We start from the raw sequence: 141,148 nt of genomic DNA, 5'->3' as shown, positions 1-141,148 counted from the left end.
TGGGGGGTGGACTAGGCCCAGGGAGGGGTTATGGGTCTGGAGCCGGGGAGAGGAGGGTACTGGCACATGACCCTGAGAGGTCTGGAGAGGGAGTTGGGTGGGGCTGGAGGCTCCCTGCATCCTTGGGGACTCATGGGCCCTGGCGTCTGGGGCTTTGACCTGGTCTTGGTCTGGGTGGGCTGCAGGGACATCCTGGTTCTGCGGTGGATGAGCACCTTCTGGGATGCCTGCAGGAGCCAGGGCATCTCTGTCCTTTGGCACTGCTGTCCCTATCTCAGGTAGCTGCCCCAGGGCTTCACCTACTGAGCGACCCAGACCTGGACTCCTTGGCACAACAGCCATGGGCCTAGGAAGCTGGCCGGTAGGTGGGCTACGCTCAGCAGGCACCAGGCTACTTAGCAGCTCCAGGGCCTGACTGCGGCTGGGTGAGCCCTCAGCCTGGGGCCTCACCACCACTGCCCGGACTGTGCGGGCAGCGTTTCGCCCCCTTGGCAGGGCCTCACCTGAGAGCGTTGGCCCCACGGTCACAGAGCTGTTCACCCGTCGGTCCACGTGCCCTCCCATCACCATGGTGGTCCGCACAGTGCGTGTCACCCGCCGTTCCTCAAGGCTCCGAGGGCTCCCACTGATGTGACTCACACCTGGGTGGGGGCTTGGTTCACGGGGCCCAGGCAGAGGCACCGAGTACTCAGTCCTAGCCATGGCTCCTGGGCTTGGTGGCTCAGTCCTGGGGTCTTGGGAGCTGCCATCCACCTGGTCCACAGCCTCCTTCAGCCTCCCTACTGGCCTTTTCTCCTTGGGGGGTGGTGTGTACTTCCTGGAAAAGATGGGCCCGTGGCTCTGGAAGCTCTTGGAGCCACCCCCATCCTGGGGGCCCTGGTAATTCACAGTCTCTTCTTCCCGTGTAGCAAAGCCATTGACTTCCTCTCGATGGTGGCTGTCCTCAAACATCTCCTCTTGAGGGGCTTCCACCTGGGCCCCTGACACCAGAGACACCTTGCGAAAACGGTGTCTAATCTCTTCCTGGGCAGGGGGCCGCTGCCGCCATGTCAGCGTGGCACTCACCACTCGGGCCTCAGTCCGAGCCGGGGGCCCACCTGCCTCCTCCATGTTGGGCCCCGACAACCTGTCTTGAGGTGTCCTTGGCACACTGTGGTCCAGCTCCCTGCAGATGGTGCCAGGAAGAAGAGGGACAGGGTCACGGGTGGTGAGGGTGGCTCTCGGCATTGCAGACTAACTACCCCTGCCGAGGTCAGGCTGGGGAACCTCAGGCAAGCCATTTGACCTTTTGGGCCTTTGTTTCTTCATCTATAAAATGGGCATGGTTCTCTCAGCTCTCCCACCCGTGTCCCCACTTTCAGGTGATTCCCTATGCCAGGGTCCTTTAAGAGGTGCAGCTGAGGCCTGAGCCTGGAAGAGAGAGAAGGGAGAGCAAAAGCATATGGGTCTGACGCACTGGTGTGTGGATGGGGCTGTGACTCTGCCCAAGGAGCCGAGTCTAGTCCTCCAGGACCTGCAGATGAGAAAACCAGAAAGCTGAAAACTAGGCAACTGTTCGGACTCCATTCCCGATCATTGGAAGGGAAGGGAAGGGAAGACCGACTTCGGCCTCAGGCAAAGCTGGGCCCCCTGGCCCTGTCACTCACTAGCTGGATGACCTTGGGCAGGCCAGTTCTCCCGAAAAAGCTTCAAGGCCCCCAGCCACAAAACTGGAATACTAAGAGTATGTGCTTCATAACGTTACTGTCAGGATTCAGCAGGAGAGAAGGAAGGAAAACTCGCTCTATAAACTAAAACACTGGCTCACAAATTTCCCACGGTCACCTTGGAGAATTGTGACCAAAGGTTAGCAGGTGTGCACACGTGTGAACTGGCATGAGCACCTGGGGAGAACTGTCTGAGCGTGCGTGCACGTATGTGTGCATCTGCGGGGCTGAAGGAAGCCCCTCAGGACCCGGCACTTTGGACTTGAATGCACTTTCCCTCAACTCCCTCCTCTGTGATTATTTCCCCCATTGTACAGAGGAAGAAACTGAGGGTCAGAGAAGAGGCGTGACAGCCCCGGGTTATGTGGCTGCTAAGTTGCCAAGCTGGAGTTTGAATTCACATCTGAATCCATGTCCAGGCACCTTTTCTCCTGCTCCCTCAGCCAAGGTTCTCAGCACATCCAGCTATTCCTGTGATCCCCTGGGCAGAGCACACCTCACCTTCACTCCTTGAGGGTGGGGCCTGGGTCTTACTTCTTTTCTGACCCGCCCTTGATCTCTCTGGGGCTCCATTATCTCCTTTACTAAACAGGGGGTTAATAATAACAGCTGCCTGAGAAGACCTCTAAGCTCCCTAGAAACTCTCTAGTGAGTCTGTTTTAATAGTAATAACAACAAGAGCCATCTGTTGAGGGTTTCCTCTGTGCCAAACATCTTGCTAATGGCTTTATGTGATTGTCCTATTGAATTCTCAAAAGCATCCCATGCATTTGATACCTCATAAACAATAAATTATTAATAAATTATAAACAAACATTCCATTTTTGCAGATGAGGCAAAAAAGGCTCAGAGAGGTTAAGAAACGTGCTCAGAGTCACACAGTAGCAGAGGCCAGACTTGAACCCCAACACTAAGTGCTTCACCACCATACCAAACTTCCTAATGGATTTATCTGGTAAACAGACTCTATGGTTTGGAGGTTTACTTTTAAAAGGGGTCATGGTAGTCCTGGAAGGACCACTCAGCTCCAACTCTTACTTCTAGGCTGCACTGACCAGGGCAATCCTATTCTTAGACTGCAAGGACCAGAGAGGTCAGGCTGTTCACGCCCAGCCTCAGGGCCAGCCTGTCTTCCGGTCTGCTCCTCCTCTCCATAAGGCAGCCCCTAGACCTTATATTATAAGGGAAGTTAGGGCCAGAGATGTGCCCATGCCCCCAACTCCCCTCCTCCATCTCTTCTTTCCTCCTGAGAAGCTGGTGGAACCCAGAACTTTGACCCTGCCCTTGGCCCTAGCCGTGACTCAGGTTTTATGAGGGGCAGAGATGAAAGGGGCTGAGGCCCAGGGAAGCCTGACTTGACTCTGGGACCACTGGTAGCTATGACAGCATGTGGCCTGGCCCAGGACAGGGTCTGAGTGGCCCTGGAAAAGCCTTGTGTACAGGGAAGGTGGGGGCGGGGGGTGAGAAAGATCCCCAATCCTTCCCCCCAGGCCAGAGATCTTGAGAGCTGGGCACAGTCAGACATCTGCGGCCCTGGACTGTGGCACATCACTGAGCCCCCCTCCCCCATCCCCTGTCCTCACTAAGGAGCCCCCTTTCTTCCAGCAGAACCGCAGTCCTCCTTGCTGGGACCCTCCCAGTGTGGAGCTTCACCCCCTCCCTGAGCCCCCACTGAGTGTCCTCTCCTTTTCTGAATAACAGTGAGAACAACACCTACTCGCTGGGATTCCTTGTCCCTGGTGGCATTGAGAGTAGGTGGTAGAGCCTGGCTCTAAGTCACTGATTGATTCACTCATTCATTCATTCAGTGCTAATTGTGTTAGGTAATGTGCTGGGCCCTGGTTAGGTTCATCCAAAGCCAACTTTCCCATGCAGGTGGTATCCTAGGGTCCAGGGGTCAAAGAATTAGATATAAGAAAAGGAAGCACATTTGGAAGTCCCCATAGGCTTTGGCAAAGCAGCAGAACAGCTTCAAAGAAAGCTGCTGTAGTGGGATCAGATATTGTCAGTGATTTCCCGACAATCAGACTTCAGTGCCTTTCTCAACCCAACCAAGCCCTGACAACACCCCTGCTAGTCACTCATTCCACAGGCATGTGATCATTCACTTCTGCGTGCATACTTCAAGGGACAGAGAGGTCACCATTTCACAGTTGACCTGTCCCATCCCCAGGTAGTCATGACTGCTAGAACGTTCTTCAAACTATGCTGGAATCTGCCTGCCTATAGCTCTCCCGTTTTGTCCTTACTCTGAAGACACACCCCAATGACCCAGGATGCCTCTCCTGGGCCAAGAGAAGTGCCCATTCCCAGAGCCCTCTCTTCTCCAGGGCCCTAGGCCAGAAGTGGATTTGTTGGGATGGTGACCTGTGACTTCCAAACAAGGTGTGTGGGGCTGGGAAGGGAGAGGCTGAGGAGGGGGCGGGGAGAGTGTGGGAAAGAGCCTGATCTAACCCAACAAGTCCTGGATTCTCCCCCCTTACCTGTGAGTCACCCCCAAACTAGGCCAAACCAGTCAACAGGCCCACATGCCTACAAATACATGCTGAGTCACACAGGCACACACTGACACACAGACAGACATGGCACAGAACCACACAGGCACAAAACACACACAGACACTTACATAGACTTACACAGTCAAACACACACAGAGTCATAGACACTCAGAGACACAGCAGACACACAAGTCACACACTCACAGAAACACACCAACACAATGACATACACATGTGCACATGCACAATACACACACAGTCAATGCATAGCCCCAAGCCCTCCTCCTCTTGAAATGTGCCTGCACTTGAACACACACACATGGATGCATACCTATCTTACACATTCCCACTTGCAGCCCCAATCATGTCCTGCCTCCTCACCCCCCCCATATTTGCCCATCCTAGCCCAGAGAACCCGCCCCTAGAAGGGGGACATAGAAGGATGCTGGCCCTGGAGGCCCCCTTCCTCCCTAAGTCTGCCCTCGCCTCCCGTCCGAGTCTATCATTATCCACCTGGGCCCAAAATAGCCAGGGAGTGGCAGGCAGAGTCCTCGTCCCCCCAGCTCCTTCCTTCTCCGTCTCCAAGGCCTGCCTCCTCCGCCCACTTTTCCTCTCTTTGCAGCCCTTCTCCCCAAGGAGGGGCACCCAAGCAGGTCCCTGAGCCAGCCTGGGTCCCACATCTCTCTTTTCCTCGGCACAGGACCGGGTACCCTGACTCCTGCCCAGAGGCCTGGGCACCCCTGATGCTGCCTCTGCTAGCACGGTGCTGCCAGATCCACCTCCACGAGGTCACAGAACGCTCTGGGGCCCGCACAGCAACCACACTCAATCCTCCACTGTCTGCACAGGGCCCATGAGGCCCCTGAGAGGCAGGATAGAGAAGTGCTTACAGCACAGGCACCAGGGTCCAATTCTGGCCCCTTCACTTTCTTGTTGACTTGGGCAAGTGACGTAACCCCTCGGAGCCTTAGTTTCCCTATTGTAATCAGGGTGTGGGAGCAGGATTAGTCTACTTCATGGGGCTGTTGTGAGGATTAAATAGAATTATGCTTAGAAAACAACCATGAGTGACGGCCACCGCCGTCATCATCAGGGACTTCCCCAGCGCCCCTTCCTGGTGGTACTAGACAAGTTCCACATTCACTCCCCGGCAGTGAGTTTTACAGAACCCATCCAGCCCCCTCTCAGCCCACCAGGCAGACTTGGGAGAGTCATTTCAACACAAATAAAAACCGCGGCTTGGGAATCTCGGCGCCTGTTCCTGTGGCCGCCAACTCAGAGCCAGGTGGGATAATTATTGCCGTGACTGAGGCATTATTAATAAGCATCCCCTGCTATTTCGGCAACCCAACTCTCCGGAGTTCAAAGCATGTTCCTGTAACCACCTCCTCTTTCCTCATCTCCAGCTACCAAATCTACCTGACAACTCAAGGCCCAGAGAAGTTAAGCAACTTGCCCCAGGACACCCAGCACTTTGGCTGGGTGCCTATTCCCAGGCTGAGTCTGTGGTCTCCTGAACAGAACTGGGGAGTGGTGGGTGTTGCTGAGGAGGAGGAGACCCCTGCTCCATCCTTGCCATGACGTGATCTCCCCCTCCTTGAGTGGGCAGGAGAAGAGAGCAGCAGTGAGTTCCAAGAGGGAGTCTGTGGGTGAGGAGAAGGAGAGGAGGGCAGAGTTGGGGCGAGGAGGGGATGGCAGAGTCAGCTCATGCTCAGGTTGCTGAATGAATGGGCCTTGAGTTGGAGAAGCCAGGAGATAAGGCAGAGACCCAAGAAGAGGCAGCCAGGCCAGTCTCCCCTCCCACTGTTGCCCCACGTGGGGACCCACCTCTACTCACCGTCTGTGTGGGGACCCAGGCGTCTGGCTGGCCTGGAGCTCCTGCCGCTGGTCCGTGCTCCCCTGATGCCGTGGGGCTCTCAGCTGGGGCTCCTGGGGCTGGTCGGTCAGCCACCCCGTGATGGGGCGGGGCCCCTGGAGAGGCTCCTGCCAGCCTCTGGATTCCTCAGGGCCGCAGGGGTGGGGAGCTGGTTGGGCCGGTTTCGGCTCCTCACACTCCTCCCCAGGTGCCTGCCCACGCCCCTGCAGGGTGACAGTGATGTGGTAGCGGGTCCTCCTGGTAGAGGGACGCTGGTGTTGGGCCTGGGCTGGCTCTGGCAGGGCTGGCCCTGGGGTGGCAGACTCGCCCTTTGCCCCTTCTGCCATGGGGAAGGATACTGGGCGGGGCAGCAGGACTTCCAGGTTGCCGGGTGGCTCAGGCCTCAGAGGAACCTCTGGGGCTGTGTATGAGGGTGACAGGCAAGTACAGCCTGGGGTTCCCTGTTCCAGATGTCCAGGAGCTGGCACGGGGCTTGAGGGACACCTGGCATCAGCAGGCTCTGCTGAGGCCACTGCCAGTGTCAAGCTCTCTGGCCGCACAGAGGCATAGTTGGCTAGGTCGGAGGCGCTGCCCACAGCTGGCCTCTGTAGGCGCCCCAGGGGCTGAGCAGGCCCCCCTGAGCTGTGTCGTCGCTTCCAAAGCCAGGAATCATGGCTCCCTGCCCGAAGGTCCCATTCTGAGTGTCTCTGGGCTTGGGCCTGAGGGAAATCAGAGACAGGGTTCTGGTGACAGCATCTCCTCCCTGTCCTCCAGGGACCCCCTAAACACTTCTGGCTGCCCTCCTTGGCACAGGAGAAGCTGAGCAGAGCTATGACGCCAAGCAGACACCCTAAGAAGAGGCTGCCGGGGCCACGAGAACTGGAGAAAGGAGCAGAGCTTTAAGAAACCCTTCAGCATTTAACTCACCGCCCCCCCCCCCCCCCCCGATTCTACAGATGAGGAAAGTGAGGCCCAGAGAGGACATGAAGGACTCAAGTCACAGAGTGAGGGCCCAACTCTCAGGCCAGTTGCTGCTTGCCCAGGCGTCCACAGGCCTCTGGCCCTTTGGCACCAGCTGCCCAGGGGATTAGGGGCTGTGTGGGCATGCCTGCCACAAGTGCCCATGGGCTCTGCCTGCTCCAGGCTTCCAGAGAGCCTCAGCCACCTCCCCAGCACCCTCCTAGCCCGAGATTCCCAAGCACACCTGGGAGGAAGTACCTGGGCATAGAGATGTACCTGGGACATGAAGGAGCCAGGGAAGAGGGTTCCCCTAAAAGTGGGACAAACCTGACCTCTGTCTCCTGTCTTTCTCTGGGGCCAAGCCTGGCTGTGGGGGTGAGGGGAGATCCCAAACCCACATGGACACTGTCCCCCAAACCACCAGTTTTCAGGGAGGGACTTGTGTCCTTGGCAACAGAGGAGCCAAGTCGGGGTCAAAATTCCAAATCAAGCAGGGGCCCTTGATTCCAAATGCCTCAATTTACTCACCTATGAAATAGATGCAACCTCTCATTCCCCATGTGGGGGCCTGGAACGAGCCAACCAGGCTTAAATCCCAGCTCTGCTGTTCCCTAGCTGCACCACCTCTTGCATCTCAGTTTCCCCATGTGTAAAATGGGTGTGATAACAACAGTATGTGCTCCCTGGGAGCACTGTGAAGATCATATGAGATAATCCATGCAGAGTACCCAGCACATAACAAGTACTCAATTAAACACTAGTCGTAATTGGGGCCGGCCCAGTGGCTCAGCGGGTTAAGTTCACAAGTTCTGCTTCGGCAGCCTGGGGTTCGCCAGTTCGGATCCCAAGTGCGGACATGGCACCACTAATCAAGCCATGCTGTGGTAGGCATCCCACATATAAAGCAGAGGAAGATGGGCACGGATGTTAGCTCAGGGCCAGTCTTCCTCAGCAAAAAGAGGAGGATTGGCAGCCGATGTTAGCCCAGGGCTAATCTTCCTCAAAAAAAAAAAAAAAAAAAAGAAACAAACAAACAAAAAAACCCCACTAGTTATTATTAATGGTATTCAGGACCACAGAGACACACCGCTGCTTGAGCCACTTCCAGGGGAGGCCCTCTGCTCCTCCAAGGGGAGGGCCCCCTGTCACTGTCCAATACATGGCTCAGGTCCCCACTGCAAATGGGGAAACTGTGGCCAGAAGGTTAAGCCACTGGCCCAGCGTCACCCCTGGGGAACCATGGCAGGAAATGGGGAAAAAGGGCCCAAGATGGGAGGAGGTCAAGTTAAAGGATGGAGTGTGGAAAAGGGGGCCCTGGGAAGGCACTGCCCCCATATGCCTCCCCCGGGGGCCCCTGAGCATCTAGGCCCCTGCTGGATGCTCCACATCCATTACCTTATTTCTCACAGCAGTCCTGAGAGGCATTATCGTCCCCATTTTGCAGAGGGGAAACTGAGGCCCAGAGGTAAGGAGTGATCTGCCCAGGGTCACACAGTGAATCAGTGGCAGAGGGAGGACTAGAGAACTCCAGGTGCCTGACGCGTAGGTCAGGGTTCTCAGGGCCTGCCCAGCCCCTCCCAGAGCTTCAGCTCCCTCCCTTCCTCCCCTTTGGATTCCTTCCTACCTTGAGGCTGACATTGCTGGTGCTGCCCTGGCCCTGGGCCAGGTCAGGGCAGCTCTGGCCACCCCAGGGCCTGGGAAGGAAGCACAGGGAAGAAAGTGAAGTAGCTTCCTCCTCTCCCATCCCCAAGACTGGACCCACTTCTCTGAGGGTCCACAGGCAGGATGAGCTCCTGAAACCTGGTCGCGGGAGGTCTGTGCTGCAGCCTCCTCTCCGCTCCCTCCCTCGGCATCCACTCCACCCCAGACAGAGAAAGAGACAGGGATGGGCTTAGGGCAAAAATTGGGACTAGGCCTATATTAGGGTCAGGATAAAGAAAAAAGACAGTGCCCCGATCATTTAAAAGCTCGCCATCTGCTGAGGCCCTCCCTGGGCCAGGCTTAGCACTAGGCATTGTGCCTACATGATCACCTTTAAGCCACACAATAATCCTAAAAGGTGGGTATTAGTGCCCCCATTGTTCAGATGAGGAAACTGAGGCCCAGAGAGGTGAAGTGACTTGCCTGGAGTCACACAGCTAGTGAGCCTTGGAGTTAAGACACTGGGACCAAGTGAAGTTAAGACATTGGGGCATAAGGCTGGTTGGACATCACTGTACTAATGGGGCAAAGATGAAGAAGCGCCTTGGCTGCCTCCTCCGGGCACTCTGCCCCGCCCCCCCCACCCCAGGCAATTAGCAGGGATCGGAGGCCTGGGCCTCAGTGCTGGAGTCCCATTGCCACAGCTGGTGAGAACAGAGTCCAAGTACACACAAGGGGATGTGTCATCCTGCTGGCCCAGGAGCCTGCGCAGTCACCCCCCCCCACCCCCCCACCCAGCCTTCCACATGCCTGACTCACCTGCACCCCAACCCCACCTCCTCTCAAGTGGGGAAAGGGAGGGGCAGTGCCACCTGGGCCTATAGGATAGTTTCCTGCCAGACAGGGTAAAGGAGGAGGGCGTGTCCTCCAGGTGGGGGTGGGCAGGACACTGGCAGGGTGTGGGCACCCCTGGGCACCCAGGCTTCAGGCATAGTCCCCTCCCCTCTCTTTGGGGTGAGAGAGCAGTACAAACCCCTCCCCTCGCTTTGCTCTCACCACGCCCCCACCCCTCCCAGGGCAGGCTGAAGACAGCTGTCATGATAAGATCAGAACAAATTGCTGGGTAACTGCACAGACACACAAACACACATACCTGACAGCACACCCCAAGCTCTTTTTGGATATGGGGTTCAAGAGCTACTGGGGTCCTCTTGACGCTCCCCTCCCAGCTGTTCTACTCAACCATCCACACAGCCTTTTTCCCTCCACTCAGATATCAGCTAACAGTAAATGGGCCCAGAGAGATGAAGTCATTTGTTCAAGGTCTCATGGCCAGTGACACCTGGGGTTAGGACAGAGCCCTGGCCCCCTGGCTCAGTCTCTCAAGGCAACAGAGCAGCCCAGAGTGTCAGGATGCGAGCTCTGGAGTCAGACTGCTCACGCTTGTCTCCTGGCTCCACTACCTCCCAGCTGTGTGACTTTGGCCAGGTGATGTCACCCCTCTGAACCTCCATTTCTGCATCTGAGTCACACGGAATATCTGCCTCATCAGAGCTGCTGTGAGGATTAAATGAGATTATCCAGGTAAAGCACGAAGCAAGTGGCAAATAAAGGGTTATTGTTCTTACAATCTGGGACGAGAGGGGACAACCTCTCTGTGGCATGTAAGGGCAAATGCAGTGCAGTCTAAGACAGCTCAGGAACCTGTCATACTCAGGACCAGGGGACGCGGAGACCAGAGGTAAACTGGTCTGTGATGTGAGATTCAAAGTCCACAGGGGCGGAAGGAACTATTGCATTTCGCTTAAACTGTCTCCTCTGGTGAGGAAATCCTAGTCTGCCGGCCACCAAATTGCAAAAGTGGTTTTTCACGTTGTAAAAGAGCAGAGTGACTTGATAAAGATCGTTTCACATTCACGTATCCAACATCATGGTACACCCACAGGTGTATTTTCATGCCCTGAGAGAGACACTCGTACACACTTATTTGAACATCGACTACTCTCTGGCCCCACTCATCCCAGGCCCCTCTTTCAGGCCCATCTCGTGCAGGCCCAGCTTGGGGGTACATACACACACACACACTCACACACCATAGGACGCATGGGCGCCCCCCACAACACACGCACACCATAGGACCCAGGGGCGCCCCGCGTGGCCGTCCCCTATCCCCCTCACCTATCCGGGGCTCTGGCCTCCTTCGGGGTCCGCTTCTCCCTGCTTTCCCTGCGGACCCCTAGCCCGGCCAGGCGCCGGGCCAGGCGAGCCCCCAGGCCCCCGCGCCGCTCTGCCATGGCGAGGGCAAGGCCCCGGGCTTGGGGTTGCCGGGGCACCTGACCGCTCCGGGCAGCAGGGGCCACCCGGATCCGCTCATTTGCGGAGAAACGCCTCCTCCGGCCCGCCCCCCTGAGCAAACAGCCGCCCCGCCCGCAGTCTGTGCGGGCGGGGGACCTACCCAGAGGTGCCCATGTCCCAGGGGCTGTCCCCACCCGGGCCGCAGTCCCCGGGCTGCTACGCCGAGCCCCCTCTCGGAGGCCCTGTTCTCGGCCCTGTCCGCGCTACTTCTTTAGGCCTTCTAGAGGTGCCTGGGGCCCACCTGGTGCAAGTATCCCCCAGCCCCACCTCCTGACCCAAGCTGGGCCTGTACTATGTGGGCGGGGAGCGAGGGACCTGGGGCGAGCGGGGGCCAGGAGGCGGGGCTGAGTGGAAGGTCTTCCCCACCAGAAGAAGGGGGCGCTAGAACACAAGGGCGGGGCAATGGGAATGGGCGTGGTCTTGCCGACTGGGTGGGGCCTGACCCAAGTGGTTGGCATTGGCCCGGGGCCAAAAGGGTGACTGGGTGGTCTTGGCAGCTGGACTTTGATTATCTGTGGGGGCCGCAGCCGACCCTGCCATTGCTCTGCCGTGGTGGGCTCCCTCGGAATTCTCTCTCGGTCCTGGAGAGCTTACGACAGAGCGGGAATCCCGCCCAGTAGCGGGTAGGGAAGTCGCTCGGAAATCCACACGGGTGGGAACTGCGCCCCTGCTGCCAGTTAGCCGGCTATTATTCAAAAACAGCTGTTGTGATTTTAACCCTGGCCTCTTGCCTCCCAAGCAGAGTCCTTTCCCACCTGATGCTGCCTCTCTAACTCTCGGGTGGGGGTGGGGAACACTTGCACACTTGAGGGGATCCTCTGGGACAGCAAGGAGAAAGGTCATCAGGAGGGTCCCAGGTCCCCAGGCCCTCTCTGCCAGTTCTTCGCTGCCCTTGTAGTAGTCCTTGTAGGGCCTCTACCCCTTCCCTGAGCTCGGCACCCCTTTCCCTTAGCCTTTTGCCCTCTCTGGTGACTGGTCCTGGAACACAGGGGATATCATGCTTCTGGGTCTTGAGTGGACACTGACATCCTGCATTCCTGCCCCTCCACCCTGACAGGGGGCTCAGATCCTGGCATGTACAGAAGAATAAGCACAAACACCCCACCACCACCATGGCAGAGAATACCAGCTGAGGGGCCTCCTAGGAACTGAGAGACAAGCAGGTGGTGAGAAGCAGCAGACAGACATCTGGACAGGGGCTGGAAAATCTGTCCAGAAAAGAGGGCATTGTGCCCTGTGCTTGGCAACACAGTCTGCACCTTGCAGAGTCCTGGAGGGCTGGACTGTCCATCGGTGAGCTGAGATGGAGGGCCTGGTCCCCAACAGGCCCCAGACAGGAAGTGGAACCCCAACGCCCTCAGAGGTGGATGGCTGCAGGCACCCACCCTTGCACAGGCAGCACAGGCTCTTCTTGGCTGTCTCCTGACCTGCTCCCAGGTGGGGTGTGTGGTCCGGCAGATACATGGTGGCTTCCCCCTCCACTGTTGAAGCTCAGGAGGCCTCGACACATCAGAGAAAATCCTTTAATTGCTCTGCCCCTCCCCCCTCCCCAGGGAAGTCCTGGCACCGTTGGTCAGGCTGGTTGCCCTTGCTTTCTCTTCGATACCAAGGTCATCTTGACCTTGTCCACATCCCAGCCCATCTGCCTCTCTGATGGAGCTGCCACAAGATCTCGTTCCCCCTGGTGCCATCGGGCAAGGCAGGCAAGAGACTCCAGGGACAGGTGGGTGTGAGCTAGGCCACAAGGCTGTGGGGCATGCAGCCGATGGTGCAGCTTCAGGTGAGCTAGCTGGGTGAAGCGACTCAGGCAGACACTGCACTGGAAGGGCCGGGCCCCTGAGTGCAGGCGCAGGTGGGTCTTGAGGTTGCTGGAGCTGCTGAACCGCTTGTGGCACATCTGATGAGAATGGGCACTGGTGTCAGCTCTGCTCAGGATCTCTGCTCCTCCCCCCCATCTTGGAAACATCCTATCGCCACCTCCCTGTAATGCAGGCCTGGAAGCTTTCCCCTGATGATTTCTCCCTGGGACCCACAGAGTCTGGCATGTTGGAGCCAGGCAGACCTGCGTTAGTACCCTGGTTCTTTTACTTCCTGTGTGACCTTCTATAGGTGACTTCCCCTCTCTGAGCCTTGCTCTCCTTATTGGCAATGTGCGACTATTAATACCTAACCTCATAAGTATGGTGGACTGAATAAGATAATAGCAGACAACCCTTGTGCGTGGCGCTGCAGCTTCAGCGGGCGTAATTAACATTTACTAGAGCTGCCACATGCCAGGAATTGATCTCACATAGATTTCCCAAGTACTAGTAACTCCTATATTACAGTGGGAAAGCAGAGGCTCAGAGGAGTGAAGCTACTACCCAAAGGTCACACAGCAAGTTAGAGGCAGAGCTAGGATTTGAACCCAGGTAGCCAGACTCATAACCACTACGTTGCTTTCCTTTCTGCCTCCGAAAACAGGGAGAGTCCCTACCTGTCTGACCTTCTAAGGGACGTGGTGAGGCTCAAAGGGGCAGGGTGCTAACACTGAGCTCTTGTTATACATAGTGCTTGTATATTTTGCACACACTATGGCATTAACTCCTCCGGCAATGCTGGGAAGTAGGTAATGGGTATCCACTCCCCAGGACCCCCCAACTTCATTATTCTCCCCTCAGAGATGTACATCTCTATTCCCCCCTCCAGGCCCAGGGAGTGACTCCAATATCACATCCTGGCCCTTCCAGGCTGAGGGGGGTCATTTTCAACCCCCTCCACCTACCTCCCCACCCCACTGTCACTTCCTGTCCTGTCTCCACTTTTTCAGGAGGATTGGGGAATGGAGGCTACAGGTGCCATTCCCCCAGGGCCTGGAGTTCCTCACCAGCCTGCACGAGCACAGGGGAGAGGAGTAGGGTCTCACCGGGCACTTGTGGGGCCGCTCCCCAGTATGTACCAGGTGGTGCTTCTGCAGGTGGGCGAGCTGGGTGAAACTCTTCTGGCACAGGGCACACTGGAACGGGCGCTCCCCACTGTGCACACGCAGATGGACCTGAGCCAGGTGTGGGAGAAAAGCTGCCAACTGCCCAGAGGCCCCCAGCAGGGCCAGGGATCCTCTCCGAATCTCTACCCACAGCCCCACAGGATCCCTTTTTGACATCAAAGACTCTCAATCCCCTTTCCTCCCTATCACCCACCTCAGGGCCTCTCTACCACTCCCCAGGATCCCCCTTCTCTTTCTGCAGCCCTGTAGGAGGGGAGAAGGCCAGGTAAGGGGTACCCCATGTATATATATCCTGAGCAGTGCTTCTCAAAGGGTGGTCCACAGACCAGCAACATCAGCATCACCTGGGAGCATGTTATAAAAGCAGATTCTCAAGCCCCACCCCAGACCAGCTGCATTAAAATCTCTGGGGCTGGGCCCTAGGAATCTGCATGTTCACTAGCTCTCCAGGTAGTTTAAGGCTCATTAAAGTTTAAGAGCTCCTGCCCTAGAGGATCCAGAAGGGCCCTTCCCTGATAACCACAACTTTTCCTTAACTTCAGCGGTTGCCAACTTGCGCATAGCTTTCAGTCTTTGCTCACACACAGAGATGCGCCCGTGGTCGCCCCCTGCTGGGCACTGCCGATGGTGACACCAACAGCACTGGGGCTGGTTTGTGGGATCCCACTTGAAAAACGCTGGTTGTCGGGTCTGTGGTCTAGACTCAGTGAGTCTCAGTGAAATCTGCCTGTTTGTTCCCCCACCTGACTTTCCAAGAAATAAACAAGAGGAGGCTTAAACTGGGAATCCAAAAAGCATGGTTGTTCAGGAAAGGGCTTTGCACTAGATGCTGAAAGACTGAGATCAAGGCCTACCTCCACTATTAAATCAAATTGATCCTGGGCAAACCCTTCGCATTAGGGGCCTCAGTTTCTCTATTTTTAACTTAAATGAAATGGTCTCATGGACAGTCTTTTAGGGTGGAGCGGACTTGGGTGGCCATTTTATCCTGTATCTCCTCTCTACAGTCGTGAAACTGAGGGACCATCAAATGGACCATCCTAGAGGCTGCTCAGGAGTTCCTTCTGGCTTTAAGGTTCTTGATCAGGAAGCAGAAGCAGGATGGGAAGGGGGTCATTGAAGAATGCCGAGAGGGACAGCAGAGTCCAGGAGGCAGATACCTTGAGGTTGGAGAGCTGACCGAAGCTCTTGCCGCACACATTGCAATCGTACAAGATTTTGCCATTCTCTTTCTTCAGCGGGTAAGGCAGGGCTGTGGTGCCCGCCCGGAAGCCCGGTGGGGCCCGCTTTGCTGGAGCTGCCTTGCCAGCACGCTCTGGCCCTGGGGAGTAGGGCCTGGCAGCTCCAGGGCCTGGATTCCTGGTCTGGGAGGGTTGAGTTTGGCCAGGGTCTTGGGAGGTCCCTGGGTAGGGATGCAGGGTCTCCCCAGGGGCACTGTGGGGCCCAGGGTCATTGACAGTCATCAGCAAGCTGGGCATAGCCATGGTGGGATAGGAGGTGTCTTGGGGCAGCATGAAGAAGGGAGGAAATGGGAGAGAAGGTAGGGTCCCATAGGTGAACAGGTAAGGTGGAGGCAGGAGAAGTGGGTATGCAGGATAGAAAGGGTGGAGATGGAATGGGAGTTCTTTGGAGCTGGGAGCAAGCAGGCGGCAGGAGCAGAAAGCCAAGGGGCTGGGGCTCCCTCCATTCTTCCAGGGAGTTGGGGAAGAGCTGTTGTGAAGAGGGAAGGATGGGCAGGAGGCCCCTTTGCCATCTCTTTCTGGTCGGCTTCCCATCTTGTCTCTGCTCTGAGGGTACTTAGCTGTGAGTTTCTGGTCATCGGTAGAGTCAGCATGTGGCCCTGGTGACTGGTGCTCTGAGCAGGAAAGGGAAGACGGTCAGTGCCCCCCAGCATGGGGTAAAGTTCTGCTCCCCATCTACCCTGCCCAGCCCAGGGTTGGGAGAGGACTCTAGCCTGCAAGCCTGCTGGGTGACTTGGGCAAGGCGTTTTCTCTCTCAGGGCTTTCCTGGTCTGCAATTGCACTTGCCAATAAAAGTGGCTAGTATTCGTGCCATGCTTAACAATTCTAGGGCGAGAAAATGGCTCAAGAAGCCTATTAGACAATGAGGTGGAACAGTCAAGTGGTCAGTTGGATAAAGTGCTGTGGAGTTTAATGGAGAGGTCTGAGCCAGAGACAAATTTGGGTGCCATGGGCCCAAATGAGATCACATAAGGGTGACACCAGATCTACTGTGTCCAAAATGGTAGCTGCTAGATGCATATGACTACATTTAAATTAATTAAAGTAAGTACAATAAAAAGTTCAGTTTCTCTGTTGCACTAGCCACATTTAAAATGCTCAATAGGTATGATATTAGACAGCACAATATAGAACATTTCTATTATTCCAGGAAGTTCCATCAAACAGTGCTACGCTAGATAAAGAGAACAAGAGAGGAGAGAAGGAAAGAAGAGGGAAGGGGGAGGAGAAAAGAGGAGGAGAAAGGGGAGAGGAGGGAAGGGAAGACGGCTCTGGACTGAGTTCTGGAGCATGGGAGTATTTAGGAGGTACATAGAGAAGAGCTAGCAAGGGAGACAGATGCCACGCCACAGCCAGTGAGGTAGGAGTTAGGCTAGGAGAGATATGGAGTAAAATATCAAAAAGAAAATAATTTTGAAAAGTAGATTGCTTGGATCCTCATTTATTCACTCAATCAACTCTACTGAGCTGTGTCACTCTGTGCTCTGTGCTGGGGAAATAAAGGACACGGCAGCATAGTGCCTGCCCTACAGGAGGTCACAGTCATGTATGGAAATGGTGGATTACAACGCGACAAACCTAGAATGCAGGTATAGTGAGAGCCTGTTTTTATAGAAGAAGAAACTGGCCTCAGTGATGTGCCCGAGGTCATAGAGCTAGAAAGGCAGAACCAGGGCTCCCTCGCCAGCCCCCTGACTCCCAGTCAGTGCTCCTGTCTTATAATAAAGACCCCTCCGGCTCAAATGTTCCAGGCCATCCTGTATCCCCAGGACTTTGGCTACGCCTACACCAGATCCCACACCCATGTCTGAGAAAGCCACTGCCCAACTTTTCATCGCCACCTTGCAAGACCCCTGCGTCACCAGGCCAGAACTCTAGGCTAAAATGTGGAAGTAAAGGGTGCCTGAGGCTCTGTCCTCACCAGTGACACTGGGTCCCCTCCTACTCCGGTCAGGAAACCTAACAGTTCCCCCCACCTCCAGCCTCCACCAAGGTGCAAACCCATGCCCTGGGCTTACTCGTGCTCAAGGCGTTCTCTTTGAGACCTTGTGGGGCTGTGCCCAGGGGTGCTGGCTGCAGGGCACACAGGTATAGGTCCAGGCCCTGGGGACAGGCCAGCAGGGCAGACCTGGCCGATGCCCATGGCAAGGGGCACAGCCAGCTGGCACAGGACAGGCCATGGGCATCTACTGTATCTGGAAGTGACCTGCGGGCTGGGAAAACCTGGAGGGCAGGGGGCAAGGGGCTTGGGGGCTGGGGGCTGGGACTCCTGAGTCCCTAGGATGTTCCCACCCCTAGTTTGGTTTCCAAAGTGGGAGGAGAAGCTAAGACCCACCACCACCATATCCGTCGCTCAAATGGATTCCCCTTCCCTTATCCAAAGATTTCTTTCCCCAGGGACTTTGGCGCCCACCCTAAGATTGCCCTCCTGCTGCCCCCTAGAACACCATGCCTGGTCCTGTTCTCCCTTCCACCCTCCTTTCCCAACCACCCTCGTCCCATCATGTCTCAAACCATCCACTGTGTTTTGAATGGAGCCAAGGTAAACTTGGAGAAAATCTTCATCAAAGACTGTAAACCTCAGAAGATGGCCCTGAGCCTCACTCCCCCTAAGGCCCAGGCCATGGTCATACAGCCAAGCCTCCTTCATGGCCCAGTCCCTTCTCATGTCCCACAGGAGAATCTGACCCCTGGCACATGGGAGAGGGTCTCTGGCACCTCAGGGGCACGTCCCCATGACGTGCCAGGGCAGGAGTGCTCAGGAGCAGGGGATGATGGGAATCTAGGTCCCTTCAGATTTCCCCCAGTTCCTCCTAAGGTCCCCTCCCTCCTTAAGCAGGCTGGTCTCAAAGATGGGGCTGGGACCCCACCTTACCTGGTTGCCTTGGCAGAGCTGGAAGTCCAGGCTGGGGGACAGGGAGCCCCTTGTGCTCCCCAGGGTCTTGGTCTTATGGCAACAACCCAATTCTGGAGCGGGTTCCCTTTTTATGCCCCCATTACCTGCTGGGAAGACAGGTCAGTCACAGATTGCCAGTGAAGCTCCTCCAGATAGGACCCTGGATTCTAGGGCTGGCTCTTCCACTAAACCATCATGTGATCTTGAACCAGTCACCACCCCTCCTGGCCTCAGTTTCCCTATCTGCAAAATGGGAAGGTTGGACTGGCTGATGTGTCAGGACTTTCTCAGTGCTGATATTTGGAAGCCAACAACGCTTTCCTAGTAGGTGCAGGAAGAGGATTGAATGGAGACTAGCCAATCAGAGACGAGGAGAAAAGCTAGCCTGATCCCCATCCCTGGGGAAGAGAGGAGAGAAGGTCCTCATGGAGGTTACTTCCAAGTGAGCTCAGAAATCTCGGGGAGCATTCTAGACTTCCTCAGGGCCACAGGGAATTGAGAAGCCACTCCCTTCTACACTGGGCAGGACTCATGACTCTCCCAACCACAGACTCCCCACCGAGGGGTGCCCCTGCATCCCGGCTTCTCCACACAACTTTTCTGGGCAGCTGAGGGAGCCCCTGTGTCCTGCCACTCAGACTACCCAGGCTGAGATCCCTCGCCAGGGACAGTCTGAGAGAGCGGGCCAAGAGTCCCCAGGTCCCCTGACTGGCCTGGCAGGAAGACGCCCTGAGTGCTCAGCTGGCTGTCTGCTTAGTTAGTACCAGCTTCTTGGCCATCTTTCATTGGAGGCCACACAGCACAAGGATCACCTCAGCTCGGCAAATGCCCCAGGGTCCCCCAGCCCCCCAGGAACTACCCTTCTCTCTCTAACACCAGGTGCCCCTCGAACCCTCGCACCCTCCCTCAGCACAGCACCCTCGCTCCGGAGTCTCAGCCCTCCAAAACCCAGGATCCTACCCTCCTTCCCGACTCCTCCTAACCCTGCCCCAGTCTCAAGACAAATACCCCGAAAGGAGGGGCTGCCTGCGTGTGGCTATTCACCTGGCTCTGCAGAAGTCCCCTCTGGCTGGGGAAGGAAGAGGTGGGCAGGCGGGCAGCTGCTGCCTGGGGCTGAGGCCTCAGTGGGTGTGAGAGATGACAGGAAGATGCTACATTTGAAGTTGCCACAAATAGGAAGAGGGGGGCAGGCAGGCAGGCTGGGGCCTTGCGAGACCTGACAAGGGGGAGCCTCCCACCAGCCTTTACCTACCTGTGGCAACTCTCCAGGCCAATGTGATTTCTGGACCGCCATGAACTGGGGCTTCTGGAATTTCAGTATGTGGGAGCAGGGTGGGATGAGGGTTGCTATCTCTGGTTCTCGGGGAACCTAGATGGCTGAACAGTAGATGGACAGAGGGCTCAAAGGCTGGAGCTGGAGTCCTTCTGGGGACAGGGGCCCAGCTGAGACAGAGATGGGCAGTGATGATGACAAGGAAGACAGTGGTGGTGATGGTAGGGACAGGAACAGGCAGAGACAAGAGCAGGCAGCATAGGATACAGGGTGAGACAGAGAAGAGAGCAGGAACCTGATCTCACAGAGCAGAGGCCCAGGAGGCAGCAAACACATCTTCCTCCTCATTGTCCCATCTTTGCTCTCCCTATCCTGGGATATCCTTTCTCTAATCCAGAGAGAGCACTGAGGACCCAACAGGACAAGAGATAATCCAAGGACACAGTAAAATGCTTGTAAGGCATGACTAGGTATCAAAAGGGAGGTCTCTTAGGCCAGGAAGCTGCTTTTTAGAGGGAGAAATTGCATTATTCCTGTGAGCAGGAGAAGATGCAACACCCCTGGGGCCTCACAGAAATTCTGCCCAGTTGATGTGTCCACATTGCACAGTGTCTGGCCCAGTGTGACACAGCCCCAACCCGTCATCAAACTCCACCCCAGCCATGCCACCCATGTGGCCTGGGACACACAGGGACATCTCAGACTTTTCACCATGGGCCAGGGGCATATTATTGAAGTTTCTCTACCAGCTCAGCCTCTGGCTAGTACTCACCTCTGCTGTGGCCTCCATCTCCTCCTGTCATAATTATTTGCCCACGTAACTGACCCCTATGTGACTGTGAGTGTCTCAAGGACAGGGACTACTGTCTATTCATTTTTGTTTCTCATGTAGACATTTATTAGGGTTTTTGGGTGCCCAGCATCTGGAAGCTTTTTCCCCACAGGAGTCTGGAGGGAGGTAGAAAGCAGCTCCCACTATAAATGCTAAAATGGCCACATGTTTGATTCCAATCTGCCTGCCCCAGGACATGATATGGACACATGAAAAGGACCAGGTCAATTGGATGCCCTCATCCAGACTGTGACTCAGAAGCCAGCCCAGAGGTGGCGGGTCAGTGGAGACTCCATATTGCAAATGGTGCCACATCAGCTTCCAGGGTGGCAGAAGAGAGAAGTGTTCAGAGGGGGTTGCAGAGCCCTCTCTGTGTTGGTCCTGGGCCTCCAAGCCCCTGTTGACCCAGCTTGTTCTCCAAGCCTGGCTCTGCAGCTCTCACAGACCTTCTGTGTGCTTCCCCAACATCTTTTAAGTGAATTCCTTTTCTCCTTAAATCCTCCTGAAATGGTTTCTGTAGCTTACAACCAAGAATCCTGCATTATGCATGCCCCGAATAGAAGATGAAACAACAGGGCTCAGGCTGGAATATTCCAAGAATCAGGGTAGATAGCTACCTTTACAAAGAGCTTACTATGTGCCTGGCCCTGTGCTAGGGGCTGCATAAGCTTTATCTCATTTAATCTTCACAATAAGCCTGTGTGGTTGGTTTTATCATCTGCATGATGAAGGAACAGAAGCTAAGAGAGAGTAAGCAATTCACCCAGGCATACAGCAAGTAGCCAAGAACTCTCTAGTGCTAATCGTCAGATTCCACTGTCTCTTGGCCATGTCAGCCCACCTGCTCTGCTTCATTTCTGCCCCTCATGCTCCCTACCGACGTGTGTTCACAGTGCCCAGATGGCCCTCCCCAGCCTTGCTGCCCTTTCCCAGCTGCCCTCTTAGTATCCTTAAGATTAGTGGAGGAGCTCCTCCTATGGCACCCCTTGCTCTCTTGGTCCACAAAACTCCACTCCCCAAAAGCTAGAGCCCTGTCTGACTCTCAGGCCACTAGCCCGCCTCTCCTACTGTCTTGCTGGAATCACAAGGGAGCAAGAGTCTCGCTGGGCACCCACAGAATAACCCGCTCACATCTCTGATGAGGATTCACACACACCTTTGGCTTCCATCTGCCAACTCCATCCCCTCCTGGCATCACACTCTGCTCCCAACTCTCAGAAAAGTCTGTACAACCTCTTGGTTAAACAAAAAAGGAAATGACCTTGGAGATGTCCAGGTCTTCAATCTCTGAAAGGCCTGGCTAGGAATGTCCTGGGTGGTGTGCCGAGAACACAGTCACTCAAGTTCCTACCCAAAACAGCCTCTACCTGCCAACCCCTTCTCCCATCTCCTAGGCCCTGCCAGGTCCTCTGTCCTGTCAGCCCCCAAGTCCATTGTGATGTCACCAGCCTAACTCTGACGTCACTATGTCCCACGTCTCCTGGAGAGTAGTACAGGGGTAGGACCGTGGCCTCCTAACCCAGGATGCAGATGAGAGACCCAAGCCAAGGCAAGTCCTCGGTGACCAGAGGGGTCTTGGGAAGTGCTCGTGGAGGGGAAGTAGGGTTGAGGGGCCTTCAGGGATGTGTGGGAGACACTAGGGAGACCTCTGAAAATACGCAGCATCTGGAGCAAGGAGAAAGAGCTGGAGAGATGGACAGGGGTCCTCAGGCTCCTGGCTCACTGCACACTTACTTTCTTCTTCTTTCTGTTAATTACAAAATAATACGTCCTAGTGGTAAACATTTCAAACAACAGAGAATATAAAGATAAAAAATGGAAGTTTGCCTCCTTCATAATTTCCCAGTGGTTTTTTTATCCATCCAGACATTTATCTATGAAACTACAAACAGGTAAATGGGCTTTTTGATTTTGTTTTTATACAAAAATGGATTATACAATGCATGCTATTCTGCAGCTTTTTCTATCCAACAATCTACTGTGGCCATCATTTCATTCCAGAACATACACATCTGCCTCCTGCTTTTTCCTAACTATATAGTATTCCACTGTGGGGATGGACATAATATGTAGCATCCTTCTATTGGTGGACTCCAATTTTTCCCTGTCCCACACAAGACTGGAAAGGGCCTCCACACAGAGGCAATATGCAGAGAGGTTAAAAATATTAGCTCTCCTGGATTTAATCCCAGCTCTGTGACCTTATGGCAAGTTGCTTAACTTCCCTGTGCCTCTTTCCTCATCTGTCAAATGGGGATAATAACAGTACTTGCCTCACAGGGATCTTTTGGGGATTCCTCAAGATAGTTCATATAAAGCCCTTAGAATGGTTCCTGGCCCAAAGCGAGCACTTGACAAACGTGAGTTTCTGCTACTTTTGTACATCAATCTTTCCCTGGTTAGGCAAGTATCTGCAAGCCAGCTTGCTAAAAGTGTTAAAATGGTGATGGATGTTCCTGGCTCACTTTGGAGGACCAGAAGTTGGGCAGCACGCTTGAAGAGATTAGCTCCATTCAGTTTTATTGCTTTATTCATTAACCCCTGGTTGGAGACCACTGCTCTCATCCAACGCGGTCTTGCCCCCACACCAGTCTACACACTGTTATAGTACTAGCCGTTGGCACCTGAGTGCTCACCACGTGCCGGGGACCCTGCGAAGCACTTTGATGTGCTTTTAACTCAGTCAACACAATGACCCTGCAAGATGGATGCTTTTATTCCTGTTTTACAGGTAAGAGATGCAGAAGAAAGGTGACTGGCTCAAGATCACATGACCCAAGTTGAGGCTGCGACCTCCCAGAGGGGAAGGAGAGCTCAGGGAAGAATCGCGGGAGGGAAAGCTGGGAAGAGGTAAAAAAGGCCGCAGAGGTGGAGCGGCAGAGTCTGGATTCCCTTCAGGCACTGAAGAAGCCCCAGAAAAATCAGGATTGTCAGAGGCCCAAGTTAAGGACTGGGAAAATAAACTGTGGAATTAGCATCCGGCACCCTGGAAGAACCCCAAGGACCTGTTGTTCATTCCTTCAATCACTCATTCATTCACATATTTATTGATTGCCAGCTATGTAGCAGGCATTGGACTAGTAGCTGGGAATATAGCCCACACGAATATGACTTAGACCTTGGAATTTACAGTCCAGTTATCAGAAGGCTTGGTGGATGTTGCTGAAATAGAAAGTGGTGTGCAACTATCAGGGTTTATTATTATTAGGGTAGGGGTTTGGGAAGAAAAGTAGAGCCAGGGGTGTCAGGTTGGCTGGTGCAATATGAAAGAGAAACAGTGGAACCACAGGCAGAAACCCTATTTCCTCTTTGAAACCTTCAAAAATTTCTCCAATCCATAAGCAACCTTGAGGCCAGCCAGCTGAGTTCCTGGCAAGCTCAGTGCATGGGGTAGCTCTGTTGCACAGATACTTTTGAAGGGCACCAGGTAAGGAGTCCAGGCTGGGAGGGAGTCTGGGAGCATCACTGGTTTAGAGAGTTAAGCAGCTTTATGGGATGTGACTTGGAGCACAGGGTTGAGGGTGGGGAGCTCAGCCCAGTCCACAGTGCTCTCACCTCGCCCCTCTCTGTGGTTGACACCTCCCGCCCTCTGCCTGACACCCACTTATCTTATTTCATCAGACAGCCTGGCTGTCAGTCTATCAGATGTAATGAGTTTGCCTTTGGCTTCACACCCTAGGGTGGGGAGATCCTGAGATAGGGTGCGCCAGCTCTCACATTTGCAGAAGGGGCCTCAAGACTCTTGCATCTTCCTTGCACTCACCTGTGACCGTCCAGTCCTTCTGTGCAAAAAATTGCAAATATGTCTTCAAATGACATCTGAGGTCATCCCACCTTTTCCCTCATCTCAACCAGTCCAAGAGGATAGGAGATAAAAAGAGGTATGCAGCTGGAATTAAAATCCAGTCAAGCTAATATACTCCCACCATGCAAAACTGCCTACCATGTACATGGATGGTTCTTTCCAGCCTTGTGTGAAACAGGTGGAAAAAGTTGGAATCCACCTATGTGTCTGCCATTAGAGGAATGCTACATATTATTTACATCTGTGCAACAGAATACTATGCAGCCAGGAAAAAGCAAGGGGTAAATTTATTGAGCACCTCCTATATGCCAGATCCCTTTACAATCATCTCATTTAGTCTTCCTCAAAATCTTCCAGGGTAGGAATTTGATGTCCCCATTTTACAGATGAACAAAGAAAGACTCAGCAAGGGTAAACTAGGCAGCATCAACTCAAATGTCTACAGCGGCCACATAGTTAATGTAAAGAGGTCCAGAAATAAGTATGGTACAAATGGTACCTGAAACTCAGCCTTGGTGTCAGGATTAACAGGGAGAAGTGGGGACTGAGGCAAACCAGCAAGTGTGGGCCGTTCACCACGTCTCAGCATAAATAGAGACCAGTGTTGCCAGAGGTTCTGACTTTTCTAGAGAATCTGAAAATCAGGATTTTTATGTGAAATCTCTAGATTTTTTTCTTAAAGTGGTTCAAATGTTTTTAAATAATGTGCATGCCAGTCAGATCTGCATGCCAAATTCAGCTGTCTCTGTCCAAGGTCCCAGAGCCCCAGCCCTTTCCATGTTTACAGCTGTCCCGAAAAGATATGACCCAGATGGCTTCCACCAAACGTTCAAAGAATTAGTGCCAATTCTTTACAACCTCTTCCCAAAAAAGGAGGGAACACTTCCTGATTCATTCTTTGAGGCCAGTATTACCCTGATACATAACAAGAAAATGGCAGACAAGGATCTCCTATGAATATAGATGCCAAAATCCACAAGAAAATATGAGCAAACAAGCCAGATAGAGAGAAAGACAAATACCATATGGTTTCACTCATATGTGGAAGATAAACAAACACATGGACAAAGAGCACAGATTAGTGGTTACCAGAGGGGAAGGGGTGGGGGAGTGGGTGAAAGCGGTAAAAGGGCACACGTGTGGTGACAGATAAAAACTACTAGAGTATTGGTGGTGAGCATGATGCAGTCTATACAGAAACTGGTATGAAATAATGTACACCTGAAATTACACAATGTTATAAACCAATATGACCTCAATAAAATAATTAAAAGAGATATATATATGAGCAAACAGAATCCAGCCCCACAAAAGAAGGATTATATACCATGACCAAGTGGGATTTATACCAGAAATGGTTTAACATCCAAAAGTCAGTTAACATAATACACTACATCAATAGAATAAAGGAGAAAAGTCACAAGATCATCTCACGCAGAAAATGCGCTTGACAAAATCCAACACCCTTTCAGGATAAAAACACTCACCCAACTGGGAACAGGGAACTTCCTCATCCTAACAAAAGGCATCTACGAAAAGCACATGGCCGATGTCTTAATGGTGAAAGTCTTGTTGCTTTCCCTCTCGGATCAGGAGCAGGACAAGGATATCCACTCTCACCACTTCTATTCAACATTGTCCTGGAGGTTTTAGCCAGGGCAATTTGGCAAGAAAAAGAAGTGAAACGCATCCAGGGGCCGGCCCGGTGGTGCAGCGGTTAAGTTCGCACGTTCTGCTTCTCGGCGGCCCGGGGTTCGCTGGTTCGGATTCCGGGTGCGGACAGGGCACCACTTGGCACGCCATGCTGTGGTAGGCATCCCACATATAAAGTAGAGGAAGATGGGCACGGATGTTAGCTCAGGGCCAGTCTTCCTCAGCAAAAAGAGGAGGACTGGCAGTAGATAGCTGAGAGCTAATCTTCCTCAAAAAAAAAAAAAAAAAAGAAAGGCATCCAGATTGAAAAAGAAGAAGTAGACCCAGCCCTGATGGCCTAGAGGTTAAAGTTGAGTGTGCTCCACTTCGGCAGCCCAGGTTTGGTTCCTGGGCATGGAACCACACCACTCGTCTGTCAGTAACCATGCTGTGGCGGTGGCTTGCATAGAAGAACCAGAAGAACTTACAACTATACAGAACTATGTACTGGGGCTTTGAGGGGGGAAAAAAGAAAGAAAAAAGGGGAAAGATTGGTAACAGATGTTAGCTTGGGGCAAATCTTCCCCTGCAAAAATAAATAAAAATTAAAAGGGGCCAGCCCAGTGGCGTAGTGGTTAAGTTTGCGCACTCTGCTTTGGTGGCCCAGGGTTTGCAGGTTCAGATTCCAGGAACGGACCTAGCACTGCTCATCAAGCCATGCTGTGCTGGCATCCCATATAAAATAGAGGAAGATTGGCAAGAGAAGTTAGCTCAGGGCCAATCTTCCTCACAAAAAATAGGGAGGCTGGCCCAGTGGCATAGTGATTGGGTTCGTGCTCTGCTTTGGTGTCCCATGGTTCACCAGTTCAGATCCTAGGCACGGACCTGCACACTGGTCATCAGGCCGTGCTGGGGTGGCATTTCACATAGAATAATGAAGAGAACTACAACTAGGATATACAACTATGTGCTGGGGCTTCAAGGAGATAAAAAAAAAAAGAGAGAAAGATTGGCAATAGATGTTAGCTCAGGGCCAATCTTCCTCATCAAAAAAAAATTTCACTAAAAAAATACACAAAAGAAGTAAAACCATTTCTCTACACAGATGACATGGTCTTATATGTAGAAAATCCTAAGGAATCGACAAAAACCTACTGGAACTAATAAATATGTTCAGCAAGTTTGCAGGATATAAGATCAACAAACATCACTGAGAAAACTGGATACCTATATGCGAAGTTCTCACACCATGTACAAAACTAACTCAAAATGGATCATTGACTTAAGTGTAAGAGCTAAAACAATGAAACTCTTAGAAGAGGGGCCGGCCCTGTGGCCGAGTGGTTAAGTTCGTGCACTCCACTTTGGTGGCCCAGGGTTTGGATCTTGGGCGAGGTCATGGCACCACTCATTAGGCCATGTTGAGGCGGCATCCCACATGCCACAACTGGAAGGACCCCCAACTATAATATACAACTATGTACTTGGGGGATTTAGGGAGGAAAAAGCAAGAAAAAAAAAAAAGGAAGATTGGCAACAGTTGTTAGCTCAGGTGCCAATCTTTAAAACAAAAAAGGAAACTCTTAGAAGAAAATATAGGAACAAATTTTTGTGAACTTGGGTTTGTCAAAACCTTCTTGGATGCAAAGCCAAAAGCATAGGCAACAAAAGAAAAAATTAGGTAAATTAGACTTTATAAAATTAAAAACTTTTGTGCTTCAAAGGATTCCATCAAGAAAGGAAAAGATTAGGATGGCTATAATTTTTTTTAAAAAAAGGAAAATAATAAGTGTTAGCAAGGATGTAAAGACATCGGGACACTCATCCATTATTGGTGGGCGTGCAAAATGGCTCAGCTGCTGTGGAAAACAGTTTGGTGGTACCTCAAAGAATTGCCATATAACCCAGAGTTCCACTCCTAGGCATAGACCCAAAAAAATTGAACACATGTATGCAAACAAGTACATGTACATGCACACTGCTATGAGTACAGCAACACTATTCCTGACAGCCAAAAGGCAGAAATAGTCCAAATGCCCATTAACAAACTAATGGACAAATAAATTGTAGTATATATATGCAATGGAATATTATTCATGCATTAAAAAGGAATGAGGTACGGATACATATTACAGCATGAACGAACCTCCAAAACACTATGCTGAGTGAAAGAAATCAGACACCAAAAGGTCACATATTATATGAGTCCATTTTTTCCGCTTTTTTTTTGTTAAGATTATGATAGTTTACAACCTTGTGAGATTTCAGTTGTACATTATTGTTAGTCATGTTGTGGGTACACCACTTCACCCTTTGTGCCCTCCCCCACCCCCCCATTCCCCTGGTAACCACTGACCAGTTCTCCTTGTCCATATGTTAACTTCCACCTATGAGTGGAGTCACATAGAGTTCGTCTTTCTATATGAGTCCATTTTTATGAGCATGTAGAATAGATAAATCCATTGAGATGGCAGATTGCTCATCGCCAGGGGCTGAGGGGAAGAGGGAATGGAGAGGAACTGCTTAATGGGTAAAAGGTTTTACTTTGGAGTTTTAGAAATGTTCTGGACTGGTGGTGTTTGCACAAATTATGTATGTACTGAAGGCTAGTGAATTATTCACTTTATTTTTTTATTTTTTATTTTTTTAAAGATTTTGTTTTTCCTTTTTCTCCCAAAGCCCCCTGGTACATAGTTGTGTATTTTTAGTTGTGGGTCCTTCTAGTTGTGGCATGTGGGATGCCGCCTCAACATGGCCTGATGAGCGATGCGATGTCCGTGCCCAGGATCCAAACCGGCAAAACCCTGGGCCGCCGAAGCAGAGCATGTGAACTTAACCACTCGGCCATGGGGCCAGCCCCTGAATTGTTCACTTTAAAATGGCTAATGTTGAGGGCCAGTCTGGTGGCGTAGTGGTTAAGTTCATGCACTCTGCTTCGACAGCTCAGGGTTCACAGGCTCAGATCCTGGATGCAGACCTACACACTGCTTATCAAGCCATACTGTGGCAGATGTGCCACATAGAACATAGAGGAAGATGGGCACAGATGTTAGCTCGGAGCTAATCTTCCTCAGCAAAAAAAAAAAAAAAAAAAAGGTGAATTTTATGTTATGTGAATTTTACATCAATGAATTTTTTTAAAAGAAAGTGAAGAGACAACCCACAGAATGGGAGAAAATATTTTCAAATTATATATCTGATAAGGAACTTGTATCCAGAATATATAAACAACTCTTAAAACTCAATAATAAATGACAAATAACCCAATTACAAAATGGGCAAAAGATATGAATGAACATTTCTCCAGAGAAGATACACAGATGGCCAATAAACACACACACAAAAAGCTCAACATAATGAGTCATTAGGGAAACGCAAATCACAACCACAATGAATTACCATTTCACACCCACTAGGATGGTTACAATCTTTTAAAAAAAATATGGTGAGAAGACAAGTATCGGTGACAATGTGAGAAATTGGAACCTTTATACGTTGCTGGTGGGAATGCAAAATGGTGTAGCCACTGTGGAAAACAGTTTAGTGGCTCCTCAAAAAGTTAAACAGAGAGTTACCATATGACCCAGCAATTCTACTCTTAGATATATCTACCCAAGAGGACTGGAAACATATGTTCATGAGAAAACTTGTACATGAAAGTTCATAGCAGCATTAGTTATAATAGCTAAAAAGCGAAAACAACTCAAATGTTCATCAACTGATGATGGATAGACAAAATGTGGTATATGTGCACAATGAGACATTCTTCATCCATTAGAAGGAATGAAGTACTGATGCGTGCTACCATACGAACACTGCAAACGTTGTGTTAGATGGAAGGAGCTAGTCGCAAAGGTGAAGTATTGTATGATTCCATTTATATGAAATGTCCAGAATAGATAAATCTATGAAGACAGAAAGTAGATTAGTGCTTACCTAGGGCTGAGGGTTCTGGGGGGGAGAGGGAAGTGCCTGCTTTTGGTGTGATGAAGATGTTCTGAAATAGATCATGGTGGTTGCACAACTCCGAATATACAGTCATACATCACTTGATGCGGATACATTCTGAGAAATGCATCATTAGGCAATTTCGTCGTCGTGCAAACATCACAGAGTATACTTACACAGACACAGATGGCATAGCCTAGTACATCCCTGGGCTATATAGTACCAATCTTATGGGACCACTGTGGTATGTGCAGCCCGTCCTTGAATGAAACATCGTTATGCGGTGTATGACTCTACTAAAACCCACTGAACTGCACACTTCAAAGGGCTGTCTTAAAGCTGGGAAAAAAGAGACGAGGATGCTCTTGCTTTCCTACTGCTGGAGTACCTTCCTGGAGTTTCCCATAAATGCCTCCTGCTGGACTGGGAGCTCCAAGAAAGGAGTGCTCAAGTGAAGTTTCCATTAAAACCTAAATGCCGGCATCCCACACCATCAACCTAAGGAGATGTGAGCAAGAATAGGCCGTGAGCACAATTCAACGCACAGGCTCGCATTGGCCGAAATGGCGGCTCGGCACTCGACATCCTTTGTTCCCTTCCTGTACTGCACAGGTGGAAAGTGAAAAAAACCTTGTTCCCTGGACTTCCTTGCAGCTAGGACTCTGGGGTGTGAATGTGGATACATTTGGGTGAGATTTGGGAGGTGAAAGTGAAGTGGTCAAAGGTTCTAGGTCAGCTATTTTTGCAACAGTGTCAGCAGAGGGCCTAAGGTCAAGGTTTGGGCTTTTTTTTTTTTTCTGGTGTGGCTCTAGCATAGGTCTGGAGCCAACAGTTACAGATTCTCCACCTTTCTGAGTGTAGCAAAGAGAGCAGCTCCCTTGGCTGGTCAGTTTTGTGGAGTTGTTCTGGAGTTATGTCCGGAGGCCTCATCCAGAACCAGCTCCCTGTCCCTTCCAGGTATTTTGGAAGCACTTAATGCCCTGTGTTACATCCCTTCCCACTTGGCAATAGCAGTTTATCTTATCTGCAGCTGAGTCCTGACGAATATGCCCGCTTTGCCCAAGTGGTCTTGCATGAAATTTAACAGCTCTGAGCCTCCATTTCCTCGTCTTTAGAATGGAAGTAAGAATTCCTCACTGAGGATTAAATCTGAAATATTTTAAGTACCTAGTGCACTACAGTAGTCCTCCCTTAGCCACAGTTTTGCTTTCTGTAGTTTCAGTTACCCACTGAAAATACTAAATGGAAAATTCCAGAAATAAACAATTTATAAGTGTTAAATACTTATATTTAAATATATTTATTTATTTTATTTATTTATATTTATTTATTAAATACCTATATTTTAAATACTTATATTTACTTAGCATGCCATACTGAGTAGCATGATTAAATCTCGTGCCATCCAGTTCCATCCAGTTCCATCCAGCCCAGACGTGGATCATCCGTTTGCCCAGTGTATCCACGCTGTAGAAGCTACCTGCCATTAGTCACTTAGTAGCTGGCTTGGTTATCAGGTTGACTGTTGCAGTATCACAGCGCTTGTATTTGACTAACCCTAATTTTACTTAATAATGGCCCCAAAGCACAAGAGTAGTGATGCTGGCAATTCGGACATGCCAAAGAGAACTTATAAAGTGCTTCCTTTAAGTGAAAAGGTGGAATTTCTCAACTTGATAAAGATAGAAAAAAAAATTGTATGCTGGGTTGCTAAGATCTACAGTAACTTTTATTACAGTATATTGTTATTATTTTATTTTATTGTGTTATTGTGGTTAATTTCTTATTGTGCCTAATTTATAAATTAAACTTTATCATAGGTACCTATGTATAGGAGAAAACACATTGTATATAGGGTTCAGGACTATCTATGGCTTCAGGCATCCACTGGGGGTCCTGGAACACATTTCCCTGGGATAAGGGGGGACTACTACACTTGACCATAGTTTCATGAACTGAGCTATTTTTGGTTATTTTATCAGGAGTCCTCACAGTTTGTACCCCTGTGAGACACGAGACAGACCCAGTCTTCATCATCCTTCCTCCCAGAAGTCTGCCCTGATCTTTCCTAACTCTGAATCCTTAAAACTCAGAGCCAAGCAGTGTAGGTCTAATTGTGTCAGCTCTGAGAGACTGGGGCAGGGGAAAGGCCACCAGGTTTGGACTTGGACCATGTAGGTACCAGTAGCCCTCCTGTACAGATGAGAAGACTGTGACTTATCGAAGATAAAGGACTTGCTTAAGATCAGGGAGCCACCAAGGCAGAGGATGCGTCTGAAGGAAGCCACTTTTGTCTGACTCCAGAGTGTGAGCCCTTTCATCGGGGCACTGTACACAGACCTGTTACTTTTAGCATACGATCTGTTTCCCATTCAGCTTGGGGAAAGGAGTTGGCATCTTCATTTCAGTGAGACAGCACCTCAACAAGCAGCCTCCTGGAGCGCTCAGTGGGCAGGGACGCTACCCCAGAAAACTGGGGCGATTTGAGTTCCACAACAAGGAGGCGGCGGGTTCTTTGCTTGGATCTGGCTGAGATGACAACCCTGATTGCTCACCCAAGGAGTCGGACAGAAAGATCGATTCGTTCAGCTGACATAGACCAGAACCACACGGTGCTCGGTGCCATGGGAGCTGCAGCGGGGAGGTGGGCCCAGAGCCTCTTGAAAGAGCACGTGCTCTAGCAGGGAGCCCAGCGGGGACCATTACTCCACCCTCACCTGCCCATCAGCCAGCCTCACAGCTTTCCAAGGACACCCTCCCCAGGGCCCCAGGGCCCCAGGGCTTTCACACCCTCAGAGAGGTCCCCCCAATCCCCATCCTAACAACCACCCCAGCTTTAAGGTCAGAGGGCAATTTCTTCCTCCTAAAAACCTCTAAGAGCAGACCTCAGTTCAGCAACCTCTCCCACATCTCAGGGTCTGCAGCCCTCAGTTCAGACAGTTCCTTAGGTGCACAGCATATCCTGCCTTGTGTCATGACCACAGCGGGAAGAGCAGAGGTTCTGGACTGACCTCACAGCTACATCAGCCACAGCCTACCTGTGTGGCTTTGGCATGTTACTGAGCCTCTATGAACCTCTTTCCTCACTTGTAAAACAGAGTTCCTAATGCCTGCCTTGCTGGAGAAGTAAAGAGAAGTAACGGATTTACGCAGGGCCTGACTCCTGTTCGATGGATGGTCATTCCCTCTCCTTGGTCCTTCTCTTGCCATTTCCTTGCAGATTATACCATCCTTCAGGACAAAGACAGAACCTTATTGTTTGTTTATCCACATCCACACCCCCACACAGTCTCATGCACATAGATGCTGCCTGACAAAAGCTGCTGAATGAACGAGTCAACAACTGGAAGCCCATGGTCTAAATCACTCAGGCCATTCCTTTCATTCATCCATTTGTGGAACAAATGTGTCTTGAGTCCCAGCCAAGTGCCAGGCCAAGGATATAAAGGAGAAGTTGACAAGGTCCCTGCCCCGAAGGGCCCACAGGCTGTGATGAAACAGACAAGTGGGGCATTAAAGTCCAGCGTGATCACTGAGCTACAGGAGCCCAGAGGGGGCATCTGACTTGAGGAGGGTGGGAGCGAAGGCGTCAGGCAGTTTCCTGGGAGAGGTGGTGCCTGGGCCGACTCATGGACGTGAACTTCTGTTCATGTCTGTGCCTCTCCCTCCATTAGAATGGAAGTGCCATGAGGGCAGAGATTTTTGTTTTGTTCACTGCCGTACCCCAGCACCTAAAAGACCACCTGGTCCCTCGTAGGGCTCAGTCAGTATGTGTTGAATGAATGACTGAAGCAGGCGAAGCAGAGGGAGAGTGGTAGTCAGAGCCTTGGCGGCAGGAGACAGCGTGGCTCCTCTGAGTTCTTGCATCCCTTGCTCTTCTTTCAAGGGACACAATTACTCCTTACAGGGCTTGACCCTGTGAATCTCACAACAGCTCAGTGAGGTGAGCAAGGCAGATACAACCGTCTCTGCTCACCCATGGGGAAACTGATCTTTCGAGAGGGAAAGTGATTTACCCTTGGTCTCCTAGCAAATTGGTGGCCTTGCTGTGAGGAGAACTCAGGTGTCCCAGCTCTGAGGCCCAGCTCTAACCTGCCTCCCAGCTGCAGGACCAGAAGGCGGCTCTGCCCTCCAGGGACAGGCAGTGCAAACTGTGGGCACCCAGCTGAGTGGAGGGCCTCGATCTTCAAATCCAGAGAGGAGACCCCCTTCCTCAGCAGGCTGTGGCAGCCATAAGACTGGGAAGGCATACAAAATAATAGTGATTGTAATAAAGAGGAGGAGGGGAAGAATTGGAACTTTTCTATCATTATGAGAGATTTCTTTTAGTGTAACTGCTGGACATCATGTATTCCTCACCACAATCCCATGAAATGGATTTTCTTCCTTCACTTTTACAGATAAGAAACAGTTCAGAAAGGCTAATTAACTTGTCTGAGGCCACACAGCCAGTAAGTGGCAGACATGAATCATAAGCCATGTCTGTTGAGATTTTTACCATCTTTGCTCATCTACAAAAAGTAAGAGGTGTAGGATCACAGGTGTGATGCTGTGATGCTAAGATGCTATGTTCATGTGAGGGCCAGGAGGACCTCAGAGCCCTGGCCAAGAGGCACTGCCAAGGCCAGTTTCCTCCTGTCACCAGATTCAAGGGGCTTAGGTGCCTGGAAGGCCCATGGTTCTGGCTCAGAGCTTCTCCTGCTGCTATAGCTTGTCACACAACAGACATTCACAGATGTCAGGTCGGTGGCTAACACAGCTGGGACGCAAATGTAACCCAAACACCTAGGCTCCACCAGGCCTTGGAATAACCCAGAGCAGGTTAATGAAATGACTTGAATTTCACTCCAACTCAACCTCGAAACCTCCTTCAGTTATTTCTCCTGTGGTGGTTGAGTATTTTGGTTAATAGCCCAAGGTCCCAAAGTCAACTGGACTGAGATCAAACCCCATCTCTGCCACACTAGGTCATACCTTGAGCAAGTTCCGTAACATTCCTTAGTGTCAATTTCTTTATCTGCAAGATAGGAGTAGTAACGGATCCAGGTCTTGGGGTTGTTAGGAAGGTTGTAGCAGGCTGTGCATAGAAAGTATTCAATCCAGCACCTCACCTGGAGTAAAGGTTGAATGAATGGGAGTCGTTAGGAGGATTATTTCTGAGAACTTCTGGGGATGGCCTTGTGGGCTCCCAAATATGCTACCTGAGGGATGCCACCAGTGACCTCCATGGGAAGCCAAGGATCTGCCTCCTGAGGCTGTTCAAGCACTGAGGCAGCAAGTCATGCCTACTACACCAAAGCCACTTTCTGCTCTCAGTGATGGGAAGAATGTCCCACTTTGTCAGCAGAGGGTGGGGGAGCTGAAATGGTACTTCTTGCTCTCTCTCCCGTATGTCAGAGCCCCTCATGGTAGCAGCTCCTTCAACTCTAAGAAGTGGGCCTGCTGACCGACCGGACCCGTGGCTCTCACTCAGCATCATGACCATTTCATATTCCCGGGGCTCCTCAGTCCTCACACACATGGTCTTCCAGGATCCACGCCAGCCCATAACGTCTGAACCTCAGTGGATGCCACACTGTTTCTGGCTGCCCAGAATCTCCCAGTCTGAGTGGAAAAGACCCTAATAAGGGATTATTATGAAAAGCTTTAAGGGACAAACAGAGAAAGTATTGGGGGAGCACAGAGCGGGGAGATTTTCTTCTGCCTGGCCCATGTCAGGGAAGGTGATCTCACCATGTCACTAATGCCTCACAATGCTCCCAGACCCCCAGGTTAGCCCATGAGGGCTTGCATGATGCAGCCCCTAACCACCCCACCTCTAAAATGCACATGACCGCACTTCATCCTGCTGGAGAAGCTAGCATCTCTATTTCACAGCAAAGAAAATAAGGCTCAGAGATTTTAAATGATTTCCCTGCCCAAGGTCACATACAAGCTAGAATTTCAGCCTAAGCCTAACTCCAGAGTATGTGCTCTACGAATCACAAAGTCATTTTAAGAACTAAATGAAGGGAGCCGGCCCCGTGGCCGAGTGGTTAAGATCCAGCACTCCACCTCCGGGGTCCACAGTTCAGCCAGTTCGAATCCTGGGTGCGGACATGGCAGCGCTCATTAAGTTATGCTGAGGTGGCATCCCCACATGCCACAACTAGAAGGGCCCACAACTAAAAATACACAGCTATGTGCTGGGGGGGGCTTTGGGAGAAAAAGGAAAAATAAAATCTTTGGGAAAAAAAAAAGAACTAAATGAGGGGCCGGCCCGGTGGCGCAGCAGTTAAGTGCGCATGTTCCGCTTCGGCGGCCCAGGGTTCACTGGTTTGGATCCTGGGTGTGGACGTGGCACCACTTGGCAGGCCATGCTGTGGTAGGTGTCCCACATATAAACAAGAGGAAGATGGGCACGGATGTTAGCTCAGGGCCAGTCTTCCTCAGCAAATAGAGGAGGATTGACAGATGTTAGCTCAGGGCTGATCTTCCTCAAAAAAAAAAAACGAACGAAATGAGCAACTTTTGAAAACATGTTGGAAAGCATATGAGAGAAATTTAAGACACCATTCATAGTAAAAATCTTTTGAGTTAACTTGGAAATATTCTCTTCATCTTGTTCAAAATCCCCACGACATCCAACAATATTATCACCTCTAGATTTAGTCACTCTTAACACATCAAAGGAGACCAAAAGGATCAACATGAAGTGGCTTACAAAATCTCCTCTCTGGACGGGTGGGCAGGCACGGATTCTGGCAGACTTCTTCCCTGTGGATTATGGCAATACGGGACTCTACTCTGCCCTCAGCCGGAAGGAGCTGTCTGAAGCTCCTTGCTCTGAGCAGCATCAGGAGCAGAGAAGGTATGTACATCTGAGATGGGTTTGGGCCAGCTCCTCCCAAACTCATTTCCCATGGAGCACTGCTAAAGTAAGAATGTATTATCAGAACACTACCAAGAGGTCAGGACTTCCAGATTAAAGGAGACAGCCCAGCCTCTCACAAAACAATAGAGGTGTCACAAATTAACTACTACAAAGTTGATTCCTATTTCAAATAGACAATAACCACTGAGTATCACGGTCACATGCTGAAATTATATGACAAGTTGCAATTCATAGTAAAATTATCAACTATCTGAAATGCAACTCAATATGTGGTTGGTCAATGCATTAATATGAGAGCAAAGAAATATTTGTTGAAACAATGCATTTATGCATTGGAGAACAGTTCATGAACCTTGTAGGAATTCTTGATGTCTTGGTTCAGGTCCTCTGAGAAGCAAATATCAAGAGGGGATTAGATGTGGGAGAGATTTCTTGGAGAAAACACCTAAGATGGAAAATGGGCAAGGAGCCAGAGGAAACTGGGAGAGCTGGAAGACCATGGGGCAGGTAAGACCCCCATGGAGGACAGAGGAAGAAATTAAGATTGAGCAGGAAAAGTCTTCGACTGTGGTGCAATTCTAAGAAAGTTGTGGCAGGGCCACTGGAAAGTGCTCAATCCAAAATTGCCTATCAGAAGACTCTCTTGTCTCCCAGAATGGCCCTGCTTTCCTGTACTTGTCTGCTTGGTCACTGCCTGGGAGCAACCCACGGTAAGTATGGCCTCAGAGAGAATGTGATGTTGGATTTTAGCCATTACAGTTGGAGCACACACAACAGTTGGGTATGGCATACTATTTATTAAAGGCAATAATTATGTCACAGCTAGACCAGTCATAGAAATGTGTTTAGCTTTTATTATAAATATATTCTTCCAATAAGTTTTAAAACACACAAAAAAATCACTAGCTTTGATTGTGTTTTCAGAATATTTCATGAAGTTTCAGGAAACATTTTGGAAAATTCTAGATTCCATGGATTCCTGGCCAAGGGATCATTGGGATTGTAGAAAGAGATCACAAGACAGAGCTGGGAGATCTGAGTTCTTGACTGACTCTGTCACTAACTTGCTCTGGGAGCTTCTTCAAGTCACTTCTTTAGTGTCCACACCTTAAAATGGGTGCAGGGAAGAGAGGCTCCCACCTGTCTCTGGGAAGCTGCCATTCGGTGCCCCTTACAGACAGAGGGGCAGGCTCCTGGCCAGAGGGTTCTATGGCAATGTGGCCGCTTTTGTGCATCCAAGCCTGCTGGTACTGCACGGCTGACCTTGTGCCCACTTGGGTGTGCCAAGCAGGGACTTTGTTCCCCCACTCCCACCCCCGGCTTCTCCTGAGCAGACTGGCTCAACTTCTGGTCTGTGGTTTCTCTCTGTCAGCTGTCATAGCAGCTGCGGGTGCTGGGAGGAGAGAGGTTTGGGGAGGAGGCTGTGGTAGGCAGGAGGAAGGTGTCACCTTCCAAAGTAACCCCTGAGGAGAGACTGGTGGCCACTTTGAAGCAGACTCACCACCACCCTGTTTCCAGGAAAACCCCCAGAGGTTGTGTGAAGGAGGGGGCTTTTAAGAAATGTAGCCTGGTGCAAGGTCATAAGGCCTCCTTGACAGATGGGGGGACAAGCCAAGGGTCTGAAGGTCCAACCAGATTTGGAGGGGCATCAGGGAGCAGAACAAGGAGGAGGGCTCAAGGTTAGTGGTGAGGTCAGGGTATCAGATCCCCAAGAGCAGGGTCTGTGTCGCCCCCATCTGACTTCCCTGATGGTTGTGTCTGGTCTCCCATGAGATGAGAGGGTCCCACAGGGTGGTCTCTGTGTCTTGCATTAGATGGAGAGTTTCAGTGCAGCCTCATCCACTTGTCTCCTCAAGTCTAGCACAAAGAGTTTTTCTATCTCCCAGAAGTCTGTCTCCATCAGTGTCCGCTGCTTCTTATCTCCTCCACCCTGTCCTCCACCCCGAGGTCCAGCACTGCCACGCTCCTTCCAGAGCCGCTGGTTGATTTCTAGCTGCAGCTTTCTCTGGACTTTACTGCTTGTCTTTGGCCTCCTTCTCAGCACACGCAGGTTGGTTTTTTATCTGTTTGTTCTATCAGAACCCTTCCTTCCTCTCAAAGGGGCAGAGGCCTCCAGCTAACCCATCACCAGTGCACTCCAGACAATTAGCTCTAGCTCTGAGCACAGACAAACGGTCCACAAAATGGACCACGTCCAGTAAATAACAATAGCAGCCACCCCTGACTGCAGGCTGGCTGTGCACCGGGCACAATGTTCACTCCTTACACTGTCATCTCAGGTCATTACTTCCTTCAAGACTGTTATGGTGCTCCTACTGTGGACCAGCCCATCCTGGGTGCTGGAGATACCGCAGTCGAAAGCAGACTATGGTCCTTGCCCTCCTGGAGTTTCCATCCTCACAACAGCTCGGCAGGTAGGCATTATTGCTCTCATTTCATGTTACTTAAGATCACAAAGCCAGTAAGCAGACTCGATGTTCAAGCTCAGCTCTTTTTAAGGTCGAAGGCTTTTCAAGAAACATGAGATGTTGGACTCTACAAACTTAAACACTAGACTAATAGGAACACAGCTCCTGCATATCACTTTCAGTTTTAAAACACTTGGCTCCTTAAAGAGATGGCTGGTCTCGGTGCTGGGCTGGGAAAGTATGGGTGAGCCTGGAACAGTCTGAAATACCAGAAAGCAAGGACATGCTCAAAGAAAGATCAGGACACGTGGGTATCCTTCATCAGTTTGAAACGGTTCCCGCTCTCCACACTGGGGACAATTTAAGCATCAAAACAACTCATAGTAATGGATTATAGCCCATTCAAAACTGAGGAATCCATGAGTCCATTCTGATATGAACAAATGAATAAACAAATGGAGAAGGGAAAGCTCTTAATAAATGTAGAGAGAGAATGTAATTAGAAAATCACCAGGGGGCCGGCTCCGTGGCCGAGTGGTTAAGTTCGCGCACTCTGCTGCGGCGGCCCAGGGTTCGGATCCTGGTGCGGACATGGCACCGCTCGCTCCTCAGGCCACGTTGAAGTGGCGTCCCACATCCCACAGCTAGAAGGACTTGCAACTAGGATATACAACTATGTACAGGGGGGTTCGGGGAGATAAAGCAGAAAAAAAAAAAAGGAAGATTGGCAACAGTTGTTAGCTCAGGTGCCAATCTTAAAAATAAATAAATAAATAAATAAAATAAAATGAGAAAAGAAATCATGATAAATCACAAATTTTGAAAGCTGAAAAATACCACAATCACAAAACATATTTGTATTAATTAATTGCCTGGCGCACCTCTATACTACTTTTTAACAGACTAGCGGCTGGTATTTCATATTTCAAATTTCCAACTGTGATTCAAATATGTCATTTGCCCAAATTTTATAAAAATATGTGAGCACGTGACTTGGCTCCCCCCTCCCCTCCCCCAGCCTTGGGAGAGGCCCAGAAGCTTCAGTTAAATCTACTTCTGCTCCACTCCTTCTAGATAAAACGTTTTGAGCTCAGGAAGAGGATGAACAGGAATTCTCCTTCTCAAGCTTGGTTACTCTAGAAAGGCCCCAGAGACCTGCTGGCTCTCTCTCATCCCCTTCTCAAAAAAAAAAAAAAAAAAAAAATCAATTATCAAGAAAATTGAGTGGTGGGCCAAGTGGTTAAGTTCGGGCTCCACTTCAGTGGCGCAGGGTTTCTCCGGTTCGGATCCTGGGCGTGGACATGGCACTGCTCATCAAGTCATGCTGAGGCGGCATCCCACATGCCACAACTAGAAGGACCCACAACTAAAAATATACAACTATATACCGGGGTCTTTGGGGAGAAAATGGAAAAATAAAATCTTTTTAAAAAAAAAGAAAAGAAAATTGAGCCTTGGAAAATTGAGGGCTCCAGCTGTGTGCATCCTGCAATGGAAAGGGTTAAACCTCTGACCAAAGCTGAATGCAGCCACACACAGGCTTCTTCCCTCTCCTCTGAAGGGGCCCAGATCTTTCCTGCCTCAGGGTCTTTGCACGTTGTTCCCACTGTCTGAAACACAATCCCACCTTCACCTCTTTACCACATTGTCACTTAGTGAAGATTTAGGCATCTGTTATGTCTCAGTTTAAAAGTCAGTTCCTCAGGAGGGCTTTGCCTGATTGGTTTTCCCTTAAACTAAATCACTATAACTATTTATTCACTCTAATCCTACCCAGCTAGTGCCATGAAGTCTGGGACCCTGTTTGTCTCCTTCCTGCCCACATTTGTGCAGTCTGTGGCACAGTGTCTGAGGCACAGTGCGGCGCACAGTGGCGCTCAAATAGTTTTTTCTAAGGAATGAATGAACAAAGGAACTTGGTTCTCGTGGGTGAGGAAAGGGGAAATGTGGGGACAGAGTGCCCCCTGCTGGACACAGGGAGTACCGGGGGCCCAGGACGTCTCTGAGCTGGGAGAATAACGGAGTGGTAAATTTCTTACCTGTGGAATAGTCTAGGGGACCCCCAACCTCATGCCAAGAATCCTACCAATTTATGCCTTCTTACTTCTATCAGCTCCACCACAACTCTCCTCCCATCCTTCAGAGCGTAGTCTGACGCCTGCACTCATCCTGTCCCCCACTGCAGACCACCTCACCCCAAAGCTCCATAGCGACCATCACCTGGTCCTCCCCACAATTAATATCCTTCCCTCCTGGACCTTTAGCTTTGAATAAGAATGGGCCCAGATTCTTCCATCGATCCTCTTTCCTCCTCTTCCCTAATCAATCAATCAGAGTGATTGGCTGGGGCATTGGGGTGGATGTGGAGAGGGAATGGTGGGCAGGGAGCATGGAAAGTTGGTGGGATGGGGGTGGGCGAGTGAGGGGGTTTCTGAAACAGAGTCCTGCTAACATTACGACCAGAAGAGTGGATTTATTCTTGGGGGGATGGGGGGGTTGAGAAGATTTCTTGGATGAGATATTTAGAAAATGGTGAATGAGAAATTCCTGCCTATTGCCTTGACTGAAAAAGAGTAAAACATCTCCAAATTATACAGCACAATGTTGGGGGGGTGGTCACAGAAGGAGATTGGGCGAAGAGAAATATAGAGGTTCAGTGAGGGAGGAATGAGCTCAGTAGACAGGATGGAGGCTTCCAGAGGAGCTTGGGGGTTCAGTGAGGGGAGTGGGGGCCCAGTGCTAAGGATGTGTGAGGGGCCAGAGGGCAGGAGGAAATCTTGGGCCCAGGTAAGAAGGAGAAGAGGATGAGGGTGGGGGTCAAGGAGAGAGAGAGGTCGCTCCTCCTCTGGTGGGAGGGGAGAACAGCTATACCTGTGTCTCCCCAGAACAGTTCCCATCCCTGGCCCCTCCCCTAGCAGTGCCCCAAGTGGGGCTGTAGAAGAGTGACAGTTACTTAATGACCCTTAGTCCTCCTAGCTCTTCTGAGCAGCCTGTGGTCACTGGAGGGCTAAAGGGGGCTGACACCAAAGTCCAGGTTATTGATCTCTGGCCCCAAAGGTCAGCTTCAGGGGCAGAGGGAGTGGTGTTGCCACAGTGGGAGCCTCGAGGGACCCCACAACAGTGAGGCTGTGCTGCACAGCCTGGTTTTCATGTCTGCATCCTCGGCTTCCCATGATCCTCCCCTCCCACACACATATGCACATACCCCACTCCATCCTTTCCTGCCTGAAACTTCTGCCTGTGAGATGTCTGGGAATAGACTCTTGGTGTCTGGCCTTTTGAGTAGTCAGGCGGAGCATAAAAGTAGGGACCTTGATGGAATTATTAGCTACTACTCCCACCCCCAAGACAAGGCCTTGGGAGTCCATGAACTCAGTTGAACTCAGTGGGATAGTACCAGTCTAGTAGTCAGGAAGGACGGTCTCAGTTTGCTGTATGGCCTTGGGCAAACCACTTAACCTCTATGGATCTTAGTTTTCTTATCTAGAAAATGAAGGGGTTGAATCAGATGAACTCTAATGTCCCTTCCAGATAAACAATTTAAGATTCTAAGGAATTAAGTGGGGATAGAGGCTGACAGTAGGCGTTGGGGTAGGAATCAGGTTAGGTTCAGGAGATGGTAAAAAGTATTCTTGGACTTAGAAATAAAACCTGGATTCTAATTTTGGTCATTATTAACCATAGAATCCTGGGCAAGTCATGCATTTATTCATTCAACAAACATTTAGTAAGCAATTACTCTACTCCAAGCGTTGTACTGTGTGCTGGGTACACAATGAACAAGGCAGACACAGTCCTTGGCCTCGTGGAGTTTACATTCTAGTAGTCAGTGGGAGAGAAAGACAAATAGGCAATTATAACAAAGTGGGGCAAATACTCTGTTGCAGAAGTGTAGGTACTGTAAGAACATATAAGGGCGGTGTTGGGTCAGGGAGGAGGCAGAGGCAAAGAGATCCTTGGGTGAAGTGACACTTACGTTGAAGCCTAAAGAATGAATAGTGATCAGCAAAGTGAAGTAAGAGAAATGGGTGTTTTGGGCAGAGGGGTAAGCATGGGGAAATACCAGGAAGAAAGAGAGCAAGGCCTATGGAGGCCCTGGAAGGCTAATTGTGACAGGAGTGAGGAGAGTAAGTTTGGAGGTAAGTCTGGTATTGGGGACAGGGACCTGCCTCACCTGCAAAACTGAGATAAGCACCCGCCAATCTTGCCTCTCTCATTTTTCCAGCAGTTTTCCTGGGTCTGGTGAGACAACTCATGGGAAAACACTTTGTGTTGGAAAAGCATTGTACAGAGTAATGCACAGACAATGTAAAGAGGCTGCGGATCACTGAAGATCCAGCTGCGTAAACCTGGCTTTTGACTAACTTCCACAGGAACAGTGGGAAATTAACCAAAATTGAGGCATTGAGCCTCTAACAAATTTATCCAAGGTCACACAACTAGGGAAGGGTGGGATGGGAGTTTGAACAGACAGCTCGGCCCTAGAATCTTTGCAAAAGAGGGAATGGACTGGTTCTAAAGACCCCAGTGGGTAAAGGCTATAGAGATCAGTTTCAATTCAATGAAAGAAAGAACTTTCTAAAAATCCCAAATATCCAGGGATGGGCAAGGCTTCCAGAAGCAGTAAGCTCCCTGTTGCTGGAGGTTTGCTAGCTGAGTCTAGAAAATGGTTGATAGCAAGCTTGAGGTCTGGGAGGGAATCAGCTGATCTGCAAGATCACTTTTGGCTCTGAGAGTCTTAGAATCAAGGATCCTGGGTCTCCTTTCTCTTTGCTCCACACCCACTCCTTTAATAGAATAGCAGTGGAGGCATCTCTTCTCGGAAACTCAGAGTGCTGCTTGTATTCAGAAGAGTCTGGAGGGGAGAACGGACAGCTCCCACGCATCTGTCCTTCTGTCGTCCTTCCTCCACCATAGCCAAACCACAGGCGCCCAGTGGTGAAGAAAGGGAAGGGACAGTTCCCTGTCATCTGGAGGCCTTGACTCTGAAGTGACTTATATGGAGTTTGGTGAGGTCTCAGAAGTCATCACTGAGATTCAGTGTAGCCTAGTAATTCAGAGCACAGGCTACGGCATCAGACACTTCCTGTTTCCTCATCTTGAAAGTGGAGACAATAAGTCCCACATCCTGAGGTTACTGGGAGATTACATGAGCTAATGTAGGGTCTTGACACGTGGCACCTCGTATACTCTCACACATATTAACTTATTTTGTTGTTGTTACTTGCTGGGAGAATTTGAGGAAGCTGTTCAAATAGTCAGAGCTTTAGTTTTCTCTTCTGTTAAATGGAGAGAACACTTCCCTCATAGGGTGGTTGGAGGGGGCTATGTCCACACACAGCAGAAAGTAACAGATGCTATTTCTCTCCTTACTCTAAAGGAGGGGTGTCAGGGATACTTCAGCACTTTTTGTCCTATTCTTGACATGTAATTATCACAAATACAGCGAGCAGGAAGAGGCCTTAGAGATCATAAATCTACTCTCCTATTTGATAGATGGGGAAGCATCAAGGTCACACAGTGAGTTAGGGACAGAGCTAGGACTAGAACCCAGAACTTTCTTGCCATACCATTCTATCTCTATTATTGACAAAATGTTGAATGAATGCATGATTGAAGATTGAATGAAAAATACGGTATTCTCCATATGTCCTCACAGGAACATGGAGGACTTGCTGACACGGGAACAAAACATCGCTGCTGTTCCTCAAATAAGCTGTTCACTTTCAAGCTTCCTTGTTTTCATTTCTGCCATTGCTTTCTTCTGGAATGCCCCACCGTCCCTGGCTTTCACAATTCTTACAAGTTCCAATGCAATGCCACTCCCCCAGGAGGGTTTCCATAGCATATAATACATGTTAGCTTCCGTTCTTCCCACAGAACGTTATACATGCCTCTATTGTACATCCCAGCCAGTCTGATACATTTGTCTAGTTATGTATCTGTCCTCTCTACTAGTTTTCTCCCCACTAAACAGATATGGAAACCAAAGTTCAGAAGCCAATACTGAATTCGAATCCCCATTCCCTGGTTGAAAAGGAGTACTAGGAAACCTGAGTTTCTAGTTCTTGTTATTAACTAGTTACAAGGCTTTGAACAAGTCACTTGGACTTTAGGTCGTTTCCACATTTACAAAGTGGAGCGAGAGGAAAACAAAGTCTAAAGATACTATAGAATTTCTAAGCCTCTTTGAGTGGAAGAATTGTAGATTATGGAACCTGAATGCTGATTCCAGAGTCAGCCTACCAGGGTTTGAACTCTGACTCTAATCACTTACTCCATGACCCTCACCATGTTGCTTAACCCTCTGTGCTCAGCTTTTTCTGTAAGACAGGAGCAATAACCATGCCTGTCTCATGAGTTTGATGTGAGGATTAAATGCAATAACTTACGTAAAGCACTCAGCACTGTACCTGGCACATGGCAAACCTTCAAAAAGCGTTAACTATCATAATTTTTGTTTTTAAGATTGGCACCTAAGCTAACATCTGTTGCCAATCTTTTTTTTTCTTTCTTCTTCTTCTCCCCAAAGCTCCCCAGTATGTAGTTGTATATTCTAGTTGCAGGTCCTTCTGGTTGTGCTGTGTGGGATGCCACCTCAGCATGGCTTGATGAGCAGCGCTAGGTCCATGCCCAGGATCCGAACCGATGAAACCCTGGGCCGCCGTGAAGCAGAGCACACGAACTTAACCACTCGGCCATGGGGCCGGCCCCATTACTTATCATACTTTTTATTCCACTGATAATTCTTGGTTCACAACCTTAGAATCTAGAAAAGACATCTCCAACTTCAGTGTCCTCCAAGCAAGCCCAGTGCCTTTATTCATTTTCTAGCCATGAGCACTGCAGAGTGGTAAAGAGTGTGGCTTTGAAACCATCAAAAAAGTAAGGATAAACACAACACATTTAGGCTTGTAAGGTCCAGAAAATTTCCCTCCCATGCACCCTTTCTCGGGTGGTTGCTTGAGGATGTGCTTCTCAAGAGTGAACCAAGAAGGAGTTGGATACGAGGTCCAGGAAACAGTAGCTCTAAACATGTAGTGAGAGGTTGTGAGGGTGACAAGGTGACAGCTGTGAAGCAAACCTGGAGAGCAACCAGAAGGGAAGGCCTCAGGAAAGAGACTCTTGGAAAAATGAGGATTTTGTGGAAAAAATATGACGGGGCTCTTAAAACATAATTGAGGATATTTCAATGACAAATACTGCGGGAAAGAGAGATAGGCAGTTAGAGAGTCCAGGGAAAATAAAACACAGTACAAGAAAAGGAATTTCATCCTAGTATAGGATTTGGCAATGCAGGGAACATTTCCATAATCATGACAATGTAAACATTGGTTACCAAGTTAGTTGAAAATGGTAATTTAACTGTACTGGGAGAAAGGGGAAAGGGGAGGTGTGTCCTGTAAGAATGGTAAGTCCTCATCCACTGTAACAGGAAATCAATAGATAATATTTAAAATTGATAAATCAAGGAACAGAGCTACATGCATATTATTTAGAGATATACAAATATCCTCTAGAAGAAATGACTCAAAGAGTGGTTGCCTCGTGGGAATGGAGGGGGTGGGGTAGTCAGGGGACTGTTGTTTTTCATTATAATTCTTTCAATACTAATTGATTTTTTTAACCACATGCATTAATCACTTTAACTGTAAAAAAAAATAAGTAAAGAAGAAGAAGAATATTGGAGTGAGCTAAACCTGGGATGCGCTCTTTGTGATTTGTGAGTCAAGGCAAATCACTTAACTCCACTAGGTCTCAGTTTCCTCTCCAGTAAAATAGGGATCATATTAGAATGGGTAAGGACAGAAGGAGACAAGAACACAAAGCACTTAGTGCATACCTGGTATACAATCAGCTCTCAATAAACAGTGACTGCAGAGTCAGGGAAGAGTAGGCTAAAGCAGCACTGGGGAAATGACAGCATTTGGTTAGGCATCCTGCTTCCTGTGCCCATGGTACCTGACAATCATTGAACACATACAAATTGACACCAGGTGAATGACAGCTGGATAAGTTGTGACCCACAGGGCAGACTGGAGTCACAGTGAGGATCCCTGAAAGGAGCAGCAGCCATGAGGGAAATTACCGTTGGCCATGGCAAATTCCACTGAAGAGGACACCTGGTGAGGTACAGTCACTGGACAGTGGGCTATAGCAGGCTCATCATTTCCTCCTCTTGCCTGTACCTTGTGGGGGATGTGTCAGAAGGAAAAGATTTAGAGGCTGTCAGGGTGAGGGTCAGAGGTCAGCTGGGGTCAGGAAGTCTATTTCGCTGAGGTCACTCTCGTCTCCTTTCAATGTAATGAAGCCATTATTGGTGAAAGCAAGTGCCTGGCGTCTTGCTCTGTGAAGCAAGGCCCGCATGGGGAGCAGGACTGAAAGAAGGAAGGGGACTCCCTTGGCTCATCCTCCTTCTGCCAATTCAACAGGCCTAAGAGGTGAGAGGTGCACAATCCTGCCTGATGTAGGAAGCCCTAGTCCCTGGAGTGGGATGAAGATGACAGCATGGGGTGAAAGCAGATTGTTTCTCAGGGTAATTAGGAGTGCTCCCTCTCTCTCTCACACACACACACATGAATCATATCACTTTAGAATGTCAAAACTGGAAGAAACATTTGTCTAACAACTGATCCAACTCCTTCATTTTACTCTTAAATGGTAAAACTGGGTACCTATCTTGAGATCACAGAGCAAATTAACTATATATACTATACAGTTTACTTAATTACTTGTTTATTGGAATGTAAGCTCTGTGAGGGCAGGAATTTTATCTGTTCTGTTCACTGATGAATCCCCAGTGCTTCAAACAGTGCCACCTGACACATAATAGATGCTCAACAAATATTTGTTAGGTGAGTGAGTGAACGAGCGGATGAATGAATGGGAACACTCTACATGTTGTATTCCCTTTCTGATGAATCACAGAGCATGCTACCATACTAAAGGCTTAAAAAATCCTGCATAGGAAACCTAGTATGTTAACTTTTCCAAATAATTTCACTTTTAAAAAAAGGTAAGATGTATTAATCATCAGGAACTAGTGTCCTGAGGGACACACTGTGGGAAATACTGTTCTCAGATGCACTCCATCATTCATGTTAGCAGATGTTCAGGGTTTTAACTCCAAACAACCACCTTGGACCCCACAGAGTTCTCAAAACACTTCAGAAATTGGAGCTGGATGTGGATGATTGTCCAAAAGAGGACCTGCTTCAGCTCTGGCCAGCTCTTTGATTTAGAAAGTCAGGGAGTTTGGGGGAGGGTGATCAATAGAAGTGACAGACTAGAGCTCTGGCCCAGGGAAGAGGAATCACAAGCTTGGGTCTTATTTACTATCATATTGAATGTATAGTTTCCCTCCACAGCCTTTTTACTTGCACATATCTTATTCCTTATTGGTAAAATGGAGATAGCACCAGTCACAATAACAACATACTAGGACTGTAGAAAGAATGTGAGTTTTGGAGTCAAACATGTGGGTTCAAATCTGGCTCTGCTGAGCTACATTATTGGGCAAGCTACATTGATTCATTAAGTTTCAGTTTCCTCACCTGTAAGGCTGGAATATTAATATCTATTACTCAGAGTTATTGACAGGCTTGAATGAGATAAGAAAAGTGCCTGTAATATAAATAATAGCTATTATTATTATTACCTATCCAAATATAAGCTCCTCAAAGGTGGGATTTTTGTTTGTATTGTTTATTGACATATTTCCAGCACTTAGAACAGTGCCTGCCACAGAGGAAGCACTCAGTAAGTATTTTTTAAATGTTAAATGAGTTATGGTTACTAAGACCTCTTTCAGGTCTTCCTTTTATGAAGATATGAACCTACAGAAGAGGGACCCGGCAAAGTACTTTAAAGGGAGGATGTTCTTTGTGTTAATACTAGACACTTTTGCCTTGTCTAAAGAGCTCTTTTTTTTTCTTTTACCTAGATATTACTATTCCCAGAAACCAATACACAAGAAACTTACAATACTTAGCTATATCGAGTCTTATCTCCCTAACTAGACCATAACTTCTTGGAAAGCAGGGAATGTTTCTTCTTTACTTTTTGGGGATACATTTTTGGTCACCATACTATTTAGTGAATATTACTTATCTGATTCCTCCACCAAACTTTTGAACTAGCACAATGGCTGCATCATAGTAGGTACCGAATAAGTTTTCATTGACACAGGGACCAAAGAGAGTAAGAAGGTTTGGTCAGGAGTCCCCATCTTCCACATGGAGACAACCCATTGGGGATGAAGAATCAATTATGTTGGGAGCCATGTGTCCCTTCCTAAAGCATCCTCTGCCTCCACATATGCAACTTTAAGAGGTCCTGAAGCCCCCCGGGTTTGAATTGTTTAGACTTCAGAGGTGAAGCCTAGGAGAATAAATATTATGACTATTGTAATAACATTCACTATTTCAATTAAAGCCTATTCAGGAAACTCTTTTTGGGTGTCTTCTGTGGGCCAGGCTCTGGTAAGGATGTGGGAGAAGATGTAGAAATAAATAACACATGAGTGGCCCCAGTCCTCAGGGAGCAAGTGATCCAGCAGGTTCTAGATCATAGAGACAAGTATGTGCACAATAGCTATAATAATAATAACAATTTACATTATTAAAAACTAACTACGTGTAAGGCACTATCTAAAAAGCTTTACCTACATGACCTAACTTTATCCTCAAAATAACTCTGAGAGTTAAATATTCTCATTATCACCACTGGACAGAGAAGGAAACTGAGGCATAGAGAGGTTAAAAAAGTCACCCCAGGTCACAGAGTTGTAAATGGTAGAGCTGATTTTCACACATGGGCAAGCTGACTCCAACACCTGTGCTCCTATGAAAAACGCTAATAATTAGGGAAGTGATTTGAAAACAGAGATTAATCTCTTCTCTACTTTTGTTTTCTTTGAATCGGAAAATATTATCTTCTCCTCCCTCACCCTTTATGGCCAAATGCATAGTTACACCCATTTTTCTGAAGAGGAGCTTGAGATACTGCACGGCTCTCACAGAATCCTGTACTGCTGGAAATGCCTTCTCTTTAGCGCTCAAGAAAGTACTTTCATTCGTCTCAAGTGTGTTAGGGTCACTGGGGGGTTGAGAAAAATCAGGTTTTCTGGGAAGGACTTGGAGATGGGAACTCAAGAAGGCATTCTCGAAGCTGGGAGCCAGGAAAGCGTGGCTTTATTCAGCACCGTGGACAGAGCTTCCTGAGCCCTCAGGACCCTGGACAGAGAAGCTAGTTGCGCCTGCTGGGGAACAAATCTCTCTTGAGAGTGCACCAAGTGAAACCAGCGTGAAACTCCCTTTTCCCTCTCTTTTCTTCAGCCAGACCTCAGTCACCTGCTCCTGAATCTTAGCAACAGAGGTAGGGGGAATGAATATATTTTAAGGGCGCTAATAACAGGAGGGGATAAGACCGTTGGGTGGGGAGAATTATATAAATAAAAATGGCTTTGGCTGATGTACTTGGATAACTCTTGGAAAATCTAAATTAGGGTCCTCAGTTGGTAGTGGAGCATTGTTAATGATATTTGTTAATGATATGTATTTTTTTAGGCTGAGTAGAAAAGGCCACCGTTGTCCTTTTTATCGCCCAAAGTCATATTCCCTATCCCTTACCCTCAAGTTTTAGCCTCTTGGAGAGCATTCCATGTAGGAAAGAGACAGAAATAATCTCTCCTCAGCCCCTTCCTCCGCTCCCCATCTTCCCCTTCCCTACCCCCACTCATCCCATTTCTCTCTTTCTCAAATGTATACGTGCACGAACACACACGGGCACAGGATAAGAAGCACGAGAGGCTCTGCACATTTGGTGGAGAAGATCAAATTCAGAGCAAGCGGATGCCCCCGAAAGCAGGCTCTGTCCCTTTAAATGGGTTGTAGCAGTGGGGGAGGGGAACTGGCCGGAGCTGGCATTGTCCAGTTTGAACTGAGCACCGGAAGTGAAGGGGCAGGGCCAGGGCCGTGCTCTGAGCCCCGGGCCATTGTCCATCTCCGACCAGGGCACTAGCCACCCCCCTGGCCAACCCTCTTTATCTCCTAGAAGGGGAGGCTACCTCTTCAAATGAGGAGATCTCCTACTCTAGTTCCCACACCAACTCCACTATGGGGAGGGGAGCACACTTTAGGATGGAACTCTGAAACGAGGAGGGTCTGGGAACCTAAGAGTGTCCGGAGTACTGGAGGAAATGCTTCCACCCACCTACCCACTTAGTCCTTCTCTCAGCAACGAAAAGGGACAGGGTGGGGATAGGGGCAAGCTGAGGGCAGCTGACAGAGAGAAGAACACACTACAAGCCTCTTTGGGTTCCTAATGCTCTCCCAGGGAGGTCCACGTGGGGCCAATTTTAGACAGATGTGGAAAGAAAGAAGGAAGGATTCTTTACACAGAATCAATTAGGAGTGCTTTGAGAGATCCAGAAAAACTCAGTCGGAAACTCGGAGGCAGAGACATTAAGTTAGGCAGAGACAGACAGACTTTGGGAGGTAATGCCTTGGTCAGGACTGGAGATCAGCCCTGCTGGGTCTCCAGCCTCCCCCCTGCTTCCCCATCCCAGGCTTCCTAGTGTCCTGAACTCCAGGTCTATCTAAGCACACGGGGGTGGGGGTGAGGGCGGGTCAGCGCCAAGCAGCCGGGTCAGCTCCGAGGCCTGAAGGGGAAGGGAGGGGGAGGGGAGCGTAAGGGCTGGGGGAGGGGGAGGGCTCATCCATTTCTCCCTTGACAGGTGGTTTGTGTCTCTGATTGGCCAGCGCTGCCAGGCTCACACCTCCCTCCCCCAACTCTCTGGAATGTATAATTATCTGCGCGGGGGGTGGGGGTGGTGTGTGAGTGTGTGTGGGAGCAGTCACATGGTTTTAAAACTACCCCCCCACACAGGCCCCCCACCTGTATGCTGCTTTGGGGACCCCTACCGAGTCCTTAAAGTGCAGGATCCCAAATTCCGGGGTAGTCAATACTTCTAGGGCTGATGGCCCCCATCTCCAGATGTGTGTGTGGGGAGGGGGTGTCAAACCTCAAGGTTCTGAGAAGGGACACCCCAGAGGTGTCAGAGACCGCAGGGGTGGGGGAGGGCCGGAGCTGGAGCCGAGGGAAAGGGAGGGGAAAGGAGAGGGAGGGGAGGGGAGGGGGCTACCCGCGGGGGGTTGGGTCATTGTCTTTTAGAATTTGGGAGCCTTTGAAAAGCCGTGGGCCCTCCCACCGCTATTGTGCTGGGGAAGATGTAGCAGCCTCTTCTCCGAGCCACCCCTTTGCCTCCGGACTTCTCTGGGGCCAGCAGCGGCCGGACCAGGGGCCCGGGGCCGCGGGCTCAGCCGACTACCATGGGCTCTGTGTCAAACCAGCAGTTTGCAGGTTCGAGCTGGGGACGTGGTGGGGACACCTTAGGCTGAAGGGGCGCCCAGGAGCCACATAAAAGGGAGGTGGGGAAGTGTCCCCAGGCTGGCTGAAGGACCCCAAGTCCGGGTGGCCTCTTGCTTCAGGGGGCCACCTCTGGGGTAAGGAACCCTGGTGTCCCAGCGGCGTGCAGGCAAGGCTACAAGGGCAGGGGGGCAAAGAGAAGAGGAGGGACCTGTCTGGCCGTCTGTCCCCGGGCAGCATGTTGTGAGAAGAAGAGCAAAACTTTCGGGGCACCACTGGCCTCAGTGTAAGCCTGGGGAGCGCGGGAGGCTGCCAGGACAGCTCTTTTTTCACTGGCTGCTTGGTAGCTGCAGCCTGGATGTCCACCCACGAGGGCTGGACATTGGGGTCTCCATCCTGGGTCTCCGAGAGGGCCCTCCAATTCCGTGGTCCCCCATCTGAGCGCCCTCCCAATCTCCAGGTGGCTGCGCCAAGGCGCCAGAGGAGTCGCAGGAGGACGCGGCCGGGCCCGCAGAGGAGCCCCAGCTGCTGCACGGTGCCGGCATCTGTAAGTGGTTCAACGTGCGCATGGGGTTCGGCTTCCTGTCCATGACCGCCCGCGCCGGGGTCGCGCTCGACCCCCCAGTGGATGTCTTTGTGCACCAGGTGAGACCGATTCTCGTAACTTTGCCGGGGGAAGGGGATGTTGGCGCGTATATCCTAGGGTAGGCGGAGGGACTTGGTATTGGATTGAGGGAGATAAGAGCCCTCATTGTGCGTTCCCATCTTTGCCATGGCACCCCAGTTCTGAGTCCCCGTTAATTCCAATGGGACAAGAATGCAGGCCAGAGCCGATTATAAGCACCCCCCCACCCCTTCCAGGAACCCCTCTGGTTTACCACGTGTCTGTTACCTCTTTCCCCTGGGAAGGGGGCAGGGGGCAGGGAGGTGACCCCATGTGGCAGAAACTAAGGTTGTATTGTGCTTGCCGGTGGGGGGAGGGCGAGCAGGCCGGTCAGGGAAGCACATGCCTGGCCAGATCAGGGCCCTGAGCGCCCAGCGCCTTTCACTAACGTGTGAATGGAGCTCCCCAGGAGAGAGAGAGGAAGGAAAGCCTACTCCAGGACCCAATGGTAGTAAAGCTGAGAAGTCAGCTGGGTCTCCTCACCCAGGTGGTCACCCAAAACTCAAGCCCTGGGGTCTGGTGGGTTTGGCAGATCCTTGAAGGATCTCTTTGGGGACTTGAAAACTCCTCCAGAGGACCTGTCTCAGGCACACAACACACTTCTCTGACTGTCCAATTTGGTGGCTTTTGCTGTCCAGTTCCTACTAGGAAGGAAAATCTAAGGAGCCCAGGCCCTAGATCCCTGGGCCAGGCTGGGAGGGAGTTAGGTCGCAACCCCAAGTTCTCAGTTAAAGCAAGGCAACACAGTAGGGGTGAAATTCAGTGTCGCAGGGCAGGGGGTGGAGGGAGGCTAGCCTCTGGACCTATTCTCCTCAGCTTGGCATTTATGGCCCTAGACAGCCATTGATTGCTAGCCTAACATTCTTAGCCTCAAACAAGGAGTCAGAGACTTCACATTTCCCTCCTCCCTGGCCTCCCCTTCCTCTCACCCCATCCTGAATATCTTAGAAGCATTCCGGTGGTCCTGGGACACCAGCCACCCCTAACAACCGTGTAAAGGAAGTTGCTGCCTGTGTCCCTTCCCCCTTTGGAGTTTAGGGCTGGACCTGGGAAGAAGAAATTGCTAATCCCAGGTCCAGGAGGTTGACACCCAGGCCGGGCAGGGAGGGGTTACTTCGGGGAGGTTGGCTTTAGGAGGTGTGGGGGAGGGGAAAGGAGGATGTGGGGATTAAGGGTTGGAGCCTGAGGGATGGTATTCTGGAGGGGGAGGGGTGGAGAAGGGAGATGGTGGGTGGACTGGTTGGAAGCAGCAGGGAAGTCTCGGAACACAGCTCTCAGTGAGGACGTAGAGTTGGGGGATAGAGGATGCAGGGAGATGGGGACCCGCCAGTTAATGTTGGCAACTTGGGGTCACTGGGATACTCAAACATCTGCCAGGAGGGCCTGCGAAGAATGCTTACCTACCCTCTTGCTGCACCCTGTTCTACCTCCCTTACCCCATCAGACATCTAGTTCTGGCTGGTAGCTTTGCCCCCTTCCTGTCTCATTTACATATGTGAATGATAACCCACAGGAAGTAATTGTGGGAGAAAGAAGGGAATTGGCCTCTTTAGATCTATTAAATCACTTTATTACAGGAACCACCTTTGAATGGCCCTCCACAGCAGGGTGGCCAGCTCCCCTACTCTCCCATTTATCTGATCACAAAGAGATTAAAATCTCTCCTGGTCTGGAGATAGACTGGACAGCTTCCCCAATTTTGGGAGGCTTGGAATAAGAGTCAGACCCAACATTTTCTTGCCTTCCTTCTAAAGGCTGCTAAATTAGGGAGGGGCTGAAGGGAATGTAGCCCCTCGTCATCTAGGATTCCTTAGTGATATCCAAATCCCGAGGAAGGTTTTCCTGAGCAAATGGACCCATGCCTCAGCCCACTTAAACAGGATCGAAAGCAACTGAAAGTCTTGCATGGCACAGAGGAAAGCAGGGACCTTCCGGCTTGGGGAGTAGAGCCCACAACAAGCCTTTTCAGATGGGTTAGCTGGGAGATGATCTGGACTTTGGGGTTTTTGAATGTCTGGGGGCAGTCCACAGTTGAATAAGTTATCAGGAGGGAGTTGAACTGGGACAGGAGTCAAGAATTTGTAACCTCACTACCACCACCACCACTACTTCCCGCCTCAAACAGTCACAGGATACTGATGGAAATTCCCTGAGCCTTACCCGGTAGCTCTGTCTTTATGAGAGCACATGGCTGGAGCTTAAGTTGATCCTCAAACCCGACTGTAGCAGTAAGTTAGACTAGTGATTCCAGTCCCTGCACTTGAGAAATCTGAAATAACTCTGGAAATCTAATGTAGATGCAGGATGATCCCTAAAAATTGTTCTGGGGAAGAAAGTGTTCCCAAAGTGGAGGGAGGGTAAGACATTTCTCTTTAATAAGAAAACCTCCCCTTCTTTTGCTGCTGGTGGTGAGCACTCCGGAGTTGGGGTGTCCGTGGTGAGAAGGATAATTGTCCTAAGAAAACATCTGCCAAGGGAGAGGATCAAGGGAGTCTTTCTAAGGAGAGAGGAAGGAGGAAAGCAGTTTAACATTTCCTTTTCCCTGCAAGATTGGGTCTTTTGGTTCCCAACACACTGTTCACTGCTCCCTCAAACAATTTACGCCCCCCCAGGAGTGGGAAAGAAAACCCACCCTTAGCCTTTAAAGAAACCAAACAAACCAGAAAGCAAGGAGATTTCTCAAAGCCTTTTTATGCAGCCACAAGTCTTCGGATCTAGAACTCGCTGCCTGTCCCTGGGGTGCAGGCGAATTTAAGAATGATAATAAAGGCAGACAGCCAGCCCTTAAATCAAGGTTTATCAACCTCAGCACTACTGACATATTTTGAGCAGAATAAGTCCTCGTTCTGGGCATCCCTCAGTTGTGACAACCAGAAATGTCTCTAGACATTGCCAAATGAAACACAATTATACAGGGGAAGCTGGATCAAGAGAGAGCTAAACCATCTCCTGTTTTCCTGAGATTGACCAAGAATTCTGAGCACTCTGTGGCCATTTTAAGAGTTTGGGCTTAACTCATGCTTCCTGGGGCTCAACTTCCAAACTCCCAAGATTTGTAGAAATTTGAAAATGAGAAAAAGTCCCTGCTTTCTCCTGCAGCTCCTCAGAACTCAAATATGTTTAAAATGGCTTTCTGGCTAAAATGCTGCGTTAGAAGGCTTGGAGGCAAAAGAAGAGCCCAAATTTGACCCAGGGACTGAGTTTGGGTTAGGCGAATAAGTTTTCAGTACTAACTGTTGAAACTGCTGAAGCCATGAGGCTTCCTTTTTCTGAATGGATGATTGTGGGAGGTGAGAGCAACTCCAGGCAATGTCCAGATTAGGACTCTGGGGTTTGGGGGGAGGGGAGAATGTAAAGGGATCTTTCTCACCTGGTTTATAACCTTACTGGTGCCTCTGATTACTCACTTCATGTCTAGTTAGTGATACACTTGTTTATTCTCTCCCCTAACTAACCTGTAAGCTCTTTGAAAAGAGGGACTAGCTGTCTTAGTTTTCTAGTACACACATGGAGGGCTGAAGAAATGAACAGGAAGGAGTAAAGGGCTCCTGAAGAATCAGGAGTACACTAACGGTTTGGGGTCTTTGTCAACAGAGGTCTTCCTTCAGAGAAACAGACAGGAGATAGGGAAGGAATGTTAACTGATAGCTGCTCTTTCTAGACTAGTGTCTAGAATGGTTGTGGTTGAACCCTAGAGAGGATCCTCTTGTTTTTGTTCATGGACTGGAAACTATGGGTTTGGTGGTCATTCATTAGTCATTTCATTTCCATCTTAACAGGAAAAATCTGATTTTTTTTAAGTGAATCACTTTGATTTTTGGAAAGTTGGTAGAGACTACATGGGTTAGTTTAAGCAATTTGAGATCTTCTTGGGTCCTCTTTCTGAGAAAACATGCTTTCTACACAATGTCCCAAGAAAAGGTTGTGCCACCATCCTAAGCGAAGCTTCCAAGATGAGAAACTTGTACCTTGTAGTTGGTGGCACTACTGCTTGCCCTGTAAATGGTTTTCAGAGACTTGACCCAGGGCTAAGTCACATCTCAACATTCCTAATTCCACTGTCACACTCCCTACTCTACTGGAATTCCCTGTTTTGGGGGAAAACTGCCCAAGGCAAAACCTCCACTCCTTCTTCCTGCAGGCAGGAATAACAATTACATTCTATGTTAAGTCCACCTGGGAGGGCAGAGGAGGTGGAGGAGGAGAAGGAGAAAACTTTCAGGAATAGTCTGCAATTAGCACAGACTAATTTTAAATTATCTCAGTTTGGAGTTACTTAATTCAAAGAGGAAACCAAAGTCCAAGGAGAATGAATGGCTTTTGTCAACAGTAGAGCACAACTGGGTTTCTGGCTTAAAACTCCAGGATCCTTTCTTCGGCACCCCTTGAATGGGTGAGGGCTGGGTGAGAAGTAAGCCCTCCATCTTTATAGGGACCCACCCTGGGCTGCGTCCTCATTAGAGTTCAGTCCCTTTGAAACTCCTTCCTAAGTACAGAGGGGAACTGCCCTAAGGAGCTGGGAGATAAATTTAGCTGAAGTCTTGTTTGCAGTTTGGAACCAAGCAGCTCCTTCCGTTCTTCCTGCTCCTTGCTCCCTCTGGCTGCCTTTGTAGAGACTAGGCTGATGAGCAGCACCATCTGGTGGAGAACTCCAGGCAGGAGCTGGTGGTCCTGGCCGTGTTTGAGCAGAGGTGATGTGGGGGGTTGTCTGCTTGCAGACTTTGATTCTGGACACATCTCTTTCCCCCACCCTCCCTGACACACACCATCAAATAAATGGCTTCTGGGAGAACTTGTTGGTTTCCTAGCCCTACCAAACCCTACCTTCAGGAATGAAGCCCAGGCTGGACTGTGAGGATACCTCAGGACTGAGTCATTAAAATTACTTTCATCTGCCTTTCATTTTTTAAATATAGCTACCAGGAAATTTTAAAAAATATATATATATGCAAATTGTATTATTGCATAACCCTAGCTATAGGGTAAGGCTGGTTGCAATCGGCCCCTCTGCCTCTCACTGTGAATTTGGGCAAAGTGCTTAACCCCTCTGTCTCCAGGACCTCAGCTTTAACATGGGGTTATAAGAAGGCCTACCCCACAGGTTTGGCGTGAGGCTTAAATGCATTACAACATGTAAAGTGCTTAGAACATTGCTTAGCCTGTAGTAAGCATAATAAATATTAGTAATTTTGGATAGCAGAGAACTTAGTTTAATCCAAAAATGTTTGTGCACAGCTAGGCACCTAGAACTGAGGGTATAGCCATGCACTTTATTGTCTTGAGCTAGAATGGCGCTGGGTGTTGCAGAAAAGCCAGGAACCCCAATTTCGATCCCTGCGACCAAAACAAGTATCCTGAAATTTTGACTCTGGGCCACTTCTGTAGAAAGGAGTGACGTGACTAAAATGGGCAATGTTGGAGCTGGATGGGACCTGGTTATCATTAAGTCTGATCCCCCGCTTTTACAAATAGTTAAGAGCCAGAGCTCGTCCAGGTTTCATAGAGCAAGTTGAGGGAAACTCAAGTTGCAGTGTACTTTTTTTACTCTTCCACATTGCCTGTGTGACCCTAAGGTCTCATCTATCTCTAAACTTAGAAAAGCATAAGTTGATGCTGAGGGAAGGTTAGAGTAGGTAGTGGTGAGGTATTTAGGGAGCAGAAGGCCTAAGTCCTTCAGGACCATCCAAAAAAAAGTACCTCTTGCAACTTTTCTGCCTGATTAAATGCCATCTTCCCCATGCAGTTGGCTACCACCCTCCTACCTATAACAAGTTAGGAAAGGAAGATGGGAGGCCTGCCTCCCCGACTCATCTTTAAAATAATTTATCTGGGTAAATAACCCTAATTCAGGTTCCTGTGTAAAGGATTTGACTGAAGGCAGCTGAGGGGATGGGGTCCTGTGTAGTTCGATCCCTGGAAGGGTGAGATGGCAGGTCAAAGAGAAGGAAAGATGGCTGCTGGTAGTGACTTTGGCAGACCCAGCAAGCTTGAGTGGGGAGGAAAGGTGTCTCTGTATCCATTTCTCTCACGGTGACCATAACCCCAACGTGGAGAGGAAGGAAGGAACTGGATGAGTGTGGTGAATGAGCGGGGCGGGGGGGAAGTGTCGGTGGAATCTGCAGCCTCTGGAACTCCAGGAATCTGCCCACCAGAACCAACCAGTGTCAACTCTTTGTTTCCTCGGGCTGGGCTCTATTGGGGGAGCTCAAGCCTTGCCCCTCCCCCTAAGGCCTTTTCTTTTTTGGAGGGGATGGGGAGAGCAGCAGGGCCCTGCTTTGTGTGTGGTTGGGGGTGGGGTGGGGGTGGGAGCAAGAATTTCAGGCTCCTTTCTGATGCAGGCCCTGTGAGGCCAGCTCAGTGGGGTTGCACAGTGATTACCTATCTGATAAGAGAAGAATTCAAACTATGTGTTGTAGAAAGGGGCGGGAGGGGGGCGGATCCAGGAGCCACCCCTGGAGACCACCAGTCGAAATTTCAACTGGTTCTGGTGAGGTGCCTGCAAGGTTTTTGGTTTGTTTTTACCTCTTCAAAAGTCTTAAACAGACCTCAAATCCTCCAATGATGGAGTGGGTGACCTGAGAGGACTGGTCAATTTCATATTGTCCCCATTTATATCCCCCCGCCGCCCTGTCCTCCTCACACTAAGCCTGTGAGGTGTAGCTGGAGGAGAGTGCTACCTTCAGTAAACTGGAGTGCAGAGGGGATTTTTTCTGTTTCCACAGATGGTAATAAAAACCAGAGTCAAGATTTCAAGTCTCTTGACACTTGGTCCTCACTGTTACCCTGCCCTGATCCAGTCCGAAGAGGTTGATAATTGCCCCTCACTGAAGATTTACGTGTGGCAGGCTATGTTTTAACTACTTCTCATGCGTGAAATCTCAAGCACCACCATAAAATTAGTATTTACTCCATTTTTCAGGTTAGCACAGAAAGGAGGGAACAGGCCCTCAGACTCCAAACCTTTGTTCTTAATCACTTATCTGCTGGATCACAGGTAGAACTGGGAGCGTCTGAGCCTCAGAGCCAACTAGGCAAATGGGAGAAGCTGGGATTACTTGGGTCAAGAATGCTCTTGGTCTGGCTCCTCCAGCCCCTCCTGACCCACTGGCTTGTCCCCGCTCAGGAAGACACAAGTCAGATCTTCAAATTCAGGGTAGTTACTGAGCAACAGGGGAGGGGAAAGGGCCTTTCACCTTTTTCTGCAGTGTTTTTATTTCCTGCTCTAAGGTTCTACCCCCTCCCTCACCTCAACATTAGAGTGGGGGAGGGGAGTCAGCATGTCCCTGGCTGTTCCTGTGGGAATAAAAAGTGAAAGGATCTCCAACCTTTGGAATGTTTCTGTGATGGGACTGGTGGACGAAAGCTGCAGATAAGGATACATGGCGTATTTGTTGAGCACATTCTTGATGTTTCCATGCCTGCATAATCTTCATTAGAGCCTTCGGTACATAGTTTACTATTAGCCCATTCTCTCTGAAGGATCTGAGGCCCAGAGGTGAATGACTGACCAAGGTCACGCAGCCACAAATTGAAGAACCAGCAGTTCATGAACCCAAGCCTGTGCTCTTAACCAATTACCTCAATGGAAGTTTTGTCTTAAGTGGTACCATCCAAATTAGAATGTAAATGAGGAACTGGGGATCCCATCTGGCTAAAGAGCATGTTTTACCTAAGTCCCAGTTTGAAATATATCACCCCTCCCCCCACAGCCACCAGCATAAAATACTGATGCCGCTTATTCATGTTCTCTCAAGCTAGGACTAGGTGCAAAGCGATCTCTTTTGCTTCTCTGAACCCCATTTTCTATGATGACTGCACCTTGTTGAAATTTGACACGTTCTTTGGATGTTTCACTATAATGGAGGAAGTCGTGGTGAAGTCTATTCAGGGTAGGCTCTGGGAGAAGCTTTCACCTCCACTAATGTGTTGCCGTTGATGCAGTAAGTGGTAAGGTGGAATGGGCTGTGAGCTTTAGATCAGGAACCCTGGGTTCTTCTGACCCTGGTTTTACCATTCAACTAGCTGTATGAATAACTCTTCTTTTTTCTTTTTTTGAAGGCTGCCAGGCTCTTTGCAAGTGTCAATATTTTTAAACTTTGGTATGAACATCCAGTGTTTTAATGGGATTGTTCCACATATTATTCTAAATCTTTTTCCTTTTAACAATACTGTCTGGTTATCTTTTTAAGTCACATAATTAAAATCTACCTCCTTGTTCATTAATTTATCCAAAAATGTGCTCGGCACTATTTAGGTTTCAAAATGCAGAAGCGAACATAATGGCTGCATGGTATATTTTTTTAACCAATGTGATATTGAACATAGGTGTCATGCTAAGTCCTCCTGCAAATTACCTACTTATATTCTGTTCAGTAACTTTTTTCTTACTAATTTATAGGAGCTTTTTTTTTTAAGATTGGCACCTGAGCTAACAACTGTTTCCAATCTTTTTTTTTCTGCTTTTTCTCCCCAAATCCCCCCAGTACATAGCTGTATATTTTATTTATTTATTTATTTATTTATTTGAGGAAGACTAGCCCTGAGCTCACATCCATGCCCATCTTCCTCTACTTTATATGTGGGACACCTACCACAGCATGGCTTGCCAAGTGGTGCCATGTCTGGCGCCCGGGATCCTAACCCGCGAACCCTGGGCTGCTGAAGCAGAGTGTGCCAACTTAACCACTCGGCTATGGGGTCGGCCCCTATAGTAGCTTTTTGTAGTTTTATCAGTCTAATTATCTGTCTTGACTTTTAAGTTTTTGGGGTTTTGTTTAACATTTAGATGTTTAATTCTGCCAGAATGTATTTTGCATACATATGACATAAAGTATAGAATTCTGGTTTCATTTCCAAACGGATAGCTAATTTTCTCAACCGAATTTATTGAATTGTTTTCCTCACCTTCTGATTTCTCCACGTATACTTGGATCTCCTAGCGGACTTCCCCTTATAATCTACTGATCCATCTGCTTGAGTCATACTCTTTCCGTCAGCTTTCAGCAACATTATTTTGATATCATTTCAAACTTGGAAAAAGGTTGCAAGGATAGTACTAAAAACTCCCATATAACCTTTACCCAGATTCATCAATTCTTAACATTTTGTCCCATTTTCTTTATCATTCTTTTTCTTTGTGCTGATAACATTCTTTTTTTCTTCTTAACCAAAAGTTGCAGACATGAAGCACCTTTATCTCTAAGTATTTCAGTGTGTATTTTCTAAAATAGGGTCATCCTCTTACATAATCTCAGTATAATGATTAAAATCAGGGAATTTGACATTGATACATTTGTCTACATTCCATATGCAACTTTTGTCAATTGTCCTATTTTTTCCTGTTCCAAGATCCAATCCAGGATCATGCGTTGCATTTAATTGTTCAGTTTCTTTACTTCTTCAGGCTTTGTCGTTCACGACCTTGACATTTTATATTTTACAATTTTAAATTTGTTGATTCTTAATAAATGCCGTGTTTAAGAATTTTCCAAGGCCAGCCTGGTGGCGTAGTGGTTAAATTCACACATTCTGCTTGGGCAGACCAGGGTTTGCTGGTTCGGAGCCTGGGTGCAGAACTACACACAGCTCATGAAGCCACGCTGTGGCGGTGTCCCACGTAGAAGAACTAGAACTTTACAACTAGGATATACAACTATGTACTGGGGCTTTCAAAAGAAAAAAAAGGAAGATTGGCAACAGATGTTAGCTCAAGGCCAATCTTCCTCGCCCAAAAAACATAAAGGAAAATTTTCCTTCTGTTCTATTTTACTTAGAACTTTAAATGAGAATAGCTGCAAAAAATGCTATGGCATCTGTTAACATAATGATTGTTCTTTGTTAATGTTATGTAGATTTCTTATTCTTTTTTTTTTTAAGTGTGCTTTTTTGTCGAAGAAGATTGGCCCTGAGCTAACTTCTGTTGCCAATCTTCCTCTTTTTTTCCCCCACCTCAAAGCCCCAGTACATAGTTGTATATCCTAGTTGTAGATCATTCTAATTCTTCTATGTCAGATGCCTCCACAGCATGGCTTGATGTGTGGTGCCTAGGTCTGCGCCCAGGATCCAAACCAGCAAACCCCAAGCTTCCCAGGCAGAGTGTGTAAACCCAACCACTCAGCCATGGGGTGGCCCCTAGATTTCTTGTTCTTAATTGTCTCTTGAGTCACAGTTTATTTACTGATAAAATGAAAGTGTTAGGGGCTGGCCCTGGGGCCGAGCGGTTAAGCTCGCACGCTCCGCTGCAGGCGGCCCAGTGTTTCATCGGTTCGAATCCTGGGCGCGGACATGGCACTGCTCATCAAACCACGCTGAGGCAGCATCCCACATACCACAACTAGAAGGACCCACAACGAAGAATATACAACTATGTACCGGGGGGCTTTGGGGAGAAAAAGGAAAAAATAAAATCTTTAAAAAAAAAAAATGAAAGTGTTATCACACTTGTTCTTCCTACTTGACAGGAATAGGTGTATGCAGTTTTCTATTTGTTTTTGTTGTGATGATAACGTTAAAATCTACCATGTTTCCCTTCCCCAGAGTAAGCTGCACATGGAGGGCTTCCGGAGCTTGAAGGAGGGTGAGGCAGTGGAGTTCACCTTTAAGAAGTCTGCTAAGGGCCTGGAATCTATTCGAGTCACTGGCCCTGGTGGGGTGTTCTGTATTGGGAGTGAGAGGCGGCCAAAAGGGAAGAACCTGCAGAAGCGCAGATCAAAGGGAGACAGGTATGGATTGAGAGGCAGCTTATGGAGGTTGATAGGGACATGCTGGGGATGAGGATAACTCTCCTAATCTTGCCCCTTTCTAGGACCAGGTTGCCAAACATAAAACGAAGCCTGTGGTCCCTGGCAACTTCTGGTGGTGGGGTACCTGCTGTGGATGTGGGAGACAAGGAGAGGGCAGTATGTGAGGAGGGCACTTGAGATGACCTAGCCTTCTATTTAAGACAAGTAATTTTGCTCTGTGAGCTCTAGCCTCGATTAAGTAGAGTCCGTGATACAAACCTCTCTTGATTATTTTAGAACTAAAGGAGACCACAGATGTGAAAGTATAAGCGGCCGGGACAAGATGGTGTATCTGTATCTGTTGCTTCTTCAGGTCTCCAAATGGCTGGTTTCTTTCATCTTAGCTCTGTGCTCTAACAGATCATATAGTCTGACTCCTTCAATTTCTTCTATATTTTTAATGAATGACAGGTACCATTTTTTAAGGGTATTGTCAAGTCTTAACCTGTCCCCCAAATTGCAGTTGCCAGTTGAGGTCTGTGATTTCTATTCTTGATATCTCGGTATTTCCAAGTTGACATGAATCTGAAGATATCATCTAGACAATTACAGACTTGTAAAGGACTTGAAGATACCTAGTCATATTCCTCCTTTTTTAAGTGGGGAAATTGGTTTTCGGGAAGGGTAGTGAGTTTAGTAAGAACCTGGACCAGAGCCCCAGGTGTCCTCACTCAGGAAGGCTTCTGATCTCTTCTCACTTTCTCTCATCTTGACCATCTTGCTTTGACCTAGGTGCTACAACTGTGGAGGTTTAGACCATCATGCCAAGGAATGCAAGCTGCCACCCCAGCCTAAGAAGTGCCACTTCTGCCAGAGCATCAGCCATATGGTGGCCTCGTGTCCACTGAAGGCCCAGCAAGCCCCCAGCTCACAGGGAAAACCAGGCTACTATCGGGAGGAAGAAGAGGAGGTCCATAGCCCTGCCCTGCTCCCAGAGGCCCAGAATTGAGCACAGTGGTTGGGGGCTATCCTTTTTGCGATCAGGAAGTTTTGAGGAGCAGGCATCAATCGGCAGAGTGGAGAAAGTGGGGAACAGGGTGGGTAGGGGGTAGCTGGCACTGCCATGTATCTCAGGCCGGAGTTCACAGCATCACCCCCTCTTCCCTGTTGGTGAGAGGAAGGGGTGAGGCAAAGGAACTCCAACCACGCTCTATCCAAATGCACATGAGGGCTTGGGGGAGGGGCAACCCTCTCTGCATGCTTTATCTGAGTCTCCACCTCCATAATCTCTAGCTTTTGAACATGACCTGGACAGGGAAATTCTTTTCCCTTCAAAGAAGGATACGTAATAATATTTCCCACGGCAGAGTAAAAAATTGAGCATGAGACCAGACGGATGGACCCTACCCACAAGCCACTACATTCTATCGGGAGGGAATCTCTCAGGGGTAAGGCAGGGTTTTTCCACGTCTTTTCCCTCATAACCCACTCTTGGGATAAGGTGCTGAGAATTGTCCCAAGCAGTAGGTTGTGACATAGGCAAAAGAGGTGGCTTAGGGAACAGCTGCAGACCCTCTGCTCCTAAGTTCACTCCCACCCCATTCTGGGCCAATACAATTTTATTTATTTGCTCCCTTGGATGGATAACTGCACCTTGGGTCCCACTTTCTCCAGGATGCCAACTGCACTAGCTGTGTGCGAATGACGTATCTTGTGCATTTAACTTTTTTTCTTAATATAAATATTCTGGTTTTGTATTTTTGTGTATTTTAATCTAAGGCCCTCCTTCCTGCACTGTGTTCTCAGGTACATGAGCAATCTCAGGGATGAGTCGGCAGCAGCTCCAGGTCTGCACAGCAGGCATACTTTTTGTTGTATCACCATGGAGAACAACTATTTGGAGTGCACAGCCTATTGAACTACCTCATTTTTGCCAATTAGAGCCGACTTTTCTGCCACAGTGTCCTTGAAACCCCTCCACTGTCAATGTTTCATGGGAGACTAGGTTTTAACTGGGTTGCCCCGTGATTTGATCTCCTACTGGAAGATTGGAAATTGGTCTGAACAGGAAAAGCTGGTGCAGAGAGGTTAGGAGAGGTTGGGCCAGGGGAAAGGCCCAGTGGGGAAGCCAAGGTTACATGAGAGGTGTCCATATATGTGACAGGATTCCTGTTCCTGACCTCTGATCCCAGGGCATGGGACTCAGTTTACATACCAGATCCATCCTTCAGTGGATTGGGCTAGGCCTACCATGCACAACAGGGTGTGTTTTTTGTAAAAAATGTGAGTTGGTAACAATAGGTTTTAAGAACGATAACCTCTGTACCCATCTTGAGCTGCCCAGGGATGGATAAATGAAGCAAGAACAAAATCCTTGACCTTTAACAGTTCTGGGCTTTTCCTCCTTGGCTTCCAGAGAGACCACAGCAATGGCTCCTTTGTGGTGCCTAGAGCCAGCATCCTGCCCTGCTGCACCAGTGATGTGTGCTGTGGTAGCTAAAGGAGAAAAGGGGGTTTCGTCTACATGCTGTGAGATCACCGCAAACCTACCTCACCGTGTTGAAACGGGGCAAATGCAATAGACCGCATTGGGTGATGTGTGTCTGATCTGGGTTCTTGTCTCCCCCAATTGCTGCCCCCCTCTAGTTATTGTATTTGTCTGGGCTTTGTAGGTCTTCACAAGTAGCTGATTTGGTGATTGCTAGGTGGCCTAGTTTTGTGTTAATATAATGTGTTGGTCTTCTCCGTGTTCTTTTGGGGTTTTGTTTACAAACTTCTTTTTGTATTGAGAAAAATAGCCAAAGCATCTTTGACAAAAGGTTCTGCACCAGGCAAAAGGATCTGAAATGTAAGCTTGGGGACCCTTCTTGAAGTGGGGGGGGGTCTTGAACCATCCTTTCTTTTGTGTTTCCCTTCTCCTATATCCTATTTTGGACTGTATCTTCTGTCCTTAAAAGCTTGATTCCTACCCTACCCCTCTCTCTACTCCACCCCCCCAAAAAGCCCATATACCTACGCATTTAATTTGTGGGTGTCTCCGCGACTCTTAAATGTTTTGTGCAAAAATCCTGAAGAAGCTAAGAATACTCCACCCCTCGTTCCAGTCAGGACCATTCCTTTATGTGATTCATGCCAAACACTTAGATTGCTGTGTTTAGATGGATCAAACCTACTTTAATCCCTAATCCTAGGGTAGAAAGAAGCAATGAGGCGGCTTTCCACGTAGAAGGTGGGCTTGGGAGACCAAAGAAGGGAAGATGAATGTATATCCAAGTCACTCAGGAAACTTTTATGCAGGTGCAAGAAACTTATGTCAAAGTGGCCACAAGATTGTTTAATAGGAGACGGACGAATGTAACTCCATGTTTACTGCTAGAAACCAAAGCTTTGTGTGAAATCTTGAATTTATGGGGAGGGAGGGAGGGTAAAAAAGCATGTACCTGTCTGTTCTTTCCCTGAACCCTTGCCCTCATTCCTGAATTGCAGGAGACTAAGCCCCCTTGGGCTTTGGTGACCCTGTCACTGGGGAGTGTTTATGTGATGGCTGATTTTGCTGTGCCAGGTACTTCCTTTACCATTTGCTATCATTTTGTAACACACATGCTGACCCTTTTTCCTTCCCCTCACTTTTCCCTGAGAAAATACAATGAATAAATAAAGACTTATTGGTACTGAAATCGTCATTTCTTTGTTAGATATTTACGGTGATTTTCTCTTCCTGTAATTCCCACCTTCTTGGATTGGGACTCCGAAGTCACAGAAGAACCCATTAGGTACTCTGTTCAGCCATTTTGTGAGGAATGAATCTTGAAAGTTCAGTCCTCTTAGCACCTCATTACAGTGAATTTTTGTTTCTAGTTAAGGCCTCTTGTCCTTTGCTTGGAAGCTGCCACATTGAAAAGGGGATTAGGGGCTTGGCATGCATAAGAATGGGGTTGCCTGTGCCACTGACTGGGATGAAAGGATGGGGCCATGGCTTGGGGCATGAGACCCTAATAATACTTTGTCCGCTGCTCCTCAAAGCCCTTTACAAATCTTAATTAATTAACCCCCTGCAGCACCCCAGGGAGAAAAGTATGTGAAACTGGGGAAGTTGAGGCCAGAGGAGGTATCTTGACTAACTATAAACACGTTAACATTTTATTTGAGCCCAAGTTTGCTGGCCTTCTAATGAACAATGTATTTTTAAACTTCCAGCTCCCCCTAAGGGAAGGAGGATTTAAAAAGGAAAAAGTTTTTGACTAGAGGTATACCAACTATTACACAAAGTGCAGGGAAACATCAGCAGGACAAGGGTAAGAAGTTTCCTCACCCTCTCCCAGGACTTTGTACCAAAAGTCAAAGCCGACCATGGAAGCTGCTAAAAGTAACAAACTACTACTACTGGGCTTCAGTAAATGGTCTTGCAAAAGGGAAGGAATCAGGCCCAAACTTACTTCCCAGGATGAGAAGCAGGAAGGATGGAAAAGTTTAAGACTCTTGATGGGTGGGTTACTCATCTCTAGCGCTTCCTTTGATCCCGTCACTCTGTTCAAAGTAGCCCTTTCGTTAGAAACAGTGGAAGACACAATGAATTGGGGACTACCTGTGCAACCTCTCTCTTCCTTGCCTTGTTTCCTTGATGAAACTGCAACCCAAAGTGAGAAACTACAAGAAGGTTCTTTGAAAACTAGTTTTTTTTTTTCCTGCTTTTTAATTTTGAGAAAATTGAACTCCCAATTTCTTTTGTGAGTCAGTGCCTCAAATCCCTGAAATGGTTTTCCTTAAAGGTTAAATCCCTCTTGATTTTCCTATCAGGGTTAAGTGATGGCCTTTCTGTTACTTTAGAAGTCATTCTTAGAGCAGAGCTCTTTTTGGCCTTACCCGTTTTCCGTTTCTTTGGGTAGGTCCTGAGAATGTGCAAATCCTAAAATCTGAGTGCCTTAAATCAGCACAAAATGGATTGATATTTAAGTGCGTCTGTGAGACTGACTAGTGCTAGGACCTCCACAAACGATTAAATCCACTATATAATAAGACCGTAAACAGTAAAAGTAGGATCTTTAAGACTTGTACCAAGGCCCTAAAGCCCGGTTCTGCGGCCTTCCGGTGAGCAGGACGCTGCCTTACCCCATGTCTCAGTGGTCCTAAATTGCCACCTGCGGCTGAGAAGCCGTTGCATCTCTGCGGTGGGGATTCCCGATTGTTGCCCAGTACCGAAGCCCACCTGACGCCTCCCAATCTGAGTCTACCGACGTCTCCGCTCCCCTAGGTGGTATCGACCCAGCCTTCCCCAGCGAGGTCCCAGCACATGACTTGAAGCGCGGTCGCCCGCCCCACTCGGTCACGCGAGCCCAGCTCTCCCCGGCGCCCCCTCTCCCCGCCCCCGGGAGTGTGCGAACTGCAGCCGGGAATGCTTGCGCGGCTCCTCCCCTGAGTCCGCAGGCGCAGGCCAGGGCCCCGCCCCCTGGGAGACAGGAGGGGGCGTGCCCCAGCGCCCAGCGATGACGTGTTCTTCCAGCGCCACGTCGTGAGGAAGTGTCGGCCTGTTGGAGCGGTTGGAGGACGCTGCCCGGAGCTGAGGAGGTTCTGGGTTCAAGCGGTGAACGAAAAGAGAGAGAGGTGACCGGGCGGGGAAGCAGCTATGGGAGAGACAAAGGGGACAGTGAAAAAGATAAGTGAAGGAATAAATAATTGGGAGACAGACCACTGGGGTAGAAGGTAACAGGTGGGACAACCGAAGGGGTTAGTGACCCGGAGCGCAGAGAGTGGGAAAAGGCCTGGGGGAAGATGGAAAAAGGAAGAAGTGGGGAAGGATCAGAATGTAGACACTGTGATGTGGCAGGAAGCAGACTTAGATCTTCAGGAAAAGTCAGTACAGATACCGAAGAAAAGGGGCTGGGAGCAAGGTCCACCAAGCCGGGAGAACCTCTGTCCCGGAGGTCCCATTGGCTTATAAACTGGGTGGTGGAGGATTAGAGGCTTACACCAGTGTCTTTGGATTCAAATGCTGGCTGCTGTCCGCAGTGCAAGTGGATCCCTACAAGACAGCCATAGCTATTTGCAAGCCCTGGTGACTTCTTATTCTCTTGTTTATCCAGTGTTTTCTGGCTGGTTTCATCTTGTTCTGGGCTCATCTTCTGTCAGGGCAAGAACTATGTCATGGATCAAGGAAGGAGAGCTGTCACTTTGGGAGCGGTTCTGTGCCAACATCATAAAGGTGAGCAGTGGCCCACGGCACCAGTTGGCCTTCTGGTCAGTTGGGTAATCTTGTATCAAAACCTGTTGTTAAAAATGAGTAATCCAAGCTCGTGAGTGGAATTTTGCAGTAGAACCAAATAGTCTTAGCATTGCAAGGAAACGTCCAGGTCTACATTTCTGGCAGATTATTGTCCTAATTTCACATTTTCAGGAAGCCCAGGACCTCCCAATATCATTGAACAGCATAGACTATTAGGTCTTCCTTATAGAGAACTGAAATTTGTTCTCTGGAACTTTGCCTATTATTCCTAGTAGTGTCCTCTATATTTAGATAAAATAACTAATCTTTCCTTGATGTGGCTATAGAAACATAATGGTTAAAACTTTGGGCTCTAAAGGCAGACGAACATAAATGAGAGTCCTGTTCTAACATTTATTAACCATGTGACTTTATATGTTTGTTTTGAGTATTGAATGAAACATACATAGAAAGAGCTCTTAGCATAGTATCTAGCAGTTCTTAATTACTACTATTATTGGGGCTGTTTTCAGCCATTTGAGGACTATTATAATTATTTTATTTCCTACACCTCCCTTGCTTCCCCAAATCTTCCTTCGGCTTTTTCTCTAGGAATCACAGTAATGTTATATTTCTGCATGTGACAAGTTTGAGATTGAAGCCAGTCATCTTGGCTTTGTTTTTCAACCACAGGCTGTCAAGCAGTGGGTAGCAGTGAATTTATGAGTCAGCAAGCCGTGTACCCCCACACGCACTCACACACAAATGCCAACTGAGCTCAGGCCAGGAGACGGAAAGTAGCTCCTCAGGGAACCACTGCAGTCATGTGTTGCGAAGAACAAACTGCATGACTTGACTGGGATTTTTTTTAAAGGCTACATTTGGGGTACAGAAGCAGAAAATGTTGGCGAGTGCAGGGGAAGCAATCAGTGAGGAGCCCCTCCAGTGAGGGAAATTAGGCTCAGAAGTGAATTTTTGCTGTGGTAAACAACAAAAGGCTACTCTAAGCCAGGTAAGAAGTTTTGTTTGGCCCTAAAAATGTCATTGTTGTTTGCTATGAAATGGCTTCTGACATTTAAATTTTTATAAAAATCCTGATGCTTGGCTTCTCTTGTATAATTAGAAGATCCGACAACATTGGACCCCCGTTTCTGTTTGGCAGGAATTGGATAGAGCTGAGGAATGGATTCCTCTTCTGTGGAGGATGTCCTCTCCATTCGACCACCCCCATCAGTATCTTTCCTGTGCCTTCCAGTTAAAGACTAATGAAACCAAGGTGGTGGTTAAGAACATATGGTTAAAAAATGAACTCTGAAAGCACACAGACCTCAGTGTGAATCCCCACTTTGCCTCTTCTTAGCTGTGTGACTTGTGCAAGTCACTTGATCTCTCTGAGCCTCAGTTTTTTCACCTATAAAATGAAGATAGTACTATTTACTTTATAGGTTTGTATGAAAAAAAAAAAACTAAGTTGAATTATAGTGTAAGCCTATCATACACTCGGCATGTAGTAAGTGCTCAATCAACATATAAATAAAAAGTGCTTAATACCCATTTATTGAGCTAAAAGCATGAAACATCCAATTTCCTTCCTCAGGGCTTTTACCATATACCTCAAGCCTATCAGCCTTGGGTGTAGTGTCCCCTTTTATTCCTGAGGAGTATGTAATATGTTCCTCATTTGTCTCCTAACTTCACAGGCAGGCCCAATGCCCAAACACATTGCGTTTATAATGGATGGGAACCGTCGCTATGCCAAGAAGTGCCAAGTGGAACGGCAGGAGGGCCACTCACAGGGCTTCAACAAGCTGGCTGAGGTGGGTGTGGGTGGCAGAACCCAAGGTGAAGAGCCTGTGGCGAATTTGATTATAGCTAGAAAACCAGGCCCTGAGTTTGCTGTGGTTTGAGAGTGGTTTTTTAGCCGTTTGTTTTATTGCTTACTTGCTAGCTATAGGTCTCCTATCAACATTAACAAAAAATTAAATTATCCAATGAATCATCACAAAATATTAGAAATAAGGACAAAATTGCCTCCTCTTGCCACCTTAAAAATCAACAGTTTATATCTTTCTGTGCCTCATCCCAGTCCTTGTAATATGTTCTAACATGCCTTAACATTTGTAAAATTGTATCTGTAGCTTCAGTAATCTTATTTTTACCTGATGTTTTGGCAGGTATTTTTCTGGGTTGGTGTATAGCTTTTCTAATTAAATGGTTTAATGACTGTAGAATATTTTATCATGAGGCTCTGACATAATTTGTTTAGCTGCTCCGCAATTTTTTTTTTTTTGAGGAAGGTTAGCCCTGAGCTAACATCTGCTGCCGATCCTTCTCTTTTTGCTGAGGAAGACTGGCCCTGAGCTCACATCTGTGCCCATCTTCCTCTACTTTATATGTGGGATGCCTGCCACAGCCTGGTTTGCCAAATGGTGCCATGTCCCCACCAGGGATCCGAACCGGTGAACCCCGGGCCACTGAAGCGGAAAGTGCACACTTAACCTCTGTGCCACTGGGCTGGCCCCGTCCACTGTTATTGGACGTTATAAATAGTACAGGTCTAGAATAAACTCTTCAAAGTGGCATTTCTGGAGCAAGGGTAGGGTGACTACCTATCTTGGTTTGCCTGAAGCTGAGGGATTTCTCAGGACCCAGGCCTTTTAGGACACAGGCCTTTTAGTGCTTAATCTGGAGAAAGTGCCAGGCAATCTGGGACATCACTCTAAGTAAAGATCACGGACATTTTTTGGTTTTAATGCATATTGCAAATTGGCAAACATTAAATTTACCAATAAGAATGGAATATGTCCTTCTTTGTGAAACTAACTTTAAGAAGAATGGAAATATGGTGTGTAGCCCACAGATCTCAGCTTCCTGGCCCAAGAACACGGCCTGATGCCAGGGCAGTGATATTTTTGCCTTGAGTGAGAGGCTGTGGGGCTCTTCCCAACACTCTGTGGAGGTCTTTAGGTTCATTGACACCAGCTTCTTTGTGACTAAGTCAATGGCAGTTTTGCCTAGTGCTTAGGAGCTTAAGCTCTGGAGTCACTCAGAACTCATTGGCGCTCCCGCTCTGCCACTTCCTGGCTCTGTGACCAGCAGCGAGTTACACAACTCCCCTTTGCCATCTGTCAAATGGGGATAGTGATAATCTCTACCTCAGGAGATTATGTGAGGATTAAAGAAGATGGCACAGTGAAAAGTATGTGGCACAGGACCTGGCATAAAGGAAGTGCTCAAAAAATTGAAGCTGTTGTTATTAGAACCTGTATTGACTGAAGTCAATGTTAGGTTTGAACCCAGATGTACCAGTCAAGGTGGCTGCCCTGTAAGGTCTATAGGGCCTGAACCTTTTCAAGTGTCAGGTTCTCACTGGTAATTTTCCTAATGTGGCAGTGAATTGGTTTGTGTGTCTGTTAGGGGATTAGGAAGGCAGCTCTTCAGCTTTGTTTCTTCAGTTCTGTTTGAATGTCTTCTATCCCCTTGAACCTCCAGACTCCCCATCTCAGCACTGTTATTCTCAGCTCCAGTTTCTTCTCCACCGTTAGTGGTACCGGGTAGAGCAGCCCCAAAGGACCCAGTTTAAGTATGAGTTTCACTTCTTTTTTCATTGAGGTATAAGTTCATACAGTGAAATGCAGATTTTGCATTCTGACAGCTGCATTTATCTGTCTAATCCACACTCCTGTCAAGGTATAGAACATTTCCATCTCTCCAGAAAGTTCCCTGGTACCCCCTCCCAGTCAAACTCTGTCCCACCTCCCTCTTCCTCTGTCAGGCAACCACTATTCTGATTTCTGTTACTAAAGATTAGTTTTTGCTGTTGTAGAATTTCATATAATGGATTCATACAGTAGAGTTGTGCATTTTGACACATTTCTTCAACTCTGAACCTCAGTTTTATCGTCTGTAAAGTAGGCATGAAAACAATAATGCCATTCTCAAAGAGTTGTTTGAAGAATCTAATGAAATAATGTGAAAACCCTTTGCAGACTTCAGTGCTGCGCAGCTGTGCGACTGTTGCTTTTATTCTTATAACTCATCAGCCTCTTAGTCTAACGGAATGTGAAGTTATGCTGTGAGTAACAATACTTGGCTTTTTTTATATTGTTCTTTAGCTACTCTGTGAGGGATGGATTGTGATCTTGTTTTACATATAAGGAGATTTAGGCCCAGTGGGGCTAAATGATTTGCCTACAGCCACATAGCAAGTACATGATGGAGTCAGGGCCTAAAACCTAGATCTTTACTCTCAGCGAAGAGTTCTTCCCAATAAACCACAATAGCATCAGGATAATAATACTCTTTAAGTTCACATTTTTCAGTTTCTTCAGTGGCGGCTTTTTTCATTATTTGGTTCCTTATTCTGACAGAAGCACTGGCATTATCCTGGCTTTACCCAGTGTAGGGAGGAGAGAAGTCTGTCTCTTTCCTCCAACAGCGAGTCCGGGCCAAGGCACCTCTTATTTCCCTTCCTTCTCTTCCTTGTATCCTAGCTCCTTGCCTTCTCCCCTCTCAGACTCTGCGCTGGTGTTTGAACCTGGGCGTCCTAGAGGTGACGGTCTACGCGTTCAGCATTGAGAACTTCAAGCGCTCCAAGAGTGAGGTAGACGGGCTCATGGATCTGGCCCGGCAGAAGTTCAGCCGCTTGATGGAGGAACAGTAAGATACCGTCAGAGGGGAGAGGGTGTTCCTCCACCACCCCCAGCCTTACCCTAACCCTCAACTCTCTTCTCTGAGGCTAACTGAAGGAACTCATCCCTTTTCATCTTAGTCAGATGTCTGTTAGCAAAAATGGCAAGCTAGTTTTTCTTTCTTTTTCTTTTTTAAGGGGGGCATTTATTTGAGGATATAGAGGTATTTCACAGAATTCAAGGACAAGTACAGTCAGCCTCAAGCAAAACTGAAACCAGGAGTTGAAATCCATTAGGTAGAACCTCTTTGTACATTTACGTCCTTCTCTCTGCAGACCAGGTTTCTCTGCTTCAAGAGAGCAGCCCAGAGTTAACTAAATCCCTTAATTGGCCGGCCTTAGATCACATTTCTACCTCAGGACCAATAAACTGTGACCAGGGGAGTAGAGAGAGAGAAATGTTGAGAAAGTCATTTTCTGTTGTGCTCTCACCCCTAAAAAGTTACTATAGTCCCCTGCATATTCTCTCGGAAGGCACAGGATGATGCGTAAGAGGCTTTTATGGGGAAGAGTCAATACCATTCTTAGCTGTCACTAAGTTTAAGCTCAACTTAGGGAGCAAAGTCAGAAAGGGTCAAAGAGGAAGTTTGATGGAGATTGTCTCCTTCAAAGTGTGGAACCCTTTCCAGCCAGGACTGCCCAAAAGTCTTCGTTACAACCATTCTCTGCCCAGCTGCTCCCAGCACCAGGACCAGGAAGGTGAGAGAGCAGAGAGCCTAGAGCTCCAGTGGAGCTGGGCCGAGAACAGTTTTGTCATTTCTGTCCCTGTGTGGGTCAAGGGCAGTTGGGAGGGTAACCAGGCTTCTCTCTGTCCATGTTAGGATGGTGAGACTCTGGGCCACAGACATTGCTTCCTGGTGCCCAGCAAAACTTGTATGGCTCAGAGTTCACACCTAAGAGCCTGGGATGGAGGCATGGGGCACATTCCAGGTGTTCAAATTCTTCTGTAATTCACACTAATCTTGCCTTTTTTTTTTTTTTTTGGAGTGGGGAAGATTGTCCCTGAGCTAACATCTGTGCCAATCCTTCTCTGTTTTATATGTGAGATGCCGCCACAGCATGGCTTGACGAGTGGTGTGTATGTCCATGCCCAGGATCTGAACCCACGAACCCCTGCCTAAGTGGAGTTTGTGTACTTAACCACTATGCCACTGGACCAGCCCCCTAATTTTACCTTTTTAAAGTGCTTATACTATGTGCCAGGTCCTGAGCCTAACATGTGTTCTCATTTAATAGTGACATTATCCTGTGAGAAAGATATCATCTCAGTTATAGAGAAGTGGAAAATAAAAACCAGAGAAGCTTAGGTGTGTATGCTGGGTCACACAGCTGTCAGACAGGCAAAGCCAAGACAGACAGGATCTTTAGAACTACAGAGCTGAGCTGTTGTCTACTACTCTGTACTCCGAGAAACAGGAAGTAATCTTACAGTTCCTGAAAGATCAAAATGCATGGCGGTAGAGGTGCTACTGAGATTGCTCTAAGCAGTCAGTAGAGAAAACAGTCTTAGGCTGTAAAGTCCTGGGCAGGGCAAGAGGAAACCTTAGCGGTGGTTTTCCAACAGTGTCCCACAGAACTCCAGAGTTTTGAGAGGTGGGCATGCAAAGAACCTAGAGGGAATGGGGGTATAGGGTGCTGGTTTGCATTTATCTGTTTTATATATTGGGCTTCTATTTAAGATTTGATTTGAAGAAAGAGTTCCTTGGCTGAAAGAAGGTTGGAAAACCACTGGCCTAATCAGTTTCATGAGTTGGGAAACTGAACTCTATTGAAGAGAAGAGAAAGGCTTGCCCATGGTCACACAATAAGCTAGTGGCAGAGCCCAGTGGGAACCCAGGTTCCCCAGCTCCTTGCCAGGGATTTTGCAGCTCCTCTATAGACTTCACTGAGTCACATGCCTGATGTCTAAGAATAAGCACTTTCACCTACGTTATCTCACTCACCATAAGCCAGTGTAGATAGTATGGCGTGCATGGTTATCACCCCCAGGTTACAGGGGGAGGAGAACTGAGGCTCAGAAAGGCGGAATGGTTATGCAAGGTCAGCTAGTAAGTAGTGGCACTAGGATTTGAATCTAGATATTCTTATTCACATTTTGCCTTGATTTGGGTATTATTTGTCTACTATAGCTCCAGCAGGTTCTTGAAAATAGGTGGTTAGATCTTGCTTCACCCTTGAAGACATGTGGTTGAGGGTTATAGTGTGGATAGGCTGTGGATGTGGCATTCAGCTCTGGATCAGAGTTCTCCAAGACCTGCTGGATACCCCCACCCTAGAGTTTACTTCTTGTTATTAAGGCCCCAGTTTCTAAACATTATTTATTCAGTTTCTCCATAGCATTCTCAGGTGAGAGAAGCTGGTTGGGTGACAGTGCATTCATGCTCACCGTGCAGAGTTTGGGGGTTACTGTATGGAGGCAGTGTAATGTCATGATTGAGGGACGGGCTCTGGAACTAGACTCCCTATGTTCAAATTCTGGCTTTCCACTCACCAGCTGTCTGATTTTGAGCAAATAACCTCCCTTTGTCTCAGTTTCCTCATCTGTAAAAGGGGGATGAGAATGGTGTCTGCCTCAAAGGTTGGTGTATGGATGGAGTGTGTTGATGCAGGTAAAGCACTTAGACCAACGTCTGGCACTTAGTAACATATAATTAATGTTAGATCATATTTCACCAGAAGATACCCTGCCTCCTTTCCCCCATCAGGGAGAAACTGCAGAAGCATGGGGTATGCATCCGGGTCCTGGGTGATCTGCATTTGTTGCCCTTGGATCTCCAGGAGCTGATTGCACAAGCTGTGCAGGCCACCAAGAACTACAACAAGTAAGTTTTCAGACTTTCCCTTAGAGACCTGTATCAATCTTGGACTCCCTGTTAGCTTTAGGGAGACATCCTAGGCCTTCCTTGGTCTGCATTTGGTACAAGAGGCAGTGAAGGGGTGGTTTGGGATGCTTAGAGACTTCTTCCGTGTGCAGGGCAGGCCAGAGAATGTTTTGCAATACCATGTTTTATGTATGTATGCGCACACATACAGTTTCTCGTCCTCTTCCCTCTTGATGTGTCTACTTCCCCCTAAAAGAAAATGTGTGTATATATATATATATATATATATATATATATAGTTTTTACTTGACAGGGTATGGGGGGGGGGGGGGAATGAAGCAGGCCTTATCCCTGGCTCTGAAGAGAGATGCTTCAAGAAGTTCTTTTTCTGTCCCACTCCTTTAACCCATGGCTGGGATGACCTTGGGAGGTCATGCAGATGCAGAAGGAACAGTTCCTTATGTATGGCTTTGGAATAGAACGTGTTTGGCAGTGGATTTGTTTTGCATCAAATTTCCTTCCTCTCCTCCTTTGCTTTTGCTAATATCACAGTGGATTCACATCCTCTGAAAGCTGGTTAGCAATAGAAGGGGAGAAGGTTAGGAGGGTAATAAGGGTCATTTAGTATTTGTCTTATTACAAAACTAGTAACATCTTTATTCCAAGAAAACTTGGAAAACACAAAGACTTGGTGATCTCACTTTTCAGGTTTCTGTGGTTAACACTGGTGTGAGTTGGGTCTTCCAGGGAAGGAGAGGTGCTCTGTAATCAGTGACTCCAGTCCTTAGTCCCTATCCTCCTTTGCTACATTATTTTCTTCTGCTCTTCCCAGGTGTTTCCTGAATGTCTGCTTTGCATACACATCCCGTCACGAGATCAGCAATGCTGTGAGAGAGATGGCCTGGGGAGTAGAACAAGGCCTGCTGGACCCCAGGTATCCCTAGTTGTTTAGTGAGGTAACTGATAGGGAAGACAGGTACACACAAAACCATAAATCCCCTCCTAAGCCGTGTACTTGGGCTCGACTTGAAGTCAAATCACACTTAGAGCTTAGGATTGGCTTATTATAGCCTGCTTCAGAATTCCTCTGAAGAAATTCTTTACACACCAAGAAGCCCCAGAAAAACAGCATAGCAGGTAGCAAGGCTGTGGCATTCAGTAAAAAATTATGTCCTCCTGGCTCGTTCACAGTGTTTTTCCAAGAATGATTTTTCAGGACTACAGCTTGTTGGGGGGTATAGTCCTTTAGGTCTCTCATGTTACAATTTCATCCAAGATTCAGGTATTTCTCAGAAAGAAAATTGTTCTTTAGAAGCCAGATATCCACTCAGTCCCTCTCATGTTATTATTAGTGTAACCTTTGGTAATAATATTAGTAAACTAATAATAGTAATAGTAAAATAATAGTAGCAAAAATAACCAAGGAAGTGTGTTATGTTCTGTATTTTATTAAATCATTAATCTCATGTGTGAGAAATTCAAGTCTTTTCTCCATTTTATAGATGAGAAAACTGAGCTCAGCATTAAAGTTACTTTCCCAAGGTCATTCTGCTTGTAAGTGCCGGAGCTGGGACTCGCTGTGTGATTCCAGAGTTCCTGTTCTTTACTTCTAGTATAGGAGATCTTGGGACCCAGGAATTTTTCTGATTCTCTGCTTGGGTATAATTTGATTTATCCAGGAAACTAAACTAAAAATCAAGAAGTTACTCGGTGAGAATGGAAATAGATAAGAAAAGGAGAACGTTTTTAGGGCTATTTTATGAATTCCTGTCTTCCCCAAAGCTTGGTGATCTTTCTGTGCCACATAGTTCATTCATTCAATCAATCATTCATTCATTCAACAAATATTTTTTAAGTGCCAACTGACGGCCCGGCACATTGCTATACATAGGGGATACAGTGGTAAGAATAAAAATACATATTTCCTGCTCTTGTGGACCTCTGGTAAGGGAAACAGACATTAATCAGGATTATACAAATTAGCATAAAATTATAATGGTGTTAAATGCTATAAAGGCATTGGTGTGTGGTACAACAAGAATTTCTAATAAGAGGAATAGACCTGGTAGGGAAGGCTCCCCCAAAGAAATGATAAGTGACGTAAGAAGGAATAATAAGCAGTAACTGAGGAAGGAGGCAGTGGTGCAAGGAGCTTGTTGGTTGCAGAAAGACTGTTGGAAAAATTCAAGTAGAGAGTACCTGGAAGGGAGCTTGGATTATGGTGGTGGAATAGATTGAATAGACTGCATTGAGAGCTACAAAATAGATAAAGTCGAGAGGACTTGATGGACTGACTCTGGGTAAAGGATGTGTTATGGGTGACTCCAGGGTTTTTGACTTATGAAACAGTAGATAGTGGTGCATTTCACTATGCTAGGGAACCTTGAGAGGGAATCTGGATTGAGGAAGGTCAGGAGTTTGGTTTGGGATATACTGTAGATGCTGACATAGGTGTCAGGAAGACAGTTGAGAGAGAGGTGGGGGCTGGAGACTTCAGGGTGGAGGTCTTCTGTATGTAGGTGGTAGCTAAAGCAAAGAGAGGGCATGAGGAAGCTAAGAGTCATCGAGAGTGAGAAGAGAGGGTTGGAGTTTTGAGAAACGTAAGTTTTACTGGCTGGGTAGAGGAGAATGAGCCTTAAGGAAAAAAGAGAGTGAACAACCAGAAAGCTAGGAGGAAAACTAGGCTGTCAGTGTTACAGGAGCCAAGAAAAGAGGGAATTCGTTGGTGTAGGCCAGGAGGGACGTGGGCACTGGGAGAACAAGTATAGAATGCTGTAGAGAGGTCAGTTAAGATGCGGATTGAAAATTTAACTGTTGGGGAAAAAATTAAGATGCTGGTTAAGTTGGTGGGGTCAGAGCGGGGCAGGAAGTTGAGATACATAAATAGATGAGGGATATGTAAGAAGATGCAAGTTATTGGTATCTTCTAATTTTTGGCTTGGGGTGATTTCATAGTTCATTATATTATTGTGCTTTACAATTAATGTTTCATATAATCTTTGTATGAATGAAATAATATACTAAAAATAGTAAGGGACAAATGTTCATGCTAGAAAGAAAGAAAGCTATTTAGCAAGCAAATTTAATATGTGTTCACGCCTAGAACTCTGATCTTGATTCCTGGTTCAGTGTGCTTTATACTCATACCACACTGCAGTAACCACTGACCTTTATCTTCTGCTTCTTGCCCAGCAAGTTTTCCTGTATCCATTTTCTCTGCCTTGCATGACTTAGTAGCGTGCCTTTGTGGAGTTAGTCATGCGGACATGGTGTGGGCTGGGCAGGGTCACCAGGACGAGGAGACTGATGTCTCAGCCCACAAGCTCAGGAAGCTTAGTGTTCAGCTCAGACAGGGCTAATCAGGGCCTGAGGTGGTGCTCTTTACATTATTCAAATTTAGACAATCTGCATTTATTACAGGGAATCAGTGAGTTACTTACAATTAGTCTCTACTGGTCCAGTAGCTGGAATTTTTCTGTTCTCATCACCACTATCCAACTCCTGATTTTCCTTTCTTCTAGGATGTATTTTTTTCTAACATTTGTATTTGTAGATTGTTTTTTGAGTCTGGAGTTACAGAAAAGGGATTAGGTTGCACGTAAAGGATAGTTAATAGACGCTCTTTCACTGAGTCACCTTGAGCAGGTCCTTTGACCCGCTGTAGACCTTTGTCGTCGTCTTAAAACAATAGTGTTAATATTAATAATTGCTAATGTTTACTGAGCATTTATTCTTTGCCAGGCATCTGCTAAGTACTCTATGTACATTATTTCATTTAATCCTTAGACAGACCTAATGATGCATACTGTTTTTTCTCCATTTTAAAGATGAGAATACTGAGACACAGAGAAGTTAAGTAACTTGTCCAAGTTCACATAGTCAGCAAAGCTTGGGGCCAGGATTTCAACCTGGCTCTAGAGCCTATGCTTTCATTCACTATGGTATATGCTGACTGCCGTATAGGAAGGTTGAGATGAACAATAATGAGGTATAAAAATAAAAGTTAATAACTAATATTTATTGGATCTTATGAAACAGGCACAAGGCTAAGAGTTTATCATGTATGTTCTCGTATTTTCATATAAGGTAGTGAATATTATTTGCCCCATTTTATGAGACCAATGAACTGTGGTTTTTAAAGGTTAATTGACCTGCCCAAAGTCACATACACGACTAAGTGGAACAGCCTGGACTCCAGCTCAGTTCCATCTGCCTCCAAAGCTTGCGTTCTTCACCATCTTCTTTATAAATTAAATGCTAGAGAAATGTACTGTGTTGTTATCACAGGGCACATTTCTGTCTTTGTACCTTACCTTTGCACGTTCTAGAAAGGGTCTGCCTTTCCCAAATGTTACTGGGAACACACTAACACGTTCTTACTCTTCTTCCTGTTCCCCTGATGCCAGACCATTCACTGTCTTGTTGGTACTCACTGTTGCCAAGTCTCCTTTCCAGAGGCTGTTGCCATGTCTCCATTATAGGTTTTAAATTGATTTAATTTTAGTTTGGCCATTTCCTGAAAGACATAGTTTATTAAGCAGGAGCCATTGTCTTATTGAATACTTGTGCCCATATCCTTCCAGAAGGTTTTCTACTTTTTTTTTTAATTGTTATATTTGTTGTTAGTGCTGTCAAGTTGATTGTGTCTCCTAGCCCCTCTGTGTACAGTAGAGCAGAACCCTGCCCGGTTGTTTTGGGCCATCCTCAGATCTTCCAACACTTTATTAGACAATGCTCCACTGCTCTTCATAGGGTTTTCATGGCCAATTCATGGCCATAGGAAGTGGGTGGTCAGGTCCTTCTTCCTATCCTGGTAGCTCAGCTGAAACCTGTCCACACTGGGTGTCCCTGCTGGTATTTAAAATACCAGTGGCGGGGCTGGCCCTGTGGCTGAGTGATTAAGTTCGCGCGCTCCGCTGCGGACGGCCCAGTGTTTCGTTGGTTCGAATCCTGGGCACGGACATGGCACTACTCACCAAACCACGCTGAGGCAGCGTCCCACATGCCACAACTAGAAGGACCCACAACGAAGAATATACAACTATGTACCGGGGGGCTTTGGGGAGAAAAAGGAAAAAAATAAAATCTTTAAAAAATATAAAATAAAATAAATAACATAAAATACTAGTGGCATAGCTTTCAGCATCACAGCAACACACAGCCGCCATGGTATGACAAGCAGCAGATGGCTGTATGGTTCCCTGACCAGGAAATGAACCCAGGCTACAGTGGCTGAATTTTAACCACTAGACCACCAAGGCTGGCTTATGTGATAAGACATACGTAACGTAAATTTTACTATTTTAACCTTCTTTTTTTTAATTTTATTTTTTTTCATTCTTCTCCCCAAAGCCCCCCAGTACAGAGTTGTATATTTTAGTTGTGGGTCCTTCTAGTTGTGGCATGTGGGATGCCGCTTCAACATGGCTTGATGAGTGGTGCTAGGTCTGCACCCAGGATCTGAACCAGTGAAACCCTGGGCTGCTGAAATGGAGCACGTGAACTTAACCACTCAGCTATGGGGCTGGCCCCTATTTTAACCTTTCTCTTTTTTTCCCGAGGAAGATTAGCCCTGAGCTAACATCTGCCGATCCTCCTCTTTTTGCTGAGGAAGACTGGCCCTGAGCTAACATCCGTGCCCATCTTTCTCCACTTTATATGTGGGATGCCTACTACAGCATGGCTTGCCAAGCAGTGCCATGTCTGCACCCAGGATCCGAACCGGCGAACCCGGGGCCGCCGAAGCGGAACGTGTGCACTTAACTGCTGTGCCACCGGGCCAGCCCCTATTTTAACCATTTTGAAGTGTACAATTTAGTGGCATAAAGTATATTCATAGTGTTCTGTAATCGTCACCACTATTTCCAGAACTTGTTCATTATCCCAAACAAAATACTCCTTTTAAAAGGAATACAACCTCCCCCCAATATGCACATACTTTTATAATTATAAAGGTCATACATGTTCATTAGAGAAAATTTGCAAACTACTGGATGTATAAAGATGAAAATTTAAAGCTCCCAGGATCCCACCCTCAGCAACACCCCTGGTAACATTTTAAGTATTTTCTTCTAGCTCTTCCTTTGTGCTTAGGTATGTGTATGTGTGTTTAATTAACTGTATTGATTTTTCCCATCAGGTTGTGACAGTGTTTGAAAATACATTGTCAAAAGACTTTTTTAGCCTATAAGCTCCCCACTTTGGGAAAACCAATATGTATTTATTTCTGAAATCTGTTTTCAATGATTCATTCATTCATTTGTTCAAACATGTATTGAGTCTTTCTGTGTCCCAGGAACGTCCTATGCAGGAAGAGCAGAAATACAGAGATGAATATGTCAAGGGGCTTGCCTCCAAGCAGCTCACAATCTGGGTCATATACACAAATAAGTAATCCGTGTTGCTGTGGACCACAGTAATGGATGTGCAGGGCACAGGGCTGGGGCTGACAAAGTAGTGATCAGCTGTGGTTGGGAGTCAGCCAGAGTCATCTTTTTAGAACGCAAATCCAAATATGACATAAATATTTATAACAGAAGAAATCACACTGTGAATAGTTTTCAATTTGAATCATGCTTTGTTCACTTAATGTTGTAATGTGAGCACTCTTCCATGTCCTGTGTTTTTAATAATTCTTCAGATAATTATTTCTAATGGCTACAGAATGTATCTTGCTTTAATTTACTTAACCATTATGCTATTTGTTGGTCATTTGGCTGTTTCCAATTTGTCACTATTACAAATAATGCTTTAGTGAGATCTATGAACTTAACTCTTGTCTGCATTTTGGATTGTTTCCCCAGGTTCTGGGTCTAGATGTGTCCATTTCACCTTATTCTTGCCAAGATTTTTTTTTTAATGTAAACTATAATTTTATAGGTAAAAATTAGTATTTTACTCTTATTTAAGAGAAATTATTTCTTAAAAGTCTTTATGTAGACAGCTCATGCCATTTAGTAGTGGATTTTTGCTGGCCAAAGCACAGATGTTTGGTTTTCCTTATGTCAGTTTTATCTTTCCCCACTTAGAGTTACCTACCTTTTGGTAAGAATTCTGTGCACCGCCAGAAGTAGGTAGAACAAACTTTTTGCAGACACATTTGAAACTCAGAAATTAAGTGGGGATCTGAAGTCACATAACAAAGGGGCAGGACTAGAAATAATGTTTATTCTTTTTTGTTTATAGTTCCCAGGGTACACTCAAATCTGTTATTTGATTTGACCCTTACAATAACCCTTATAAGTAGATTGCATAAATGTGCCCATTTCAAAGATAAGAAAACTGAGAAATTATGTTGATTGTACAAGGTCTCACATTTCTTTTTTTTTTTTTTTTTTAATGGTTGGCCCTGAGCTAACATCTGTTGCCAGTCTTTTATTTTTTTTCTTCTTCTTCTTTTCCCCAAAGCCCCCCAGTCCATAGTTGTATATTCTAGTTGCAGGTCCTTCTAGTTGTGCTATGTGGGATGCCACCTCAGCATGGCCTGACAAGTGGTGCTAGGTCCGCGCCCAGGATCCGAACCAGTGTAAACCTGGGCCGCCGAAGTGGAGCTGATGAATTTAACCACTCAACCCCAGGGCCGGCCCCTCACGTTTCTTAGTTAGAGAATTAAGACCATGTTGCCAAGACAAGACTGTCAGATTATCAGGGAGGTCTGAACCAGAGCCCTTTCTATTGCCCAGTCATAAGTGAATCTTGTTTCCCCTGTGATGGTACAGAAAAGAAAGCTCCCTCAGTGGTTTGCAAAAAGATGAGTGACTTACCCAAAGGCACATAGCTAGAAAGTGTAGAGTTTCATTTTGAACACTCAGCCCACATCTCTCTGCTTTTTTGACCATGATTCCAGAAGAATGTTCCCACCAAGAAATCTTGTCTTCTAGACCCTTCCCAAGATGCAATTCATACCACTTGGAGATTCCAAATTCTGCCTCTGGGTACTTGGTGGGACAGATAAACAGTGTTCTTAGAACCAACAGACACGAGCCTTGCAAATACCCTCCTCCATGGACAGGAAAGTTTTAGTTCAGATAAATGCTGCCAGTCCCCATTCTTCCTCCATTCTATCTCCTTTCTGAGTGTCTGCTTGGGAAAGTAGCTCTTACCAAACACAGGAGGGCTTATCATTTTGCTGTTTTTTACAATCCTAAGTAATGTGGATTTTTTGCATTGTTTCAGGGTCCATATGAAGTCAAATTTAAGGTTTAAAAAACGTTTCCTATAATAAATTCAAACAATAACAGAAGTAAAAAGTAAAAAGAGCTAGTCTTTTCATCTTCTCCAACCTTCCAGAAGTACTAACTGTGAATTGTATGGTGTGTGACTTTCCAGACTTTGTTCTTTGTTTATATATACATATGTTCACATGTTGAGTGTTTGAGAGTGTAGGTGTGTCTTTTCCACGCTGTATATTTTCTGAAACTTGCTTTTCTCATTTAATATTAGATCTTAGACATCTTTCCAAATCAGTGCATTTAGATTTATCTTTATTAAAAACAGATGCATAGTGTTTCATCAGACTGTAGGGTCATAGGGTATATGCATTTTAAAAAACAAGATGTGGGGCCGGCCCATGGCTGAGTGGTTAAGTTCACGTGCTCTGCTTCAGTGGCCCAGGGTTTCACTGGTTCGGATTCTGGGTGTGGACATGGCACCGCTTGTCAGGCCCTGCTGAGGCAGTGTCCCACATGCCACAACTAGAAGGACCCACAACTGAAAATATGCAACTATATACTGGGGGGCTTTGGGGAGAAGAAGGAAAAATTTTTTAAAAATCTTTAAAAAACAAGATTTTTTTTTTTTGAGGAAGATTAGCCCTGAGCTAACATCTGCTCCCAGTCCTCCTCTTTTTGCTGAGGAAGACTGGCCCTGAGCTAACATCCGTGCCCATCTTCCTCTACTTTATGTATGGGACGCCTACCACAGCATGGCTTGCCAAGCAGTGCCATGTCTTCACCCAGGATCCGAACTGGCAAATCCTGTGCCACTGAAGCAGGACGTGCACACTTAACTGCTGTGCCACCGGGCCGGCCCCAAAAACAAGATGTTTTAAGTGAAGGACAACACATATTCTAATGGGTGCATCTGGTTTTAGGCCTGCGGCTAAATGACTTTGGGCAAATTACTCATCTTCTCTGAGCCTCAGTTTCTTTATCTATAATGTGAGGATAGAAATACCTTATGTAGTTTTGAGGATTAAAATGATTCGTTAATTTATCAAGCATTTGTTGAGGGCCTTTTGCGTACTAGGTAGTATTGGCGAATGTATTTGGTGGTGTTCTATAAACTGGGAAGCTTTATGTAGGGAAGCTCACCAGGAGAATAATCCAAAAAGAGATGTCTGCTTATCTTTGTCTCTTTTCTGCTCACCATAGTGATGTCTCTGAGTCTCTGCTTGATAAGTGCCTCTATACCAACCACTCTCCTCATCCCGACATCTTGATACGGACTTCTGGGGAAGTGAGGCTCAGTGACTTCCTGCTCTGGCAGGTAGGTGGTTTCTAACCACTGCTCTATTTGTGTCAGCCTGAAAACTGTGACTGCACCTGCGTAATGGATTAGAGGGGCTCATCCCCACCGCCAGCCGTGCTTGCACCAGAGAACTTGGGAGTTGGGGGTGCGGAGCTAAAATCTGGAGAAATGTCTCCAGGCTGTGCCTGGTAACGTTTGCTGTCCCCCCCCGCCATCTGGCCCTGGCTTTGCGAGCCTGTGTGGTTCTTGCTGTATAAAGTGCCTAGAGGAAAAATCAAGGCTATCCAGCTGTGGTGAAAACTTCACTTGTGCCCCTGTTCAAGGACCTGGATTTCTGCCTTGTGTCCCTGAGCATAAGCTCCTGCCCTAGTAACCTGCCAGGTACCCCAGCACCTCTGGGCTGGAACCTTGCCTTGCAGATACCAGTCTCTCTCCTCCAGAATAGAGGGCCGCATCTATGCAAGCGTAGTCCACAAGGAATATAAACTATATGCAGACTCTTTCTTAGGGGCCTGCCATTGCCTCTCAGCTCAGGTACCCCAGTGTAGGTAGTCCCCCAAAGGCTCATATCCAAATAAGTTTGTCTTTGCTTGAAGGTCTCCATCATCTGTTAACTTGGCCCCTGGATAGCACATGACTGGGGGAAGTCCTTGTTCAAGGAGAGGATGGAGGGAAAGACTCAGCTTGGAAGCAGTTCACATGATAAAGTTCCATAAATTTTAATGTGCCATAGTCTTAAAGTGAAGTAACAAGATTTAGCTACTAAAGATACTTGCAGTCTTTGGCTTTACTGAAAGAAGTATAATGTGCAGCTTATGCTTCTGTGGCCCACTCTGCTGTTCAGATCACATCTGGAAAGTTTACTTCTGGACACTGAGTTTTAAGAGACTACATTGGTAAACTAGAGAACTTACCAGAAGAGGCCAACCTGAATGGCAAGGAATCTGGACTGATGTCCTGTAAGGAATGAGTGAAGGATAGTGGTCTGCAAAAGGGAAGCGTGGTGACAGTTTATTCCCTCGGAAAAAGATATTGGGTTACTCCTTTGTGCTGGGAATATGGCAGTGACCAAGTCAGAAATAATCCCTGCTGTCTTAAAACTTATAGTTTGTTGGCAAAGACAAACTGAAGAAGTCAATACAGCCTTAGGAACAGATAACAGGCTGCTCTAATCTAGACTTCAAATATTTGAAAGAATGTCACTTTGAAGAAGCAGCAAACTTGTTCCAGAGAAAAGACCTGACCTTGGTAGAAGTTCAGGGAAAGTGACATTGGTTTAGCATGACAAGCTATCTGACAACTGAAGTTATGTCCCTTGAGGCACTGAATTCCTTATCACTAAAGGTGTCAAGCAGTGGCTGTCAAGAATATTCCAAAAGAGATTCTTACGTCAGTGACTGTTATTAAAGTTCACCCAACTCTGTGCTCTGTTTATATACATTATCTGGTTTAATTTTCATAGTACTCTAAAAACTAGGTATTCTTATTACTTAATCTTACAGTTGAGGAAACTGAGGCCCAGAGCAGTTAAGTAATTTGCCTCTGGTCAAACAGATGGAAAATCCTGGAGCCAGAATTCAAAGCCAGGCAGCCTGGCCCCAGAGCCCATGCTCTTAATGACACTGCGCCATTCTCTGCTACTTAAAAATAACAATGGCAGCTACCATTTGTTCATTGCTGACTTTTATCGGACAGTGTGTCTCCCAGATGACCTCTCAGGGCCAAGAGCCAATAACATAATCCAGATGTTATTTCATAGTCCTAAAATTGGCTCTTAGAAAAATCCTGGTGGAAATGTTGATCTAGTCTTGTTTTAGTTCTGCCTTGTTACAGGCAGGTGATCTAACTGCCTCAGATGACCCCTCCCCCTATCAGTGAGTGAATCAGGGCTGGCAGCAGCCGCTGCAGCTCAGGGTGCCTGTCCGTCTCATCCCTGGGCTTCTGTGTCCTGCTCAGCCTTCTCCAAAGAAGGAGCCTGGCCAGGGATGTGTTCCAGCAACATGTTACTAAACCATACTCTCGTCCTCACCTTTCCCAGACCTCCCACTCCTGCCTGGTGTTCCAACCCGTTCTGTGGCCAGAATACACGTTTTGGAACCTCTGTGAGGCCATCCTGCAGTTCCAGATGAACCATAGCATGCTTCAGGTAAGAGTTTAGGGCTGGCCTGATTGGGTGGGATGGAAGAAGAGGTTAGCATTGATTGACCACCTAATATATATACCAGGCACTTGCTAATAAGCTTGTTAATGATGATGATAGTAGCTACCACTTACTGAGTATTTACTATGTGTCAGGCCCTGTGAACATTTTATATACACTATCATTTAATGCTCCCAAGAACCTAATGAGGTAGGTATTATTAGGCCCATTTGCGCAAATGGATAAATAGAAATTGTTTGGTTAAGGACACATAACCAGAAAGAGGCAGAACTGAGGTTCAAGTTACAAGACCTTAATCTCTTTACTATAGAAACCCAGGAAAGGCTTCTCAGAGAGATTGGCCATTATTCTCTGAAGGTATTAACCTAATAAAACCAATAAAAGATTGTAGAAGTGGAAGTATACAAAATCTGAGCCTCTTCCAGAAGGGATTCAGAACAAAATAGCACTATCTTTCTATTGTATAAAACTATGTTCTGCCAAGACTTGAAGTTCTACTTTGAATTTTGATCACCAGATCTTGAAACAGGTTGCATTAGGAGGCAGAGTCATCTGCATCTGATTAGGACTCAAGAATAACACCAGTGTGTGTGGTGGTGGCAGCTTAGGGTCTACTAAGGCACTTAGGTGTTTTAATATAAGTTTTCTTATTTAACCCTTCCAACAGTCCAGCAGGTTTGGTGTCTCATTTTTAAGACGTGGAAACAGAGGGGCAGAGTAACTGTCCCAAGTCCACAGAATTTTAAACCCAAAGCTGGTGCTGCTTCTTGAGTCTGGAGAGAGATTGGCCAGGAGGAAATAAAGATGTAATCAAGTCTTCTCAGTCCCCTTGGCATCAGGGATCTGTTGGAGAATCTGATGAAAGCCATAGACCATCTCCATAGAAAAATTGCACAGATCATTCTAACATGTGGCACTCTACGTAGAACTGCACTCATCACGGAAGCACATAGACTGCTTCCAGGGGCTTCATCTAACCCCTGAAATCTGTCCGGGAATCTCAAGTCCAGAACTCCTGGAATAAGCCAATCAAATCATGAAGGTTCGGTCACGTGCTTGATCATTTAGTCTCAGAATCTGAGGAAATTGAAAAAGGAAGTTGACTTCAAGTAAACAGAAAAACAGCAGAGTCTCAATTATCCACCATCAGTGAGGAATGAATGTCAGATTTTTCCACATGACCAAAGGCTCCCCTTTAAGAACTAAAACTTCTTTATCCTTTTTCAATAGAAAACTTTCTGAAATATGTCTTGTACAGAATTTATTGATATCTACTATATGCCAGGCACTTTCTAATAATGGATGATTAGAATAATCACATTCTAATGACAATAGTAGCTGCCTTTAAGCACTTCACTGTACAGTGATGCCCTTGAAAGGTGAGACCGTTGGCTCTAAGCTAGATGGTCCCAAAATACTTGGCTTTAGGATTTCTTGTATATTTGTCTGTGTCCTCCTTCTCATTTCTTACTAAATTTCCTGGCTGATTTTGACAGCATCCCTCCTTCTCCTCTCTTGCTGTTTATTGTTTTAAATCAGCTACAGGCAAGGAAACCAATCAGTCAAACTTGTTAGAATTATCTCTGTAAAGTGAGAGTAAACTGGCTCTGCATGAAGCCCAGAGGATCTTGGTGTGTGAGCTTTTGTGCATGGATATTCTTATCTCTAATATGGCTGCTCAGAAGCCTTCTGTAATAATTTCACGTTTCTCAGATACTTTTCCACATGGCCTTCATTCATTCCATAAATATTTACTGAGTACCTAGCATGAGTCAGGCACTATATTAGGCACAGGAGATTCTGCAGTTAGCTGGCCAGATGAGATCCCTACCTTCATGGAGTTTATGTTCTTACTTGAGGAGATACATAATAAACAAGTAAGCAAATAAATAATTTCAGATTGTTATAAGGCGATGAAGAAAATAGAGTGATGTGCTAGAAAGTAATGAAGAGAACGAGAGGTAACAAATGGAGCAGTCAAGGAAGGCCTCTCTGAGGAGGTGATTTTTAAGCCATGATATAAAAAATGAGAAGTAGCCAGACATGCAAAAATCTGGGGGAAAAGAATTCTCCGAAAAAGGAGCAGCAAGTGCAAGGTTACTGAGTTTATCAAGTTTGGGTCTTGGAAGAACAAAAGAAGAGGCCATCGTTCCTGAGGGAGAAGAGTATGAGATGAGGTTGGGTAGGAGTCAAGCCTCTGATCATCTAGTGTCTTGTAGGCCATGGTGACACATCTGAAGAATTTTGATCAGCAGAATGACAGAATCTGATTTACATTTTGCAAAAATCACTCAGGATTTTCAGGGGGCAGGAGTCCGAGACCAAACTCCTACAGTAGTCCAGGTGAGAGGATGCGCCTCAAGGTGGGGCGGTGGCTGGAGGGGAGGGGAAGGCTGAGTGGACTAAGATGGAGGAAAAACAAATGTTAAAACAGAAACAAATGAAACTAACTTTGTCATTAATGTAACCCCCAGAGAAAGGAATTAATTCAAGTTAACCTGAGCACAGTTCTCTGATTATATCTCTTTAGCAGGATATATTCTAAAGATAATACAAACTGAAAAGAGAACTTGAACATTACTTAAGAGGTTTATTGTTAGTGGCAATGTTGATGGAGTAATTCTGAAACTCCTTTGTGTATCCTGGAGGATAAAACAAATGAGTACAGATATTAATGTTATTAGGAATCAAGACATTAGGTTTTGGCCTTGGCAATTGGGTGGGTGGTTCTGCTCTTCCCTGGGATGAGTTGGGACATGTTTGAGGAAAACTATTAAGAGTTCCATTTTTGTACCTATGAATCATAATTGCAAACATTTATTGAGCTCTTACCACGTGTCAGGCATCCTTTACATAGATTCTATGTAGGGCTATATGGTAGATACTATTATTATTGCTCCCATTTTTAGAGTGAGGAAACCAAAATTATAACAGAGATATTGATAGTCTTGAACACTTTTTCAGCAGGCCCCCTGGGAGTTCTGGCCCAGCTTTTTCTACCCAGGATCCCTCAAAGCTGTTTCTAGAAATCTTAGCACCTCAGCAGAAGCACCAAGGGTAGAATTCAGACTAACAACATCCTCACCAGTCTGGCATCAGACCAGACAGCTGATCTTTCCACTGTCTCTCTTTTACGAACCCTGTATTGTAACCAAACTGGACCCTTCTTAGTTCCTTGTTCCCCTTCCTTTTAGTTTCCTATCTCTGTGTCTGTGCTCTTGGCCTCTCTTCCAAATTCCCATTGTTAAAATCTGAGCTGCTCTGTCTCTAAGCCCAGCCCAGTATGCTCCTGTTCCTGCAGGAAGCCAGAGCAGAAGACAGGGAGCTGGGTTCTGGGCCTAGAGCTGAATGGGATGAGGGCAGCTGGTGGATGCCAAGGGAAGCAGGACTCAGCTACACGTTGTTCGGGTCTAGACTTTGGTATCTGAAGGGACCATGACAGTCTCCTGGTCATCACCCATCAGTCTTAGAGAGTAGGGGCTGGCAAAGGGAGGGAATCTTGACTCTGATGCGGGAGGATGGATGGAAGATCAGGGCAGGGCAGGGGCAGGCAGCAGTGCGAGCCGGTGGTCCTCAGTTACAAGCTGCATGGACGATTGGTCCGGGAGGGGTCACTGATAGAGAGGAGTGGTAAGTGTTCGGTCCACCTAATCTGTGAAGATGATATTACAGAGGGAGAAACTACATGTGCCCACTAAACTTCCTTTGATGTATTGTTGAAGATTAAACACCAGGCCAGATCAATCAACCATTTTATTTCTAGTGCTCCTCAGGTAGTCACTGTCTTCTCCTCAGGAGAATTTAAAAGCTTGAGCTGTTGTCTCAGACATTCCTGCCTTTGAATCATCACACTGCCTACTGGCTGTGTGACTGGGCACTTAGTTAACCCTTCAGACTATCATTTTCCTCATCTGTAAAGTGAGAGGAGTAATGATAATAATAATACCTGTCTCACAGGTTTGTGATAAGGGTTCAGGAAGCTAATACACAGAAAGCGCTGAGTGCAGTGCTGGAACAGAGTTAATTTTCAGAGAATGGTGGCCAGGATCGTTTATCACTTGTCTCTCTGGGCTCTTCACCAGACTTCTCCTGTCTTCAGAAAAGCCATAGACATGTAGCACCCTGCTCATCCTGTCCCCAGTACAGGTCCCCAGGCAGGGAGATTCTGGGGGCACTTTGGAACATCATGTTTCCCGCCAGAGGTGTTCTCTCTGTCTCAGGCATCCTCAGAAATGCATCGCCCATGCTGCTGACCTGAGCATGTTGACTGTAGCAAATGGGGCCTTAGGGGAGGACTCTTCGCTGGCTAATGAATGTTTTGAAGCCCAAGACCTGCAGCCTCCTTCCAGGCCTCGGCAAGGTAGTAGAGGACTTGAGGGGCTATTACTTGGTCCCCAGTTCTGCCGGGGACAGAACAAGAGCAGAGAGGCTTAGTGCCCAGGAGAGGTTTAGATTAATAGGTGAGAGCCCGATTTGTCAAAGCGAGCTCCGTGGAGCTTTTGCACTGAGATCACATAAATTCTGTTCAAGAAGTATCTAATGAAATTATTACACCCTCACCCCTGATTGGTCATTATACAGGGAGAGTAGACAGAATGGTCAGGGAGAGAGGAAGTGACTAGGATGTCGGTTAGCCTAGATTTTTCTGAAGCTGAGTACCTGAGAAGACTTAGAACACTTCTGAGAAGGGGAGGTAGATCCAGACCGTGTGGAGGCCGCACAGACAGGCATCCAGATGCAGGCCACCGGTTCCCCACTCCACCCCTAGAAAGTACAGCTTATCCAGAGGCACAAGACACATTCCCCATAGACCTCTCAAGAAGCCACCTTAGTAGAGAAACCAAGGAAACTTCAACCTACTCTGTGACCTGGGCCACGTCCCTTCCCTCCTCGGCCTCAGTGTCCTTGCTTGTCTAAAGTGAGGAGGCTGGAGCAGATGGTCTTAAGGAGCTCCCCTGACTCCATCATCCTAAAAGTGATCTGCTGATTCCTGGCAAACAGAGGCCAGGCTCTGCCTTGGCCTCTGCCTCCCTGCCTCCACTCAGTCTGGGGCTGCCATTTGGAAGAAGCTTGAGCTTCACGGAGCAACTTTAGCTCCGTATTTCCTCCCTGTGTGGCTTAGTGCCCCCATCTTTTCTGTCCTTCCAGAACTTAGCCTCCTTAGCCCTAGCCACAGCAGGTGTGATAGAAAAATAGCTAACCATTAATAACCAGGCACCAGCCTAGGCATTCATTATCTCATTTTTCCTTAAACCACCCAGGGAGGTGGGTACTATCATCTCCATTTTGCAGAATAAGAAACAGGCCTAGGGCCGGCCCAGTGGCATAGCGGTTAAGTTCATGCGCTCCGCTTCAGCGGCCTGGGATTCACCGCTTCTGACCCCAGGCACGGACCTATGCACTGCTTATCGAGCCAAGTTGTGGCTGGTGTCCCTCATATAAAGTAGAGGAAGATGGACATGGATGTTAGCTCAGGGCCAGTCTTCCTCAGCAAAAAGAGAAGGATTGGCAGTGGGTGTTAGCTAAGGGCTAATCTTTGAAAAAAAACAAAAAAAAAAACTGTTAAAAAAGAAAAGAAAGAAATAGGCCTAGAGAGGTGAGTGAGTCCTTTGGACAGGAACTTTTCAAACCCCAGTGCTCCAGAAGGACTCACTCTAGCCTCATCAAGCTCTTCAATCAATTTCATGTGTCTTTGCCCATGATTTCCACTGCCTGCTATTCTCCTCCCTCCACGTACCCCAGCTTTATCCAAATCCTCCCCCATTGGTTAAAGCCTGGCTCAAATATTGCCTGTCCATGAGGTTTCACTGCTCCTTGACCTTCATCAACCACAATTTCTCTCTCCTCTGAGCTGCATGGCCCTTTTTCTTGCCTCCCTGATGACCCTTACTACATTGTACCTTGTATTATGGGACTTTGTATATGGATCTTGTGTCCTAATCAGCCTTTAAGCACGTGGATTGCTGAGACTATATCGTGTGCATCTCCATACCCCCAGTAAGGTCCTCTCCTCCTGGGTTTCTCCTGACCAAGGCCAGGAAGAAGCCTTTGCAACAAGATAGAGAGCCTTAGCAGCAACTTCTCAAGCCTGTTTTAGTCTTCATAGCTCCATTTGTGAGCTCATTATCATAGCAGAAGAGTACCCATGAATGCCTGGGATCATTCAGGAGCCTAGAGGGGCAATATTCCAGAATTTTCATTTGTCATCTTTATTCATGCAGTAAACCTTTATTGCTGAGAGACCTTAGCGAATCACTTCCCTACTCTGAACCTCCATCTCTTATCTCCAACAGATAGAAGGTACCTCCCTAGCTCCATTGTGAGGGTCAAGTGCTTGTGCACATGTAAGATATTCCTTAAAAGATGAAGACAGAGCAATCCAGGTATTTACAGGCTGAATAAGACACAGACATGTACATAAATACCATAATACAGGACAGAATGTGATAAGAGTCATTAGGGTATAGGCTGCCAAGTCAGCAGCAAAGCATAGATTCTCACATGGAATAGGTTTGGCAGGAGAGCTCTGGTGCAAAGGCTCTGTGGTTAGAGTGGCAGGAGCAGAGTGCCTCAGCGGGGCACAGCAAGGCCTTGGTTCTGCTCCAAAGGGATTTCCCCCTCTCATGTGCCAGGAGCATCCTCGCTGCTCTCCTGGGATCACATGGTCAGTCGATTGAGTATTTCACATCTGTGGGGTGCCCCAGGTTCCAAGGAGGAAAAGCCACACAGTCTCTGCCCTCTAACACTTCATGGTTTGTCTGGAGACACACAAAGGGTATGAGAAGTGCAGCCAGGGAGTATGGTCAACTACCTAGTGTCAGAGCTGGTTCCAGAAGCTCTGAGGGCTCTATCAAGTATTCAACGGCTTATTTTCTAACAGAAAAAGTAGACTATGGACACTAAGACCTATTCTACTAGGCAGAATGCAGTAAGTGGCTTAAGAGAGCTAAAACTGCTTCTCAGAATGTTCATAGGAGGGTCATTTGCTAGAGGAGTCAGGCTGGTCTCCATACAGGAGGCAAGTCTGGAGCCAAATTCTGGAAAATTGCTTAGGGAGTTGGGAGGATGGCACCCTTAGAGTGATTTGGGAAACTAAAGGACCCTATAGGCATGTCCCAGGCGGGAATAGGACCTTCTTTACAGCAGAGAATAGATAGTAATGACTTATAAAATTGCTGTTTCTTTTTGAGAGCCTGCTAGAGAGGGTTTTGCATATATTATCTCTAATCCTTAAAACCACTCTTCAAGGTAGGCACAACCCCCACTTTACAGATGAAGAAATGAGGTTAGGAGAGGATTTGCCCAAAGCCATAAATCTAGTTGATGGGGGAACCAGAAGTCAGACTCACATTTGCCTGGTTCCCTTGCAAGTGGAAACCTGAGAAGAATTTCAAGAAATACAGGTGCTCCCTCCAAAACAAACCAAGATGGACCTAGAACTGCCACTGCCCTGCCTGTATGTACAACCTGGGCATCACCCATCTCACCTGCTCCCAAACCTTCCCAAATCTGGTACAAGCTCCCCACTGTTCCACTTAACTTGGCCCACCCTGTGCCCTACCTCCTCCAATCCAGTTCCACCCACACCTAAAAATGATTTCCCCACCCCAATCCCCATTTTTCTCTAGCAGAAGGCCCGAGACATGTATGCAGAGGAGCGGAAGAGGCAGCAGCTGGAGAGGGACCAGGCTGCAGTGACAGAGCAGCTGCTGCAAGAGGGGCTCCAGGCCAGTGGGGACACCCAGCTCCGATGGACACGCTTGCACAAACTCTCAGCCAGACGGGAAGAGCGGGTCCAAGGCTTCCTGCAGGCCCTGGAACTCAAGCGGGCTGACTGGCTGGCACGTCTGGGCACTGCATCAGCCTGAGGGAGGCTGGCCTCCTGTCACTTTGCCCTGCCCTCTGCCGCCCCCCCTCCCCCCCCACCAGGGCCCTACTCCTCTTTCTTTTCTTGGTGAAAGGCACCTCCCTCCTGATGAATTGTGTTCCCTTTGCTTGGCAGGGGAGCCCCAGAGGCCAGGTCTGCTGGCCATAGATACCTTTGGGCTGCCTGAGACAGTGGCCCCTAGGGAGGGTTGAGGGCGAGAGTCTCCCACAAGTACACTAAACCCAGCTCTGCTGGTCAGTAGGTTTGGACAGCAGGGGGCCCCAACTCTTCTGCTGCCTGCTCCTTCCACCTTTGCCATGTCTGCGTGTGCTCCTAGACACACTTTCTTTTTCCACCAGCACATCCTTCGATACACAGAATTGAGGGGAAGAGCTCTCCCCAAACCCTCGCCCTTTACACATCTTCTTAGCCTTCCACCTGACTTTCACAAAAGATTTGGTTCCACCTCGGATCTGCTGGTAAATAGCTAATAGGCAGCCAGCATAATTTGGGCAAGGAAGGGGAGGGAGAGAGAGAAAAAATGTGCCCATCTGCTGCTCCTCCCCCTTGGCTCTCCACCTGGGATTTGCTATTGAATCTCTACCCCCTCCCACCCTGCAGTGCTGATTGCTCACTGAAAGGCTCAGCGCCCCCAATGGCGCCGAAGCCAGGCGGGTGATTACAATCCAATTACCTATTGTCGACTCAGCCCACACAAGCTTTTCTCCTTTTGCAGGGCATGGGGCCAGGTTCCGCTCCCCAGTGAGACTGGCCCCCTCGAGGGGTACAGGGTAACAGAAGAGCCTGTAGGCCCTGGTGAATCTAATCCAGCACAGGCCTCCTTCCCTGGAACACATCAGGACCAAGAGCACAGAAACAAGTGCTTCTCCCGGCTGACTGGGCCTCCTGACCTCACCATCTCAGACTGCTTCCCACCTCCTCAATCTTTGAGGCTTCTTCTCTCAGCTTTTTGACCTGGCCCCCTAACTAGGCCCTGAAACGATTTGTTCTCAGCATGGCAGAGTCTCAGCTTGGGAGGGCCAAGGCTGCCCAGCAGGAAGAAGGCCAAATCAAGGGCCATGTCCTTTCCCCTACCTCTCCCTGCCAGACCTCACTGCAGAGCTGCTGAGAGGATTAGTGCCTTTGAAGAGTTGTCTGCCTGAGCAATTCTGTGCTTCAGGTGCAGCAAGCACCGGCCGGTAATACCAACCAAACGCTATTCTGTTTAGTCTTCCCGTTTTACTTTCTGCAAACTGTTTCCCAGCACCTCCCTCTAGGGGAGAGGGAGGGTCCTGCAAGCAGTGGTAAGAGCATACTCTTTAAATCCCTAACTTTCCTATACTCCAGTCTCCTCTTCCCCTTCCTGTGCCTGAATACCTGGCACAAGAGACCCCTTGGCCATCCTCCCTGCTCCCAGAATCAGTTGTAAATGCCAGACACTGCGATTGAGAAGCCAACCCATGCACCTTTGGCAAGCCCCCCACACACGCCTGGCACTCCCCACTACCAATGGCTGGCAAAGGGTTCCCAGAGAGCAGGTGCTGTACATTTTCCAGCTTTACAATGGGGCTGTTGACAGCCTTAATTAGGGAGGCATGAATTATGCGGCTATAATACAGAGCCCTACAATTAAGGCGGGAATGAGGGGCTGGAGGCAGCAAACGGAATCTGCCCTGTGAGCGTGGCTGTTGAGTCCTGTCTCCGTTCTCTGTCTGACTTTGCCTAATATGATTGGGGTACAGCAGAGGTGATTAATGGGGCTGGTATCTCCCTTTGGCCTGAGGTCCCGTGTTCTGGGAGAGGTGCACAGAGTGGGGTGGGGTGAGGTGGGGTGGGAGGGGAGGGGCTGCCCCAGGAGGCACTGTAGGGGTGGAAAGAGACTGAGAGGCCACCTAGAAGCAGGGGCTGCAGATAGTTGAACTCATTGTGGTTGCTTTCTACCAGTATGATGATTTGTGCAAACCAGCTTCAACCCTTGCCTCAAGAAATAGGTGGGGACCTATTTAAATGTCTTCCTACCTTTGAGCTGAGCCCCCACTTGAGGATATTTACCGTGTTTTTGTGTTCTCCTGGGTGTCAAATAGAATTTTAAGAATTCTTTCTTGAATGTAAAACTTGTTTGTTACCAGTGCAATGTAAGAACATCTTGTTTTGCTGCTGCAACTGTCTACCCTTCTTCAGGTGTGCTTGGCTACCTCCAGGATCCGTAGCTTTGGGGGCGTGTGGCATGGGGGCACCACTGGAAGAGCCCTTTTGCCGTCGCAACACCTGTTTCTCTGCTTGTTTCCTAATCCCCGGACGCTTTCCTCCACCTCCTTTTCCTCGCGCAAGTGAAAGGAAGCCAGCCTGCCAGTGTGGAAGGAGGGATTTCGCCAGCTGCGTTTGCAGCGCCCAGGCTTGGTGGCCGCATCGGGTGGGGGCAGCTGAGCTTGAAGTCTCTGAAGCGGGTGGAGCGTAGGGGGAGGGGAGTGCTGGTAGGCCTCCTTGACGGCCGCTCTCCATTATTCTGCGGCGGGGTCCTGAGGTCCCAGAATACAGAGACCTAAGGGAGCCACCCAACAGGCTTTTGGGGGGGGCTTCGTTGGATTTGGGGAGGCGGCTGAGCAACGGGTGCTGAAAGGACAGCTCCTACCTGCCCCGCTGCACCCGAAAGGCACCTCTGCGTGTAAAGTCTCCCCTTCGAGCCCCCACCCCATCTCGAGTGGACCGCCTTCCAGGTGAGGTGCACGAAAGGTTTCCTCAGAGTGGCAGCTTGGAAGGATGCACGTCCGGCTGCGCCAAGCTGGCTTCCCCGCTCTTTCCCCACTTCAGCGTCAGCCTTGGCCCTGGGAACTGCAGCCTGTGCCTCCAAGCCGCGCGCTTCCTCCCGCCTCCGGCGGAGAAGGGCGGTGCGGCCAGGCCTTGCAAGCCCTTCTTCTGGGGCCCCCCGCAGGAACAGGAAGGAAAGCGGCCGAGATGCGCCCTAAGTGTCGCACGGCTTGGAGAAGTGGGTAGCTCGGTTGCATAAGGTGGAAGGAACTTGGTAGTTTGTAAAAGCGAGCTCTTGGCGGGAGCCGAAACCCAGAGCCTGCCGACTCGCACCACCCCCCTCATTTATTGCCTTAGTCGCGCGCCTCCCCCACTGCGCCCCCACCCCCTAGGCGCGCCGCCGTCTCGCGCGCCCTCCCCCCATACCCCCCTCCTCACTCCCTCCAGAGGAGGTGAGTTTAAACCCCGCCCACGTGACCCCAGCTGGGCCAATGAGCGGCGGCGGGAGGTGAAATCCGGTTCTAACCGGTCCGGGGCTCCCAGCGCTATAAAAACTTTATAAACCCCCCGGAGCCCGAGCAGTGTGAAGAAGAAGAGGCGAGAGCGACCCCCGGGCCGACTAAAGCCCGCGCGCCGCTGCATCCCCCGCGTCCAGCGCCAACGTCCCGCCGCCGTCGTCACCATGCCCAAGAGAAAGGTACGTGGCGCAAGGGCCCCGGGCGCTGGGCCGCCACTGCCGCCGCTGCCACCACCGCTGCTGCTGCCGCCGCCGCCGCCGCCGCTCCCCCGGCTTTGGAGCGCGAGGATCGGCGTCGGACTGGAGCAGGCGCAGCCGCTCGGCGCGGGTGCTCGAGGCGGTGTCAGGCGGCCCCGGGCTAACCCTGCGCGGTTCGGCTGCCCGCGGGCGCCAGAGGCCATATTGGAGGAGCGGCGGCCGCGGCGGGAGGAGCCATGTTGGCGGCTGTTTATCCCGCTCCCCTCGGGCTCGACGTGCCCGCCCCGCGCCCCCTCCCCCATCGCCATGCCCCCTCCCCTCCCCGCGGGCGGGCAATTCAAACCCGAAAGGGCGGGAAGGCGGCGCTCGGGGTTGGCGGGCGGGGGAACGCGCTGCCGCCAAAAAAACCGCCGCCGTGAGGGGGCGGGGCCGTGTCCCTCGGGGCGGGGCTTCGCCGTGTGGCTCCGCCTCCGCCCACGGCCCCCGCGCACGAGACTCGAGCGCCGGTGCGCGCCGCTGTCGCCCACGAGTTCCCCCGGCTGCGCGCGCCTCCGGTCCCCCGCCCTCGACGGCTGCCATGGCAACGGCGCTCGGGCCCCGCCTCCGGAGGGGTTTGTTTGCACCATCTGCAGCTGTTGCTTCTGCCTGGCGCGGGCTGCGCTGCTCGCTCCAGCTTAGCGCGCGCTTCCCGGGCCGCTCGGCGGAAGACACCCGGCCTCCCTGCGCGCTGTGGGCCGCACCGGCGGTGGCGCTCACACAAACGAGCTCTCCCGCAGCTTTCTAAGCACTTGGGGTATTTGCATAGGAGCTGGGGGGTGCTAAGAACTGACGATTTGTATGTCCTAGAAAAGTTGTGTGCCAGACTTCCCCTTCAGTTTTTTCCCTTATAACTTCTTAATTTGGGGGGGTTAAGCTTAGGGAATCATTAAGAATTGCCTCAGAAGCTGCAACTTTCTTAGTTTTTGTTTGTTTTTAATAGGCTGAAGGGGATGCTAAAGGAGATAAAGCCAAGGTGAAGGACGAAGTAAGTCTTATTTATTCTCTCTTCTTTGGAGTCTTACAAAGGCTTGGGCTCCTTTGGTGGTAATTAACCATAGCTCTCGTCCTGAATTTGCCTAAGTAGTCTCTTTACTTCTTATGTCTAGAACAAATTGACACCAACATTTCTGGTTTTTTTCCTCAAGTGGTTCAGCTGTCCTATTTCTAACTTTTTCCCCTTTTTTCTTTAATAGCCACAGAGAAGATCTGCAAGGTTATCTGCTGTAAGTGTCTGCTTTTAAATTTTAATATTTGTCCTTGAGACTAAAAAGCCTTGAAAAATAATCCTCTTTGCTTCCCATGAGTTATGATCAGTGGCTGGTTTTGAATGATCTACTCCATTGTGGACTCTCACCCATTTGAGACTTACTGGTTCTGATGTTCTGGTGGCTGTAGCCACAGTGGGACACTTCAGGATGTTACTTGAGTGGGTTTCTGAAGATAGGAAATTCTAATGGAAAGCTAGCCACAAAACCTTTACAGAATAGGAACTTCCATGTCAGTGGTACTGGGGTTGGGTTTGGGTTTTCTTTGGTCCATCATACTAATGTTCTCTTTCTCTCTCTCCCCGGAATAAAAGAAACCTGCTCCTCCAAAGCCAGAGCCCAAGCCTAAAAAGGCCCCTGCAAAGGTGAGCAGGACTAGGAGACAGACTTGCTTCTAGGAGTTACATAAGGCTGAGCAGTTTCCCCTGTTGCTGACAGGAGACCTGCTACATGATGACTTCATCTGTTGGTACAAAGTCGAGATATGACAAAGTTACTAGGACTAGGCCTTAAAATAACATTGGAATTGGTCATTTTTACAGTATGAATACTGTTGTTTATCTTAATTTAGCACAATGGTGACTCCATTAATGGGTATTCTACATTGTTTCGATAGCTTGCGTTATTCTTGAGATTTGTCATGGTTTCTTAATGAAAAACTCTATCAACAATTCACAGAAAACTGCACTTGGATATTAAACCCCCTAAGTGTTTAAGCTGTTTTACTCTTAGTACTTACAGTCACATAACAATTTTTACATACTGAAGACCACAGCAAAGTATAGATAATTTGGTCTGGTTTTGGTTCATTTTTTTAAATAAACGGAGAGGATTTAAAGTTTGTGTATGTGTGTTTTATCCTCCATAAACAATCCTCTCTTGTGTAGAACTTTGCAGACCATACCCTGGTAATATGAAATGAGGAGAAACAGCTTTCTTTTTTCTCCCCCCTTTCAGAAGGGAGAGAAGGTACCCAAAGGGAAAAAGGGGAAGGCTGACGCTGGCAAGGATGGGAATAACCCTGCCGAAAATGGAGATGCCAAAACAGACCAGGTACAGCTGCTGGCGCGCTTTTAAGTCTGCTCATTTAATCAGTCACTCATCGCAAAGGCTTTCACTGCCTTTTTCCTGCGTCTGCATCATGCCAAGTGTGTGTTTCAGTCCGGAGTTTGCTTGTGGCTTTTCTGTTAACTTTAATCCTGGATTCCTGAAGTCTGCCATCTGATAAAAAGGGCACCGTGGGCGAGATCCTTGTCCTGTCATTAGGTGTCACACTTGTGCTACACCATAGAGTTTTCGAGCTGGGAGTGACCTCAGATCTTCTATGCTGGTGTGTCCCCTTCCCTAATTTTACAATACGGTCCAGAGGGGAAGTGACTTAATGCAGTAACCTACAAAGTCAGTCTCCAAACAAGTGCGGAGTCTTAATGTCAAAGTACCTAAAACCTGAACTTGACCTGGGAACAAAGTAATGCTGTAGATGGAAAATGAATGAAGGTAGTTTCAAAATTCATACGTTGTATTAATCTGTCTATTTTTCTTTTAGGCACAGAAAGCTGAAGGTGCTGGAGATGCCAAGTGAAGTGTGTGCATTTTTGATAACTGTGTACTTCTGGTGACTGTACAGTTTGAAATACTATTTTTTATCAAGTTTTATAAAAATGCAGAATTTTGTTTTACTTTTTTTTTAAGCTATGTTGTTAGCACACAGAACACTTCATTGTTGTTTTTCGGGGAAGGGCATATGTCACTAATAGAATGTCTCCGAAGCTGGATTGACATGGGGAAAAAAACATCTTTCCCTTCTAGTTTTGAGAGACCTTCCTCTTGGTTCCCAGGAGGAGAGATCTCTTGATGTTGACACACATGCGCCACCTTGGCACAAACGCCTGGTGGTGTGGAAAAACTAAAATTTGTTTTTATGTCTTCACCCTCTCCGCCTTCAGCATAGACCTGACTCCCTTAAACCCAGAGACCTCTTGAGACCTGACCCCCAAAAATTGGTTACTAGTATGTCAGGCAATCTGGACTTGCCAGTGTCACCATTGAGATGGCATCCCTCAAAAGAGCAGCAGTTCCCTTATTTAGATTGTGGATCTTCAGATTGATAGTTCTGCCATTTTCATTTCATTTCCTGAAAGTCAGGGTCGGCTTGTGAAAAGTTGTTAAACAACATGCTAAATGTGAAACGTCAACCCTCACTCTAAACTTGCCCTGTTGAGAGCATCACATGAAGACTTCGTTGGGTTTTATAGTGGCTTTCTGATTTTGGTAGTCCATTGAAGAAGGGAGTTTGAAAGTTGTTGTATACTGTTACCGATTGTCTGCCCATGTCCTGCCTGAAATACCATGATTGTTTATGAAAAGTATCTTTAATAAAGCTGGATACAGTTTGGCTTGGAATGCTGCCTCTAATCTTTTCCCAGGAGTTGGGGAGCCTAGTTTCTCCAAGTCTCTTGGGACAGGATGCATTCTGGTGTGAGTTGTAGAAGTCCCACGTACAGTCAATCTTTGGTTTATAGTCAGTCTGTAGAACACAGTGCTAGGTGGAGTTAGGAAAGATCCCAGGAGTAAGTAGAACAGTGGTGAGAGGCTGGGAGCAGAGACGTAGTTTCTGTGCTTGTTATGTAGCATTACCTGAAGTATACATTTAAATGCAGATTTTTGGTAGATCTGAGATTTTGGCCTGGTAGCTGACAGCAAAAGAGCCTCTTTACTTCATTCATATGTAAAACCTCTAAAATTGGCGTATTAATAGATCCAACAGTAGTAGTCTTGTGTCAGGAGAAAGTGCTTCTGTCTATAACAGCCGGCGATAAGATCTATTAGATGGCACTCTGCTCTTAAGCAGACCTGCACATCTGTGAATTGATTAAATTCTTGTCCTTGCTGGTGAACTGCTCTGGGTCCAAAAACAAAGCCGTTAATGGGGACTCTTCTGGTTGCTTTAGTTTGGAGACCCTGGTGAAATAGCAAGAAGTTATGTTAGGAAATAGAACTTGTAATAAATTGATGCTCACAATTTGAATTTGCTTTTGCAGGTCACCTTTGTTTGAGGGGAATAAAGTAAATTGGAGACTACAAAAAAGATACCTTTCATTGGTTTGTTTATCCCCTTAGTCCAAATGGTAGAGCTATCATATCAGTTAAGCTCTTCCTTGATAGATATTTTTGTGTATTATCTTTGGTCTTCAGTTTGGGTACAATTGTGTAATCCAAGTGTTAACACCTGTTTTCTGGCTGAGGAAATGGGCTCAGATGAAGAAACTTGTTCAGGGTTATGTGTACATCTAAAGCACAGTTATGTGTACATCCAGTGACTCGAAAGTCAGGATTCAAACTCCTCATCAGAAATACCTTCTGACTTGGACTCCTATTTGAGGGCACCTTTTGGATAAGGTAAAAATTGTCTACCTAGGTAGTTTCCAGCCATTTGCTGTCATAATTGCTGAAATAGTTCTAGGTTGTAGAGTTTTAATTTTTACTCAGGTGTCATCTTCCAGCAGTGGAAACCATTACAGCCCTGAGGGCTAGGGGTACGGCAGCTTGGTATTTGTGGAGAAGTTGCATAATTTGAGAAAGCCACAGTTGGGGTTGCTTTATCAGTATTTGTCTGAGTTCACATTCAGTAAAATGTGTCGAGCCACAAGACTGCTAGGAGCTTGGCCACGTGCTGGTACTTAATCTTTGGGTCAATCCCTTGTAGGTGTTACTCCCGTTTTATAGTTAGGAAACAGACTCGGATATGAAGTGACTGGCTGAGGTTGAACTCAGTAGTAACTCTTCCTGTTACCTGGAAATTAGGATGAGTAAGGTGAACTTGAACTTTTTTTTTTCTTCCTGGAAAATGTTTACTGATTTGACTGGTTGTGGACCATGAAAGTGCCTGGGCTTAAAAACCAAGAAACCAGACATCAAAACATGATAAGGACATTTGAGACAGCCGTTACAGCATGCCCAGTGTCAGCCGTAACCTAAACATAGTAAGATAATAGAAAAGTGGGTTCCCTTCCCCTTGGCCCTGTCTCCAAGCTCATTCTGCTAACCAATCTCAGGAAGAGTTAACCAGTGACCCACATTAGGATGCTTTGGGCTCTAAGTAAAAAAAAAAAAATCAAATGGCTTGAACGGCAGGAGAGTTTATCTCCCTAAGACAAATCCTGAGGTCTGGTGATTCTGAGGACCCAGGTAGTGCTTTCCAACTTTGCTCTGCTGCCCTCTGTGTTATCCAGCTGCCTCACTTCCAAGTCAGCTGCTGCAGGCCTCCCTCAGCTTGAGACACCCATGTCCAGAGGCTGAAGACCTATTTCTTCATTTTTTTCTCCTTAAGAATAATTAGTTCCCAGAAGCACCTCAGCAGCCTGAGTTACTTTGGGCAGAACTGGATCACCTGCCCACTCCTAAACCAATCATGGCAAGAGGGATGGAGCCACTGGGTCTGTTTAGGATTCAGCCAGAATTATTGGAATTAAGTAGGGGAGGGATAGATGATGGAAGAGGGAAAGGACTTAGTTAGTTGACAACCTTAATGCTACGCTCATCCTGTGGTTTCTCCAGGCCTCGCCTCACCTGGCTTTACTGTAGCATTTGACACCACTGAGCACAAGCCCCCCACCATTTTTTAAATTGAGATAAAATTCACCACTTGAAAGTATACAGTTCAGTGGTTTTTAGTATATTCGCAAGGTTGTGCAACAATTACCACTAATTCCAGAATATTTTTATCACTCCAAAAATACTTAGCGGTCACTCCCTATTCCTCCTTCTTCCAGCCCTAGGCAACAACTAATCTACTTTCTGTCTCTATAGGTTGGCCTGTTCTGGACATTCCATCTAAATGGAGTCATAATGTGTAGTCTTGTGTCTGGTTTCTTTCACTTAGCATAATGTTGTCAAGGTTCATCCATGTTGTAGCATGTACTTCATTCCTTTTATTGGCAAATATTCATTGTATGGATATATCACATTTTATTCCTTTGTCAGTTGATGGACATTTTGGTTGTTTCCACTGTTTGGCTATTACTATGAGTATTGTATACAAGTTTTTATATGGATGTACGTTTTCATTTCTTTTGGGCATATAATGGAATTGCTGGTCATATGGTATGTCTATGTTAAACTTTGAGGAACTGCCAGATCGTTTTTCCACAGTGGCTACACCGTTTCGCATTACCACCAGCAATGTCTGAGGGTTCCACATTTCTCCATATCCTCGTCAACACACATATTCCCTTTTATCTTTTTTTAATTAGAAGCATCCTAGTGGGTATGAAGTGATATTTCATTGTATTGATTTGCATTTCCCTAATGACTAGGATGTTGAGCATCTTTTCATATGCTTATTGGCCATTTGTGGTTTTTTGGTTTTTTTTGAAAAATGTCTATTCAAATCCTTTGTTCATTTTTTAACTGGGTTATTTATCTCTATTTTTGAGGTGGAGTTCTCTATATATTTTGGATACCAGATCCTCATCAGATACGTGATTTGCAAGTATTTTTTCCCATTTGAGTTTTCTTCACATCCCTGAGTGTCTTGACCAGTTTTTAATTTTGATGAAGTCCAGTTTCTTTCATTTTAGCTTGCTTGTGCTTTAGTGTCATATCTAAATCCATTGCCTAGTCCAAGGTCATAAAGATTTACACCTATGTCTTCTAAGAGTTTTAAATAATTTTAGCTCTTAAATTTAGGTCTTTGAACGTAATTTTGAGTTAATTTTTGTATATGGTGTGAGGTAGGAGGCCAAGCATTCCTTCCTCCTAAAAACTGTTCTAGACCCTTTTGTGGGCCTTCCAGTTTCTAAGATGTTTGTCTAGTTCTTTGCTCTATGACCACTCCTCAAACCCCTTTCTCTACAGTTCGTCCCTGGACATCCAGTGACTCTCATTTTCATCTCTCATCCACATCTCTCGAGTTCAATATTTCCACCTGCTGTACAATTGCACTCAGATGTAACACAAGCACCAAAAGTCAACATGACCAAAATGGGACTCATCTTGTTCACAAACCCACCTCTCCTGCTTTTCCTAGATCTGATAAAAGACCACCACCCATTCCATCCCTCAAGCAATTTTAAATACAGAAAATTTCAAATATGTGCAAAAGTAGAAGAATATAACGAACCCTGTCACATAGCCTCAGCAATTAGCACCTTGTGGCCAATCTTGTTTCATTTATACCACTGTCTACTTCTCCCCCTTACCATAGCCTGACACCATAGCATTCATCTATAAATATTTCAATATATATTTTTAAAGGTGTGGACTTATTTTAGAACCATCACAATACCATTGTACCAAAAAATTAACATTAATTCCTTAATGTTATGAAATACTTTAAGTTGCATGTGTTATTTTTAGGTAATTTATTTGTTTGAATGAGAATCCAGACAGGTCTACCTACGTATTGCAGTTGGTTGGCATATTTCCTGGGATGTCTTTGAGCCTATAGGCTCCTCACTGTTTCCCAGTCTGGATTTTGCTGTTATCTCTATGGTGTTATTTAACAGGTTTCTCTATCCTTTGTATTTACTGTTAATTAGGAATAGATCTAGAGGTATGACTGGATTCACATCGAGTGGCAAGAAAACCTCATAGATAGTGTTGTATGCTTTCCTCAGGGGAGACATCCTGTCTGGTTGTCTGTGTTTATGTGTTACAGTCACTGAAATTCAATGCCTAGATCCATTAATTCATCAAGGGTTGCAAAATGGTGATATTCTAGTTCTGCCATTCCTTCTTCATATAATACCTGAAATACCACGATAAAGAGATACTTTCAGTCATCTCCTATTTAGTTACCCAGAGTTATAGTTTATACAGAAAAAGAGGATAATTGCGCGAATCTCTTGCCAGTTTTCAAATTAGTGAGTTGGTTTTACTAGCATCCTCCACAAGTGACCACTGAGTTGTTTTTTAGTGTTTTTAGTGTTTTTAGTGTCATGATCACTGAATTAAACATTATGGTTTTCAGTTCATTGCAGTTATTAAACTTAATAATGCTCAAGTTGTCCTTATTTTTGCCCAGTTGGGGGCCTCTTGTTGGCTCCTGAGTCCTTTTGATATGACCCTTTTGGTGGTAATATTTGGTAACCTTGCTATCTAGTATGATAGAATTTACCACATTTAGCTTGTATGTTTCCTGCTCCAAACCTGGAGTTGGCTATTTCTAGGGGGAAAAAACAGAAATCCTGGTTCTTTCTAGTGGTGAATGGCATTGCAAAGCCAAAATCGGGGCTCTAGAATGCCCGCTGCTACTGCATTGTCATTATTATAGGCCTTTTTGGTGCACAGAGCTAGGACATGTTTTGTTTTTAAGATAAAACATCTTTTTTAAGGTAAAACACATTGATACTTTCCATTCGAATTCAAGACTTCAGAGATTTTTCTTAACTACATCTGTATATTTTTCTCAACACTGAGAATCCCAGTGCTCATTTGTACCCTGAATTATAAAATTAGAATATCACAATTACTCAATTGTTTTATTGTATTACACAACAGTATCAGAAGAACAAAGGCGTTTAAGGTTGTGTTTGCAGTTCTTTTTGTTGGTGGTGTATTTCCTACAAGGCATATACAGTCAACTTACTGTGTTTTAAACTTACATAGTCTAATTTCTCTCTGTGTAGCTTCCTACTAACTGGATACACATTTACATTAACCTGGGTTATGTATTTTCCCATTTTTAAGAATTTCTTTTAGTTTAATTTTAATTATGTAAAATATTTATATAGTTCTAAGTCTAATCTACAAAACAAGATATATTCAAAGAAGTCTTGTTTCTATTCCTATGTCCTCTGCCTTACTCCCACCCTTCCTATTTAGTGACCCTTTTTATTTGATTTAATCTTTCTCCCCTTTTCTTATATAAAGATAGCATCCTATAGGGCCAGCCCCAATGGCCTAGTGGTTAAGTTCACCGCAGTCTGCTTTGGTGGCCCGGGTTCAGTTCTTAGGTGTGGACGTACCCTGCTCATTAGCAGCCATGCTGTGCTGGCGGCCCACATACTAAAAACTAGGGGAATATTGGCACAGGTGTTAGCTCAGAACGAATATTCCTCAGCAAAAATAAAAAACATAATTTCTCCACCTTGCTTATTGATGTAATAATTCTGGAGATATGTTCTAGAGATTCCTCAGTCCTTTTACAACAGCATAAAATGATAAATGTTTGGTCTCAATTCCATCATATTGTTTCATGTTATATTTACATGTATTCCAAGTCTTTTTATATAGTCTTATATAGTGTATATTTTTTCTCTTTTAGTTTTTTTTAGCTGTTTGTTTTTGGTATTTAGAAAGGTGTGTGTTTTCATTTAATGGTTAACTTTGTATTAATGCCTTTATATAATCTTATCTCCTCCAACTTCCCTGAGACTTCCAGTTCATTGACCCTACCTCTTTTTCACCTTTCCCCACCAGTCACCTGCTCTCTTCACTTCCCTTCCATCTCAGCCTAGATTCCATTGTCCAGCACTAAAACCACACTCAGCTCCCTTTCCTCTTTCCATCACACTCACTGGGCAGTTAGCTGGCACCTGCACCCACTGGCATGCTGACCTGACTCACTTTGTAGTTATGACCACATTTCAAATGGGCCCTCAACACTGCCAAACTCTCCTGTTGAATTTCCCTCAAATATTCACCTTTCCTCTCTTGGATAACGTATTTCACACCTTCACCTCATCTCCCGTCTCCAGCACCCTCTTTGATGAATTCCCCTCAAACTTCATAGTCATGGAAGATGCAGTCAGAAAGGAGGTACCTCATCTTCCCATCACCTCCTCTACTACTTATGTGCAGTGTTGTGTGCACATGCCCCACAGTCCCCCTGTACTATTTTGGGGGAGCCGCTCTCTAAGTCCAAACCTTCAACTTGTGATCCAGACCTACCCCTCTCAGCTTCTCTAAGACTAAACCTGTGCAGGTGTCCCCTTTCTCTCGTCTTAGCCATTTCTTCTCTGCTGGATCATTCTTGCCTGCACACACACTATGCCTTAAAAGCATCTGCCCTTGCCCTCTTGAGCCACCACCCCACTTTTCTGCTCCGCTTTACAGCAAAACTCCTTGAAGATGTGTTCTCCATCACCACTTTCTCTACCCCCATTCTCTCCTCCACCCACTCCAGTAAGGAGACTTTTGCTCCCACCACCTGTTACGTCATGCCAGAGTCAAAATCTCTGCTTCATCTTCCTTTTTGTCTCAACCTCTTTTCTTAGGTGTCCACAGCTGGTATTCTGACTTGAAATATCATCTTTATGACAGTGACTCAAATTTTTATCTCCAGACGGAGCCTCTCCCCTCAGCTCCATCTTAGACCACTTAATAGACTTCACCAATCTAACATGGGCAAGAAATTTATTCATTTTTGTAATAAAGTAATTTCCCCAGAAGCTGTCCCCATTTAAATAAATGGTACCATCATCCACCAAAACGTTCATTTCTCCCTCTCCCTCATGGTCCATAATCAGTTCATCAGTAAATCCTGTTGGCCCAAGTTTTAAAATCTGTTGTGGACCCACTCAGTTCCACCGTCTGCAGTATACACCTGCGTGGACACAAACCCTGTAAGTTCCCTGTGGGTCCTCAACTGCCTCTTCAGCCCTCTCAGGGGAACCCCACCTGCACATCATCCCTCCACTTGCAGAGTTGGATGAAACCCACTCCTACGGCAGGAGCTCAGGCTTCCTGGCAGCCTAGTAGATGGTTGATTCAGTCCAGAACTATGGAGACATTAGCTCCCACATTATTAGAGGTAAATGTTGAAAAACAGGAAACAGGAGGTGGAAGGGCAGGGAACCGGGCTGATAACTACCTCCTTCCTCTCTAAGGTTCCTCCTTTTTGTGCCAAGTAAATACACCTGCCGAGTGACCTACTGTGTCTCTGCAGCCCGTTGGGAAGTGGTAGCCAGTACATAATGCATCACATCTCATTGCTTTGTGTCTTTCCTTGCCCTCATCACCCTAGGCTTGCATATCCCAAGTAAAGTGTGAGCACCTTAATCCTTTCCTCAGCCTCCTCAAGGACTAAAGTTAACACCAAGGTAAGACACAACCTCAATCCAGGCCACCATTAATTCTTTTTGGGGCCAGTGCCTCAGCATACCTTTGAACTTGTTAGCAATGCACCTCTTGAGTCCTGCCCCAAACCCAGAGTCAGACTCTTGAGAAGGGGCCCAGGACTCTGTGGTTTTAAGAGCTGTTCAGGTGATTCTTCTGCCCGCTAAAGGTTGAGAATGATTTTCTTGAGGGAAAAAGAGTTTCTAGAGAAGACTTGTTGCTGTTTCCCCCTTTACTTCCTGCTTGAGTAGTGTTGTATGAGGATGTGAAGCTGGAGCTGCAGCAACCACATTGTGACCATAAGGCCAAATGTTGCCAAAACACAGGATGGCAGAGCAGAAAGAAAGAGCCTGAGATAGCACTGAGCTGCCAAGCCAATTTTACAGTTACCAAACTCCAGATGCTTCTGCGAGAATGAAATGCCTTTATTGTTTTTGTCAGGTAATTTGTTACTGGCAGCTGAAAACAGTCCTGATTCAATAGATTGTTTTGTTTTATGCTGCTAACTTGAGAAGCGGGAATTAATTTCTCCATTTTACAGATGAAGACACTGGGTCTTGGAGAAGTTGAGGCCTTTCCAGGTTACACATGCTATAGTGGCATAGCCAGGAGTCCAACCCACACCATCTGGCTCCAGAGCCACCCCATGAACCTTGACTGTTCTGCTCAGATAGAATCATGGCTCAGATAGCATTTCCTATGTGACTGAATGAGTTGGGCTTGAAAATGTGAAACTCTCAGAGCCTGGCCTCTGCTCTGGACTGGAAGGTTGGAGCATTATTGACTGACCACAGCAGAAATATCCCCTTCATTTTCCTGCAAAAGTGCAGGGGGTAGAGAATGTTTCTCTCAGTTATTCAAAAGCTGTGTCATTCTTCAGGGCCACGGGTAGAACTCAACAGGAGGGACTGGCCTTAAATTGTCCTCTAAGAAGTCTGGGTCAGACACGTGAAACATAATCACTTTTAAAACAAGAATGAACCCCAAGGGTCACCTGCTGCTCTTGTGATGCAGACAGGAACTACCAACAACTGCATCCCTACTGAGTGCTCACTGTAAGCCTGATCCTCCAAAATGCTTCACTTGCATTATGTAATTCTCTCAACAACCTAGTAACAACATTGTTCCATTTTACAGATGGGAGAATTGAGGCATCAGAAGGGTTAAATACTTGCCCAGAATCATATAGTTGGCAAGCGACTAAACTTGACTTGAACTTGGGTGGTCTGAGCCTGAAGGCTGCACTAGAAACCTTCACATTTTCTGAGTCCCCTGGGCCACGCTGAGGGCAGAGTGGAGATCAGAATGCACATCTGCGTCCACACCTGTCTGACCCCCATGATATGCCCCAGACCTTAAAGCCGGCACCTGCCTCCCCACCACCCACCGTTTTCTACCACTGAACCTCTGGAAGTGTCCAGCTTCCCTGCTGGGGCCACTGCCCCAGAACAGGGTCTCCAGCAACTCCCTCTTTCTGCTGCTACCAGAGAGAACACTGGCCCTTAGGACCCAATCTCTCACTGCCCACGTTTAATAGAAAAAAATGCCATCCCCTCTCACCACCTTCACCAGGGCTGGAGAGTTTAGCTGAGAAAAGACTAGTTCTTGGAATGTTTTTATTCTTACTAAGATCACTCTGTGCCAAGTGTACAACATACATTATCTCATTTAACCCTCGGAACATTTTTACAAAAAACACTGAAGCCCAGAATGGTTAAGAAACTTGCTCACCGTAATTTGACCAAACTCCTGACTTCTATGCCATGAGAAGGCAGTGTCCTCAGTGCCACAGGTGGGGCTCCCGTTTTCCCAGAACAGCCCCCAAATTGAGCCCAGGTATTCCCAAGGCCTGCAGCAGGTCCTAGCCAAAGCAAGGGCCCCATTTCCCACCAGGGTACTCCAGGCACAGGGGCCAAGACTCCTCACAGCCCCTGGGCCCTAAAGCAACGTTTTTTGGCTACTCTGAACTTTGACTACTCAGGCTGGGACAAAATGGTGAGGGCCTGTTGGGGCCTGCACTTCAGATGACCAGCCCAGAGGCCAGACATTTCCCTAGAGTTTGAGCAGTGACGAGACAGCAGTCACTGCTGGGCAGTGAGTTAATAATTTTTGTTTTTCTGGTGGGGAAGATTAGTCCTGAGCTAACATGTGTTGCCAATCTTCCTCTTTTTGGTGAGGAAGATTGTCCCTGAGCTAACTTCTGTGCCCAACTTCCTCTATTTTGTATGTGGGATGCCTCCACAGCGTGGCTTGATGAGCACTGTGAACCGTGTGTAGCTCTGCGCCTGGGATCCGAACCTGTGAACCCTGGGCCACCAAAGCAGAACACACAAACTTAACCACTATGCCACGAGGCCAGCCCCAGACTTTTGTTTCTTATTCCTAGATACCTGCTGGTACATTCTAAATTTCCCACACTAGCCGTGTTTTCTTTTCCTTCTAAACATAAAAGTATTACCCACTCACTATAAAAATATTTTTTGAAACAATTCAAGCAATACAGAGCCACTGTGAAAATCCCCTCCCCTCTCCAAACCCACTAATGCTCCCAGGGGCAGCTGCCACCGTGTTGGTGTGGACCCTTCCAGGCTTTTTCTGGGCATTTACAAACGGGTCCAGCTATCTTCTGAGGCCCCTTTTGACTCTCAGATGTTGAGATGGGCTCAAACCTCCACCTCCATGAACCATGGGAAGTCGAGTTGCCTCCAGATTTCTTTGGATCCCAAGAAAAGCGTGGGGGAAAAAAGGGGGACACTTCTGTGTCCAGTCTCCTCAGTCTCCAGGCCTTGGCTCTGCCCCTGCCGTCTCTCTTCTCTGACCCAGATGAGACGCTCAGCCCCTTTCTGGATTCTACCCTAAAACTCATGCACGCAGTCGAGCACACTGGGTTTGGGGATTCCTGAGGTATTCACATTGTACCCCGCATAGCAAACAATTTAAGTGTCAGCTCTGTGATAGGTCCAAAGTCCTTTCAACCATCCCCTGTCAACGAGAGCTTCTCTCTGGCCCTTTGCCCCATGCATTTCACCATCTTGTCCCTCACCCATCCTCCCCTGACTTGGGAAATTCAAATTCTCCTCCCTCCTTTACCCAGCTCCCCAGCTCTCCCATCAGACTCCTCGTGGAGCTGGCACAAAGGCCTTCCATTGCCCTGGGCCACCCTTCTTAGCAGCCATCTGTGGTCATCCCTGTCATTGGTTCCTGCTGCTCTCATGGAGTGGGACTGGGGCTCCCACAGGCGAGGCAGCCTCTGCTTACATCTGGGTTACATATTGAACATACATAAACAGTTGGGGGCGGGGTTTTCCCTTGTTTGCACAAGAAGTCAGGCTGTACACAGTGCTCGGTGCCGTGCTTGTTTCACTCACCCTAAAGTGCAGACGTCTTCCAGATCTCCGGTGATAACAGCTGAACTTGGCTGAGAACTTAACTCGTGCCAGGCCCTTTATGTCAGTGCTGTCCCAATCACACGTGGCTCCTGAGTCTTGAAACGTGGCTGGTGTACTGAGGAAATAATTTTAATTTGATTTAATTTTAATCAAATTTAAAAATAAAAGTATTTGTTAAATACAACTTTTTTCATAGGACTATGTTTTACTTTAACCATTACATTGCTTAAGATGTTGTAGCACTGAAATGTGCTATATGTGTAAAATACACACCAGATTTTGAAGACTTAATAGGAGAAAAAGAATGGAAAATAATCTCATTAATAATGTTATCTTTATTGTCGTAATGATATTTTGGATATATTACATTAAAATATATATATTATTAAAGTTAATTTCACTTTTTAAACTTCTTTAAGATAGCTACTAGAAATGTTACAATTATAAATGTGGTTTGCATTCCATTTCTATTGGACAGTGCAGCTTTAGATGCATTACCTCATTATTCCACAAATTTGTTCAACAAATATTTACTGAAGAGCTTATATGTGCCAGGCACTGGGCTGGGCACCGGGGATACAGCAGTGAACAGAACAGACCACAACCCCTGCCCTTACAGAGTGTCCATTCCAGGTGAATAGTTTTTAACAACTTTACCAGGTAGATACTATTGTTATCCCATCTTATAGATGAGGAAACTGAGGCACAGAAAAGTTAAATAATTTCCCCACAGTCACAGAACTAATGAAGGGTTGAACTGGGATTTGAATTCAAGCATTCTGAGTCCATCAAGGTTAAGGTCATAACCGCTATGCAATCACAGCTATCCAGTATTGTACAGTATTCATATATTATAATTATCCAACCAGCCCTCTACTGTTGGATGCTCTATGGTAACCGAACAATAAATGTTATGAGAACAAGTAAACTGTGGTTGAGAGTGAATGTAAGATGTTGAAAGGAGACAAACTTCAGGTCTGAGGTCATAAGCAGGGCCAGAGGTAGGACAATGAGGGACATGTTCAGAAGCTGGGAGGGCCGGCCTGGTGGCATAGTGGTTAAGTTTGTACACTCTACTTTGGCAGCCCTGGATTCACAGGTTTGGATCATGGGCGTGGACCCAGCACTACTTGACAAGCCATGCTGTGGTAGCATCCCGCATAAAAAATAGGGGAAGATTGGCACAGATGTTAGCTCAGAGCCAATCTTCCTCACACGAAAAAAAGAAGCAGCTGGGGAATGGGGCCTGGCTGGAAAGTGTTGAAGAGATCATAAATCGGGGATGGGGAGGGCAGCAGCACCTTGTTGGGGGCGCCTAGCAGGCTGAGGACTAATTGTGGGACAAGACAGAAGGACTGGAGAGGAGGCTGCATTTAAGGGGCAGCCCAGGGTAGGGCCAGGTACCAAGGAGCAATTCTCAAAAGCTGCCCTTCCTGAGCCAGTCCCTGTGCTAACAAACTTTTACATGCATCTAGTCAGTCAGTTGGTCACTCAACAAATATGTACTGGGTGCCTACTAGGCACCAACCTCAAGGCAACAACCTTGCAAAAGCCCTTAGAAGAGGTTTTATTCCACCTGTTTTACAGCTGAATAACACGGGGCTCAGGGAGGTGAAGTGATGTAGCCAAAGCCACCCAGTAAACTGGTGGCAGAGCTGAATTCAAACCCAGAGCCGCCTGCTTCCAGAGCCGGTGATCCAGTTTCCTTATCAGCCGGGGCCTGCATTCTGTGCCCAGACTCCCCACCTCTGGCCAGCCCCAGGGTCCTCTGGGATTGGAGTGGAGGCGGGTCAGTCTCTAGCTCTTGAGCTGCAGTTGCAGGCTGGGCTCCAGGCCAGCACAGGAGATGGGGTAGAGGAATGAGCCTCATTCCAGGAGAGAAGGGGTTTTGCATACCTTTGACCCGGAAAAAGAGCATTCTGGGTCTCCTAGCGAAGGAAACGTTCCCATCCTGCCCACAGATGGGTCAAGAACATGCTAGGGAGGCAGCTAGTGCAGTGGGAAGATGCCAGTTCAGGGTCTAGGTAGGCCCAGGTTCTAATCCTGGTTCTGTCGCTAATTATGTGACCTTGAGCAAATGACCTCTCATCTCTGAGGCCTGGCTTCTTTATCTATAAAATGGAGATACTAGAAAATTATACTTCCTCCTGTCTTCTGTCCCCAGGCTAGAGAAGAGAGGAATCCCCACTCCCTGGTGCCCACCACTGACCAGAATCAGAGAAACAGTGGTCTCTGACTGAGCAGAGGGCCTTCAGGAGAGGAAAAAACACCACCACCACTTATATAGAGGTGCCGGCCTGGTGGTGCAGCGGTTAAGTGCACATGTTCCGCTTCGGCAGCCTGGGGTTCACCAGTTTGGATCCCGGGTGTGGACAGGGCACCGCTTGGCAAGCCATGCTGTTGTAGGCATCCCACATATAAAGTGGAGGATGACGGGCACGGATGTTAGCTCAGGGCCAGTCTTCCTCAGCAAAAAGAGGAGGATTGGCAGCAGTTAGCTCAGGGCTAATCTTCCTCAAAAACAAACACTTATATAGAGCTTTTTATGCACATAATTTAATCCCCATAATAACCCTATAAGGTAAGTACTATTAACGTCCCATTTTGCAGAAGGGAAAACTGAGGCATAGGAATCAATAGAGCTGACTTGAACCTGAGCACTCTGGCTCCTAAGTCTGTGCTTCTAACCACTGTGCTGTATTGTCCCTCAAGCTCCTACCTCTCCTGTTCAGTACGATATGAAACCCCCCAGGGCACCCAGAAAAGAGCTTTGGCTAGGAGGAACAGCCTTGATCCCCCAGGCTCCCCGCCTGCTGGCTTAGCTCTTGGGGTACAGTGAGGAGAGTGGGCTTCAGAGTTGGCCAACTCGGATTTAACTCCCTGATCGGCTCTCTGATTGTGGGCAGTCATTTCATCTCTGTGAGCCTCAGTTTTCCCATCTTTAAAATGTGGGGAATTTGACCAAATGCAAGGGAGTAAGAGAAAGGTTTGTAAAAGTGCCCAGCACAAAGAATCCGAGAGGACTTCCTAGGGGAGCTGAAGTGAGGGAAGGAGTTTCCTGGGTGGAAGACAAGGGCAGGCTCAGTTGTGGGAGAGGCTGCAGGAAGGCTGGGAGTGAGGTGAGGAATGGGGCCAGGACACAGCCTGGTCTCGTGGCCTGGAAGGCAGGCTGGGGTGCGCAGTGGTGAGGTGGCAGCATGGGGTGAGGTCAAACCCAGGCAGTAAACAGGGCCTAGCAGAGGAGGAAGTGAGCCTGAGATGCATGTCATGCCCTGTCTTTGACCCTGGGCCCCCCTCACAGGTCCCTGTCCATCCTTCAAGATCCTGGACACTGATCAGTGTATCTAACACCTGATGCCCCTGCGTCTGCCTGTGGTCCCACTACTCAACCACTCAACCAAGCTCAGAACCTTGGAGGCCTTTGAATCATCCCCTCTTTTTGGCCAGGTCCCTCTCAGCTTTCAAAGTCCATCTCTAGGGCATTCTCCTCCAGGAAGCCTTCCCTGATGCCCTCACCAGGTGTGCTCTGCCCATAGCAGAGTCCGTAGTTTATCTCACCAAGCTTGGAGTCACCGACACGCACATGCACCTGAGTCTGCAGAGCTTGGGGCAGGCCCAGGACCCAGAACCAGGCAAAGGCTGGTTTCATTGAACTGAAGCCCACCAGCACTGAGAAGTTTCACTTCCTCTCTCAGGACCTCTGCCCCTTGCCTGTGCTCAGGCTATGCCCTCTCCCTCCCAGGTCACGTCATGCCTCCTCCATGGTCTCTCTTTCGACCTCTTCTCTGTCCCACCATCTCTGCAAGATGACACCTACTTTCATTTGGTTCCTTCAACAATGATTGGTACAGCAAATGACTATAGCTAGCAATACTGTATCATATGTTTGAAAGTTGCGAAGAGAATAAATGGTAAAAGTTCTCATCAGAAGAAAAAATATTGTAACTATGTGCAGTGATGGATAAACTTATTGTGGTGATCATTTTGCAGTATATACAAATATTGAATCATTATGTTGTACACTTAAAACTAATACAATGTTATACGTCAATTATATCTCAACAAAATATTTAAAAATTTTTTTAACATATTGAGCTCCCTTCTGTATGCTAGGGCTGGTCCTGGGTGCTTGGGATCCAATGGCAAGCAAAACAGGCAGGTTCGCTCCCTCGTGAAGCTCGCACTCTCTGGGGGAAGCTGACATTAAATACAGAATCCCACTGACAGCTGCACAACTGCAAACTGAGTAAGAGTTCTGCAGAAAAAGCACATGATGTAAGAATCAGACTGTGGCCTCCTGAGGCCGGGAGAGGAGTGTGGAGTGGCCAAGTGAAGGGGTGGGGCTGGGGAGAGGGCGGGTCAGGCAGATGGACTTGCTGGAGCTGCCGGAGTGGAAAGACTGTGATGGAAGACAGGTTGGAAGGTGAAGGGGCATGGTGATGCAGGCCCTGCATGCAGGTCAAGACCTGCTCTCACTGGGTCACCCCTGCTCCCAGACCTTCTGTAGCTCCCTTTGGCCACACACTCCACAGCCCTTAGTTGGCTTTGGAGGTCTATATAGTAGGAGAAACCTGCAGGTCGTCCTCATCTCCTCCCTTCCTCACCCACCATTCCATTCACAAACTTTCTATCAAGTGTCTCCGGTAACCAGGGACATTAGTAAGTTCTGGGTATACACACAGCAGGGAACAAAACAGACGCGGTGCCTCCCCTCTAGGAGGTTATAGTCTGTCTACGTGCTATATGGCTTCTTCCAGCTGTACAGCCATCACCTTTCCAATCCACCCCACATTCGCCTTGGTCTCCACAGTGGCTTCCTCACCGTCTCCAACCCCGTGTTCCTGCACAGTCTCTTCTCCACACAGCAGTGAGGTGCATATTTTAAAGACACAAATCTGTATTTCTTAAGTCTGAGTCGTCCTGCCTGTTGTTCTTGTCTTGGCCCCATATTTGTCTCCTCTGTAGCTCTCACAGTTTGTAGCCATTAATCTGTTTACTGGTTTAGGCAAAAATGGAAGCACTGAAAATTATGGCAGATTGAACATACACATCTAATTTCACTCCCTCCCAAAACTCCACTAAAACTCCAGTAAAGAGATTTTGTTTAAGGCACAAACTCACTAAGACAAGGAGAATGAGAGAGGAGACAAGAGTATAGCATTTGGAAGCTGAAAAGACAGATGGTCGGGTGGTAACTACACAGCAAACCCAAGAAAACCACAGCCAAAGCTGGATGTGGGGAAGGGGAACCAACCCGGTTTAGATCACAGACTCCCCCAAAAGGTCCAGGTGCCTGTTTAACCAGGGGGTGGAGGAGGCATGGAATAAGGAGAAGAGGTTGGAAATTGTTTCAAGATCAGAATTGTTAGATTGCTGGGTCCCTTCCCTGGTCAAGGAAGAAGACTAGAGGTTTATTTTCTGGAGAGGATAAGACAGGATCACTGCCATGGGAAAGCGCAGGCAGCGGAGGGCAGGGGCGTCCTCCCCAAATCAGGGATGACGTGACCATATACACTGACTGCCGAGACACACACCAGCCCTTTGCCCCCCAGAAAGCTGGCAGCCATGGTTTTACTCTCTAAGCAAAGGGATCAGAAAGTTTCCTCAAAGGAAAACAAAGAGAAAAAGAGATGGAAAAGAGGAGAGAAAAATAAAAAAACAAAATTAGAGGACTTGTCCAGGACACTCAACATCTGAATAATAGAAATGACAGAAAGAGCATAAAAAACAGGAAGTGTCATCACTTAAAAATTGAAGAAAATTCCCAGAACTGAAGGACATACATTTCCACATTGAAAGGTGTCCTTAAGTGCTCAGTGCCTTGGATGAAGATAGACCCATACCAAAGGCACCATTGTGAAATGTCAGAACCCAGGGGACAAAGAGAAGATCCTACAGCTTCCCAAGTAGAGACGAGATTTCATAAAAAGCACCAGGAATCAGAATGCCCTCCAACTTCTCAATAACAACACTAAGAATGATAATAATCCCCAACTAGAATTCCATATAATAATAAGAGCAAAACTCCTATAGCACTCACTATGTGCCAGGCACTGTTCTAAGAGGTTTTCATATATTCTGTACCAGCCAAATTATTAAGGGTGAAGGTGGAATGAAGGTATTTGCAGACATGCAAGGTCTCAGAAATGTCACCTCCCACACCCTCTTTCCCAAGAAACTACTGGAGTAGGTGCTCCACCAAAAGGATGGAGTAAAGAAAGAAGCAATCTGGGGCCAGGCGGTGGCGCAGTGGTTAAGTGCGCACATTCCACTTTGGAACGGCCTGGGGTTCACCGGTTCGGATCCCAGGTGTGGACATGGCACCGCTTGACAAGCCATGCTGTGGTAGGCATCCCACATATAAAGTAGAGGAAGATGTGCACAGATGTTAGCTCAGGGCCAGTCTCCCCCAGCCAAAAGAGGAGGCTTGGCAGCCGATGTTAGGGCTAATGTTCCTCAAAAAAAAAGGAAAGAAGCAATCCCAGGGAAACCCAACATAGGAGCGAGGTGAGGGGAATGCCTAGGATGACTGTGAGGAAGATCCCAGAATCAGAGGCGGGCTTACCAAGAAGCTCCAAAAGCTTCAGTTTCCTGCCCTTCCTCGGGCCCTGTGAGTGTTGGGAGTTGTAGAGGGTTCTAGGTGGGCAGGAGAAGCCAGCAGAAAGCATTTCTGCGAGGTTGCCTAATGAGATCTCAGAAGAAAGTCTTGAGTCTCGAAAGGATCTGAAGCTCCAGGAATTTATTGATTTTGTTTATCAATTTAAGTAAATTATACCTAATTTTGTATTCTTTTTTTTTTAAGGGCCCCCAGATTGTATAAATTTTAAACGCTACAAAATCTGGATCTTTCCCTGCCCAGAATGATAACTGCTCACCAGGTGTAAAGGGCAGACACTCCAGACTGAAGCAGAAGGAAGACTCTAAGAGAAGTGTCTTCGAGCAGATGGTATTGACAGAGTGTAGCTGGTGGGCATGGGGATGTGCCTCCAGAGCTCCCTTCCAGGAAGAGCTTGACACCCAGCTTCAGGAAGTTTGGACAGCAGACCACCTCCAGCTCTCAGCTCCTTCAGCATCTGCCTCAGTTGCAGAGAGCTGTCTGGCCCAAGATCAGCTGCTTCCCTGGGGTATAAAGGCCTGGCCTTCTCAGCCAGGCTCAGGACTCTCTGATGGACAGCACTTGCTTCAGAGCTCCCTGCCAGGCTGGTGGAGGCTTCGCCAGGCCTCACTGCATTTTGACTTCTCTCTCTGCCGGATCCTGCTTCCACCCACTTCCCTTCACATGTGTCGATCCCTAATAAACACCTCTGTCTCCACGTCCGCCCCCAGAGACAGCAACCTGAGACACCTGATTTGTACGAACATCCTGAGAAGCCATTTAGATAACTGGTGGAGAATGGAATACATAAGCACTAAGCAAGTGGCAAAACAGGACAGTTATTAACTCTTGGGAAAACAAAAAGTTGTACAGGAAAGGAAAAGGAATCATAGCTTACAGATAATAATGTAAACAATGACTATGGGACTAACCAAAATTATGCTGGCAGTTTGGGGAGGTGGGGGGTCATGTATATGGTGGGGCAGGTGATGGAGAAAGAGAGTGAAAACTTTATCTTCCAGAGTAGAAAATCAAGAGAGAGTGCTTAAAACTGAAACACCAAAAAGTGACAAGACAAGCATGTTGGTTGGAGATAAATAGAAAAACATAGTCAGCTAAAGAGTTGAAAATAGGTGTCTCTGGGAAAGTGGAAGCCGGGGAAGAGGGTGGCGGACTGCCTCTTGTTTTCAAAGATTTTATTTTTTATTTTTCCTTCTTCTCCCCAAGTTCCCCCAGTACATAGCTGCGTATTTTAGTTGTGGGTCCTTCTAGTTGTGGCATGTGGGATGCCGTCTCAGCATGGCCTGACGAGGGGCGCCATGTCTGCACCCAGGATCCGAACTGGCGAAACCCTGGGCCGCCAAAGCAGAGCGCGTGAACTTAACCACTCGGCCACAGGGCCAGTCCCATGCCTCCTGGTTTCATAGAAAACCTTACTCCTTGTTATTTTTTTAAACCATGTGCGTGAACAAGTATACCTCGTTTTATTGCACTTCACAGATACTGCATTTTTCACAAGACCCTCCACCAGCAAAAAGATTGTGTCTCGCTGAATGCTCAGATGATGGTTAGCATTTTTTAGCAATAAAGTATTTTTTAATTATGTACACTTTTTTAGACATAATGCTATTGCACATTTAATGGACTACAGTATAATGTAAACATAACTTTTTTTTTTGAAAGATTAGCCCTGAGCTAACATCTGCTGCCAATTCTCCTCTTTTTGCTGAGGAAGACTGGCCCTGAGCTAACATCTGTGCCCATCTTCCTCCACTTTATATGTGGGATGCCTGCCACAGCATGGCTTGACAAGCAGTGCATATGTCTGCACCCGGGGTCCAAACCAGCAAACTCCGGGCCACTGAAGCAGAACATGTGAACTTAACTGCTGTGCCACCAGGCCAGTCCTAAACATAACTTTTATATGCACTGGGACACCAAAAATTTCCTGTGTTTTGCTTTATTGCAATATTCGCTTTATTGCAGTGGTCTAGAACTGAACCCACAATATCTCCAAGGTATGCTGTGAAACTTTTCTTTGAAAAAGACGAGTATAAGCTTCCTGATGGCAGGGACCATGAGTCTCATCACTGTAAAACCCCCAGTGCTCTACAAGTAGTAGGTGCTCCAAAAATATTTGTTACCGAGTAACTGAATAGAAGTCATCCCCCTCCTTGAAACTCTAAATGGCTCCCCACCGGGCACAGCATCAAGATGACAGGGCTTGTGCTGCCTCCAGGGACCACAGGCAGGATGCAGCCTCCGCACACTCCTCTTCCTGACTCTTCCTCAGGCCTCTTTGAGGAGCTCGAATGCACTGTGACTTCCTGCCTCAGGAACTCTGCACATGCTGTTCCTTCTACCTAAAAACTCTTCACCACCATCACCTCGTTCTCTCCCATAAATTGGTTAGATTTCAGCTCAAATGTCACTTCCTCCAGGGGATCCAGTCTCCCATCTCCCTCTCTTCACTAGCCTGATAGGGTCATGGTGGGCCTATTCCAGGATCCCAAAGGACCTCGTAGGCCATATTAAGGCATTTTCTCTTTATCCAGAAGAGAATGGGAAGCCACCAAAGTGTTGCCAGCCAGGAAAGACGAGATCAAATATGCTGGTAGGTCTGGGGCTCAGAGAGAATTATGAAAAGCAGCAAGCCCCTTACTTGGGACATAGACAACCCTTGATCAACAAACAGGGGCCTCATCCTACCTCCCCACGGCACCTCCAGTAATTCCCTAAGGCAGTGTTTTCCAGAATGGGGCATGACTACCACTGAGGGCTATAGGGATGATTTTAGTGGTCCACGACCAGATATTTTTTAGTTATAGATCTATTTCGATTAGTATTCAAAAATAACCTTGCATATTAAACTCATGATTTCATGGCTATTATTGCTTAGGACAAACTTCAGGAGGTTAATACTCAATGGATTGACTAAAATTCGGGACCTCTTGCTCACGCCAAAATCAGCAAGTACCCTGAAAATCCCTCTGCATCTTTCTGTGTACAACTCTCCAGCCTGGAATGCCCTTCCCATCCCCTGCTTTGGGGATTTTACACATCTTCAGTCTCAGTTGTATTCTCCCCTCAGGAATGTGGCAGGAGATTGGCATAGTGTTTAAAAATCAAGGCTTATCATGGGGCCGGCCCCGTGGCCGAGTGGTTGAGTTCGCGTGCTCCACTTTGGCAGCCCAGGGTTTCACTGGTTCGAATCCTGGGCGCGAGCATGGCACCACTCATCAGGCCATGCTGAGGTGGCATCCCACATGCCACAACTAGAAGGACCCACAACTAAAAATACACAACTATGTACTGGGGGGCTTTGGGGAGAAAAAGGAAATATAAAATCTTTTTAAAAAAAAATCAAGGCTTATCAAATGGAAGTTTGGACTTCGGATAATAATAATGTCAATGTACGTTCATTAATTGTAACAAATGTATGTCCCTGGTGTGGGAAGCTGATAGTGGGGGAGGCTGTGAGTGTGGGGGCAGCCGGTATAGGAAACTCTCTGCACCTTCCACTCAATTTTGCTGTGAACTTAAAACTGCTCTAAAAAATGAAGTCTATCGCACCAGATGTGGCCTAGTGGTTAAGTTCTGAGAGCTCAGCTTTGGTGCCCAGTTCAATTCTGGGCATGGACCTACACCATTTGTCAGAAGCCATGTTGTGGTAACAACTCACATACAAAATTGAGGAAGATCGGCAACAGATGTTAGCTCAGGGCAATCTTTCTTAGAAAAAAATAATAAAGTCTATTAAAAAAAATAAAGCCAAAGCTTAGACATTTAATCCTTAGCTAGCTATACAACTTTGAACAAGTTACTTAACCTCTCTGAAGCTCAATTTTTCTCATCTGTTAGAATGACAGTGCCTCCCCTTAGGGGATTGTGGTGAGAATGTGATCTGGACATGCATATAAAAGTACTCAGTGAGTGCCTAGCGTACAGGAAGGCCTCCTTAAATGTCATCTATTATTTTCATGAGAATGGAACGGCATGGATATGAGAGGGTTTGCCCTTATTTTAATTATTCATTTTTGTTTGCCTTTCACATAGTAGGTGCTTAGGAAAAGCTGGTTGGTTGTTGGAGGCCTGGCTGTTTTGAGAGGGATCATTCTCATTCATACACGTTACTCGTGAGCAGGGCGGGGGCAGATCCTGAGTGTCCACACCAGAGTCCCATGCGATCCTGAGCAGGGTCTACAGGCCAGAGAAAGGCCCGACGACCGATCCGCCGTCGCCATGGCAACTTCAACCTCATTCCTGGAACCCGGTTGGGGGTGGGGCCCAAGGTCTCGAAAGCCAGTCTCCGGGAGGGCGGCCCCACCGCGTGGTCGCCAGGGCCGGGTCCCCCAGTCCTGAGGAGTCTCTGGGCGCCAGGCAGGCGCTGCTCCCTCCGGCCACACGGTGGCAGCGCAGAGCCGAGCTCCGCGACCCACCTGGGAGGCAGCGCCTGGTCGGCAGGGCCTCCTGAGCCTCGCTCCCCACCCCTGGCAGGCCAGGTCACGGCATCCAGGCCGAGAGCTACTGGGCCTGAGCTCACCTCAATACATCCTGCTGGGCACTGGACTCCCCAGCTCACGTGACTCGCCCTCCACCCCGACAGCCGCTACTGGGGCCGCCCCGCCCCGCTGCCAGTCCCGCGCAGCGCACCTGGCGGGTACCGGGCCGGCCCCCGCTCACACTCGGGCTCCGGGCCCGCCGGGCACAGACCGGGCGTCTCGCCCGGCTCCCAAATGCGCCCGCCTCGGGGAAAGAAGGTGGGCGTGGGCTCGAGCTCGGGCCCTCTCCATCCTCGCCTTCCGCCTCCGGGCTTGCATCTTCTCTGAGCTTCTCGGAACACCGCGGCCCCCCTCCCTAACCCTGGGCACGCGGTACTCGCAGGTTGATAGGGCCAGAAATTGGGAAAAAGGGTCGCTTTGCAGCCCCCAAAGGCGGACTGACCTCGCGCAGGCACGTGCCAGGGCGGGGCCCACGGGCTCGGGTTCCCGCGGGCCGGGGAGGTAGGCGAGGCGCGCGCGGCGTGCCGGGAGCGGGAACTATGCGGAAACGGGGTGGCGGCGGGCGCGGACTGGGGGGCGGGACCGAGGGCCGGGGGCGGGGCAGGCACGGGGGTAGGGGAGGGCTATGAAGGAGCGCCGGCCGACTAGACCTGGCGGCGGAGCGGACTGGCCCTGCGGTTGGGCTGGGATTTCGGACTCAAACGTGAAAAGGGCCGGAGGTGGGGACAAGGGGGGGAGGGGCGGAGGCAGGAGCCCCGCCCCCTTTCCGGGCAGGGTTCTTGGAACTAGCCAGGAAATCCTGGGACTCAATCTGGGGGCTAGATCAGGAGGCGACGGTTTTTATAGAGACGACTGACTGATAGGGGCCCCGGTGTGTCATCGCACTCATTTCCCCCACATTCCAGGAACTGCTCAGTCTTGCCCCCCGAGTGTTTGGGGACTCATCGGCTCCCCTCCTCCACACGCAGGAGGGCAGGCCCTACCCTGAGAACCTGGCAAGGCCCTGCTGTCCCTCCAGAGACCTCTCTTATCTTCAGTTTCAGCAAGGTTGGGGGAGGGGGATGTCTCGGGGCCACAGGCCACATCTAGCAAGATCTCCAGGCCCCAAAGCCTTCTCTTCCTCCTGCCCTCTTCGTGGCTCCAGCAAACCTTACTCTCATTAGCGGAGGAATTAGAAGGGTCCCTATGGATAGGGAGGAGGGAGCAACGTTAACTGGCTCCTTTCCGTTGCAGCCTTTGCAAAAGAGCACGTGGGGTGGAAGGCTTTGAGGGCTCAAGACCCTGAAACTGTTAACCTCTCCTTCCCAGTCTAGTAGCCAGGAGCTCAGACTGTGCAGTGATAAGACAGTCTCAGAGGCCATGCTTTCTGCCCTGCTCTGTTCTGCTGTCGGGCCTCGGAGACACACCAGGAAACCTTCCCTCCTGTTCCCACCACTAAAATTTTTTATGTAAAAGTAATTCATGCATCTTACTAAAAAAAATTAAACCTTATGAAGATATAGATTTAAAAAACGAAAAACTCTTGGGGCCGGCCTCATGGCCTAGGGGTTAAGTTCGGGTGCTCCGCTTCAGCAGCCAGGGGATGCTTATCAGGGGATGCTGTGGAGGCATCCCGTAAATCAGAGGAAGATGGGCACGCATGTTAGCTCAGCCACAGTCTTCCTCAAGCAAAAAGAGGAAGATTGGCAACAGATGTTAGCTCAGGGCCAATCTTCCTCACACATAAAAAAGAAAAACCCTCATCTTCACTGCTGAGATAGCTACAGGGGAGAATATCCTTCCAGCACTTTTTCTATTTGTTTATATACTTAACATATACAAAAATATATATAAAGGAGTCACACTACACAGATCGTTTTGCAACTTGCTATACTGTGGACATTTCTTCTTGTCATTACTAATACTTCATTTTTAACGAGTTCATAATATTCCAGAATGAGTACCCCATAATTCATTTAGTCCTCTACTGATAAACATTTAGTTTATGCTTATGTTTATAATAATCTTTATGATCTTTTTATTTTAAATTAAAAAATGTGTTTATTGTAAAAAAAATTTTAATAAAATATTGATAAAGACAAAATAAAGTTCACCATATTCCTACCAGCTAGACATAATTCCTTTATTTTGTAAGTTCCACGTTATGGAACGCTGACTGTATGCCAGATAGTATGCTAAGTAATTCACGGAACAGCAGTCGGAGGTTTGGAGAAGCGTCTCCATTGAGCGTTGCCCAAGGTCACATAGCTAGAAACCGAGCCAGGACCTGGGCCTGACTTTATCTGATTCCAAAGTTCTGCTGGCTTCTTACTGTTAACATTTGGGTGTATTGCCTTCCAATCATTTTTGCAATGAAACAGGACAAAAATACTCACATGTAAATATTCATCGCTTTTCCTCCGTAAGGAGGACAGAGGGAGAGAACAGACCAAAGCCAAGGAGTGGAGTGACCTGGAGGAATTTCTTCCCAGACTCAAGCAGGAACAGCTGCTACTGAGAGAAGGGGGTGGGGGGGGGTGGGGGTGCGCTGGCAGAGACTGAGTGGTTGGGGAATTTGGCAAAAAGAGAAAGAAAGAGAGGTTTGGGGAGCGATGCTGCTAGTGGGGAACTTTGAGGAAGAGAGAAGGTTTAGGATTTTGAGAGGCGTCTTGCTGTGAGGTGCGCTGTGTTACACTTCGCAGTGTCCTCCAGAGGCCTTCAGTAAAGACTTTTGTTTCCTGTCAGTGCTTTTTGAAGTTGGATTGATTTCTTTGGGGCAAGGAGGGAGCAAAAAAAGACCAGCTTTATTGGGGTTCACATACATTTTGTATAATATTTATTCTTTTACGATAACGAGAGAGCCTCTCTGCCCTCGCTCACTTGGCACCCTCCACCTAGAAAACCCTGCCTTCCCCGTCTTTCTCCATTTCCCTCATCCTCTAATGTCCACCTCTCTCCACTTCTTTGCAAGTCCCTCATTATAGCCCAAATCAAGACAGGTGAATGGCCCCCTACTGGTGATCTGGGAGGCCTTATTAAGTAGAAATTTTGACATCACCAAAACCACCTTTTTTTTTTCTTGCGGTAATATTAGTTAATAATATATAAATTTCAGGTGTACATCATTATATTTCAACGTCTGTGTAGACTATATCATTTCACCACCAAAAGTCTAATTGCCGTCCGTCACTGCACAGATGTGCTCTTTTACTCCTTTAGGAATCTGATTACAAGAATCTGTGCTAGTTTGTTGGTTTTATAAATCTCTTGGTGTCAAGCAGAGTGCTGTGCACAGTTATCAATCCCAGGGGAAGACTCTAAACACTTCTACCCATTGCATCTTGGTATCTGAGTCACCAAGGAAGACATGACACAGTCAAGAACTGGATGGAACAACACTTTACTCCCGTGGAGAAGAGACAAAGCAAGGTCAGCTTCAACAGTAGGTGTGAGTCCCTCTTGGCCAGCGGATCTCTCCCAGAGCTGATGCAGGGCAATTCGCCTATGCTCACCCTTCTCGTGCAGCAGTGGAAGGACCCTGTCTGCTCTGGGAGGAGGAGAGATATAGCAGTGGGGCTGGCTAGATGCCATATGATGCACACACTTTAAGCAGAATCAAAAGAGTACTCGCTGCACTTGAAACAAGGAAAGGTATTCCCACACAGGGTGATAAGCCCTCCACAGGCTATGTGGGCTCTTTATGTCTTGGTTAGAAAGTGTTCTAGGGCCAGCCCTGATGGTTTAGTGGGTAAAATTCGGTACGTTGTGCTTCAGCACCCCAGCACAGTTGCTGGGCATGGAACCACATCGCTCATTTGTCAGTTGCCATGCTGTGGCAGTACCTCACATAGAAAAACTAGAAGGACCTACAACTAGAGTAAACAACTATGTACTGGGGCTTTGGGGAGGGGAAAAACCCAGAAGTTTTCCAAGCCCAGGGCCCATTCTTACATGGTTGAGTGGAAGTCAAAAGACTGCAGGCATGAGACTGCCTTTCTCAACACTTGGCTAGCATAACTCATTTCCCTCTTTGCACTGGCTGCTAGGAAGCCTGGAACTTTTCTACTTCTTAATCTGTATTTTCTCTTTGTTCCATTTTTTAAAATTATTTACTTTTAGCCTTAAAACACTTTTGATTATGGAAAATTTCAAACATACAAAAAAGTAGAGATAATATAACAGTCATGTCCCTATCACATATCTTCAATAATTATCAACATTTGCCAATCTTGTTTCATCTATGTCCCCACTTTCTCCTCCCTCTGGGGTATTATAAAGCAAATAGCAGACATCATATCATTTCACCTGAATTATTTCAGCATATATCTTTATTTATTTATTTATTTTTCAGGAAGATTAGCCCTGAGCTAACATCTACCACCAATCCTTTCTTTCTTTCTTTCTTTCTTTTTTTTGCTGAGGAAGATTGGCCCTGAGCTAACATCCATGCCCATCTATCTCTACTTTATATGTGGGATGCCTGCCACAGCATAGCTTGATAAGCAGTGTGTAGGTGTGCACCCAGGATCTGAACCAGTGAACCCCAGGCTGCTGAAGCAGAGTGTGGGAACTTAACTGCTGCACCACCAGGCCGGCCCCCTCAGCATATATCTTGAATAGAGAGGGCTTTTTCAAACATAACTATCATACCTAACAAAATTAATACAAATTCCCTAAAATCATTTAATACTTAGTTCAAGTTAAAATTTCTTTAATACTTAGTTTGTTCCAAAGAGGACTCAAATAAGGTTCACACATTTCATTGGTTGATAAGCCTCTTAAGTAACATTTAATCTGTAACTGTTCCACTTTTCTTTCTTTTCTCATGGTATGTATTTGTAAAAGAAACCAGAGCATTTGTCCTATAAAGTTCCCATGTCCCAGGAGATTTGGCTGATTGCCTCCTGGTGGTATAGTTTAACTTGTTCTTCTGTCCCTTGTATTTCCAATAAACTGAAGTTAGATCTAGAGGCTTGATTAGATTCAGGTTTAACGTTTTTGGCACGAATACCTTATTGGCAATGGTACTGTGTACTTATGATGATGTCACATCTGGAGGGACATAATATTCAGTTGAAACGTTTTTACTGACCACTCCATGGGTTCACGGCTCTTGACCTGCTCTCTTCATTATAAAACCCCCCATCAGCCTTTCATCTATTGGTTTTAGCATCCACTGATGACCCATTATTTCATTAGGTGTTACAAAACGGTGATTTCCTAATTCTATCATTCTTTTTGCATTCATTAGCTGAATTCTTCCATAAAGAAGAACTTTTCCTCATTTGTTATTTGATTTTCCTGAAATACACTTTATAGAAGAATAGACAGGGATAAATGCTTGATTCCTTTAATGTATTTTTATAATTTGCCTGAATTCCTTTGTGGAACAAGATGGGAAAAAAAAAAAAGAAAGAAAAAGGCAGGCAGAGCAGTGGCATGGAGAAAGCACAGGCCTTGGGGGCAGACAGAATCCCGATTCCACCACGTGTTACCTGTGTGACCTTGGGCAATCCTTCGGAGCCTCAGTTTCCTTAACTACAAATTGGGGTTACTGATCTCCAACTTCCCCGAATCTTCAGTAGAATCATTTCCAGGCCCAGATCAAGCAATTCCTTATACAGGAAGTAAAACGTCTTCGTTCTGGGAAATTCAGTTGCTGTTGTTGGTGCCTTCGCGTCGATTCTGACTCCTAGGTGCCCTGTGTCCAGCAGAGTGGAACGCTGCCTGGTCTTTTTGCTCCACCCTCTCACCTTCCGGTGCTACATCAGACAATGCTCTGCTGCTATTCATGGGGAAATTTAGAGGATGCAGGTAAACACAAAGAAGGGAATATATGCTTTGTGCAAAGCATCTAGCACATGCCTGGCATACAGTAGGTGTTTTGACAACACCATCTTGGCTCTCAGACTTCCCTATGTCAGTATCGTCCTGGAAGAAAGTAACTTTAGCCAGGGGTGACTCCAGCCTCAGCCCAAGAAAACCCTAACAAGAGAAAGGGAATCCTGGGAAGGGAGCAGGAGGTGGATTCCTCAGGTCAAGATCAAGAGCTAGTGAACTGAAGTTAGACCTGCCACAAGCTTGCAGGGAGATCCTGGGAAAACCACTTAACTTCCTGGAGCCACAGCGTCTCACCCGTAAGACAGAGGTTGTCAAGGCCGACCTGCCAGTATCGTTGGGAGGACCACGTGATATGTGGGCATGGGAATGCCCACTGTGGTGCCAGCCATTGGGAGGTGCTCAGGAAATGGGAGTTAGCTTGGATCTGAGGCTGGGAACTCCCTTTCTGAGCTCCTATAAGATGTAAGGTCACTCACAATTGTCTCCTGTCACTAAGGGGCTGTGTAAGGCCTGGCTTGGAGCCCAGCTTTGTCACAAAGGTACTATGCGAATTGGGTAAGCCTCTTCCTCTCCAGGGCTTGGATTCCTCCATGTGTGAAATGGCCAGATTAGGGGTCCAAATCCAAATGCCCCACTGGAGCAGGTAGGTAACACGAGTGAGTGAAACAGGAAAGGAGTTGAGACTATAGGGGGTGGTGGGGACTGTGGTGATCTGATGAGCTTGCCTCACATCTAAGAGAGGTGGCCACTCCAGCTCCTGCTGATGGTTACAAAACAGGAATGTGAGCCCAGGTGGCCAGACTTTTAAAAAAGCTGGAAAGCTGTATTTTTAATTTTAATTTAAAGTGATGGCAAGTTACTTGAGACATTTAACAACCTGTGTGGACCAAACAAAACAAATGTAAAGTAGGGTTAAGAGTATGGGCTCCTGGGGCAAGCCCCGTGGCCGAGTGGTTAAGATCGCACACTCCACTTCAGTGGCCTGGGGTTTTGCCGGTTTGGATCCTGGGCGCGGACCTAGCACCACTCATCAAGCCATGCTGAGGTGGCAGCTAGAAGGACCACAACTAAAATATACAACTATATACTGAGGGGCTTTGGGGAGAAGAAAGAAAAATAAAATCTTAAAAAAACCCAAAAGAGCATGGGCTCCAAAGTAAGAGAAGTTTGTGTACCAGCGCTACTGCTTAATAACTGTGTGTACTTGAACAAAACATTCAGCCTCTCTGTGGCTCACTTTTCTTATCTGTAAAACAGGGGTAATTATTGCACCTACTTCAGGGGGGTTAGATGAACAAGGACAGGACTAGGGTGAGGTTAACAGAGTGAGGTTAATGAGGTATGGTGTTGGGTGCAAAATTTAAGGGGGGCACCAAAAAACTCAATAATCAAGATAATTAATATTTTAATGTAATATTTTAAAAAATCAAAAGTAATACAAGAAGATATCCATGATGAACAAAATGTCAACATTTTAAATAAAGACAGAATCTGATCTTACACTGACATAACTTAGCCTCACTCACCTCACCCTAATTCCAGCCCTTTGGGATCCTGTCTTTATTTAAAATTTAAAATGAGACGATACATGTCAAACTTTAAAACAGTGCCTGGCACCAGGTAGGTGCTCAGTAAAATAATAAAAATTATGATGGAGAAGATAATGAGGTCATCATCTGTGGGTCCCATTCTGTCTTCAGGCCAATGTATTTGACACCTAGTATATCTGATACCCAGAGCAGATCATTTTTAACTTTTTAACTTGATAGAATTATCTTCAACAATAATCATGAAACAAAACAAATAATAATAATGGCCAGAAAAGAAACATAGACAGTGAAATTTTTCTTATATTGGAACTTCATATATACACTCAGACCAATACTTTTTTTTTGTTTAAAGACTGGTATCTGAGCTAACAACTGTTGCCAATCTTCTTCCTTTTTTTTTTGTTCCTTCTTCTCTCCAAAGCCCCTCAGTCCATAGTTGTCTACTCTAGTTGTGAGTGCCTCAGGTTGTGCTATGTGAGACGCCTTCTGAGCATGGCCTGACAAGTGGTGCCACGTCTGTATCCAGGATCCAAACCAGCAAAACCCTGGGCCACTGAAGTGGAGGGTCTGAACTTAACCACTTGGCCACGGGGCTGGCCCCCAAAATTTTTAATAAAATAAAAATTATAGGACAAAATGGAAAAAAGTAATGGATTAACAGTTTTTAGTTACATTAATGTATTTTTTGCGAAAAGAAACACACACACACACACACACACACACACGAAGAAATGCCTCTAAAAGAGGCAACCTGGCAGGGTTCAGAGAATGATTTGCACAGAGAATGACCGGATTGCAGTAACTCAAGTTTTGTTTGTTTGTTTGCATTTTTTTTGGTGAGGAAGATTGGCCCTTAGCTAATATCTGTGCCGATCTTCCTCTGTTTTATGTGGGATGTCACCAAAGTGTGGTTTGACAAACAGTGCTAGGTCTACATCCAGGATCCGGACCTGCAAACCCTGGGCCACTCAAGCGGAGCACACAAACTTAAACACTACACCTCCGGGCTGGCCCCTCCTTTGTTTTCGCAATCACTGTGCTATCGTTGCTGATTTCAAATCTGCTGTTTAAATGCAGGGATATGGGGACATGAACGCTCCCAAAGTAAGCTCTAATGATTGCAACCTGCTATGAACTCTCAAATGGAAGATGTATGTTGGAGGCCAATTGTGTTACTGGGAGTTCTCCTAACTAGCTTCCATGTAGAATATATTATTTATTAAAGGTTAGGTAATGAAAATGTACTAATTTGAAGCTTATATGTATATTCTTAAAACTCGTAATAATCACAGCAATTATTTAGAACTTAGACCAACAGAAGATCTCTTCAGGAGGGAGGATTTTCTCACAGACATGGTTTCGAATTGCCAGGGCATGGTGATAATAAAAAGCAGACCTACTCAGTTTCACAATGTTTTAAAATTCTCTGCAGACAACGCACGCCTTATTTCTTGCACATGGAAGATTCGCCACCACCCTTACCTGATTCATCTCTGCCTCAGGCCACCAGTTTTCAATCTTTGGTTAAGACAGTCTCAGAGGCCCTTCCATAGCTGACATTCAGCTACTTTCTAATTCTGGCTCTGCAAGCTATGTCAAGCTGTGTGACTCTGGGTAAGTCAGGTCATTTCTCTAAGTCTGTTTCCTCATCTGTGAATTGGGAACAATAACCCCAACCTGTGCCTTCCCTCTGTAAGGGCTCCACGAGGTGGTGTGGGAGAAGACTTTCTGTAGCGAGGGAGGTACTGCACCCAGGTGGCAGGTAGATAGGTGGCAGGCCTTGATGACAAAGGTGATGATGTTCCTCAGAAGTCATATAGAGGTCATTTCTGGATCAAGGAGCTGGGAGGGGAAGGGGATCCAGTGGGTGCTGGACTTTGCAAATCGCTGAGTATGACTTTTTTCTTTCAGGAAAAGGCTAGGTCCTCTTGGCTTGGAGGCAGGGGGCTGATCACAATGACCCCAGCCCCTCTGCCGATGCAGTGTAGCCCAGCTGGACAGAGCACTTTCCTTCCAGGGGAAGGTGGCTGAGGCAGAAGCAGGGTGTGAGGAAATGCTGGTGTCAGCTGGCTCTCGTTCTCAGAAGCACCCTGAAATTAGCTTACCAGCTTGTTTAACTGTCTCCCCAAAGAGAATTAAGTTCCTAGAGCAGGGTTGACAAACTTTTTTTCCTAAAGAGCCAGCTAGTAAACATTTTAGGCTTTTCAGACCATATGGTCTCTGTTTCAGCTACTCGACTCTGCTGTTGTGGTGAGAAAGCAGCCCTAGACCATACGTAAACGGAGCGTGGCTGTGTTCCAATAAAACTTTATTTATGGATACTGAAATCTGAATTTCACATAATTTTCACATGTCATGAAATATTCTCTTTTTGATTTTTTTTCAATCATTTGAAGATATAAAAACCATTCTTAGCTCACAGGCGTACAAAAATAATAGGCCAGATTTGGCTCATGGGCTGTAGTTCGCCCACTCCTTTCCTAGAGGGCAGAGACTCTGTCTACTCCTCCGCTGGATCCCCAGCGCCCAGAACAGCGCCTGCCACAGGCTGGTGCCCAGAAAGTATCTGTTGATGACCCACTGCTTCCTCTTCTGTCCCTCTACCTCGAATTCCATTCACTTCTCTTGTTGCTACTGTGTCCACCTTTACTGCCACCGCCCATCCTCTCTAACCAGCAGCAACAAGCTTCTGCCTCACCCCTGGTTTCCAGGTCAGTGCAGGAGCCTGTTGGCCAATTCTCCAGCAGCCCTGGGACGGTCCCACCGGCATGTTCCTGTTCCTCCTCCTTCTCTCTGACTCCTCCATCTGTGGCCTCATTCTCTGCCAGCTTCACCTCACAGTCAGAGGAGTTCCTTCACGCTGAAGCCTCCTCTCACATCTTCATCTCACCCTAACGGAGAGTCTACCCAGTGAACTCCCCAAACCCCAGTCTCCTACCCTCCCCCTCCTCTGCAGGGGGAAGCATTTGGAGGGAAGGGAGAGACTCTATTATTGTTACCTACCATTTCTATCTGGCACCTGTCATGTGCCAGGCACAGCACAGGTATTTTACTGCCTGATCTCACTTAGTACTTCTAACCACCCCTAGTTTACAGATGCAGAAACTGAGGCTCAGAGGGGTTAACTGAAATGCTCAGAGTCACACAGCTAGGGAGTGTCAGAGCCAGGATGAGAGCCTGGGTTGGTGCGGCTCCATTCACAAGCGTATTTTGAGGGCTTGCAATATGTTGGATGTATCCAGGGATACAGCAGTTAACAAAATAGACAAGTCCTGCCTCACGGAGCTTCGTTCTATTTGGAGAAACAAACAATAAAAAACAGGTAAATATATAATACGATTGCTTGTAGAGAGGCATGCCATGAAAAAAAATAACACAGGTGACGCACTGATGGGGAGCTATTTTAGATAGGGTCAGTCCTCTCGGAAGACATCTGAGCAGCGATGTGAATGAGTGAGGGAGCAAACTCTAAGAGCTGGAGAAAGAATGCTCCAAGTGGAGGGCACAGCAGGAGCAAAAGCTGGAGGTGGGAAGCATACCTGGCATGTCAGTGAGCAGCAAGGATGCCTGGTAGCAGGAGGGCAGCGAGGGAGTGAGTGGCAGGCTGGGCGGTGCCAAGGGAGCAGGGGGCTGGGTCCCGCAGGGCTTCCCAGGTCCAGCAAAGTCTTTAGATTTTGTCTGAAGCATGACTGGGGAGCAACAGGGGGGTTTCGAGCAGAGGAATGATGCCACCTGCACCTCTCAGACCTGGATGAGGCAGATAAGAGACTCCCCCCCTCACCTGTTTGCACACTGTCTACCCACTGTCTGCACACTGAGGACCCCCACACCCCCTTCTGGGCTTACAGTGTAGTGAAGTGATTAAGAGCACTGGCTTTTGAGTCTGAGAGAAGTGGGTTCCCAACCCAGCTGCAGTACTTACTAGCTGTCTGACCATGGGCAACCCTTCCCTCTCTGAGCCTCGGTTTTGTCATCAGGAAAATGGGGACAGTAATTTCTGTCTCACGGTATTGTTGGGATGACCTGATGAGCTCTTGCCTGTGAAACACTCAGCTGCAGGCAGGTCGCATATTTCTCTCTCAATAAGGCCTCACAGTTTGTGATTATTGTTATCTAAATGCTTAGCCAAGTTCTGGCACTGTGTAATCACTTGTTGAAGGTGACCATCATTATGATCATGCCCTTCATCCTGTTCCACCTGCTGCCAGGAGACACGTCTGCCAAGACCCTCCTCTACTGAAAGGCCAAGAAAGAATGACGACAGACCCTCTCCCCAGGGAAGGGCCCATCCAGACGCTGTGCTCTTGAACATTATAGCAAACACATTCCCAGGCTGCAGTAAAAGGACCCAAAATCCAGCTCTCAGCCCCTGTCAGTTCAGCCCCCTGCTCCACGCCAGAAAAATCTCTTCAACAGGGTACAGAATAATAACCTCGCTTGTGTCCAGCAAAGTCCTTTCACACTCATGAGTCATTCATTTAACAAACACCTCAAGTGACCGCCCAGAACAGCCTGTTCTAACCCCATATTATTATTAATAATAATAGCTAGCATTTATCCATTATGCAGAGTGTAGCATTTTGTGGAGTTAGATTATGTGGGTCTGAGTCCTGGATTTACCATTTCATAGCCAGGTAATGTTGGACACATCACTTAGCCTCTTTGAGCACCTACTTTGTGCCAGGCAGTGTGTCAGGAGTGAGGAAGACAATGGAGAGCCAAGAAGACATGACTGCTGCCCTCTCAGAGTTTACCATCTAATTCAAGGGACAGATGTTAATCAAATAATCATATAAACACATGACAAGGTACAACCTTAGAGGCACTAAGGAGAAGTATCCATTGTGTGTATAACAGGGAGGTAAGGGAAGATGTCCCAGAGGAAGTGACTGGGGGGATAAGCTGGCTTGAGGGAGAGGGGACAAAGTTTCAAGTACAGGGAGCAACATGTGCAAAGGCCCTGTGGCAGGAGAACTGAAGGAAAGTCAGTGTGGCTAGAGCCTAGAGAGAAAATTGTGAGCTGAGGCTGCAGCACGCCTGGTCCATTGTAGGCTATGGTTTGGTTTCTACAGCTCTCTGCTGAGCGACTGCTATCCCTACAACACAGATGGGTAGGCTGACCTGCCCAAGCTCCCCAGGCAGGGCCCACGTGTCCTCTGGGCACCCTCTTTTCCAGCATGACCCACTGACTTTCCAATAACCTTGAGAGAGGGGACATAGGAAGTGAAACTTAGTCATAGAAAAGCACAATCACTACACAGTCCTTAAGCTGAGATGAGGCACTTGATAGGGAATTCCTTCCTGTAAGAAGGGGAAGGAAGAGGGCCAGAGGCCCCAGGAAAGCGGCAGACTGAAGGCAAAATCACTCCTGCTTTCTCCTCACCTCCTCCACTCCCAGCCATCCACCCCATCTCCCTCGCCCAGTCCTTTGCCCTCATTCTCTGCATCTCAGTGTCTCTCCCTAAGTCTAACAAATCTGGCTTGCTGTCAGATATTTGGCACCTGTGTGCAATCTGTTCTGAGCCCCAAGTAGGATTATTAGATTTAGCAAATCAAAACACAGGATACCAGGGGCTGACCTGGTGGTATAGTAGTTCAATTCATGCACTCCACTCTGGTGGCCCAGGTTTGCGGGTTTGGAACCCAGGCATGAACCTACACACCACTCGTCAAGTCATGCTGTGGTGGCATCCCACCTATAAAGTAGAGGAAGATTGGCACAGATGTTAGCTCAGCGACAATGTTCCTCAAGCAAAAAAGAGGAAGATTGGCTGCAGATGTTAGCTCAGGGCCAATCTTCCTCACCAAAAAAACCCCCAAAAGCAAACAGGATACCCAGTTAAATTTGAATTTCACATTCACAACAATTATTTAGTCTAAGCACGTCCAAATATTACAACACTAGCCCTGAGCAGCAGGGGTAGGGGCATTGCAAACTCGTTTGAGGCAACTGAACTGGGTGATACTAATACTAAACTAATAGCCGTTAATAACGGCTGCTTGCAGGCGGCCCAGTGTTTCGTTGGTTTGAATCCTGGGCATGGACATGGCACTGCTCATCAAACCACGCTGAGGCAGCGTCCCACACGCCACAACTAGAAGGACCCATAATGAAGAATAAATAACTATGTACTGGGGGGCTTTGGGGAGAAAAAGGAAAAAAATAAAATAACGGCTGCCAACTCTGGTCCAGGCTCTGGTTTAGCCCTCACCTTTTCTCAACAGGGAGGTGGAGAGCAAGGGAAAGGAGACAAAGTCAGGGCCCACACTGCCAGAGTTGTTTCTCAGCTCTGCCATTTTCCAGCTGCGTAACCTCAGAGGGACCCAGAGAATGAGATGCTTAACTTCTCTGTCCTGTTTCCTCATCTGTACACTGGAGATAATAACAGCCTCTACCTCATAATGCTGTTGTGAAGATTAAATGAATTCATACAGGTAAAGTGCTTAGAACGGTGCCTGGTCCATAGTAAGTGCTATGTTAGTGTGAGCTGTAATTACTTATTTAATTGCACCAGACTGAAAATAAATTTCCTGGGAGCAAGCACTTCGTTTTGTCCATTGCTATATCTTCAGCATCTAGAAGCAGGCCTGGTTTACAATACATGCTCAGGAAGAGAACCTGGCATGTAATATATAGCCATAAATATTTATTGAATTAAAATGAATTTAGTCCTCAGTATATACCTGAAAGACTGGGATTATAATTCCCCTTTTACAGATAAGGAAACTGAGGTTTAGAGACATAAAATGAGTTTTCCAATGTTAAGGAGGTGGCAGAGCTAGGATTCAAACTCAGATGTGTTGGGTTCCAAAGTCTTCCACTGAAAACTCAATTCACTTCAACAGCTGAGGTGCTACTCTGGCAAAGTCATGGAGTAAGGGGAACATCTGGATTTAGGAGAAATCTTGATTCCTTTTGATTTTTTTTAAAGTCCTAATATGTTCTCCCCCTGCTTTGTGACCTTGGGTAAGTCACCTCATCTTTCAGAGGCTGTTTTACCATTTGTAAAGTAGGTGGTGGTCAGGATTGAAGGAAATCACATGTTGGTGGAGCCTGGTTCGCAGAAGGCTTCTGAGAAACAATCTTTTCCATCCCCCTGCCTTAGAATAGCTTTGCAAATAACTGGCCATTCTTCCCGCTACCCATGAAACCCACAAGCCCATCTCTCCACTCCCCCATGTATGAATAAATCTCACCACTCCTGGACCCCTAACACCTCTTTAGGTGGAAGCTAAATCTCTCCAGGGGGGAATCCCTGTCTCTGGCCTTTTACTCCAAGTACAGCCCAAGTGTCGGTCAATCCTGGGGGCCTAGGCCCTGCCCTCCTCAGAGCGAGGCAAATCAGAAGAGAGCTGGGCCTGCAGCTGGAGGCTTGGCTCGAAAGAAGCCCCCTCAACCACAGATTGCAAAAAATGCGTATGAGGAAATCATTCTGGGGGCGCTGTGGATCCTGATGGTGGTGACAGAAGACTTGGAACCTACCCGGGACTGGGGCGGTGAGCTCCCCAGGGGATCCCAGTGTTGGCTTCCGTAGTGGGGATCCCCAGGGCCTTGTGAGGTGAGGGCCTGAGGTGAGTGGGGCCCAGGCTCCTTTC

At 47.4% G+C, this 141,148-nt stretch overlaps 5 protein-coding genes and 1 long non-coding RNA gene across 16 annotated transcripts in view; 3 read left to right on the top strand and 3 right to left on the bottom strand.

Annotated features, from left to right (window-relative positions):
- CRYBG2 (crystallin beta-gamma domain containing 2) overlaps positions 1–11,144 on the bottom strand; it is a 34,575-nt gene extending 23,431 nt beyond the window's left edge. For 2 of the 7 annotated variants that reach the window (XR_006888681.1, XM_046661977.1), the window contains exons 1-4: positions 10,839–11,023; positions 8,644–8,713; positions 6,042–6,778; positions 1–1,165 (exon numbers count right to left, since the gene is read on the bottom strand). The exon at positions 1–1,165 is cut by the window's left edge and continues 1,593 nt beyond it. Coding sequence is in view for 6 of the 7 variants with exons in the window: in XM_046661977.1 (XP_046517933.1) it covers positions 1–1,165; positions 6,042–6,778; positions 8,644–8,713; positions 10,839–10,954 (2,088 nt within the window). In the remaining variant the exon portion in view is untranslated. Of the gene's footprint in view, positions 1,166–6,041; positions 6,779–8,643; positions 8,714–10,838; positions 11,024–11,115 lie in introns of those variants that run through there. The other 5 variants (XM_046661974.1, XM_046661976.1, XM_046661975.1 and 2 more) reach the window with 5 other exon arrangements.
- A 1,444-nt stretch (positions 11,145–12,588) lies between these two features.
- Positions 12,589–20,075, bottom strand: ZNF683 (zinc finger protein 683). Its single transcript, XM_046661765.1, has 5 exons — positions 20,050–20,075; positions 19,183–19,289; positions 15,162–15,856; positions 13,921–14,049; positions 12,589–12,912 (listed from the first exon to the last, which is right to left on the bottom strand). Exons 1-5 carry the CDS (start codon positions 20,073–20,075, stop codon positions 12,589–12,591), a joined length of 1,281 nt encoding a protein of 426 aa, XP_046517721.1.
- A 32,166-nt stretch (positions 20,076–52,241) lies between these two features.
- LIN28A (lin-28 homolog A) lies at positions 52,242–64,672 on the top strand. Its single transcript, XM_046660216.1, has 4 exons — positions 52,242–52,272; positions 52,739–52,923; positions 63,479–63,663; positions 64,456–64,672. Exons 1-4 carry the CDS (start codon positions 52,242–52,244, stop codon positions 64,670–64,672), a joined length of 618 nt encoding a protein of 205 aa, XP_046516172.1.
- A 4,475-nt stretch (positions 64,673–69,147) lies between these two features.
- DHDDS (dehydrodolichyl diphosphate synthase subunit) lies at positions 69,148–99,033 on the top strand. 5 transcript variants are annotated; one of them, XR_006888573.1, is made up of 10 exons: positions 69,148–69,264; positions 69,744–69,862; positions 71,563–71,679; positions 74,379–74,521; positions 77,258–77,374; positions 78,207–78,308; positions 86,746–86,860; positions 88,881–88,988; positions 89,671–91,346; positions 96,635–96,764. XR_006888573.1 is itself a non-coding variant. In XM_046660656.1 (9 exons), the coding sequence occupies exons 2-9, from the start codon at positions 69,800–69,802 to the stop codon at positions 96,869–96,871; spliced, it is 1,005 nt and encodes a 334-aa protein (XP_046516612.1). In that variant the 5' UTR covers positions 69,148–69,264; positions 69,744–69,799; the 3' UTR covers positions 96,872–99,033. The 5 variants fall into 5 exon arrangements, 4 of the variants coding, with proteins under 4 accessions (XP_046516612.1, XP_046516615.1, XP_046516614.1 ...); XM_046660656.1 differs by lacking the exon at positions 89,671–91,346 and having other exon boundaries at positions 96,632–99,033; XM_046660658.1 differs by lacking the exon at positions 89,671–91,346 and having other exon boundaries at positions 69,149–69,264; positions 96,635–99,033.
- Positions 99,034–100,111: 1,078 nt separating this feature from the next.
- HMGN2 (high mobility group nucleosomal binding domain 2) lies at positions 100,112–104,032 on the top strand. The gene is made up of 6 exons (XM_046660660.1): positions 100,112–100,315; positions 101,313–101,357; positions 101,566–101,595; positions 101,952–102,002; positions 102,595–102,690; positions 103,184–104,032. Exons 1-6 carry the CDS (start codon positions 100,301–100,303, stop codon positions 103,217–103,219), a joined length of 273 nt encoding a protein of 90 aa, XP_046516616.1. The 5' UTR covers positions 100,112–100,300; the 3' UTR covers positions 103,220–104,032.
- Positions 103,361–126,697, bottom strand: LOC124239191 (uncharacterized). Its single transcript, XR_006888574.1, has 3 exons — positions 126,625–126,697; positions 115,065–115,200; positions 103,361–104,598 (listed from the first exon to the last, which is right to left on the bottom strand). It is a non-coding gene; the product is annotated as an uncharacterized LOC124239191 (long non-coding RNA).
- Between the last annotated feature and the right edge of the window lie 14,451 nt (positions 126,698–141,148).

This window comes from Equus quagga, chromosome 5 (genome assembly GCF_021613505.1).
Source record: "Equus quagga isolate Etosha38 chromosome 5, UCLA_HA_Equagga_1.0, whole genome shotgun sequence".
Taxonomy (NCBI): domain Eukaryota; kingdom Metazoa; phylum Chordata; class Mammalia; order Perissodactyla; family Equidae; genus Equus; species Equus quagga.
Note: the sequence above shows the minus strand (reverse complement) of the source record. Positions and strands in the feature narration are given on the sequence as shown.

What these genes read in the sequence shown, in the direction of transcription:
- ZNF683 (XM_046661765.1), bottom strand. Translation starts at nt 20,075, where the DNA reads ATGGCTGGGGTGGAGTTTGATGACGG. An exon ending in GGGGACTTCTGCAGAGCCAG is followed by an intron (nt 15,857 to 19,182) that starts GTGAATAGCCAC and finishes TTTCCTGCTCAG; the next exon opens with AGCACCAGTCACCAGGGCCA. An exon ending in GTCAGCTCTCCAACCTCAAG is followed by an intron (nt 14,050 to 15,161) that starts GTATCTGCCTCC and finishes CACCTGGCTCAG; the next exon opens with GTCCATCTGCGTGTGCACAG.
- LIN28A (XM_046660216.1), top strand. Translation starts at nt 52,242, where the DNA reads ATGGGCTCTGTGTCAAACCAGCAGTTTGCAG. An exon ending in GTCAAACCAGCAGTTTGCAG is followed by an intron (nt 52,273 to 52,738) that starts GTTCGAGCTGGG and finishes CCCAATCTCCAG; the next exon opens with GTGGCTGCGCCAAGGCGCCA. An exon ending in CGCAGATCAAAGGGAGACAG is followed by an intron (nt 63,664 to 64,455) that starts GTATGGATTGAG and finishes GCTTTGACCTAG; the next exon opens with GTGCTACAACTGTGGAGGTT.
- DHDDS (XM_046660656.1), top strand. Translation starts at nt 69,800, where the DNA reads ATGTCATGGATCAAGGAAGGAGAGCTGTCACTTTGGGAGCGGTTCTGT. An exon ending in TCTGTGCCAACATCATAAAG is followed by an intron (nt 69,863 to 71,562) that starts GTGAGCAGTGGC and finishes CTAACTTCACAG; the next exon opens with GCAGGCCCAATGCCCAAACA. An exon ending in AGCCGCTTGATGGAGGAACA is followed by an intron (nt 74,522 to 77,257) that starts GTAAGATACCGT and finishes TTCCCCCATCAG; the next exon opens with GGAGAAACTGCAGAAGCATG.
- HMGN2 (XM_046660660.1), top strand. An exon ending in AAGCCAAGGTGAAGGACGAA is followed by an intron (nt 101,358 to 101,565) that starts GTAAGTCTTATT and finishes TTTCTTTAATAG; the next exon opens with CCACAGAGAAGATCTGCAAG. An exon ending in GATCTGCAAGGTTATCTGCT is followed by an intron (nt 101,596 to 101,951) that starts GTAAGTGTCTGC and finishes CCGGAATAAAAG; the next exon opens with AAACCTGCTCCTCCAAAGCC.